This window comes from Tiliqua scincoides, chromosome 5, assembly GCF_035046505.1.
Source record: "Tiliqua scincoides isolate rTilSci1 chromosome 5, rTilSci1.hap2, whole genome shotgun sequence".
Lineage (NCBI taxonomy): Eukaryota > Metazoa > Chordata > Lepidosauria > Squamata > Scincidae > Tiliqua > Tiliqua scincoides.
In genome coordinates, this window is record NC_089825.1 from 54,423,381 (window position 1) to 54,567,559 (window position 144,179).

At 43.4% G+C, this 144,179-nt stretch overlaps 1 protein-coding gene across 1 annotated transcript; it reads left to right on the forward strand.

The window, feature by feature from the left end:
* Positions 1 to 13,590: 13,590 nt before the first annotated feature.
* On the forward strand, positions 13,591 to 92,042 carry STAC (SH3 and cysteine rich domain). Its single transcript, XM_066631022.1, has 11 exons — positions 13,591 to 13,716; positions 55,577 to 55,853; positions 70,674 to 70,774; positions 75,474 to 75,555; positions 77,299 to 77,414; positions 80,577 to 80,655; positions 81,908 to 81,972; positions 82,818 to 82,906; positions 85,455 to 85,506; positions 86,014 to 86,151; positions 91,944 to 92,042. Exons 1-11 carry the CDS (start codon positions 13,591 to 13,593, stop codon positions 92,040 to 92,042), a joined length of 1,224 nt encoding a protein of 407 aa, XP_066487119.1.
* The last annotated feature ends 52,137 nt before the right edge of the window (positions 92,043 to 144,179 follow it).

Consider the following 144,179-nt stretch of genomic DNA (forward strand, 5'->3'; position numbering starts at 1 on the left):
AGGCCAGAGCATTCCTGCTGGTGACGGTGGTCATTGCTAGGCCCACCAGAGCAGATAGGCCCAGTGCAGGGGCAGGGGGAGGACAGGCAGGGGGTTGAATAGGACTAGGGGAGGTCAGAATGAGATGGGAGTGGCAGATCAGATCTGGCAGGGGGAAGATTAGCAGTGCCAGTGTATATCATATCCAAATCACCACTACCACCCCCATCCTGGGCTTGATCTGCCTGCATGAATCAGTGCAAATTTGTGCCAGCAACGTCACTGGTACAGGACCAAGTTGACCCATTGCAGGTGCCTGGGCTTACCCCAGGGTCAAGGGGACAAATGTTCCGTTACCTGAGAAGACCACCAGCAGCCAAATGTCCCCTGTGAAACGCAGCGTAGCCCATGCCAGCACCGCTGCATCATCATGCATGGTTTATGTTGGACTGGGATGGTTTTCAAGTATTGTTTTAAAACAGACCAAGTATGGATAACATGAGAGGAAATGCAACACGGGACTCCCAGCAATGACTTATAATTGGGAGTTCAGTCTGCCACATGAAACTTTAAACAGCTGCTTTGAGTAAAAAAGAAATTGTTATTTATTTAAGGGTTGGTATTAATACTGCAGTGCTACATCTTTAGTTCTCCCTGAATTAAATATCATTTGTTGATAATAATTCTGTAAAGTGTAGCAGGCAAAGACTGATGGTACTATTTGCAGACATTTTTGGAAAAGACAAAACTACAGTTTTGGTCTGCGGCCCAAAACTGTTACTGATGGCTGATTTCTATGTGATGGTTGCCTCTAGCTCTTAACATTAAACGCATGCAATGCTATCCTAAGCATATTTATTTAACAGCAAGACCCACTACCACGGGCTGTGAGGTCAGCCATGGGTTTGGGATCCTTGCATGGGAATGCTCAGGCCCACCTGTGGCCACATATTTTTCCTGCTCCATCATCCCCCGCTTTCCCTTTCTTCTATGTTCCCTCTACCGGCCATCATTGGCCAGGCTCCCACTATGTGTTTCAGTAAGCCCACTCTGAAGACACTCCACTATTTTAAATACTCCTAGGCCAGTGGTTCCCACATTTTAGTGCTGGGATCCACTTTTAATAATGACATACAGAGACCCACCTAGGTCTACAAGACTTTAAAAAAAAAAAAAAGATCTAGGATGAAATTATCTATTTATTTAAAAGTAATAAAACCTCCCAAAAAGATGCTGAAACATTTATTTTCCTATATTTACACATGCTTGCAAACTTCAGGAGCTCAAATATACGAACTGAGGCTTCAGAACTGTCATCAAAAGAGAAATATATTTTTCAGTTCCCAGGCCAATATCCCAAAAAAAAGTTTCACCCAAACTATATGTGGCTTTCTCAAGGGAATGATCTAACTACCCTATCCCAAAACGCAAAACATAGTATCAAAAACATACTACCTCTACTGCCTCATAAGCCCAAAACTGAAGTAAATATCCTAACCAAAAGCTCTAAAGGAACCCTAAGTGTAGGGCAGTGCAACTGACTCCACCAAAGCTTAGTGCTACCTAAATGTAAGGGAAAGACTAAGGATCCTTAGTCTTAGATATGTAATATTTTGAACACCAACAGTGTAGAGCAGCTATGCAACTCCATACATATTGATCCGTGTGTAGGCTAAGAGTCTCTCATTATCCCAACCCCATGGAATTCCAGCACAGGGAAAATGCAGCATGTCATACCACCTTTATCACTGCAAGCACATGAAGGTCATTCCACTGATTTATTAAAGCAGCACCTGTTGACAGCACTTAATTTGATCCATAACAGTTAGGAGCAAATTCCTGACCATTGTTGATACTGCAGCTACATCAGGAAATCCAGCATCTTGGGCTTTAAGGAGCTATATTGTCCAATCTTATACATCTGAAGCTTCATTAAGACCATTGAAACTTACTCCAAAATAAGTGTGCATAGGAGTGTAGCCTCAAATGTACACAAAACAAAACAGACCACAACTCATCAAAACTGAGGTTATTTTAAACCTCTGTATGTTATTCAATAGCCAGATCAGGCTTCCTGAATATTAGGACTATGGCATTGGGGAGGGCCACCAATGATCCCAAGCCAGATCCAATCCTCACAGCTCTGTTTGTGCCAGGGGAAAAGAGCTTCTGAACATTTACAGAGGAACACATTGACATAACACTACACATCTGAGAGAAGAATCCAGGGCTTCAAATTCAGAAAACATTATTTGCAGATGGGCACCTTTCCTGCTTTATCCCCCGAAAATGAAGCCTTGACCTTACTTAGTCTCTGTATACGAATACAATTTTTAAATTAAATGCAAAGTCTGTAAAACTAACATAGGCATATGTGTTCCAGTCACTACCCACTGCATTATGAATGTGCTCAAAATCCTACTTCAGGTTCTAATTTTAGTCACAATCAGATATTGCTCAAGCTTAATTTGCTTTGACTTTTACCAAGAAAATTGCCATTTCGCTTTACACCTCAAAACCTTGCTTGTTGGGCTGGCGGCCATAATACGTTTCCTTATTCCCAATATAACAGTTTCCCTCCTGCAACGCTCAAAAGATTGTGTAAACATTTTCTTTGCTTCTGTGTCTTACCTGTGAGCAGCAGACATCTGTGAAGTTTTCCCCCATCCCAAATGCCCATCTACTACCCTCCCAGTGGCTGTTCTACCAGCTACAACTGACTGCTTCCCTTCATATGTTAGACCAGCGTTTCTCAAGGTTTGTCCTCTGCTGGACCACTTCACATGGTCCACCAATTTGAAGTACCACCAGAACTAACTTGTGATGCCATCATCACCAGTTAGTTTTGGGTTGGGAGGCCAGATGCAACGCAATAAACACCAGTATGAGGCTCAGGGTGGATGGGAGGGCTTTTTCAAGAGCGGAAAAGCATGCTTTGGAGCTCTGCCTACCAAGCCAAGCCACCTACCATTGTTTGTTGTGTCATGTTCCTGGTCTCACTGCAGGATGGCAGGTGTCCAGGAGTCCTTCAAGTACCACCAGACTCCCCCTCAAGTACCAACAGTGGTACCAGTATCACTGGTTGAGAAACACTGTGATAAACTGTTCATGAACATTCTGTGACTTCTCAATAACTTAACCAATAATGAGAGTGGGAGGGGCCTTGCAGGAGACATAATCAGTTTTTAACTTTTCACTTCCTATACCGGAACTTCTGCACACAGACATGATTGGTGACAACATGAGGAAGGGACAAGGCGGGGGGGGGGTGTCTTTGCATATGGAAGGAAGCAGGAAATTCTTGATTAAAAAAAACTGCCTCCAAAAAAGATCAATGGAAAGTAAGGGCTTCACTTGTATGCTGCCTTCATATTGCCTTTGGCTATTGGCAGCAAAATATGCAGGTCAACACCTTATCCACCAACAGTGGCTCTTAAAGGGAAGCATACATACATGCATGCGTGAGTGTCTCAGAATCCAATTCCACCCTCCAAAACATCCTTTAAACCGTGAGGGTGACTGCCTCTTCATAGCTCAAAGGATTGCAAAAGGGCAAGAAATTAGTCTGAGAGAAGTAATACCTTATTGGAGCCCAATTTCTCCCATACCCCAATGGCAATTGGGGAGCAACTGGTCTCAAAAAGGGTCTGAGCCAAATCTGGCACTCCGCAAAGGAATCACTAAACTTCCATGGGTGGGAGCAGCTTAAAGGACCTTTGGGTAAGTCAGATGCAGATCCAATCTGTACCCATTACATTGCTTGCCATGGAATGTACACCTGAGTTATTTATTACTTATTTTTCACATTTTTATACCGCCTTTCCTCAAAGGAGTTCAGGGTGGTGTACATAGTTCCTCCCCTTCTTTTGTCCTCACAATAACCCTGTGGGGTAGCTGAAGCTGAGAGACAGTGACTGTCCCATGGTCACTGTTAACTGTGAGCTTGTTTAGCTGTGTAAATCATTTAAAAGATCCACAAACTAGGGAGCAGAATCCTCATGATGTATAATGAGGCAGGAAAAAGCTCAGCATGACACTGTAACTCCTGTTTGAATTTTCAGATCTGGCAATTAAATTAAAAGTGCTTTGTTCTTGAGTGGTGCATGGCTGAAAGAAATCATTACTTTGCAATAAATATGACATGTAGTAGATCCATTAACAGCCAATATAGGGCAGAACTGCACAACAGCATACTTTGCTCTGTAGTGATCAATGCTGTTACCCCGATCAAAAATGCATTAACTGGTTTAGGCAACTTGGGGGATGCAGTAAACTGATCTCAGTCTGCATAGGTCTCTGAGGGCCCAATCCTGTCCAACCTTCCAGCACCAAAAAGCGTTGCATACCTATTGACTGATCAACAAAAGGAATAGTTGATCTGTCAGATAGAAGAGCTCATAGACTGATTTGTACCTGGAGCACTTTGGTTCAGATCCTGGGTTTGGCAGAGGGTGGCTTTAATCCAGGTGCTTCTTCCTGGTCTCTGTTCTGTATCTGTAAAATGATCTGATGGGATTGTTGTTTGGATGAGGAAATTAAACTTTTTATTTATTTGTTTATTCACATTCTTATACTCCAAAGAGCTCAGGGTGGTGTACACAGCTGCTCCCCTCCTTTTGTCTTCACAACAACCCTGTGAGGTAGGTGAGGCTGAGAGAAAGTGACTGGCCCAAGGTCACCCAGGAAGCTTCATGGCTAAGCAGGGATTTAAACATGTATCTTCCAGGTCTAAGTTCAACTCCTGAACCACTACACTATCCTGGCATCCTGGAATTCAGTCATGTACATATTCTTGTCTCATCTTTGCCCTCTGCCTCTTCTCTACATTCCATCAATTTTTTTCTATATGTCTCCTCGCTTGTGATAGAAGATTAAAAGTCTAATGGCTTAAGAATTGAAGCAGAAAGATTGATCAGAAAGCAGAAAGTTTATCAGATCTGAACAGCATATTGTCTTGTTATACTTTTTTCATTTATTACATTAAAATCTAATAATGTGGAGGAAAGACATTTTAAGATGGGAGTTTTGAGTCATCTTTTCTGGGAGGACTGCCAAGTTATTGACAGATCAGTCAAAGCTGACAGATGAATAATTGGGAGTACTGAGACAGAGCAGCAGGTGTCAGGATGAATTTGCTGACTTTTTTTTTAAGTCTAGAGAATGCTGTGATACAGTCAGCCACACATCCATGACGTATTACATTCATTTATATAACGTTTGAGTTTGATTTCACAAACTACTATTAACTAGTCTCTGCCAATGCACTCAGAAGTCTTTTACAGGGGAAATGCGCATTTTTTTTTAGACATCGAATGTGTCATCTTTCTAACTATTATCTGCTACTTACCCAAAGGGAACTTATTAAACTTATTGCACACAGCCAAAAAACAAACAAACAAACAAACAAAAAACTATAAGAGGAAGAACTTCCTATTTGGATTTCCATGTCGATGTTTTACTCGTCAATTTGTTGACCTTGCAGAGTCACCTTATCACAGCAGGATCCCAGGAAGCACCAGGACATCACGGTCACCAAGCAGGGACTCCTCTGGGCATCCAGAAAGAATGGCTATTAAAATAATACATGGATGATTTTCAGTAATTTTTAGCTTTGCCAGTCTGAAACCTAGAAATTTGCTTTATGCCTTTAAATTCAGTCCTGATTGGTGAGACAAGGCAGTGGTAGTTCTGCTGCTTGTTTTGACACTGATCTTTGTGACCACATACACCATGTGGTAAGTTATACTCAGGCAGCCCAATCCTGCAGGGAACTTTCTGCCTCCGGAGACCTCCTTGGGGCAAGAGAACATTTGTTCCCTTGCCCCAGGGTAAATGCTTGCAGGCCAAATGGGTCAAGTTGGACCTGCACCAGCTTGATTGACCCGCAAAGGTGGATCAGACCCAAGAGGGGGTCAGAATTTGTCATGTACCAAATCCGGTCACCACCCTGCTCTGCCCTTCCCCAGTTCTGTTCTACCCCCTGTGCAAGAGATCAGCAACTGATGGTTTATGATCATCACTTTCTCTTAATGAAACTAACAAGGCAACAGTAATCTTGTCAGTTTCATTACTAACAATTTCTTCTTTTAAAAAAACTTATTATAACAGTAGTAATGTGTTTACATGCCCTTTTGAACAAAAAGTGTCTGAAACTGAGCAGCACCATTGATGAAACTGACCCAACAGGCTAGCTAATGTGTTTTTTGGTCTGTAGATAGCCTGAAGTTGGCTAGAAGATTTCCCTGGGGTTGATTCTGGTCTGTCTATTGCAACCTGCCTATTATCCTTTGTGAAAGCAAATAATGTTCAAGGCTAATCAGTTATTTGATTAAAGGGCATATGTTCATTTTATTGTTTCATCAATGGTGCACACATGTGCTCAGTTGAATAAAGAAAGAAAAGTCTTCTACCACTGGCTTAGAGGTTAGTGTATCCTTCTCACTTAAAAAAAAGTTGTTTCCAACTGTGTGTAAATTCAGATTTCATTATTTTAAGTGAGTCCCTGATGAGCACGACAATGCAGACAGTGCACTGGACATCTTACCAGGAGGGCGAAATGATCACATAAAAGAATGGAAGAACCTGAAAGCTGTAGCAAGAGCAAACTGTGCATGCACTAATTTACAAACTAAGTATAGAGATTCTCAAGAAACAATCAGAAAACAAATGGAATAGAATACTAGTCGCTGCCAATCTCCAGAATGAAAGAAATTTGTCCAATTCTAGTTTAACAGCAATCCAAGTAATTTTCAAGGAAGTCACTCTTGAGCAGACACACATTACAGTAATGAAATTTAGGGTGCAATCTTAACCTGTGCTGGAACAGGCATACCGAGTAGCCTGCACTGTATCCAGCGCAGGTTTGGTGCAACCTGGGCGCAAGTCAGAGTAAAGGGATTTCCTTCCCATTACCAAGAGAAACGTCCCAGACAGCCCTATGGGGCTACTCAGATCTGCATCCACACTTTTGCGGGTGCAAATCCAAGCAGCCCAAGTGACACTGCTTGGGCCAGGGACAGGAGTTGGGATCCAGCCTTTGCCACCACAGCCAGTCCCATTCCCCTCCCAGACCCAATTCACCCCGTGCTTCCCTGTCCCCACCCAGAAATGCCCCTTCCTTGCCTCTGTTCTTCCCTCCTGCTGTCTTCTCCCATCCCCAGTTTCCAGGCATGGGGCCGGCTCCATGAGGTCAGCTTGTGATGGCTAGGAGCCGGCACAAAGGACTTGTGCCAGCTCAAGTGGGGGGGGGGAGGGGGAGTTGGATTGTGCTGCCCAATGTGTGGCTCTTGCAAATGTCTGAAATTTTGCCACCTGAGGTTTGCAGTGCTCTCATAATGAGAAACGGATTATCTCACATCCCTCCATCATGCCTATCACAAATCAGCCCTAGCCCTATCAATGTAGTATGTTTAGCAATAACAAAATGTATAATGTTTATTTTTAATTGTCTATATGTCCATAGATGACTATGGTTAACAATAACCACCAAATCATGATTTGAAACTGGTTTGAAACAGGTTACAAACCATAGCTTGAAAGTTAGTGCTAAGCGTAGTTGCCTAGTTAGGTATCAAAGGACATTATATGGCTACCAGAAAGAGAGGATGGAAGTGGCGTGCAAGAGCGTGCTGTAGCAGATTGCTGTGGGCCCTAGGGCAAAATACAGCCCTGAGTTGACCCACTCCTGTTACTGTACATTAGGGATTCAAGCATTGGCCAAGTGAGCTGTCTCATTGATGTAGTCTCTCCAACTATGTTTCATCTGGCCAATATCTGATGCTACCCCCTGGGGAAGAGGCAGTATGTGAGTATGCAGCATTGTTTCAATCTACATGGTCTAGAGAAGCCTCCAAACTCCAGGATGGGGGACAGATCCAGTGAGCCAGAAAACTATATTGGGTGCGGCATAGTAGTGGTAAAGCCTTATGATTCCGCCCTGCCGCCTACTGTTTTCACGCCCAATCTTTGCAGAAACGTGCGCCAAGCAACCACTTCACTGCGAAATTGGGGTACAGCGCCTTCTGGGGTTATGTGCAGTGAAAGCAGCTGCCCAGCATGAGTTTCTGCAAAGATCAGGCATGAAAATGGGAGGTGATGGGGCGGAACAGTAAAACTTTGCCACCAACACACCATGCCTGAGATGATTTTCTGGTGCACCGTGGGTCATAGTTTGGAGGCCCCCAGCATAGAAAATCTTCTGAACAGAGCCACTAAGGAAGAGAGTGCAAGAAAAGAATTGTTCCTCTATAAATCCATGGTGGAGCTACATCTGGAATATTGTATATAAATACCAGGACAGGACAACCCATGAGGCTAACTGAAGTGGTCACCTCAGGTAGCAGTTTGATGGCAGGGGGTGTGCACCCATTCCTCTCTGCCTAATTGACTCCACTGCTCCTCCTTCTCATTCTACAACCTGGACTAGAAAAGGAAGAAGGAGGCAGAGAGGAAGAGGAAGTGGGGGGGGAGTGCTGAGTTACAACATTAGAGAGGGAGAGGGGTAGTGGCTAGTACATCATTAGGTAAGGAGGGCAGGATTTGGCAAACTGTCTCAGGAGGTCTTGGGTCAAGCTTGACAAATATAGTCAACACACCTCAAGAAGGATATACGAGGGTCGCCCAGAAAGTAATGCACCACATTTTGTTTCTCAGCCTACAGTAACGGTATGAATGCGAAACTTTAGATATACATTATTTGAATTTTCAGGAGTGCACACACAAATTTTTGGTTTCTTCAGACAGATAGCGTAGCTGCAGCAGTGTTTCGAAATGGTGTCTGTAAGTGATGTACGTTACAAGCAGCGTGTCGTCATTGAATTTCTCGCTGCAGAGAAAGAAACTGTTGGGAACGTTCACAAACGTTTGTGTACAGTTTATGGAGAATCTGCAGTCGACAGAAGTACGGTTAGTCGCTGGGCACAGAGGGTGAGGCCATTAGAAGGCGGTTCGGCAGAGCTCCAAGATTTGCAGCGTTCAGGGCGGCCATCCACGGCAGTAACACCTGACAAGACGCAGCTTGCTGATGTGCTCATTCGCGAGGACCGGTGCATAACGACTAGGCAGTTGGCGCTGAAGCTGTCAATCAGCAAAGGAAGTGTGGATGCAATCATCTGTGCTCTTGATTACTCAAAAGTGTGTGCATGATGGGTTCTGCACTGTCTTACGGTGGACCACAAATCTCTCAGAAAAACATTTCTTCTGAGTTGCTGAAACGTTTTGAAGATGAGGGGGAAGCGTTCTTGTCCAGGATTGTGACAGGTGATGAAACCTGAGTTCACCATTTTGAGCCCGAAACAAAACGACAGCCGATGGAATGGCGTCATCCTCAATCTCCACAGAAGAAAAAATTCAAAGCAACTGCTTCCGCCGGTAAGGTCATGATCACTGTGTTTTGGGACTGTGAGAGCGTCATACTCATTGATGTGATGCCAAGAGGCAGCACCATTAATTCTGAAGCTTATGTGAAGACATTAACCAAACTCAAGAAGCGCTTCCAGCAACTTTGGCGCCATAACAACCCAGGTGAATGTTTGATTCAACATGATAACGCTCGGCCTCACCCAAGTTTGAGGACTTCGGAACACATCACTAAACAGGGTTGGACTGTGTTACCCCATCCACCCTACAGCCCTGACCTAGCTCCCTCAGACTTCCACTTGTTTGGGCCATTAAAGGATGCCATTCGCGGAAGACATTTTGAGGATGACGAAGAGGTGATTCGCACAGTGCAGAAATGGCTTCATGACCAGAAAAAGGAGTGGTACCGACAGGGCATACATGCCCTTGTGTCTCACTGGAGGAAGGCCATAGAGATTACATGGAAAAATAGGGAGTGTAGAAGAAACATCATTCTTTCTTGTGTGTAAGTTTCATTGTGTTCAATAAATAATTGTTGAAGAAAAAAAATGTGTGCATTACCTCGTAGTAGAGCTGGAAAAGATGCAGAAGAGAGCAACCAAAATGATCAGAAGGTTAGAACAACTTCTTTACAAGGCAATGCTTTGAGCATTTTTCATTTGGAACACAAATGAGACTTTAAAAATTAAGTATGGTGTGGAGAGAGAGAAAAGTTTTTTGCCCTCTCAATCCTAGAATGAAAGTTCACCCAAAGAAACTGACTGCTAGAAGATTTAGGACAAAAGGGGTACTTCTTCACACAGAGCATAAGTAATTGTGAATTTCATTGCCACAACATGTGATGAGGGCCAATAGCTTGGCTGGTTTAATAGCGGATTGGACAATTCATGGAGGACAAGTCTTATTGATAGCTTCTAGACAAGAGGCTTAAGTACTACCTCCAGGTTCAGCAGCACTATGCCTCTGAATACCAGTTGCAGGGTGGTGGGAGTGGTGTACCAGTGGTGGGAGAGAAGTATGACTTTCTATCCTGCTTGTGGGCTTCCTAGAGACAAATGGTGGGTCACTGTGGGAAACAGGATGCTGGATTAGATGGGCCTTTGGCCTGAACTAGCAGGGCTTTTCTTATGTAAGGCATATTATTTTGTATCATCATCAAGGACAGATATATAGTACTGCACTTCAACCCAAAAAAAAGTTCACAAAGAGATCTCATAGCTAAATAAATACATTTGTTCCCCAGCTCAAAAGGGCTCACATTGTGCATGCCAATGCCAGAGGCCCCCAACAACAGAGGGAAGTTAATTTAGTAAGTCACTTGCCTGCTAGCATGATCACCGTGGAAACCTGTAGGTATAGCTCTATGAAATTCAGGGATGAATGCTCTGACCTTCAAGTGGCCTTTGCACATTCCATCAATTGAACATACTCAACCAGGACAGTTATAACTGGTGACACCATTTCTGAATGTTTCCTGCAAAAAAAATGGAGCATTCAGGACATGTGTTGAATGGAAGAAAATAAGCACCATCACTTGTGGTAGGCTTTAACTCTTAAGGATATATCGCCCTGTTTTGTGCTGATCCCCCTTTTTGTTCCTCTGTTTTGCCAAAACAAAGACCACTTCAAGACAAGTAGGTGCATTTTTACATAATCTGTCATGTTCTGGAATTTGCCACCTATGACCCTAAACCTGGAAAATGGGGAAGATTTTACATTGGTCTCCAGCAGAGAGGTAAGCTGCTCAGAACAGCATGTTTCCTAACAACAATAATTGTTTCATACAATCATCATGCAAGAAAAATGGGCAAGTCACTGGCTACAGCGTTAGGTAAACATCAGTAGATATCCATTCATGTTCAGCTTTCAGGTTAGTCAAGTCCCCTTCAGCCTAACCAACCTCTCAGGAGTGTTGTGAGAACAAGTCTTCACTCTTGTACAAATTTACTTGGAGTAAGTCCTATTGAACTCCATGGAATTTGCTTTTGAATAAGCATGCAAAGGCTGCACATGAACCAATGCCAGATTCCAAGAGGTGCACATTATACCGATAAATGTTGAGTTTTTCCTATAGTTTGCCTTTCAGACCATATCCTCAGAACTCCCCTGAGTTCACAAATCCCATACAAAAGAACATTTCTCACTCACCTGTGTGAGTACTTTCTCCATTTCCCCCCCCCTTCTCCTGACTAATCCCCACACTTGTACAAAAAAATGCCCTGGGAAATTATAAAGAGATATTTGAGGAATTCTCCTTAAAGGGGCCTCCAAGGAGGGGTGAAAAAATCAGGTGTGCATGTGAAACATACATATTTTCCCTCTGGATCAGTAAAAAAAAAAAAAAAAAATCAGTGAGAAGACAGAGTCAAGTCCTGTTCAAGTTTACCAGAAAATAAATTGCACTGAGTTCAGTGCTGCCTTCTTCCTTCCATGAGGTACTTGGAGAGCAAGCCCCTCTGCAAGACTTCTTTCCAAGTAACAGAGGTGTAGCTACAGGGGGACAAAATGGTAAGTGCTGCAGGCTCCACAATGCACCATGTAAGTGGCCCCTCCCACTCACCATTGGAGCCATTCTGGGCAGTGAAGGCAACACGCAGGCACTTGCCAAACCAAATAGCATCTCCTATGCATTGCCATCACTGCCTGGAATGGCTCTGGTGGCAAGTGGTAGGGGCTGCTTACATGGCACATTGTGGCACCTGCAGTATTTAGTGTTCTCCCCTCTAGCTATGCTACTGCCAAGTAAACAGGCACTGAACAGTAGCAGACTTTCATACAGCTCTTTTTTTGAGGGGTAACACAAATTGCCTCAGTAATCCTTAGGATAATCCAGCAAGGACTGCAGGGGGCCAAAGCCCAGGTCTCAGCCAGTTCATGGCATAGGTGAGATTTTAAGGTGGGCCTTCCTGGTCCTGAGTCTTACATGAGCTCTGATTTACAATCAAGAAGGATTGATTGTAATGCAGACCAATGCTTGTCTATGCATATTTACTCCAAAGTCAGCCCCACTGTCTTCAGTGTGCCTAAAAAATACAATAGGCATGAAATAAACAACAAGACTATTAAAAGTTTAGGTGGATCCCTCGAAAGGTGAGGCAGGATCAGGGATTTTCGGTGGGTGGGGACGCAAGTGAGGCAGAGTCCTTAGAGAAGTGTTGCCACCATGTTAGGCGCCCAAGCACCCACAAGGTGCAGTGGGTGGAGAGGCAGGTGAGACAGTCTCCCCACAGGAGGCCTTTGAGAAGCCCTGCTGCTGTGTGACGTGCCCAAGCACCCACAAGGTGCTTGGGAGCCTCATGTGAAGACAGCACTTCCTGAAGGGCTCTGGTGGGAAGGCTCTGCTTCACCTGCCTCCCTGGGCAGGATAAAGTAGGGTGACCAGATATGAAGGGGGACAAAGCACCTCTACCTTTAACCATTGTATACAAGAGGGAATTTGGGTAGGTGCAGCTTTTTAAGCCCTTCCATGTTGCCCAAATCCTATACAAGGGTTCAAGGTGTAAACACTCTGTCCCCCTTAGTATCTGGTGGGTAACCCTAGGGTAAGGCCTCCATCCAGGGAGCCACCACAGGAAGTCATAGGCTGCAATTCTATCCACACTTCCCTGGGAGTAAGCCCCATTGACTATAATGGGACTTACTTCTGAGTAGACATGCATAGGCTTGGGCTGTGAGGCTGCAACCCTAGCCACACTTCCTTGGGAGTAAGCCCACTGACAACAATGGGACCTGCTTTTGAGCAGACCAGCCTAGGCTTGGGCTGCTGCCCGCAGCGTGCCTGCGTGGGGACTGGGCGGAGGTCGCGTGGCCCCGGAAAGCCTCGTGGAGCGCCGCGTGGCGTGGGAGGCGCCCGGCTTCCCTTCCCCGACTGCGGGAGGAGCACGTGCTCCGGAGCGGGGCGCTGGGAAGCGGCTGCGGCTCCTCCCTCGGCGCTCCATGTGTGGCGCTCCGCGCCGGGCTCCAGCTCACTCCCCTCAGCTCGGCGGGGCTGGCGCGGTCACGACTCAGCTCCGCACCTGGGAGCCTGAGGAGGAGCCCGGCAGGCGGCAGCGCCTCCCGTTCCCATCCAGAAGAGCCAGCGGGTCGCTGAGGGAACCCCTCCTGCCAGCCGAGCCCGGGAGGAGCCGCTCATGGCCGGGAAGGCGCACGTGAAGTAAACAAGGCGGCGCGCGCTCCGCGGGTCTCCCTCCCTCGCGCGCGCGGGCAGGCAGGCAGGCAGGCAGGCAGGCAGCTTCACCGGCACAGGCGGGCGACATGATCCCTCCGAGCGACGCCACTGAAGTCAGCCTGCAGAGCGGCGAGAAGGACAAGGAGCCCGCCGAGGAGAGTCCCGAGCAGCAGCCCCCCTCGCCCGCCTCCACCACCAGCCAGGAATCCAAGGTACTCCCGCCGCGGCTGCAGGCTGCCACCCTCGCCACGCTTCCCTGGGAGGAAGCCCCACTGGCTGTAGTGGGCTGTAGTAGGGCTCTTAGGCTTCAAGCCTAGCCACACTTCCCTGGGGGGAAGCCCCATTGGCTGTAGTGGGACTTACTTCTGAGGAGCGCTTGGGCTCTTAGGCTTCAAGCCTAGCCACACTTCCCTGAGACCAAGCCCTATTGACTATAACGGGACTTACTTCTGAGAAGACAGGCAGGGGATTGGGCTGTGAGCCATTTCTCCCCATCTATGCAACAGGGATCTAATGTGTACACCTGTGGGCTGGGCAGACATGGGTTAAATATCTATGCATTTAGAAGGAAACATGCATTTTTTTAAGGCAGTTGCCAACAGCATGCTGCCCCTCTTTTTTTATCCCACTGTGGCTGATGAGGACTGCAAACTATATATCTATGTTTGTGTGTATTTTTTTATATATCTATAACACACACACACACACACACACACACACACACACACACACACACACACGAATGAGGTTCTCTTCATTCATCAAGGTGCCTCAAGAGTTTGGGGAAGCTGGGATAAGGTGTTTTTGATTATGCTTTCCTTGGAAAGTTTTTTTCTTATTATTTTCAGAAGCTCAGCATAGTTCCAGGAGATATTTTAAAAGTCATTCCTGTATTTGGTATGCAGATAGCTTTAGGTTCACATGTTGATTACTATAAAACAGGGGTGGGCAAACTTTCAGCTTGCATCCCCGACCTTTAACAATTGTATAGAATAGAGAATTTCAGCAAGTGCAGTTTTTCATCTGTGAGATGATGAGCTGTACCTGCTGAAATTCCCTCTTCTGTACAATTGTTAAAGGTCCAGGATCCCTAAAGTTGAAAGTTTGCCCACCCTGCTATAAAAGAGTCAATGGCAGTTTTATTATAGGAAAGTTTTGTGGGGGTGAATTTTTTGTCTTGTTTCAATGTCTTTCCATGAACTTTGCCATTTCACTGATAACTAGGTCAGTTCAGCAGTTCTCAAACTGTGGGTCTGTGGCCCATTTTTGGTTGGATGTGAAACTGATAAGGCAGTTTTGGCTATGTGTCTCAAGGGTTAAACAACCTGCTACTTGGGAACAGCACTGCTGCCCACTTACTGTTATAACAACAAGAGGTTTGAGTGGCTGATAATGTGAAGCCTTTTTTTGGTTGGGTCCCAATGCTAAAAAGTTTGAGAACCACTGCTTTAGTTAGCTGAAATCTTGTTATGGAGATGTTTTGGGGAGAAGATGAGCCAAGCGGTGACACCCAATATTCCCCAACCTTCAGTATTGGGCCTATTTGCAGCAGTTTCCTAACTATGAGAACGATGATTTTGTTCTAGATCCTACACACTGCAATGTAAAACGATTTAACAAGTGAAAAAGTTTCTGAGTGGATTGTGTTTAATTAGGAACTGAGATCCATAAATGGAGCACAACAGATGAACAGAACAGTGATGCTCTAATTGGGCCATGACGTAAAAAGAGTAGGCGGACCTTTAGAACTCTTAGCATTGCTTATAAACTGCTTGCTGAAACATAGCTTCTTTAACTCCCCCCCCCCCATACAAATGGTACTTTAGTATTCAACAGATACCTCACCTCCACTGTCGTGGCAACAGGCTTTGGCGATGTGAGCTTGTGTCACAGTTTTATGGCACCTCTTCAGATGCCAGGAAATGATGCCATGGAACTGATTACAATGTTCTCAGAAAGAAGCATCTTTACAGTATTGGTACTGTTCTTCAGTAATCAAGCACTGTTGTACATTTGGATTGTAGATTTGGAATGTTATTCTAGAACAGGGGTGTCCAAACCCCGGCCCGGGGGCCACTTGTGGCCCTCGAGGACTCCCAATCCAGCCCATGGAGAGTCTCCAGTCTCCAATGAGCCTCTGGCCGTCTGGAGATTTACTGGAGCCTGTGCTGGCCCAACGCAGCTGCTCACAGCATGAGGGCAACTGTTGGACCTATTTCATGAGCTGTGGGATGAGGGCTCCCTCCATTGCTTGCTGTTTCAAGTCTGTGATGCAGCAGCAGCAGTGAAGGAAAGGCTAGCCTTGCTTTGTGCAAGGCTTTTTATAGGCCTTGAGCTATTGCAAGACCTTCATTCATTCATGTAAGTTCCATCTCTAATATATTCAGTTATGTAAATTTATTCAAATTTGAAATTTAAATTAATTCTTCCCCCCCCCCATGCAGTGTCAGAGAGATGATGTGGCCCTCCTGCCAAAATGTTTGGACACCCCTGCTCTAGAATAGCATTACTTTGCAGCAGGGTAGAAGGAATGGTCATTGCAGCTAGCTGATAGGCCTAGACTAGAGCAACTGTATCAAAGAAGGTATCTTCAAAGAAGATAATGAAGCCAAAAGGGAGGTACTACCCCTTTGTTTCAGGCCCTCTCCTTGAAAGTTTCCCCTGGAATCAGTGGGAGATGCAGCAGAGCAGATCTATTTTATAGCAGGATTGCAACTAAATTCAGAAAAAATATAAATAGTATTACATTTTCTTAAAGTTTCATCTCGTGAGGAGAAGGGATGTCACTGCAGGGAAAAAATACCTCTTGTGTGAATTTTTTGGGAGGAATTGTGCAATTTAGGTGGAAGAACTTCTCACCCAGAACCTCCACATGTATAAGTTGATATCCAAATTTCAAAATAGAAATGTGGAATGTTAAAACTTTAAATGCCAGTGTCAGCATGTTATATTGGATTAATTCTAAGTTTTGTGTGAAGTATTTGGACTTTAGAGATGGGTATCCTGAATGATCAGGTATTGGTGCAGGTGCTTGAATTTTGATGAATCTGTCCGCTGTCTGTTCTTTAGTACAACCACAGAATTTGTTCTTCCTGGTTATCAAATCATGAAATACTTTACATGCAATTTATTCATTCTAGAGCACTTAGGAAAGTTTAACATTTTGTTGGAATGATGTTGAATCACAACAATAGCTGAAAACAAAAATTAAGAGGGAAGCTCACTTCATTAAGATTTCAAATTTGTATTTGGAAATCTACATTTTAAAATCTGTACTGACTTTTTGTCAGACTTTTTAAAAGTTTAAACAAAATTTTAGCTTTACAAATAATGCAACATTTTATGTGCACTTTAATGACACACCAATTGAGTAGATGGTGAGCAGCCTTCTGTCTTATTGCTGAAAGAGAACACTACATAGGACATTATTGTCCTCCATTTATGAGCATCTATAAATGACCCAGTTCCCTGCCTACTGAAACAGACTTCTATCAAGAGAGACCAATAATTGTAAGCTTTGCTTATAGTAACTGATGGAGTGGGAGTTGACCAGTAACAGGGGCCCTTTTGGACTCCATCTGATCTCATTGAATTCCCTCCTCATACCTTGTGTGTGTAGCAGTGGACATGGATTTTTATCTTTGTCACATGTCTTTTGCCAAGGTAAGGGGCCTATGTAGCCAGTGATTGCCAGGAGAACAGTTATCCAACTGTTCTACTCCCTCAGTACCTACAGGTGGATCAGCTACCACAGCAGAAAGTTGTGATGTGGTGCAAATACAGCTGCTTTTCTAGGTTCTTCTTAAATCCAGAAATAGCCAAGATGAGTAGTCTTTAAGATAACCTTAAGGTCGTTAAGGTTGCAGTTACATTCTGAGTTTGAAAGAAAAATTAAATATAAATGTACTGAATAAATAATAAAGCTATACACTATGGATAAATTTAGGGCCAGGTTGCACAATCAGATTCATTTGCTCACACTTTTTCCAAACCTGACCATTTCAGGCTACGGATGGGCGGTTACAAGACTCTGTGTGTGTGTGTGTGTGTGTGTGTGTGTGTGTGTAAAAGCATATAGGGCACAATCCTAACCCACTTTCCAGCACCAACTTAAGAGCGATGCAGCTCCTAGGTAAAGAAATAAACATTTCCTTACTTTGAGGAGACCTTTGTGAGTGCCCCCCAACTACAGAATACAGCACACGTCCTATTGGCACAGCTATGCCAGTGCTGGAAATTGGATTTGGATTTGGGCCTTAGATTCTCAATAAAAACCAAATACAGTATGTTGGGGAGAAGTTAAGGCTGAGCTGTCCTTCTTATTAACATACTAGTTTCCTATGTGCAAGAAGTTTGCAGGGCACTTTCAAGCCTGTGATCCTCACCTTGCAGCAGGAAGTCATATAGTCCAGGGAAAGTGTTACCACATTAAAGGGCTTGATCCATGTTCACGAGTGATGGTTTCTGCATTTGTCTGTACATTGAATGGAAAAAGTCAACATAAATCTCATATACATTCAGTCTGAAAACCATTCACTTCTACTTTCTCAGCCATGTAAATAATGTTCACAAGTAGTATGTTCCAGTTAGACCAAGAGTCCAGTCCTACCCAGTTTTCCAGCACTGATGCAGTCATGCTAAAGCGGCATGCACTACATCCTGAAGGGGGGGCAGTCATGGAGGCCTCCTCAAGGTAAAGGGACATTTGTTCCCTTACCTTGGGGCTGCATTGATGCTAGAAGGTTGGATAGATTTAGGCCCCTCAGTGACATTATTTATGTCCATGGTTAAGTCTGCTGTGTATATAGTGTAAGGGTGCAATCTAAAGCGTACGTTCTTCCAAGTAAGTGTGTCTTAGAGTATACATAATTTTCAAAAGCTATGGGCCAGTTCCTTATATCCTTATTTTCCTAATCTCCTTGTTCAAGTTACTGGTACTGTACTGATATCTCATTAGTATTTGACATGCCATATAAAGCCTTTTTCAGTCTAAGTACATTTATTAGTGTCTATTTCACAAAGCTCTGCCTGCGGTCACACAGTTGATCTATCTTAATTGGTTACATGAGGTCCAACTTAAACATCAGTGGAACAAGCATTGATAGGTGCTACTGAGGCTGAGAGAAAGTGTCCTGCTTATTAAGAAACTCTTTAGGCTAGCATCCGCACTACAGTGAGTATGACCAGCATTCATTTGCACTAGTCATTTCGTATGCAAAACACTTTTACAACTGTGTATCTCTGTACAGCTGTGCTATGCAGGAGTTGGGAGAAAAGACTGCCTCTGGAAGACATGGGTTGGACCGAGTCACCATTACCATCATGTTGGTTGTAAAACTAGCAAAGGGACCCCAAACCTTGATCTTGCAGATATTGCATTCTGGGCCATCAAATCATGGCCTGAATGTTTGATCCAATGGCCAGGATAAATCCTGAATTGTTTCTGTGAATGATCCACTGCTATTATCCATTTTCTGTAATATAAATATCATAGTCCTAAATTGTCTTGCCAAACTGATTTTTGTAATGTTGTCAATATACTTGTACACATGAGAGTGTTTCTGTTGATTTATTATTTGAAATGTCGTGTTGATCCTGGATGGTATTTGGTCATGGTTGTTTTTGCTACCATGCTCTCTTGTTAGTGTTATGGTGATAAGAGTATCACCTTAGTATCACCCTTAGTAATTTCATTATTTGCTTTTGTAGTTCTTTTCTTATATAACACAAGATGAGCATTTTCAAAATTGCATAAAATGCTGTAGCATATTCCCCACTTCCTTGAGTGATGCACAATGCCAGGGTAGCAGTACTTGTGTATGGTTTCCATTGAATGAGAGAGATTTCTAGTGTGTTTAGCAACATTTGCTTTATTTACAAATGAACGAGTAAAGAATAGGTGGAAGCAAACAGCGTGTGCTTACCTACAAGACAGTAGACCTGCTATCTCGCATCTGATCCCTAGAGAGAGATGCTCCTAGACTTCAATATATCTTCAGTGCTTTCTCTGTCTCCTGCTGTTTCTACACGTGCACCCACACGTGACAAATGTCCCCTAAACTACATATTGTATGAATCTCAGAGAGTGTTTTCATAAGTACAAATTACATTGGTTTCTTATCCTGGCTAGCTGTAATCGCATTTACCCTGCAGTTGCTGATCACTGTTGGAGATGTGGAAGCAAATTTGATCCATGGTCTATCAAAGCTGTGAGAAGATGGTTCCTCACTGGAAAATAATTCTAAATGATCTTGAAGAAGATGGATCATATCTATTTTCTGACCCTTTGATCGGTCTGTTCAGTTATCTTAAATTGTAAGATTTTCAATATCTTCATCTAAGTACCTGTAGATACAGCACAATACAGCACAATCCTATGCATGCTTACTCAAAGGTAAACCCCACTGAGTTCAGTGGAGCTTAATGCCAGGTAAGTGTGTATAGGTTTGGAACATTAATAGCAGCTCAGTTAATAATTATTTGTAACTGGAAGAAATTAATTGCTCCAACAGAACGTCAATGACTGTTCTGTGTATGGGAAATGCTGTGCATGATTAGATTATCTGACTTGGTCAGGGTAAGAGAAAGGAGACATCTGCATAATCGCTTTATCACTTCCACATGATCAGTTTATCTAGACATAAAGTCTTTGTTCAATACAGGTATAATCTAATTATCCATGGATTTTTCACCCTCTGTTTTATCTCAATGCAATGAGAAGGGCCTTTTAAATCAAAGGAAAAAAGATGTTTTCCAGTAACCTCATTAATGGGGGAGAGGGCATTAATTAAAACAGTCCTTTAATCATTCTCTCTCCAGGCACTTAGAACAGCTTCACTCCCAGGCAAGTGACCCCTCCCTTCCCCCTGAGCTCATGAAAGAATGCAAGTCATTATCACCATTCTTTCCCTGCCCTGGGCTCCCAGGGAAGGGAGGGTTTGCTGCCTCAGAATGAAGCCTTTCCAGGCACCTGGAGAGAGACTGATTGCCTCTGTGTGCATTACAAAAGGTCAGCAAGGCTGTTTTGAAATTGCTGAGCAAAAAGACATTGTTTTTAAATGGATTTGCTTTAGTGCGATTTTTGCCATCCATTGAGTTCTGGGAACACAACCCTCCCAAATAAGAAGACTCAACCTATTAGAATAACCATGCTCAAGATAAGGTGCATTTCCCTTCACCATATGGGGTACAATCTGACACAGCTGGGTTGAATTTAGCATGATGTCACAATTTCAACTGATGTGGGAAGTAGCTGTTTTATGCTGTAATATATGCTGTAATATATTAACGATAAATTATGATCATATTTTACAAAAGCCTATCACTATGGGCGGATAAAAGAATGGCAAAATTATATATAATCCATACTGTGCTACAATACAATGCAAAAGTCAGATCACTATGAGCTTTGGGGCAAAACCTGGCCCTAGGCCTGCCCACTTCCATTACTACCACTGCAGTTTTGGGGATTGGCCATGTGGACCCTTGACCAGTGCCTTACCTGGCTGATGTCTAATGCCACTGCCTTTGATAGAACTTGGGACCATTAAAGTAAGGCTTTCAGTGGAAGGTGAACCTTCAATCTGTATTTAACTAGTACTTTTTGTCTTGGCAGAAACTGGCCAATGAATTTCTTCTAGTAGGACAGCTGATTCAAATCACTTCATGTCTTTTTTGGCTACTGGTTTTATTTTAATAAGTCTCAGGTTTTATTTTAATAATTTCAATTTCAATTTATAACCTACAGCATTCCATAAGTGATTTTTTCCTTGATATTGTATTGGAATGGAATGATCTGTCTGTTCACAGTAGCAGGACATTGCCTTGGAGTATAAGTGATTTCCATCAAATTATGCTAGTTGCATTCTGCTGTTAAATTCAGACTACTATGAGGAGAGCAGGAGGCATTTTCTTCTAAATGATTTGATGTTATGCTCTCTGTCTGTTCTCATTCACTTTGATTCATGTGGAGACTTCAGTGAAAATCTACCAAAAATCTTTAGGAAATTTCTGTGTTTCCAGATCCAGATTTTTGACAAAGGATTTTTCTCTTAACTGTTAGTGCATCTCATATCCCATAAAACAAGACCTGCTTTTTCTTAGTATGACTCTTCCAAACCCCTGTGCAGTATCTCCCAGCTGATTGCTACGTGCATTAAATTCTAATAGATTTGTGCATTCGACTGTACTTTTTACTTTGCATAGCTAAAATTCATAGATAGGTGCATGGCATTCCACAACCTTGACATGATGTGCACTTATTAAAAGTAACCTTCCATAGGAAAAAGTCAAGAAATTACAAACAGATTTCCAAAATTCTGAATTGACAGCACTTGCAATATTTTGTTGTGTGTCCTTAGTGTGGTTTCACACTAGAACCTTGTATCCTGTCCCCAGGCAACTGGGGTCACAGCCCAACATGTCTCCTGGAAGGGGAAGAAGGCTAGACTTGGGGAAATGAAAAATGACAGGAGACCCTGATGTGTTATCACCATGTCTGTTGGATATGTTAAGTGTAGGCATGCATGCCGACGTAGGAGTAACATTTAATTCTGTGACAGAAAACCTCTAAAGTCTTACAAAATGGTGTACAGGTCTTCCAGCAGACTAGAGTTGCCAACATTGAAGTTATTTTAGGAGATTTTTTTCCTCCCAATATAACGCTAGAAATTCTAACGGCCCTGTTAAAATCTCTAGGATTGCTTTTAGTAGTCGTCACCGTGCCTCATTTTGGAGATAGATGCGGATTCCTGGAAATTCCAGGCCAATCTTGGAAGGTTGGCAACCCTACAGCTGATCCATTACATAAGTAAGCTAGCTACTTATCAATCTTTTCCAAGGTTTCAGGACACTGAGAAGTGCAAGTTTGACTCAGTCCTTTCACTGTGACCACATTTCTGATCTGGCAGGCTATTCCTGGAACAAAGTCCCTAAATTGGCATTTGCCATAGGCATGAACTACTGACCTACCTCAACCCCCCAGTTCATTGACATTAAATACGTCCTAATTGAGTTAAGTATCTAATATAGGTATCGGGCCTGAGTCTTGAGCTGGATTATCCAGCTTGCAATCCGATTGAAGCTAATTGGTTTTTGGTCATGGTTTGCTTGGCCTATAGAGTATCGAGGCTTCCCCTGCATAATGGCATGAAAGCTGGCTGAGTTTGTATTGCTGAGGGATAGGTTACTGGCTCTTGAATATTTTAAAGGACAGGGAAATGGCATACAGAGAATGTTTGGCCCTTCTGTCTGCTAGTTAAACAGTCAACAGACAAACTGCTGTTTCAAGGAAATGTGAGAACAAACTCTTTTTAAATACTACAGTCCCAAGAGGGTCTGAAGGTAGTTGGCTATTCCAAAGCTATTTTCCTTACTACTTCATAAAAATGGTGAGTACATGTTATGAATTAATGAATTTCTTTTACAGAGAAGGGTAAAATTTAGCTAACGTGGTATGTAGACTCTGAAAAGTTCATAGCGTGTATCTGTTCAGAAGGGAAAGAGGAGTTCTGTGTTGGTCAGTATTCTAATGTTAGGGTTCAGTGTAGTTTGAAGTATTAGGCTGCAATCCTATGCATGCTTTCCTGGGAGTAAGCCCCATATAACACTATGGGACTTGCTTCTGAATAGACATTTGTAGGATTGTGCTGCTAATGGTTAATAGTATTGCGCTTCTGATTTTTTCCACTTTTTTCTTACATATGTTTACCTCTCTCTCTAGCTATTCTTTTCAGGAACAGATCAGTAGATTGGAAATTGTATAAGTGCATTTGGGTAGCTTAAAAAAAAAGTTCTGCTGTCACAAATATCCCAAATAGGGTGAAATACCAGCAATTTGCCCACAAATAGACACTTACATTATGGCAGTCGTGATAAGACAGTGTGGTGTAATGGGGAGAGCACTGGACTTGGTTTATGGAAACGGGTGTTCAGATCTTTACTTGGCCTCTGGGCCTGCTGAGTGGGACCTCGGACCAGTCATGATCTCTTAACTTAAATGTTCACCACTGGTGTGTGTTTTCATATTCCAGGGAAGAAATAGTTCAATGTATGCTGCCTTGAGCTCCAAGGGTGGGACCCAAAAGTATTGAATAATTTTATCTTTATGGTGTTACTGAAATCCAAGTCATAGTGAACTGATATTCAACATTTTCCTTTAATTTTGCATTTTCTGACATTTACTGTCGTAAGATATCACTTTCGTAGTATGAAAGGTACACCCAGCACTCTCCCACTCCCGCAGCACCCTTACTCTGGAAAAAAAACTTGGTAGAAATTGTTGCCACCACCAAGACTATAAAACCAGACACAGAAGAATGCCTCAGAGATCCTCCCTCCCAGTTGTGTAGCAGAGCCCTAGATTTCCCAGCTGTCCCCAAAAATGTTTGCAGGAGCATAGGGCTAGTGGTCATGGAGATGAAGGAACACAACCTTCTTTGAGTCAACCAGGTCAGGCAAGTTAGATATCAAAGTATGTTTATTAAAACAGGAGTAGTAGGCAGAAGGGGGTACAAGGCAGTACAAGCAGACATATGCTGAGAATACTTAGGCGATGGAGGGCCTAGGCACAGTTCTTACAGCACAATACCTAGTCAGTAAAATAGGGAAAATTAGCAGTAATTTGATGTGGCTTTCTAAATTTGCAGTGCCGTCCTATGCATGTGTACTCAAAATTGGGCTGACTCCCAAATGTATGTGTATAGGGTTGCATCCTCAGGCCCTGGTATTACTTGCTCCAGACAGTGGTCCCTATTCACCATGGGCAGGAGGTCTGCTCTAGAGGGTAGAGCCTCTGTTAGCTGGAAGATAACATCAGAAGGTCGCCAGTTCGAGGACACCAGCAGCTCCCTGAACGGCTGAGAATGGCAAGACCTTGAAGCAACTGACAAGCCAAGCTGAGTGATTCCACCTGCTCTTGGTGTGAGCAAGAAGTGTCTTGGCTGTCCTCCATGTGAGAGATGGAGCTGCTTGTCAGCCTGCGTGGGAGAACTAGAGGCCAGAAGTGAGACCAAACTAGGAAGATCCATTCTGAAATGTTGTTGGCTCTTGAAAGAGAGAACCTCTATGATTGTAAAGATCCCCTTGAGGGATTTAGAAACGCCTGCCTATGTAAACCGCCTTGAATAAAGTCAGAGGAGTAATCCGATGACCAGAAAGGCGGTATATAAATACCTAGTTGTTGTTAATAATAATAATAATAATATGGTACCTCTCTCCCTGAAAGGTGGGCTGGATCCTGACAATACATTAGTTACTCTGTCAGAGTCAGCTTAGCCCAGTGGTACTCAAACTTTTCTGGCCCGTGGCTCCCTTGACCCCCATGGCTGTTGGCCATGACTCCCCATCATGTTCCTGAGGGCTGGAAGTGACATCATTAAACAGGAAGTTGCCAGAAATATTAATTATATTAATCATATCATTAATTAAATGCAGATATTAAAAATATATTATTAATACACAGCAATATACATGCTTTATAAATGATCGGCTGCTGATCACTTTTGGAGACAGGATACTGGAATAGGTAGATTTTGTCTGGTCCAGTAGGACTCATTTTTTTTAACTTTGTAAGCATACCAATAGAATTGTTTTATCAAATGAAGTTTGTGAACAACCAGTCTGACCAACATCACACACACACACACACACACACACACACACACACACACACACACACACACACACCCTGTGGACCCCAATCCAACCAGTCATTTCTCCCATTCTCCTTGGAAAGGATTGAACCCTTTATTAATTTAATGAAATTAAAATTTTTCTAGCAGCTGGTGGGGAAAAACCATGAGAATATATCAGAGCTGATAAGGGTTTGGTTAGGAAGCTGATTTGTCTTCTATACTAGGAGATGCACAGCTCAATCCTATGCATGTCTACTCAGAAGTAAGTCCCATTAGAGTCAATGGGGCTTACTCCCAGGAAAGTGTGGATAGGATTGGGCTGGCAATCACTTCATCAATGGCTGATAAGTATTCCCTTCAAATAGCAAGATTCAGCACTTTAAAAATACAACCTTTCCTCTTCAGTCAAACAAGAAGATTAATAAATCACTTTAAAAACGGTTCCCTTGTTCTGCCCTTGGCCAAGTAAAGTGTGTGCTTGTCTTCTTTCCCCCCCCCCCCTTGCCAACTGCATGGAAACAACTTTAAGAGCCCTGGTGACTGGTAAAATAGGAAGCATTTTATTTGGGGAGGGGGAGGAAAGTGGGAAGGTTTGGAGATCGAAAGGGGGGAGTGGAAGAGGGTTGAAGAGAGATTTCACTTTGATGAGAAGCGATCCCAGGCTGGGAACTAGGAACCAACCGGACAGTGATCAAGGAGGATTTCTTTCTGAGGGTCAGCAAGGGCAAGGACTGCAAACTGAGCATACTCAGTTTTGCCAACTGGAGGGTTGGAGTCCAAGAGGACACAGAAGGCGGCATCCTCAGAGAGAAGAGAGCGGGCGGCAGCAGCCACTCTCGGAGGGAGCAGCTGAGCAACCTCCATTTCTTCTGCTTTAAAAAAAAGCGCAGAAGATGGAGGGGCTCTACTCAGGAACGGTGGTGTGTCTGTGTCACTGCGAGAGGACAACCTGCGCCTCCCTTGTGCGTTTGTGGCACCTCCCCAGGGAGCCACACCCCACAGTTTGAATAACACTGGCTTAGCACATCGGTTCTCAAACTCCCAGGGAGTTCAAGCCCCGCTGTAAGTCCTTGCAGGGGGGGGAAGCAGCGATGCGATCACCAGGATTACTTAGCTTTGGAGGGGTGCAGGGACTTGTTGAGCCTGCAGCAGTGTCCTGGCAGTGCGGGAAGTCCTGCACCAGCCCCCACAGGGCTCCCCAACATGCAGAGACAGAAAAAATAACGATTGCAACCCACTTCTGGTTTGTGATCGCAAAACTGGAAGTGGGTTGCGATTGTTATTTTGCCTGCATGTTGGGGAGCCCTGTGGGGGCTGGTGCAGGGCTCCCAGCACCCCGGGAGGCTCTTGCAGGTTGTGTTAAGTTTCAGCAAGCCCCTGCACCCTTCCAAAGTGACAAGATCCTGGTGATTGCATTGCTGCCTCCCCCACCCCTTAAGGGAGCAGAGGCCAGGGCATTCTGTCTGGGGTGTTGTGATGCCCAGTTTGAGAACCACTGGCTTAGTCTTATATGCTGTTTGTTGAGCAATGTCACTATTCTGCCACGTCATGGTTCCCTTGGCATTCTTACCTGTCTTGGACCCTGGGCAGATGGATAGGGATCTGTAGTTTCCAAACTTTTTTGAATTGCTGCAAATGGCCATTGGCTGCAGCTCCCCATTAGGGCTACAATCCTATACATTGTATAGCGCAGCAGGTTTTTCACAAATATTCCATGGCTCCCCTGGCTGGTTTCTGTCGCTCCCCAGGGAACCACGGCTCACAGTTTTGGAACCACTGGTATAACCCAATCTGTATTCATGTCAGTTCCAGCAGGAGAGGGGGACTAACTGTTATCTTCTGAGATAAAGAGGCTATCTGTGCTGACTCCTGATGACAGTGATCCTAAAGAATTCAGTAGCCCATTTTGCTACAGTGAAGGGGGAAATTTGAGGATTTTCACCCTGGTATGTAAGTGAATGGTAGATTTGCATGCATAAAAGAGCACTTGTTCCCTAAGGATTGAATGTACATCTACAAAATATGGGGAAAGGAACTAGCTTCGAACAGAACTTTCATGGAGGTAGTTCAATCAATGGCAATTATCCACAGTAACTAAAATAAGCCTTCATATTCAAGGTTCGTATAACTCTGACTATCAAATCCTGGTATGAAGACAATAAGATTGTCACTTTTATGTTGTATTTCTAGGGCATTTTAAAGGCATCTAGTTGGCTGTTGTTTGGTTTGTTATGGCACGGAAATCTCCATGTTCTTGCATTTGGGAATTTCCATGCATACATTAGAAATCATGGTGCATTTAGTAAGATAGTTTGTCTTCGTGCAAGTGAATGTCCATTGGCAAGCGGAGGATTAATAAGATTTGCTAATGCGCATGTTACCATGTAAGACAATTTGCTCTCTATAGCAATGATTCTCAAGAGAATTGTTGCATCAGGAGCTTTTATGGCTTGGAGCCTAGGGTACTGGCAGTGTTTTAGTTTGGCCAACAGAGCAGCCTTGCCTGGGGAGGCATTGGATTCAGGTTGTATATATTGGCAAAGGGAATAATGTTGACATAACCCTTTTCCTAAATTCTTCTGTTACTCTTCCAACTTAAAAACAGCAAGATGCTCAAGCAGCTAGAATGGTATCCTTTTGTGACCAAGGGAAACTACATTTGTTGTTGTATGGGTTATCCGTATGTTGAATCTTAACGCACTGGGTGTGGAGGGTGTTGTCAGACAATTGTTAGTGGAGGCTCTTGCTAACAAAGATCAAATGCCACAGCTGGGTCACATTAGCTGAAAAATGTAATTATAATCATTTGTATATAATAAATGCAGGAAATGAGGACAGCATTGCTGGTCTTGCTTTTCTCTTTGGATCAGTGATAAATATTCTAAAAATAATAGCACCTATTGTTTCCCATGAGATCATTTTCCTTGGTAAATATCAGCTATAGAGGCCTGATCCAGGGAGAATAGGGTTAACTGCTCCGACCCTGACATGGCCCCTGTTTGCTGGGGGTGGGGTGAGGGGGTTTGCCATTTAACATTCAAAGTAATGGAGGTCTCCTCAAGGTAAGGGAACAAATGATTCTCTAGATGTACACAAATGTTTCCTTACGTAGGGGTTGCATTGTGGCTGTATTGATGCTGGAAAGTTGGGTAGGATTGGGCCTTGGTCTATTTTGTCTTAAGAATTTTCTATTTAAAAAGTAAATTCATCTGGTAGACAGAGTGGGGATGAGATCCACAAATTTTAACAACTCTTTCAGGCTAGGTGCTTGAGCAGACAATGGTGTGAACTCCAGGTTATCCAGGATAAGACTGATGGTCCAGACACATTTCAGTCTGATTTCAGGCGAAGTTTCGGAAAGGAACTGCCTTGGTCACTCTGATGAATGACATGTACAAGATGATAGATGGGGGAAATGAAACCCTGTGGATTATCCTGGATCTCTTGGCAGCTTTCAGTGTCATCAACCATGGTACCCTTTTGGATGTCCAGCAGGGATGGGTGAGAATGACATTGTAAATAGATGATGCCGCTCATCATCTGCTCCTTCATCTTTGGCTGGGGGTTTTCCAAGATTCTTGTTTCCAATACTTAATATCTTCATGAAACTGCTGAGTGAGGTCACCTGGAGATGTGGGCTATTGAGTCACCAATATACTGATGACACCCAGTTCTATTTCATTTTTCTCACCTGATCCCAAGGAGGCAGTGGAAACCCTGAATGTACAGTTCAATCATAGGAACATAGGAATAGGACTAGATGTGGGAGAGCAAGCTAAAATTCAATCCAGATAAGGCGGAGGTGCTGTTATTTGAATGTTCTTCCAGACTGAGAGGTGTTTAGACCAGGGGTGCCCAAACCCCGGCCCTGGGACCACTTGCGGCCCTCAAGGACTTCCAGTCCGGCCCGCAGGGGACCCCCAGTCTCCAATAAGCCTCTAGCCCTCTGGAGACTTGCTGGAGCCCACGCTGGTCCGACACAACTGCTCTCAGCATGACGGCCAACTGTTCAACCTCTTGTGTGAGCTGTGGGATGAGAGCTCCCTCCACTGCTTGCTGTTTACGTCTGTGATGCAGCAGCGGCAGAGAAGGAATGGCCAGTCTTGCTTTGTGCAAGGCCTTTTATAGGCGTTGAGTTATTGTAAGATCTTCATTCATTCATATAAGTTCCATCTCTAATATAGTCATTTATGTAAATTTATTCAGATTTGAAATGTAAATTAATTCTTTTTTCCCCCGGCCCCCAACACAGTATCAGAGAGATGATGTGGCCCTCCTGCCAAAAAGTTTGGCCACCCCTGGTTTAGACTATCCTTGATAAGATTGCATTCCCCTTTAAAAGAACCAGTTTGCAATCTGGGAGTGCTCTTGAAACAGAGCTTCTCCTAGAGGTCAAGAAGGCCTTGGTGATGAGGCACATCTTTTATCAGCATTGGCTGATTTCCTTGTGGTGGCCTTTCCTGGAGATATCTGATCCTAGCTACAGTTATCCATGCTCTGGTTATCCCCACGTGAAACCCCTGAAATGTCCTGCTATTGGAAAAAATGTGGAAACTTCAGTTGGTACAAAATGCAGCAGCCAGCATTTTAACTGGGGCTTCTCAGTGGGATCGCATCACCCCAATTTTTTCAGGAATTGCATTGACTATCAATTTTTAGACTCAATCAAGTTGCTGGTCATTGCTTTTAAAACCCTAGATCAGGGGTTTTCAAACTGGGGCGTTATGACGCCCCAGCCTGTGGGCCATGGTCTCTGCCCCCTTAAGGGGTGGGGGCAGCCAGGAGGCAGGGAAGAGGCAGCAGCACGATCCCCAGGATTGTGCTGCTCAGGGGGGCTGCAGGGCTTGGGTACACTTATCAGAGCCTCCTGCAGCCTCCCGGGAGTGCAGGGAGCCCTGCGCGACCTTCTGCAGGGCTCCCTGCAGCTTTGAAAGCGAAGTGAAGCGGTTGCGCCCCACCTCTGCTAAAGCGGAAGTGGAGTGCGATCACTCCACTTTCACTTCTGAAGATGTGGGGAGCCCTGCAGAAGGTCATGCCGGGCTCCCTGCACCCCTGGGAGGCTGCAGGAGACTTGGATAAGTGTACCCAAAGCCCTGCAGCCCCCTGAGCGACGTAATCCTGGGGATCGCGCTGCTGCCCTCCTCCACCTTCGCTGCCTCCCCGTTCCCACAAGAACTTAGAGCGGCTCAAACTCTCCCTGAAAGTTTGAAAACCGCTGCCCTAGTGGATGCCTCAAGAACCATCTCCTCCTATATGTGCCGTTTCATATGCCCCAGTCATTTGAGGCTTTGCTGCAGGTGCACTGTTTTCTGTAGCATGGAGTGCCTGGAGTGTAACATGGAGACCCAGTTGGCCTTTTGCTTGCAGTCCTCCAGCAAACATGTTAAAACCCAATTTTTTTTCCCCATTCTGCTTTAGGAGGTGATATTGTGCTTTTTAAATTGGGGATTTTGCTACATAATTGCTGCTTTTTAATTGACATTGCTTTCTTTTATGATTTTTTTCTGTTTTGTTTTTATTTGATTGTAAGCCATCTTGGATTGCCCTAGGCAAGAGAAAAAAAGTGGGGTAAATTGTTTAAATATAAAAATAATAATTAACAAATCGCAGCAATTATATAGCAATTTGAAAGTGACTCAGGGTTCTTGAGGCAGGCTTTGTGGCTTCTGAGGTCTGGAATTCCCTAAGTGCCTAAACAAACCCAAGGCAAGGTTGTTGATTCAGGATAATGACTTCAAATTAGCAATCTCTCAAGCAACCTTGGGATCTCTGATCATGTAAACAAGCACCAAGTAGCTATTTTATTTAACTACCCCATCAGGTGGGTCCTTCTACCATCCTCAGGAGCTTTTTTTTAGTCACAGTTTGAATTCTGAATCAATCCTTTGAAAAGGAGTGATAGCACCCGCTGGGGAGGCATCCTTTGCTTCATATAGATAAGCTTTTAAATGGCGCTGGGAAATGGAGCGTTATTAAACCAGGACACACACACTGCTTTATTAATGAGACTCATTTCAGTAAGTCAACTCTTCTGAATGGAAAGCAAAATACTGCTGACCTCTTGTATATGCCAATTAGGCACAATCTTCATGGGAGTGGAATGCTCAACGCTGGCTGATGTATGTTTGAGATTAATAAAACAAGAATTAGAAAATAAGCCTTTTTTCCTCTCTGTCAGGCTCAACTATGACTCCAATAACAACAAAAAAGACAGGCAGCTGTTGAAAAATATTGATCCTATCAACAGCAATTTCATGTATATCTACGTTAATTTGTGGAGCCGCTCCTATATAGAGGTGTTATGTGGAGGTTATGCACTTTACATAGCATGGTGCATTGTTTTTACTATAATTATGAAGAATATTTATATGCTGGTTTTCAACAAAAAGCAGTTAACAAAGTAGTTTGCATAGCGAAATAAATCAACGCATGCTTCCCTGTGCCTCCTCACGGTCTAAAAAGAGATGCAGAAGAAACGCTAGCAACCAGTACCGGAAAAGACACCATGCTGCGGTGAAGAGGGACAGTTGCTATTCCCTTGCTAAATATAAGAGGGTTCCACTTCAAAAGGTGTTCCTTTGCCCCATTAGCAAGGTTAGGATGTACACGAGAATTATGGTGATGTTTCCAGCAGCAAACACTTGAAGTGTGGATGAATACACACACTTATATACAGGGTGAACCAAAAGTAGGTGGACAGTAAATGATAACATTTATTCCACCTACTGTCCACCTCCTTTTGGTTCCCCCTGTATGTCTTCAACACCCAAGAACCTGCATCTGGGAAACCCATCTTAGCCAGGGTCCTTAGGCCTTAGTCAACTGTTACTTACAATGTTTGTCTTTTCTGCAAGTAAAATTATGGAACATGAAACAGATACATTTGCCATGAGACATGGAGAGATGTCCTAGGCCACTATTTGTTCCATGTTTCCAAGTGAATCAATAAATGTGAGTGACCATACGTCACAGTTTGATGACAATATGTTGACAACCACGTTGGTCCATGATGGGGCAAAGCTTTTGACTCCCAAGTCCAGCTCATTAGAATAAGCTGTTTATTCAGCTGTAAATCTATTTAGAATAAGCTTTTCCTGTGCCAGTGTCCACTGGATTCAGATTCAGTACATTTTTTCCATAGGTTTAGTTTTGCATCTATGGCACACATTTTAGTGGAACTGAGATGATAAATTTATTGTTCCAATAAATGTTTAAAATGGTGGTACAGGTCTTTGATTCATTCAAAAAATCATTTCCTTAGCCTGAAAAAGAGAAGGAAACAATATTGTATTGATAGGAAGACATAACCTTGTTGCCTGTACTGTTGAAGCAAAAAAGCTGTTGGAACCAATACACAGCTTCCTAGAACTTGCATTAGAAATAAAATGTGCTTGAGGCTGGTTTGCACATGAATGGACAACCCTTGATTATTTGTCATAATGACTCTGTGCTAACTGGGTTAACTATCTCCTGTGTGTGTGTAATGAGTTGACATCGGGTAATATCAAAGTTCTACCTGTAGTGATTAACCTATGCAGGGTTGGCTTTAAGCCAGTTGCTCCCAGTTGGGCCCCACACCTAAGAGGCCCATGCAGTAGGGAAAAAATAAAATTAGTATTTTTATTAAATCATTTCAGAGTCATTAAAACAAATGGTTTTGTAACGATTTACTTTTCAAAGGTAATCGACACATTTTGTTTTTTGTTTACTTGTAAGCTTACTTGTATGCAATTTTACATTAAAATGTGGATAGATCCTTTTGGTCCGTTAACTCTCATTCACTTTTTAAGCACACATTTGATTGCTTTGCATTCTACCATAGATATAATAATTTTATTTATATGTTCTACAGACCTTGGCAGTGAATCTGGGGTGCTGCTAAAATGTTTCCAGTTGGGTTCACAGCTCCTAAGGTCAGTCATGCTAGCATGTTCATATGACTTGCCTCTTGAAGCTGCTACAGGTAGTGTGTGAAGAATTACCTCTTGGCTGCTTGTGACAGATTCTGCATCTTTTCTTTCAAGTTAGGTTAATGTTACGAGGCTCTCCTATTTAATGCATTGAAAGTTAGGTCTTTATAGCCTTTCCTGTTATATGATCCCATAATCAGTTTTTGGAGATGCCATTAAGCCTTGGTTGTTTTGGGCTGAGCTTTCACCAGAAAGATTTATAGAGAATTCATGGACATCTTTTGCCTGTGTGTTTTCCTTAGACTTGTTGCAAAGTTTGAAACGGGTAGGAAGGGAAGTTCGAGGCTAGGCTGGCTGCAAGTCCTGTTGAGGTGCTGTTTGCGATAAATCATCAAACAGTTTCGCTTGGCTATGGTGTGTGTTTTTGCCACCTCATGGCAATTATATTCTGTCTTTGGGGAGGCTTTTCTTTTTCTAATAGCTAGTATACCTAATTCCCTAGGACATCTATAGCCAGGAAGTCCTAATGATTGTCTTCCAGGCTTCCTCTCTCTTTGTCTTCCTTCTGTTTATTTGTTCATTCATCCGCTTCCAGGCTCATGTCTAGTCAAGTGTTGGAGTGTCTATAAAGAAGATGGATGGCCATACTTTAATAGGAAAGGGAAGTTTTATAAGTGTATCTAGGTCTGTAGAGAATTATTGGATGCCAGCAAGCGCCAAAGACTTGGTCTTTCTGTCTTTCTTTAATGAGTCGCATATTAAAGAAAAATACATTGGTGCTCTCACCTTGCTACGGGCAAGGACAAGCCCAGTGCAACAGGCATTGACATTTTCACTCTCCAGTACACCGTACTTGGTTATAAAGAGAGATTTTGATGCCTGTTGTAACCTTTCTTAGGTATTCACACTCACAACACAGACTTAGAAAAATGTTTTTGTTGTTTAATTTGTCATTGCTTCGTTGGTGCCTAAAAACGAGAGCATAAACGGAAGGTAAATCCAGATTTCTTTTTCCCTGTTGAGAGTTTTAATTACTCATGGCAAGGTCTCTGTGGAACTTACTTTGTTTGTTTTATATAAAGCAATATTGGCTCGGCACCTTCCCACCTATTGTTTATCCACCAAAACCTCTGCTTAGGGATTCAGAATTTTTTTTTAATTTTCTTACATTATGAGATATAAGCTGTTTTCAAATATTCCTTAGAAATGAAGTTTGCAAATCAACAACAAATACATTTGCAGTAAGTTTACACAGCTCCCTTTGGGAATATTATAGGTTGATCTTCTTTTTACTTTTTTACTACAGAGTTTACAGACCATGATTCCCACATTAAAATTGCTCAAACCACCTTTTAACTTTAGAATTATACATACACAATGCAATAAGACCAGTTTAAAATGACACACCATTGCAAAACAAATGACCCTCCCCCCCCGAAGAGTTTTCCTAGAGGAAGAAGGGGATGGCTGTGACCCAGATTTCTTCCCACTCACTTAGAGCAATCAGGATCAGAGCATGAATTACAGTAGCAGTATCGAACATAAGGCCAACGTCCACATCCAGCCCATGGAAGTTCTTCATCCATCCCACATGATGATTGGTCCCAGCTCTGCCCTTTCAGCAATGCTGCTCCTGTCAAGACTCTGGAAGAGAGTGACAGAAAGCTATCTCAGAAGGCGTGCACCCCTCTTGGTCTACCCTTCCTGCATCGTGTTCCTTGCCTTCTGAGAATTTCATTCCATTTTTTCAATAATTAAAGTTGCCAAATATCCCACTGGTGTAGCTAGGGAGGGGCAGGGGAGTACATTGTCCTGGGCACTTCAGAAAGCCTACCTGAGGCCTTAGAAAGTCACTTCGTGTTTTCGCAAAAATTGGAAGTGCCTTTCGGAGACATGGGGAGGCCATGCCTCAGACCATCTCAAGGATACGGTGGGTTGTTAAACTTTTGTTCCCCCTAGTGCCAGTAGGCGTAACTATCTGAAATATCCCTTACTCTAAGAGTCATATGTGAAAATATTCCGCCTTCCGTTTCATTAAGCTTATTTATCTGTTGGCTTAAGGTTTCCATGCTAATTTGGATCTGTAAAATTTGGATCACTTGTTGTCGACTCATATCAAGCAAATATTCCAGCTTTTGTTGTAATAGATTTTCCCAATTTGTTCCTGATGAATCCATGATTTTACCCTTACAGTTTTCTTTTAGTCCACTAGGTGTCCTGGGCAATCTCTTTGCTATGGAATGCAAACATTTTGTTTCCCACGAACGCCACTCCGACCAAACAATGTTCAACTCACCACTCAGTGATAGGAAATCCTTCCGCACTCAAACAATCCAGAATTCAACATCCAATAAAATTTATATCTCATACAGTGTTGCAGATTTGTAAACTTGTACAAATCAAAACAAAAGTTATACTCCATATAGTGCCAGAAACTCAAATATCTCTTGTCAGATTTAAAAACAACAATGAAGTGGAGGAATCCCCCCCCTTCTCCTTTTTCCAGTTGTTTAAAGCCAGGATTTGCATAACACAAACAGCACTTACTTTGTTCTTCCAAGTATCTTCTTTCAATAGATGAAATCTGTTTCAGTAGATGGTATCTTCACAGGGGTTTTGCAGTTAGTTTTGTAGTTAGACATCACGTCTCCTCCCCCACTGCCTTGAATGACCAACTCCTGGGAAGCAAGCCCCCCTGGCTGGGCTCCAACCTAACTCAGGTATCACCCTCAGGATGACTAAACCTCTCTTGGCAAAGTCATTGGATCTCCTGGACCCGCAGAAATAGAGGTGAGAAACAGGCTGAAATCCAGAGCCCCGGAGATCATGCCTGTTCAGTTCACTGCATCACCCTGCACCCCCCCTTAATTTGATTTTTTAAAAGTCATTTAGTTATTTGATTTTTCTTTGTGAACTTTTTTGTTGGAAAACAATCTGCAGTTATTCTTAATAATAATCTTATTGATAAATTGTTTACCATTACCATGACTTTGTAATATCTGTTAATTGGCTTAAGACAATGAACCATGCAACTGGGGATTTAGTAGTGAAAGTTGTCATGGGGGAGTGATCAGTCCTGGATTTAGGAATGCTTGTGAATAAACTCCCTAGAGGTGTCATTGTTCAATGTACAAGCATGAAAAGGGAAGAAGACACAAGATTGCTGGTAAACTGCAAAACAAGAAATGAACTTCTCATACAAAGAAGCTGAGAGAATTGGCTGCTTTATATCAGAAAATATATACAGATCTGGAAAGAGAGCAACAACTAAGAGATCAATTAGATAGTCATAGAAATAGCTCTTGGTATCTGTCACCTGACACACATTATCATGTAATCCTTAATGATCTATCATTCAGGTATATTGTGTTATTATCTCCATAATGCAAAGTTGAGTCTGACAGGGAGTGGTTTGTCTAAAAGCCCCCTAATAAGCGCATGGTAGAGCTGAGATTTGAATGGGTGTCTTCCGAATTCATAGCTTTATCTCTTGGCTACCCGTGCACACAAGCTTGGATATTAAAAATTTAAGTTGTAAGAAAAGATGAAGGAATTAGAAATGGAGAAACCAAATTCAAAATTAGGAAAAGGAGATTGCAATCTTCGATTAAACTGAGGCTCTTTCTTTTAGAATACGAATACTTAACAGAATGCAGTTTCTAGGTCACCTCAATTTGTTTTTGGGAATGTAGTGTTGGGCTGCTCCACAGGTTGAATTAGGGTTAGCCTTACCAAAGGCTGATCATGTTGCTTATACAGGTATGACCTAATTATCCACGGATTTTTCACTGTGGTTTTATCTCAATGTGATGGGAAGGGCCCTTTAAATTAAAGGAAAAAAGTCCTGACAATCCATCAATCATTGTCTCTCTAGGCACTTAGAACAGCTTCACTTGAGGCAAGCGACCCCTCCCTTCCCCCTGAGCATGTGAAAGAATACTAAATAGCAGTGATTATCACCACCTCCATTCTTTCCCCTGTGCTGCTGCTTCTGGTGAAAGGAAGGATTACTGCCTCCCAGTGAAGCTTTTCTAAGCATCTGGAGAGAGACTGATTGTCTGCTTGATGCATTACAAAGGTCAACAAGGCTGTTTTTAAATCACTGAGTGGAAGGACATTGTTTTTTAAATGGATTTGCTTTAATGCAATTTTTGCTATCCATGTGAGTACTGGGAACAGAACTCTTGCGAATGACGAGATTCAACTGCCCTGCGTATGGGGTCCAGACAATTGTATTGCCCCATGAATTGGTTTGATGGACTTGGGCTCCTTTATGATATTTATGAACAGCTTAGCAGGAGATTTTCAAACTACTGACCCTTTATCTTGAGCAAATCAGTTTCCCTTGAATCTGTCTTTTAGTCAATAAAATGCTGCTGTTGATGAAATAATAAGGAAATCACTGCTCTGTCTTTGAGCCTAAGTTGTAAATGGTTAGTCCACATGAACCTATGTAATCCTATGCATATTTACTCAGAAATAAGTCCCTCTATGTTCAATGGAGCTTACCCCAGTAAATGTGTTCTGGATTGCTCAGCCTCGCTTCAGTCTTTGTAGACTCTCTTGAAAATAAGCTCCATAGAAATCAACTGCCTTGTTTCTCAGTAAGTAAATATGTATAGGCTTGTGCTGCATGGGTATCCATTAAAATTCAAGTTGATGTTTCTGTTTCAGCAAAAAGGGTTTATCAACTATAAACTATAAACTGGGCAGGAGGTCTGGTCTAGAGGGTAGAGCCTCCATTTGCCTGAAGATTAACATCCACAAGGTCGCCAGTTCGAGGCCACCGGCACCGTGCGACCTTGAAGCAGCTGGCAAGCTGCAGCTGAGCTGTTCCATCTGCTCGGAGCGTGGGAGGATGGAGGCCAGAATGTTAAACCAGATCGGAGTGTAACAGCTTGAATGTGGTGGTTCTTGAAAGAGAGAACCTTCTTTCAATTTGTAAAAATCCCTGCATGGATTTAATAAGCCTGCCTGTGTAAACCGCCTTGAATAAAGTCTTGAATAAAGATCAAGAAAGGCGGTATATAAATACTGTATATTATATTATATTATAACTATATGCATCACTTTTTAAGAAAAACTAAGACTCACACTGATTGGCTCTTGGCTACCTTAGATGTGTCCATACAGTACACAACTCTCTCTTTGGGACACTCTCCCAACAGAGTTAGGCACTCTGAAGTTGTAGGTTTCGCTTGGGCAGCAGAGCACTTGCTTAACTTTCTTCCATTGACATAACTGGGACTTTAAAATGGTTTGGTTTGGCTGTGTCTTTCTAAATAATAAACTTAAGTAGATTCAAGGGACACTACATTTTTAATAGGAATGTTGGCAAAACAACTGTTTTCATTACATTTTCTTTAAAAAGCAATATGTTTTCATGTTACATCAGTGAAGAGAAAGAGAGTGTGCTGACCTAAGATAACAATAAAAAAGACTCATAAAGGGGTTTGTGTATTGAGTCTGTTATGTACAAGCAACAATAAAGGGGAAGTATTGCAACCTCATCTTCACTAAAACAAACATTCTGCAGCATGGAGAACTCTGTAATCTCAATGTAGTAAATCCATAGTGTACAAAGAAGGCAAATATGCTCATGAGCCCTGTTGTAAATGACCTGTGGACTTTGGGGTTCTGTGCATTCTGGTGGTTTCGCCTAGGTTTCATTGTGCTCTGATTTTTGGCCAAGGTTACACCAGAAGAGGAGTTGACAGGGTGGAGATGTGATGTTATTTTCAGATTTGTAGTCTAGATGTCATGATCTGGATTGGATGCTAGAAGATTAAAACACACAAAGAGGATTTCAAGTAAGTCCTTTTGGAGGATTAGGCTGAACTAGCATACATCTGTTATAAGGGTTATGAAGATTTCTGTTTTGGCCAGAGGTTGACCTTAAATAAGGTTGGACAGTCGGCATTCTAGTAAGATGTTTTGGGGTTGTTGTCTTTTTAATTTTAAATCTTTTAATATTGTTAATTTGGATTTATAGTACTGTTTCCCACCTGGCATCTTAAAACATATGCCAGTGCCTTGCTTACATGTCTGTGTCATGTTGTAGTAGTTTTTGTTATGTTTGCCACTTGCATTTTCACATCTTTGCTAACTTTTGCAAAACCTCCCCCTCCTCAATTTTCTCCTTGTTTTGGGGTTATTGGTGCATTGTCCTTAACTCTTCTTCCATTTTTTTTTCAGTATCTTTACAGCCTTTTAATAAACTTCTTGTTTTCTGCTTTACCTACTTGGACTCAGTTCAGTTAGGAAGGCATGGGTTGCTACGTCTCCCAGATCACCCATGATTCGCTATTTTAAGGCACACATGGATTTGGGGGCTCCCTTTTTAACCTGGAAGGGTGGTTTTTCCACACCTGTGGAAAAGCTGACCGTTTTCTGTCTGGGTGTTCCAGCTTTGGATGGTGGCAGTGAACTACCTTTTTCCATTGAAAAGGGTAAATCAGGGAGGTGGGTGCTGGTCACTAACCACTAGGCACAGCATCTATCTTGCTCGCTGTCTTCCCTTACAACACTTTTATAACTTCTTGTAACTTCTTCTTGAAAATTGTTTGTTCTAGTCACAATCTGTGCCAATTGCTTCTGAATTGAACAAAGACATCCTAAGGAAAATCCTTACAAATTATTGCTCCTTTCTCTGTTGACAGTGAAATGCTTTCAGTATGCAGGATGTAGCTTGTCGGAAAGAAAGAGAGCCCAGGTGGGAGCATAGAACACTGTTACTCAAGTGATTGTAATGGCACAGTGATGAGTTCCACCAAACAAGCAGGTGATCTTGGAAGCTGAGAAGTCACATCAACAAGCTGCAGCTTCATCAGAGCACTGTGAGGTTTGGTCTCTTGAGGTTTCCACATCTTCACATTTTGTAATAGGACGACTTCATCTTAAAGCCAAATGCTTTTTTTTCTAGGTAGAAGTAAAGTGCTTTTTAGTGCAGGATGCTCACTCTGGCATTTTCTTAGCCCTTAATGCTTTCTTATAGTCTTGTCTCCTCCCTCTCACCTGCTCGAACATAAACTCTGGCTTCATACCTCAGTTGGCAGGTTAGCAGAAGGTACTGTGGCATGGACTCTCGGGTAAGGCAGAAAACCTATAGGTTAGGACAGCTGTCCAGTTAAGAGTTTCACCTCTTCTGAAAATTAGATAATGCAACATAAAATAAAATTATTACATTGGCCAACAGCCTAATTGTAACCTGTGCCGGCACAGTGGGACAACATGGCCCACACTATATCCTGTGCTGGATAGGAGCAGACTGGAGGTCTCCTCGGGGGAAGGGGGCATATGTCATAAGAACATAAGATCAGCCCCACTGGATTAGGCCATAGGCCCATCTAGTTCAGCTTCCTGTATCTCACAGCAGCCCACCAAATGCCCCAGGGAGCACACCAGATAACAAGAGACCTCACCCTGGTGCCCTCCCTTGCATCTGGCATTCTGACATAACCCATTTCTAAAATCAGGAGGTTAAGAACATAAGAACATAAGAACAGCCCCACTGGATCAGGTCATAGGCCCATCTAGTCCAGCTTCCTGTATCTCACAGCGGCCCACCAAATGCCCCAGGGAGCACACCAGATAACAAGAGACCTCGTCCTGGTGCTCTCCCCTACATCTGTGGTTCAGAAGGCGTTTGACACGGTCCCTCACCAAAGGCTACTGAAAAAACTCCACAGTCAGCACAGTCCAGCACCACATCCTGCGGCAAGGAGTTCCACAGACCGACCACACACTGAGTAAAGAAATATTTTCTTTTGTCTGTCCTAACCCGCCCAACACTCAATTTTAGTGGATGTCCCCTGGTTCTGGTATTATGTGAGAGTGTAAAAAGCATCTCCCTATCCACTCTGTCCATCCCCTGCATAATTTTGTATGTCTCAATCATGTTCCCCCTCAGGCGTCTCTTTTCTAGGCTGAAGAGGCCCAAACGCCGTAGCCTTTCCTCATAAGGAAGGTGCCCCAGCCCCGTAATCATCTTAGTCGCTCTCTTTTGCACTCGTGTCCCCTTACCTTAGGTATAATCCCATCCTGCACAATGAGGCTTCTCGGATCTGCACCAGCTAAAGTGCTGATGCAAGTCCGAGAAGTTCTGTGTTGGGCTTTCAAACTTGGGAAGGATAACGGGATTCAGTGTATGCTGGTGTCAGCAATCCTACACCCCTTCTGGGCCTGAACGCCCTCTCTCTGCCCTCCCCCCATATATTACACCCTCTTCCTACCCTCCCCCTGCACTATATGGTGGGAGCTTACCTGTTCCATCAGGTGTTGCACCAGAATTCAGTGCTGGTGGGATGGCTCTGGCCTTCCCACCAGTGCTGCTTATTCTCCAGGTGCCGCAAACGGGGTTTACGGCATGTTTGCAACACACTGCAATAAATTCTGGTCATCTTTGACATGTTCCTGTACACGATTCTGGAACATCTAAGACGGTTTAACTACTTCCTGGTCCAGTAATGAATCTACTTTTTGATTAGCCCTATATGATTTTATCTTTATCCCAGTGCTCATTGAGGTAGTAAACCTTTGTCTGGCCTATATCTCAACAGACCACAGAAATTGTTAAATGTTTTACTTCCCACAACTCTCGAACTAGTTTCACACCGGATGGAAGTGTTAAAAAGCTTAACTGCATCTATCTTTAAAAAGGGAAAGAGGGGGGACCCAGGAAACTATAGGCTGGTCAGCCTAACATCTATACTGGGTAAGATGGTGGAATGCCTCATCAAAGATAGGATCTCAAAACACATAGACCAACAGGCCTTGCTGAGGGAGAATCAGCATGGCTTCTGTAAGGGTAAGTCTTGCCTCAAGAACCTTATAGAATTTTTTGAAAAGGTCAACAGGCATGTGAATGTGGGAGAACCCGTAGACATTATATATCTGGACTTTCAGAAGGCATTTGACACAGTACCTCACCAAAGGCTACTGAAAAAACTCCACAGTCAGGGAATTAGAGGACAGGTCCTCTCATGGATTGAGAACTGGTTGGAGGCCAGGAAACAGAGAGTGGGTGTCAATGGGCAATTTTCACAATGGAGAGAAGTGAAAAGCGGTGTGCCTCAAGGGTCTGTCCTGGGACTGGTGCTCTTCTGCCTGTTCATAAATGACCTGGAGACAGGCTATAGCGTTTTGGCCTCTTCAGCCTAGAAAAGAGACGCCTGAGGGGGGACATGATTGAGACACACAAAATTATGCACGGGAAGGACAGAATGGATAGAGAGATGCTCTTTACACTCTCACATAACACCAGAACCAGGGGACATCCACTAAAATTAAGTGTTGGGCGGGTTAGAACAGACAAAAGAAAATATTTCTTTACTCAGCGTGTGGTTGGTCTGTGGAACTCCTTGCCACAGGATGTGGTGATGGCGTCTAGCCTAGATGCCTTTAAAAGGGGATTGGACAAGTTTCTGGAGGAAAAAGCCATCACGGGTTACAAGCCACGATGTGTATGAACAACCTCCTGATTTTAGAAATGGGCTATGTCAGAATGCCAGATGCATGGGAGGGCACCAGGATGCAGGTCTCTTGAAAGTGAGCCGTATCATGCGTTTACTCATGAGTAGGTGTACTTGTTATAGTCCCTCAGAAAGGGCAGGCTGAGAGGAATCCAATGACACCAGAATGGTCCCGATCAATGAATGCAGCCCCCCAAAACACCCAAGAAGCTCCCCCCTCCTAGCTGTGAGTCTGAGCCCAAAATGAAGCCACATGGCTGTGTTTACTTGCGAGTAGGCGAACTTGCCTTAGTCAGGCAGGCCGAGAGGCTCCAAAGACGTCAGAATGGTCTTCATCCAATGAGTGCAGGGCCCAAAACATCAGAGAAGGAAGCTCCTCCCTCCCAGTCTGTGGAGCCCTATGGAAAGCAAGGCAAACTCACAGTTGCATTTACTCACAAGTAGGCAGATGTGCCTTGGCTGGTGGTCAGGCCAGGCAAAGGGGAATGTGAGGACACCAGAAGGGTCCTGATCCGATGGAGCTGGAGTGCAACTTGAGCTGGTAAGGGGAAAGTTTTCTATTTTGCACTTGCAAAGCCAGGTGGGTCTTTATTCTGATGTGCCTGAAATAGAAGAACTTGAAACTGGGCAATGGGAGGGCTGGAAATATCACTGATTCTTTTTGGGGGTTGTTATTGCAGGCAGACTACAGGGTAATCTCCATTGACCACTGTGGGACTTACTTCAGAGTAGACATGCATAGGCTTGGGCTCACAGGCTGCAATCCTACCCACACTTTCCTGAGAGTAAGCCCCATTGACCACTGTGGGACTTACTTCATAGTAGACATGCATAGGATTGGGCTCACAAACTGCAATCCTACCCACACTTTCCTGAGAGTAAGCCTCGTTGACCACAATAGGATTTACTTCAGAGTAGATTCACTTGGTGGAACAGGACTGGCTTCCCCTTATTTATTTTATTTTAATTTAATTATTTATAATTTTTTATTTTAATTGCTTGATGATGTCACTTCTGGCCATGACATCACTTCCAATGGGTCCTGGACAGACTGTCATTCTAAAAAGTGGGTCCCAGTGCTAAAAGTTTGAGAACTGCTGCAATAAGTTGTTAGTAAGTTGACAAGGGGTGTGTGTGTGAGAGAGAGACTCTAGAAGTTTTCAAAATCACTGAAATCAGAATTTGGAGGAATAAGACCATCATGTTATATATCAATCAATGCGTAATTTTATGCAATGAAACAATCCACATTGAAATAATCTGTGTCCTAACAAAAGTTACAGCCAAAAAAACGGTGGGGCCGGGGCGATGGTACATCATCATGCCCACCTGGGGCGTTGCCCCGCCCACTACGTGGGGTGACGCGCAGGTCTCCCACACCGGGTGACACAAATCCTAGTGATGCCACTGTTCTGTGGTGGAGTCGGACCTACCTTCAATCTCCACCTTGCTGGATTCTATCCCTTCCTTAACAGAAATGGCCTTCCCACCTCCAACACGCACCTCCCTGTCCCTCCTATAGAGTTTATAGCCCGGGATTGCGGTATCCCACTGATTCTCTGCATTCCACCAGGTTTCCGTTATGCCTACTATATCAAAGTTTTCTCTAGTCTCCAAACATTTCATTTTTCCCATCTTCGATCGGAGACTTCAGGCATTTGCATAAAAGCATTTGTACATGGAATGTCCCAGGATGGGCTGCTTATTAGCTCCTTTATCCCTGTAACCACTCATTGTGGCAAACGGTCTTATCACATCCCATCATTCTACCATTCCCAGTTTCTTCTCCTACTCTGTCTTTACCTTGTTGTTCTCTAACCTCCCTGTCCTCGTCCCATAGGGATAAGGAGTCCCAAACCATATGCCCCCCGCCGGCTCCTGTCAGCTTTTCCCCAGGGGTCAGTTTAAAAGCTGCTCTGCCACCTTTTTAGTGTTATGCACCCGCAGTCTGATTCCATTCTGGTTCAAGTGAAGCCCGTCCCTCTTGCACAGGCCCCATTTGTCCCAAAATGTTCCCCAGTGCCTAACGAATCTAAACCCTTCCTCCCTACTCCACAGTCTCATCCAGGCATTGAGACCACTGATTTCCGCCTGCCTAGCTGGCCCTGCGCTTGGAACAGGTAGCACTTCCGAGAACACTACCTTTTGGGGTCCTGGCTTTCAGCTTCCTACCCAATAGCTGAAATTTGGCCTCCAGGACCTCCCAGCTACACTTGCCCACATCGTTGGTGCCGACATGCCCCACAACCACTACCTCCTCCCCAGCACTATCTACCAGCCTGTCTAGATGAGAAGTGATATCCGCAACCTTCACACCCAGCAGGCAAGTCGCCATGTGGTCCTCACATCCGTCACAAAGCCCCCTCTCTGTTTCTAATAATTGAATGATTATTATTATTAATGTTATAATTAATAAATAATAATATTGTTATTATTATTATTAATTTCCCTGCTTGATGATGTCATTTGCGGTCAAGACATCACTTCTGGTGGGTCCTGACAGATTCTCCTTCTAATTTATTATTATTATTATTATTATTATTTTATTTTATTTTATTTTATTTTATTTTATTAACAATCCTAGGTTGCAATCCTACCCACACTTACCCAAGAGAAAGTTCTATTGGCTATCGTTGTTAAAAACATGCACATAGTAGCCTGTTAAAGGTGCAGATCTGTAACATTTCCCCCAATGCAGTCACTTACCATGGCAGCATCAAGTTTAATATATTTTTTAAAAATTGAAATGAATAGGGGACCCCCCTGAAATTGGCTTGCCACCCACCCAGTGGGTCCTGACCCACTGTTTGAGAAACACTGCAGTAAGCAAAGCTGGTTTGTTTTTATAGAGAAAGCAAGGCCCGAAATGAGTGGGTGACTGAATCCAATTTTCTTTAAAAATATCACTCATTATTTATAATGCATGAAATGTGAGATCAATTTCACCCAAATAAATGAAATGAATAAAATGTGGGGGTTTGCCCTGAAATGTATTTGTTCTGAAGAAGCAATGAGCAAGAAGTGAATAAAGAGTTAGTTTCCTAATGGATTTGTCTTCAAGATTCAGTTCAGTGGCTTTTAGGAGCCTAACAAGAAGTGGTTCCAGTGAAAATTCTTAGAAAGATTTGTTCTAATTGATTTATTCCAGCTGACGTTTTCCAGACCACAAAGGTGATTGTTTCAACTGCACAGTGTAGCCACTAAGTGTAGCCACGTAGTGTAGCCACTAAGCTTTCCCAAGAGAAATGTCTCTTGGCTGCAATCCTATACACACTTTCCTGACAGTAAGCCCCAGTGAAGACGATGGGACTTCTCAGTAGACAAGCATAGGATGTGCTCTTAGTTGTCTCCTTGATTTTAATGATGGTTAAGTTACATCATTAAGTAATGATGGTTAAGTAAAGATGGTTGCGACACTTCACATCTCTCTACCCCTCTAAGGTTTGGAAATTATTATCTGTATCTATAGTTTTTTAAAGACATATATATTCCTAAGAAGTTATTTTTCCCCATCCCCATATACACATTTGCATATAATCAGGTTTATGTTTACACTAGTGGGATTTTTGTACAGATGTGCAGCCTCTCCAGGGACATATAAAGAGGGTGGCTGGGGGGGGGACCAGCCCCACGTGCCAGGCTGCAAGAGGGTGTCCAAGAAATCATATGGGGCCCAGGTGCCAAATGACCATGGTAAGCTACTGAACCTCCCCATGGGATCTGCACCCTGCCACGGATATGAATTTATTCAAGGCAAGTAAACTGTATAGAACACTGGTGTGATTACTGGTGTAACAGTGTGACACCTGAATTTAATCCTCAACAGTGCAAGAAACAGAATCCTTCCTTGCTCTTGTTTTCTGAAGAGCAAATTTTCTGATCTGTTGTTGAAGCAGCTGCTGCAACGTCTGCTGCATCATTGTTCATTTGCTACCAATAATTCTGCTTGATCATGGAATATACATTCATAAGAGTAGCATTACAAAGTTGTGAGAATTGGAATAAGTCAGGGAAAACAAAAAAAACACAAAATTAAAATATTTTGACAACCCAATCCTATGCATGTCGGTTCAGAAGCCCCATTATCGTTAATGGGGCTTACTCCCAGGAAAATGTGGATAGGGTTGTAGCCTAAGGGCACAATCCTAACCCACTTTCCAGCACCGACATAAAGGCAGTGCAGCTCCAAGGTAAGGAAACAAATATTCCCTTACTTTGCATAGGCCTCCATGAGTGTCCCCCAACTGCAAGATGCAGCACACATCCATTGACATAGCTGGAAAGTAGGTTCGGATTTGGGCCTCGGTGAGTTAAATGGAGCTTATTCCAAGGCAAGTGTGTGTAGGATTGCAACCTGAGCAACCTTAGTATGTGCATCCTGTGAGTGTGATTTTAAAACCAACCAAAAGCTTATTGTATTCCAATAAACCAGGGGTGTCCAAAGTTTTTGGCAGGAGGGCCACATCGTCTCTCTGACACTGTGTCGAGGGCCGGGGGGAAAAAGAATTAATTTACATTTAAAATTTGAATAAATTTACATACATTTGCATAAATGAATGTATTAAAGATGAACTTATATGAATGAATGAAGGTCTTGCAATAGCTCAAGGCCTATAAAAGGCCTTGCACAAAGCAAGGCTGGCCTTTCCCTTGCTGCCGCTACTGCATTACAGACATGAAACAACAAGCAGTGGAGGGTGCCCTCATCTCACTCAAGAGGTTGCCCTCATGCTGAGAGCAGTAGCGTCGGGCCAGTGTGGGCTCCAACAAATCTCCAGAGGGCCAGAGGCTCATTGGAGACTGGGGGCTCCCTGAGGGCCACATTAAGAGGCCTCAAGGGCTGCAAGTGGCCCCAGGACTGGGGTTTGGGCACCCCTGCAATAAACTAATGAAGGTATAGTGCCCCTGATGTGAATTTCATGTACGCTAACTGAACTATAAAAGGCATAAAATCTGGTTAACATTCTAAGACAATTTTGGAAAACTAATAAACTATAAACTTGTAAGAAAATAAGCTAGTTTCCTGCTAACTTTTAAAAACGGACAAAACTTTTTTGTTTTGTTTGATCTGGCCTTTGAAAATTAACCAGTTTTTTTTTTCCTTATAGCAGTGGTTCTCATACATTTAGCACCGGGACCCACTTTTTAGAATGAGAATCTGTCAGGACCCACCGGATGTGATGTCATGACCAGAAGTGACATCATCAAGCAGGAAAATTTTTAACAATCCTAGGCTGTAATCCTACCCACATTTACCAAGGAGTATGTCCCATTGACTGTCATTGTTAAAAGAATGTACATAGTAGCTTGTTAAATTACAGGTCTGTAACATTTCTCCAAATGCAGTCACATACCATGGTAACATCTAGTCTTAATATATTATTATATTAAATAATATATTAGAAATAAAATATTGAAATGAATGGGGACTCACCTGAAATTGGCTCGTGACCCACCTAGTGGGTCCCAACCCACAGTTTGAGAAACACTCCCTTATATGGATTTCATAGCTGTGTAATTCCTTGCTGTTTCTTTTCAGTCTTTGCTTTTTCATTTATTTATAAGGTATTGTTTTGTCGTTGTTTTACTGGATTTTTAAGTTTGTAAACCACTTCTAAGATTAATTTTCAAAATGATATGCAATTATTTTATAATTATTTTATAATAAACAACTGGGCATTTATTTAATAAATAAACTGGGCAGGAGGTCTGGTCTAGAGGGTAGAGCCTCCATTTGCCTGAAGATTAACATCCACAAGGTCGCCAGTTCGAGGCCACCGGCACCGTGCGACCTTGAAGCAGCTGGCAAGCTGCAGCTGAGCTGTTCCATCTGCTCGGAGCGTGGGAGGATGGAGGCCAGAATGTTAAACCAGATCGGAGTGTAACATCTTGAATGTAGTGGTTCTTGAAAGAAAGAACCTTCTTTCAATTTGTAAAAATCCCTGCGTGGATTTAATAAGCCTGCCTATGTAAACCGCCTTGAATAAAGTCTTGAATAAAGACCAAGAAAGGTGGTATATTAACTGATTGAAATCCCTGCACTCTCCTCCTTTGTGTCCCTTCTTAATATTCACGAACAGTGGATACTGTGGATACTGAGGATGAACAGTGGATACTGAGGTGTCAGCCAATAAATCATAACCTTTGGAGGGACTAGGAATGTTCTTGGAGCATGCATGCATTCCGACCCCTGTGCCACTGATTGCAGGGAGAAATTAATACATGAAAAAAGAAATTTTTCTAAAACCATATTTAGATTTCACAGGCCTGTGTAACTGAGGGTCAGAAAAACTTTTTTCAGAATCTATTGTGGTTTTGTATGGATTTGGGGTGCTGATTCAAAAAATGGCATCAGTTTTGCCCTATCCTGTTTAGTTTCGGAGATACAGCATAACCGCGTTAGTGAATGGTTCAAGCAGCTTCCTTGTGAGGAAGTCAGGATGTAGGAGAAGTGATGGAGGCGGCAGCTGTCACCAGTGGTAGATGTGGGGGAACAAGGGGTGCAAATGCCCCGGGGACCACCCCTCAAGGGCAGCACTGCCTTGTCCTCCACCACCCGCTAAACTTTTTTTTAACACAAGAAGCCTATAGCTCTGCTGGCTTCTTTCGCTTTAAAAAAAAAAATTCCTATCTTTATGAAGGAGGGGGTGGCCCAGAATCATGGCCAGAGAGGCAGCAAACCCCCAACCGCAATTCAGCACCCGTCTGGGCTGCTCCCCCTCCTCCTTTATAGGAGGTAAAGAAAGGGGAGGCCTAAAGAGGCAGCATGCAGGGAGTTCTGGTGCACTGCCACTCTAGGGAGCCCCCCTCCTTCTGCAAAGTGGGTTAGCCCTCTTCGACTGTGAATCGCAACTGGAGTGGCAGCAAATTTGCAGCTTCTCCAGCCATGATTCAGGGTTGTGTCTTTTGTCTCCTTGGAGTTGCAACTCCTGGTGCACTGCTGTTCTAGACTGCCCCTTTCCTCTCCTCCTATAAAGGAGGAGATGAAAGATGCCGCCCAAAGCGACATTGCACCTGGAATGGCAGCCGTTCCGGGTGCAATTTTGCATCGCTCTGTGCTGTGTCCTTCCTCTCCTTGGAGGAGAGGAGGGTGGCAGCCCAGAGCAGCGCAGAATTGCGCCAGAAGTAGGCTTGTCATCACCACAATTACTTCCGGGTTAGGGGCAGGGCAGCAAACAAAGTGGCAGCCACAGGCATGAGGAAGCCCAGAAATGCCACTGGCTGGCACAGTGGGAGTTAAGGTGGATGGCATGTGTCATGCTGCCTCAGAAGCCTTGGGCTGATCCTGCCAAAATGACCCTATGTGGACTGCTAAGCACACACTTGAGCTGGCTTTCATTGGTCAGCACAGAACAAGAGGCAGTAGCCTAGCACTTATGTACTGCTCTGATTGCCCAAGTACCTCGCTTCTTGAAAAGCATCTCCAACCAAATAAAAACTATCTAGCAACTTAACTAGCATTGACCTGCCTAGATTAAAGTTGTTTGGTGTGTTAAACAGGCATGATGGATTTATTTACTCTTAGCCAAGGATTATTACTACTCCAGCATATAATGAAACTTATCAGAAACCATTGGAGAGCCCCCATATGATGACTTTGAGAAATCTTTTTCACCCGGGCAACCTTGGACATACTGATGTCGCAGAAGAAACTGGAAGCACAATTGCCTCAAGCGTCCTTTTTCTCCAAAGTTCCTACGCAGTCTGAAATCAACCATTTGTATTCTTCCACCTGGGAGATGCCCAGGCGCCTAATCTGGGCAGCTGTCATATCTCCCAGGTGGGCAGATGTCGAAAGATCTATTGCAGACAAGATGAAATATAGAGGAACAGGAAATGTAAGGCATGTGTGCTTCCTGGTATATTCGCAGTACCATTGCATCTGAAGCTATGATGACCTACAGTGGGGGTTTCCAGCCTTTTTTTCACTTGCATACCCCTTGGCAGCCCATTTCCATAAATAGTACCCCTCATATTAGCAAAATGTTTGTACTCAATTTTATTTATTTATTTAAAAGTTTTTTATGCTGCTTTTCTAAACATTCAAGGCAGTTTACAATGAGAAATACACAAGAATGTCAAACTAATTATTAAGATTGCTTCTTGAAAAGCATTCAATGGTTTTCAATCAAAAACCATTAAAAACTATAAAACAATTTAAACAGCAAAAGAGCAGATAGGAAATAATATATAGCAGCATAAAAGTTTAAAAAGTAAAGGGGTCCCTAAGGAGTACCACCCTCCCCAAAGGCCAGGCAAAATAGATAGGTCTTCAAACCCCACCAGAAACCATGTACTGAAGAAACTGCTCTCAGATCTTCTGGTGGCTGAGACATGGTGCCACAACCAAGAAGGCCCTACACCTCACCGCCATCCCCCAGCTTCAGATGGTGGTGGTATCCTGAGAAGGCCCTTTCTGATGACCACAGGGGATGTGCAGGAATGTATGGGGGAATATAGTTACTGTTATTCCAAATTTATATGTTGTAACTAAATAAATGACCCAATAACTGGTTTCAAAAGTAATGGAATATTTTTTAAATGAAACACACAATGTATATCTTATACAGAAGAAATGTTGGACTTGCTCTGAAGCACATAGTTTTTGAAATCAGGTTCACTTGATGTAACATACAGTCTTAAATCTGAAATTGCATTCAGCTGATTTTGATACAGTATTTTTTATGAAGGCATAAGAAGAGAAAACCCTCTCTGCCAGCCATATTCTTGTTTGTATAGTTGGCATATTTTGTTTGTAAATGCCACAAGAGTAAAGAAGGTTTTATGCTACCCCACACACTTGAGATTAGGAGAGTCCCCATCTCATATATATGAAAACCCATACTTCATGTATTCATTGCAGTATTTTCTTCTTTATCTGAAGAACTGAAGACTATGCCTTTTCATTGCAAAACGATAAAAAGGCATGGTCTTCAGTTCTTGAAACCAAACTATTAGACATGTTCTCAGAAATTCTTAAAGATTGATCACTCTCCACATTGTTTCAGCTTTCTTTCTGTGCTAGTTTTCAACTATTAATCTGTATCTGATAAAAATTGTTGACCAAAAATGTGCAGTGGTGGTATTTTTGCAGCCAGCTAGCTGTCTTCCTTCCTACTTTGCCAGCCCCACAAGTCATTCTAATACTTACCTGCCTCTTTCTGCCATTATATAATTATTTTTCAAGTACCCCTAAACAACCTAGCAAGTACCCCTGGGTGTACATGTACCCCAGATTGGGAGCCACTGACCTACAGTAACAGGAAGGAATATTTTCCAGTGCCAATGGCGGCTGGTTTTAATCCATGCTCAGTTTGCCTTGGATCTCCTTTTGGGCACAGAGCAAAATCCATCCTTTCTGTATCAATGGGCAAAGGGCTTCTGTGGAATTCATTAGCAAAGATGTTATGTCTGAAACAGAGTTTATGGTATTAAATTAGCTTCTCGGGGCCTATTGCTGAACCAGCAAGAGGGTTGTTATTTTGAAAAACAAGTGCTGTGTTGTACCGCTTAGTCCTCTTCCATGGAAGAATAACATTTACCATTTAATTAACCTCATGTGGCATGGTGGGAATGGATGGCAAATCAATAATGAATGTCATTACAGTCACCTTGTGCCACTGCAATTCTGTTATTTTTTTTTTTAGAGGGGAGGAGATAATGAGTCTTGATTTCAGCAAGAACAATTTTGGTAGTAGGCAAGTGATTAGTTACTGAGCTCAGAGTTCCCACTGGGGGTACGAAAGATTCTGGCTGCAAATCTGTCTAAGCAGGAGAGCCGGGGATTGGAGACACAAGATGGAAAGCAGTCTTTATTGTGTTGTCCTGTATTTATCTTCGCCTAACAATCCCTGGAATTAAGCTTCAGCTGCAATAAATCAGAAGATCCCAGCTGTTTTGCTCCCAGCTTGCTCCTTAGCCATCTGATCCCCAATTTCTTCCAATTCCAGGCGTTTTCACAAATGACATCAGCTTCCTTTTTTGTGCTAATGTGTTTAGGGAGGAGACAAATAAGGTATGGGCGCAATCCTAACCCCTTATGTCAGTGCTTTCCAGTGCTGACATAAGAGCAACGCAGCTCTGAGGTCAGGGAACAAACATTCCCTTACTTTGAGGAGGCCTCTGTGAGTGACACCCAACTGCAGGATGCAGCACACATCCCATTGGCACAGCTATGCCAATGCTGGAAAGCACTGACATAAGGGGTTAGGATTGCTCCCTAAGTGTTATAGTGAGAAGCCATTTTGCTTTTGAACAATCCCCTAAAAATTGCTCACTTCCTGTGCCTGAGAACACATGTAGCTTTAGAGGTATTCATGATCTCCTGTTGAGAGGTTCTTTACCACAGAGAAACATAGCGTACAGGTTCTCTTCTGGGCATGCATGTGCTCTCTTGAAGATGATGGGTGCAATATTTCTAAGTACACAAATAGCACAATCCAATAGGAAGATCTCTGTGAGTGCTGTGGAATGATAGGTGTAATGGAAACAATTTGAGGTGTAATGTGAGGGCTCCTTGCAGGAGATTGTATGAGCAATCAGACACATCTGTTAATCTATCAGCCCTGCCTACTCTTATTTATGTCATCTCCAAGACATCGAAAGGACTGAAAAGGTAACATTTGCTGAGCACATTTGCTGAGGATGGAAGAAAGCCTTGTGTTAATTCAAGGACTGTAGATGTAACTTTTGCTGTATGTTTCAACCACAGTGCATCTTCATGATTAATGAATGTATTACTCGGGTTGTAAAAGTTCTTTTTATCTTTGGCAGTAACTGTTCACCCCTCTGATGGTAGCATTCCAAATCTCATACACTGAGTTTTCTATGAATGGTCCAATCTATCCCAGTAAACTGACTGGCTGAAGCTCTCCAGGCTTTTAAGTAGCAGTCTTCCAGCCCTGCTACTTGAGATCCTTCAGATGGAACTGCTAGAGTTTGCACCCGAGTCCTATATATAATTTAGGGCCTCACATTATGAGGGGTTCTGCTATAGATAAAATGTTTTTTTATACTAATGCAGAAAAAATAAAAATTTTAAAGCATTTAAACTTGGAAGTACAGGTCAGCCCTCTGTATCTGCAGATTCAGGATCACAGATTTCACTATCTGCTGGTCCCAAACCCATGGGGTCATCTTGACCTGTACCCTCCAGAAGCAACCAGAGCTGTGTGCTTCTGGAGAATGTTCTGGGGCCTTTGGGACACCTTAGAAGATCAGGTTTATTGTAAAAACCAGATGCAACATTTAAAGGCCTTTGGAGGGCTGGGATAGTGGTCCCTGGCCTTTCAAAGGTCTTTCAAGGCCTTTAAACATCAGTTCTGGTTTTTAATAATAAACCAGAAGTGACCTTGTAAAGCCTCCCAAAGACCTTTTGGGGGCTAGAGGATAGCACGCAACCTCCCCAACCCTCAGAACATCCTCTGGAGGTGAAGGGAGCACTGCTCCCGTCATCTCTGGTGGATTAGAAGGGCTGAGACCATGGATTCCATTATCTGTGGGTTTCAGTATCTGGGGGGGGGGGGGTTGTCCTGAAATGGATCCCCTGCAGATACCTAGGGCCCACTGTACTTCATAATGCAAATAGTGCAACATATTTATGTCTAATGAACTTTTCATTATACCTTTGCCTATGAGCATATGCCAATGTAAAGCTTGAATATTTCTATTTTCTTTGTGCTTTCTATTGAAATAATCTTTCAAAAAAAATGTTACTTAAAGCTGCCTGTTAGGACTGACATCGTTTAAGGCCCCAGCATGACTTAATTAATCTGGTGCTGATTACAGCTGCAATTTTTTTCACAAAAGCATATGCTCTGATTCCTTTACATTTGTGAGCATGATCAATTCCAATAGCCATCATGCCTTTGCAAAATATTTTCTAATCCAGTATAAAAATAGTTGATGGTTACCTTGGACAGCCTTGGATAAATCTCATGGCAAGTCACATCAGCCAAGAAAATAATGTCTAATGGTAGCTGAAAATAATTCTGTGTGAAAGATAAAACAGAAACACTTTGTGCTATTGCTAAGTTGATGTGAGAGGAGATGCAAATGAATTTTACAGATGTGACCCGGCTTCCCTTCAAAGCTTGTCAACATTGCTAATTTTAAAGGCACTTTAATATCCCAGTCCCATTCATAGTATGAGCTGCTTCGTCACAAGCAGGAATTTTCCTACAACAAAGAACTCAATGTTCACGGTAAACAGGGCAGAACATATCGTACATCCATGGGAAGTATTTCCATGGGAAACCTGTGTATGTTTAACTGCCACTGAGCAGCAGAGGTCATGATAGCAACTACCTTACAGTAAGCCCTGTTATTGGTAAACCCAACTACATTGTAGTTGGCCTAAAGGCCTACTGTACAAGCAGGAAGCATAAGCCTGGAGTGCCAACCAAGGCCTTTCTTTCCAGCCTGCACTGCCACTACAGTTGCCAGTTAGCCCCAAATGGGTCTCTTTTTCCCAGCATTTTTCCAGCAAATGAGTCTTTTTTCCAGCATTTGGCAAAAACTAGTCATAGACTACCTTTGGACCACCACTGAACTTCCTCCTTTTATTTGGGAGCTCCATCTCAGTATCAAATTTTGCTCCCATTTTCCAAGACTTGAAAGCCTTTGTGATATCACTAGGTGCCACCTCAGAAATCTCAACTTCTTAGATTCATCCATCCAGGCCAGTGTCAATGTTGCTGAGAGCCTTACAAGAAAGCCCTCCACTGGGGCCACCATAATACCCTCTATTAACTTGCTGAAAGTACATTGCAGGCTATATATTACCTGTCCCTGACCTACAGCAATGAGAAGTGTGAGGTAAGCCACTGAATTGAAAACCCATGAAGGTATCTTGCTCTCCCCGTCTTCTGTGTTCATTTTATTATTTTTGAATGTTGGTAAAGGGCTTAGGACAGGATCAAAATCCCAATTATCTGATGTGGCATTCATCTTAGGCAGTTCATCTCAGCACGACTTTGCCTGTAAGAGGGAGACTGATAATGCCCCCCCCCCCCGGAAATCTGCCATTTGTTAATCTGCCAATCTGTTATTATGTTGCAGCTCCAGAAACTGAAACGATCACTTTCTTTCAAGACCAAAAGTTTGCGGAGTAAAAGTGCAGACAACTTTTTCCTACGGACAAACAGCGATATGAAGATGCAAGTTGATTTGCTCTCAGAAATCAGCCCCAGAACTGCCCAGCTCCCCAGTTTGGACAATCAGATCTCCTCCCCAACCAAAGTCCATCAGCAGCAGGAAAGCAACAAGGCACACATTTTCCAGGAACACATCTTCAAAAAGCCCACTTTCTGTGACATCTGCAACCATATGATTGTTGGTAAGAATTTGGCTTTCTTTTTTGTGAGCCTGCAACCTTGCCAAGTGGCTTTTGGTGGAATATGCCACTTGTCTAGAGGTCTAGGAGAAATGAACTTGCAGTGTTGGTTCACATTGTGTCTGTGTGTACAACATTTTTCCCACACATTCCATTTCCTTCCATGTATTTAACACCTACTATAAACAAACTGGTAGTAGAAATTTACCAGGCATTGGTGGCAGTTTTGATTTATTTTGTGATGTATTTATGAGCTACGAATATAGAGCATGAAAAGAACATAACAGGAGATACAGAGCTGTACTAGTGATCAGGCTGTTTTGCCCAGACCAATGTGGTTTCTGGGGTGATTTGGTCACATTCTTCCATTTGCTCTGAAGGTAAAATGCATATTAATAGTGGTGGGACAGGCAGGAGTCGAGATTCTTCAAGAAGACCTGTTTAAGCCCCAACATGGAGCAAACCAGCAGAGCCAGCAGAAAGCTGCTCTTCTGGCAAATTCCTGCCCATTTTTCATTCCCATCCAACCTGTCTCTGTATGGCAGTGTTTCTCAAACTGTGGGTCGAGACCCACCAGGTGGGTCATGAGCCAATTTCAGGTGGGTCTCCATTCATTTCAATATTTTATTTTTAATATATTAGGCTTGATGCTACCATGGTATGTGACTGCATTTGGGGAAATGTTACAGACCTGTACTTTTAACAAGCTACTATGTATATTCTTCTAACAATGATAGTCAATGGGACTTTCTCCTGGGTAAGTGTGGGTAGGATTTCAGCCTAGGATTGTTAAAAATTTTCCTGCTTGATGATGTCACTTCCAGTCATGACATTACTTCTGGTGGGTCCTGACAGATTCTCATTCTAAAAAGTGGGTCCCGTGCTAAATGTGTGAGAACAACTGCTGTATGGTGTTTCCATTCATATATGTACAGTTTTGCACTGAAGAAAACGTTGTGGCAGAGCTTTGCATTTAAAAAAAAAAAAAAAAGTCTGTTTATTTTTTTTAAAGCCTGCTATTCTGGAAGTTTGTTTCCTGTAGTGACTCAAATGGAAAAAATGTTAGTTTTCCTCACATTCTTTGCACACTGTGTCTGGTTATCTCTGTCAAATGCAATGGTCCCTAAAAATATTGACTCGCATTAATTCTTTAGTTAATGGGCACAAATATCCCCATGCCAACAGATTGAGCAGAAAACGAAACAGGGATTTTTATATTGGATTAAAGACTATTATCTTGATACCATTATATTTAGCGGTGAGAATGATCATTCACTCTGCTGGCAAGAGGTAGGGTCTCCTCAGCCATGATGTCCCGGATAGTCACTGTCAGTTTGTGTAGCAGACACCGAACTTCATCCTTTTCAGATCACAGTGAGAAAATGGGACTGACCTACTCATCCCTGGACATATTAACAGCAGTGCACTGAAAGTGTTGTGCTCAGCTCATTTAATCTGTAGTCCCCTCCTTCTCCAAAGGGGTTTTCTCCACTTTGGGAAGTTTGCAAGAAGCTCAAGAGTTATATGGACAACAGGAACTCAGATTTCCAAACAGAATTATGGGGTGGAGAGTATTAATACCCAGATTTACTGGAAGGCAAAGAATCCAGGATGGTTGAGACAATTGGACCTTCATAGGCAGATTCCATCTGCCTCAGGATCCTCTCATTAATTGGACCTTAATTCCACACACCCATGCCAGATATCTGATATTCCACAATATGACAACCCAGAGTTTAAAAGCAAACACTCGTTTTGTTTGTTCCAACTTTGTAAGACTTGCGGTTGCAGCATAAGAACATAAGAACAGCCCCACTGGATCAGGCCATAGGCCCATCTAGTCAAGCTTCCTGTATCTCACAGCGGCCCACCAAATGCCCCAGGGAGCACACCAGATAACAAGAGACCTGCATCCTGGTGCCCTCCCCTACATCTGGCATTCTTACTTAACCCATTTCTAAAATCAGGAGGTTGCGCATACACATCATGGCTTGTACCCCATAATGGATTTTTCCTCCAATCCCCTTTTAAAGGCGTCTAGGCTAGACGCCAGCACCACATCCTGTGGCAAGGAGTTCCACAGACCGACCACGCGCTGAGTAAAGAAATATTTTCTTTTGTCTGTCCTAACCCGCCCAACACTCAATTTTAGTGGATGTCCCCTGGTTCTGGTATTATGTGAGAGTGTAAAGAGCATCTCCCTATCCACTCTGTCCATCCCCTGCATAATTTTGTATGTCTCAATCATGTCCCCCCTCAGGCGTCTCTTTTCTAGGCTGAAGAGGCCCAAACGCCGTAGCCTTTCCTCATAAGGAAGGTGCCCCAGCCCCGTAATCAGCTTAGTCGCTCTCTTTTGCACCTATTCCATTTCCACTATGTCTTTTTTGAGATGCGGCGACCAGAACTGGACACAATACTCCAGGTGTGGCCTTACCATAGATTTGTACAACGGCATTATAATACTAGCCGTTTTGTTCTCAATACCCTTCCTAATGATCCCAAGCATAGAATTGGCCTTCTTCACTGCCGCCGCACATTGGGTCGACACTTTCATCGACCTGTCCACCACCACCCCAAGATCTCTCTCCTGATCTGTCACAGACAGCTCAGAACCCATCAGCCTATATCTAAAGTTTTGATTTTTTGCCCCAATGTGCATGACTTTACACTTACTGACATTGAAGCGCATCTGCCATTTTGCTGCCCATTCTGCCAGTCTGGAGAGATCCTTCTGGAGCTCCTCACAATCACTTCTGGTCTTTACCACTCGGAAAAGTTTGGTGTCGTCTGCAAACTTAGCCACTTCACTGCTCACCCCTGTCTCCAGGTCATTTATGAAGAGGTTGAAAAGCACCGGTCCCAGGACAGATCCTTGGGGCACACCGCTTTTCACCTCTCTCCATTGTGAAAATTGCCCATTACACCCACTCTCTGCTTCTTGGCCTCCAACCAGTTCTCAATCCAGGAGAGGACCTGTCCTCTAATTCCCTGACTGTGGAGTTTTTTCAGTAGCCTTTGGTGAGGGACCGTGTCAAACGCCTTCTGAAAGTCCAGATATATAATGTCTACGGGTTCTCCCGCATCCACATGCCTGTTGACCTTTTCAAAGAATTCTATAAGGTTCGTGAGGCAAGACTTACCCTTACAGAAGCCATGCTGATTCTCCCTCAGCAAGGCCTGTTCGTCTATGTGTTTTGAGATCCTATCTTTGATGAGGCATTCCACCATCTTACCCGGTATGGATGTTAGGCTGACCGGCCTATAGTTTCCCAGGTCCCCCCTCTTTCCCTTTTTAAAAATAGGCGTGACATTTGCTATCCTCCAATCTTCTGGCACCGTGGCCGTTTTGAGGGACAAGTTGCATACCTTAGTCAAGAGATCTGCAACTTCATTCTTCAATTCCTTAATAACCCTTGGGTGGATGCCATCAGGGCCCGGTGACTTATTGATCTTTAATTTATCAATGAGGTCTGAAACATCTTCTCTTTTAACCTCTATCTGACTTAACTCCTCGGTTAGGAGGGGCCGTTCGGGCAGCGGTATCTGCCCGAGGTCTTCTGCCGTGAAGACAGATGCAAAGAACTCATTTAATTTCTCTGCCATCTCTAAGTCTCCTTTTATCTCCCCTTTCCCTCCCTCACCATCCAGAGGGCCAACCGCTTCTCTGGCGGGTTTCCTGCTTCTAACATATTTGAAGAAGCTTTTATTATTCCCCTTAATGTTGCTGGCCATGCGTTCCTCATAGTCTCGCTTGGCCTCCCATAAGGGCCTCCCATAACACAGCATAAGGTGTTGGATGTGGTTGCTGGACAGCTTAAAACACAGCTGATGAACATTGTTCTTGTGTTTAGTTGATACCAAATGTGCCACTTTGTACCCAACATTGATTATGATCCCCTGTGTCCTAGCAGCCAAATTGTGTCTTCATATACACACACCTGTGACTTTAGTTGATGTATGCAAAAGCCAATAATTCATCCAAGGTCAACATTTGGCTTCCTGCTGACATACTCCCGGTGCCAAGCGCTACTGAGCATTAAGTATCAGTGATAGTTGTCACCCAAAACTGTTAGCATTAAGTCAGAAAGGGGAAGGCTAATATGCACTTTAAATAACTAATTTACCATTTCATTTAACCTGCATTTTGAAGAGTGGAAATGGTGTGAATGGGGTCCATGCCATCAAGTGTGTGTTCTATATGGACACTTCATGCTATCTTTGTGTTGAAGTGAAAGGAACATACCCTTTTCTCTACCAGGTGAAAATGCTCATCAGCCTGGACAATGTCTGGCCTGTCCTACGTTTTGCATTGTGTGCCAGAATTCTATATTTTGAAGCTCTCAATTCAAAATTGGTTCTGAGGAAGTACAAAAGCTTCTCAGGAGTTCCACAATGTTCAGGTGCTGTGAATTTGCCTCCTCTATCCTATTTGGCATATTTCTTTTTGAAATGTTACTATTTTGCATATTTTTACTCTGGTTATGCTAGTTATGGATCACACAGGACTCTGGAGTTCGACCTCCAGTCGTTGACTTTTTAGATTTTTAGCAAGCATTGCCCACAGGCATATCTTCTTAATCAACAAGGACTAGAACATACTATAGTAAAACTCCCAGTATAGGGGGGCCCCTGTATCCACAAAATCCCATATCTGCAGTTTCACTTCTGCTTCCTGTTAACCTCCATCTAATTTTTTTTAAGCAAAAATTTTATGAGCTGCTAAGCTTATAGCAACCTTGTTTAAGGAAGAATCTGTGCCTGGGTAAGTCCTAAAATCTTAAAGTCTTAAAATTGCACTAATGGGTGCACAGGGGGGCAGGCGTCCGGCATCCAATTGTACAGCACTCTCGATAGTGTGGCATCAAAAATTGCAAGAGTTCAGCTCCTTTTTCTTTCTCCAGCTTTACAGGACGTTCTGGTAAACTTGTTGAGTAGCACCTTCCAACCCCACAGTCTGGCCTTCTTGCCGAGACTTTTTGGCCACCTTGAGGCTGTGGTGACACTGGATGCACTTGGAGTCAGCAGTGGCTCAACAAGGTCTGATCTGAGTGCACTTTCTGATACAGCTCGTAGCCAGGGTTCATGATAGCTTCAAGCTGCAACAGCCACCCAGGCAACGTGGGCAACACAGGCCTCCACCTCTTCCATGTCACTCTTGCTCTTACCCTGGCCCTGCTTTTACCTCCTGATAATTACAGTATGTCCAATAATCTGGCACCACCTAGGTCCCCTAGATGCCAGATTATCAAAGTCCAAGATAGCGTAGTGGTTTAGAAGTTGGACTTAGACCTTGGGAATCCAAATCTCCACTCAGCCATGAAGCTTCCTGGGTGACCGTAACTATCTCTCAGCCTCACCTACCTGAAAGGGTTGTTGTGAGGACAAGAGAAGTAACCATGTAGACCACCGTGAGCTCTTTGGAGGAAGGACATAAAAAATGTAAAAAATAAATTTTTACAATATGAGAGCTAAGATTTTTAAGAAGCTGAATTTTGCTGCACCCAGTCTTTCATTTGATGCTTTTTCTTCCTTCACATAGCATGGCAACCTATGTACAGCACCACTGTTTGTCATCATACATTGTTAATTATGTGAAACTCAGGAAACTACAGATCAGTGTCAAAGGTGAGGCTGCTGTTTCGTGACCTAGCTAGAGATTTGGACAAATGGCAACCAAAATGAGTGGAGAAAGACCCAAGTTCAGCCACTGAGCACCTGCCTTGGAGGTCCTAGGTTCAATCCCTGCCTTGTCCAGGTAGGAAAGACCCTTGTCTGTGACTTTGGAGAGTCACTGCCAAGTCAAGGTAGAAAATACTGAGGTTGATGAACCCCACTGGTCTAACTCAAAATAAAATGTCTTCCTATATTCCTCTATAGTGGTCTCAGCCTTGCAACCCAAAGGAGAACAGTACACATGAATTGTGGGAAGCTATTAGGAAAAGTTACTTTTGTTTTTCTTTCAAGATCCATCTCTGAGGAAAAAAGCACGCTACTAGTGGTTCGTCTTTAATTTTGTTTCCAAGCTATGTCCCTAGGAAATAAGTTCTAATTTTAAGCTTGTGTCTAGCATGCCTACATGTAAGAGCATGTTCAACTGTATTCATTGGGGATTTTTTTAAAACGTCCAGTAGGTCCTAGGAGAAGCATTCCAAGCAAGAGCTAAAGATAGCAGAAATGGGGGGAAAGTCCTGCTATGAAATGTTTGCAGCCCATTCCTTGCTGCTCTGCTGGTCGTTTCTGTAACTTGATGTTATTACAGTTTGAGATTGAATAAAATGTGTAATTTCATTCTTCTTATGTGGTTCGTTATGCTTCATGGAATTGTTTCGCTTGTTGGGCACCCCCAAATTGTTGTGATGTTGAATCAACACACATCTTCTTACGTACTTCTCCCCTGACTTCCCCATCATAGTATTGATGTTGGGGAAGATCTGCACAAATTAGGTCTCACCGTGCTGAATGTAGCCCCCAGGTGTATAAAGCAGTTTGTGGCTTAATACATAATGTTGAGAGAACCTTCTTCCATCTAGCCCATCTCTTGGTGCCCCAAGCAGCTGTGCACAAAAGTCCATTGGACAGTGACCACGGCATAACAAGAATAACTGTAGTGTGCAATGCAATATACACAATACTCACATACACAGCTAGGTTCCAAACATCAGCAGTTTCAAAGAAGAAAGAAAAAGGAGAAATCCTTAAGGGGGCATGTAATTGCATGAAGGGAAGGGAACTGAAACATAAGAAAGTCAGGAGGGTTACCCAGGCAGTTAGTCCTCCTTAAGAGACCAAGGGCTGATCTCTTTACCTTTTAACCAGTGACAAAAGGAGTCTTAGACTCCCACACACTCACAATGGTCTTTCCAAAGGACCAAAAGATAGAACAAAAAGAATGTAGTCAATTTTGGCTACACACATGGCACAGAGGGGGTTTGTGAGTCAGTCGTCAGAGCAACCTGACACGGAGTTCAGGAGCTCTGCCACTCCACCCCCCTCCCATCCCAGCGCTCCCTACTCTGAGGGTGCCATAAACCTGCTTTACCGTACCTAGTGCTTGCACTAGGGCTCAGCACTAGTGCCGGTCCACTTTAGGATTGGGCCCTTAGTCATAGGACTGATTCCCCAGATTCATAACTGGAATGTAAGGCAAGAACTGAGGAGCAGCCATTGGACTGCAGCTTGATGTTCCTCAGAATGGCCGTTCAGAAGGATAGCACTTTTCTTTAGCCCTATGCGCTCTACTATATGCACCCTTTAACTCTTGTGCATAAGGATAGTGTATGCCCAGGTAATGTTGTAAACATTTTCAGATCAGCACACTGGCTTGACTCCAGCAAGGCACTTCAGGCACTCTGACATCTGTGGGTGCCAAGCAAGTGCCTAAGGATATATGCCACAAACAAAAGTTAGAGCATTTATATGTCTATTACAATATAGCCATCCATTTAATCCTGTTCATGTAACTTTAGGGCAATGGTTTTCAAACTCTCAGGGAGAGTTTGAACCGCAGTAAGTTTTGGTGGAGGCGGGGGGGGGGGAGGTGAAAAGCGAAAGTGGAGCGATAGTGCTCCACTTCCGCAAAACCGTTCCATTTTCACTTCTGATGAGCTGGAGAGCCCTGCAGACACTCGCGCAGGGCTCCCCGCACTCCAGGATGGCTGCTGCAGGGACTGGTGAGTGCAGCCTAACCCTAACCTCCTCCCTGCCTCCTCACTGCCTGCCCCCCCCCCTTTAAGGGGGCAGAGGCCAGGGCCTTCAGGCTGGGACATCGTGATGCCTCAGTTTGAAAACCACTGCTTTAGGTTGTAGTAGCCCTATGCTTCCTTATCTGAGTATAAGCATCATAGACATCAGTAAGTACCCTAGCAGCACAATCCTGTGCATGTCTACTCAGAAGTAAGTCCAATTGTGTCCAGTGAGATTTACTCACAAGTAAGTGTGCACAGGATTGCAGTGTAATCCTATCATTATGTGTGAACAAGGGTACTGAGGCCTATAAGCACCAAGGGTTAAGGGTTTCTGTGGAAAAAAAACCAGAGTTGAAATGGGTTGGAGTATTTTGAGTCATGACTATAGATCTGGTATAACTTGATCATGGATTCTGTTACACAACATGGTTCTTTGTCTGTATGTACAATAAATGTACATACTGCTTGTGTCTGCAGTGTTGGTTTCCTGAGTTTTTAAAGTATTTTTGATCGGAATACAATTTTGCTCCTAATTTCAGTATTGTTGTGCCAGGTTCATTTGTATGAATAAGAGCTTAGAGGAGTCACTAGTATGAACCTGAAACTATCTAAATGTGAAATAGGAGTTGGATTTTATCAGGGCCCATGAGAAGGGGGTACAAGGAGTAAATTGTGCCCAGTTCCTGCATCAAAAAGGGGACCCAGGAGCCAAAGGAGGGGCCCTGAAAACCTTCTAGCATCTTATATTTTCCTATCCCAGCTGGGCCCTTGAGAGGGGGGTGCAGGGGTTTCATTGTACCTGGACCTGGCATCCTGGGGGCCAAAGGAGGGGAGATGAAAATTTCTTGGGATCTTAGAAAATGTTTGCTTATATTGTGGGAAGTCTAGCATATGTAGTTTTATATTGCAGTTCATGGAAATTGTGATCTAATGATCGTATGAAATTATGATCCAAAGGAAAGGGACCCAAAAGAACCTTAGTATCCCAAAAGGGGACCAAAAGAAACTTTGTGCTCCCATATAAAATTCCTCCCAGAGTCCCTGGACCTTAAAGTCAGTGGACTGCAAGATAACCCAGTGATCTCAGACCTGGTTCCTTCCTATTGAATAAAAGGCCTTACTGTCTTATTGAAAAATAAAAAGGAATATGAATTTAAAATATACTCCCTGATGTTATATTCAGGAAAACTTTCCTGATCCCAAACTCAGTCTAAATCCTAGAATAAGTTTCTGTTAGTACATAGCATTTTAGAAAGTCTTGAGTTGGATTCCAAAGAATCTGTGAGTTAAGGCTTGAAGTGCATTGATGGAGTTTTGCCTGCTTGGAGCTGACTGCTCCTCCAACATCATGCAGAAGATCTTGCCAAGAGCAGAACGTCAGCGTGAAGAGGATCATCTCCAGAAACTAAACAAGTTGTCATGCTTATTAATGAGTCACTTGTTTTCCGTAGCCTTTCAACCAATTTTAGGAACACCTCCATATCCCGCCTCCTGTCGGGTTTTTGAAGCCTCCCATAAAAGTATCATAAAGTCTACAGAGAGAGTGTGTGTGTTTGTGTTAACTTCCCTTTGCTAGCAGATTAAAATATGCTCTCCTACACAGCTAGAGCTTTGAGGTTTTTGTTTCCAATGAGTAAGATTACAGCCTAAGACTGAATACAATGGGCTTACTTCTGAGTAAAATAACTCCATTTTCCAACACCTCTAGCTATAAGACATAATCATTTCCAGCTGGATGGGGACCCATAGGCACAGACAGTTTCCCTCCTGCAACTGCTAGAATTGTATATGCAGAGCCAGTTTTTTAAATGCTACGTGTCTGCCAATCATCTAGACAGGAATCCACTTCTCCCACCCATTATCCTTCTCCCCCCCCCCCACACACACACACTACCCATATCAGGATGCAGCACACACCCCACTGGCACAGCTGCATCAGTATTAGAAATCTGGATAGGACTGGGCCCTAAGATTAGTCACATGTCTCCTTTTTAAGCAGACTAATCATCATCCCAGCAACTCAGACAAGCCAGGTTATCTAGTTGTGTACAGGGGTACCTGTCTGAGCAACACAGCAATGTTTAGACAGCTTCTCCCACTGCAAGTGAAGTGATTTCACAGGCTGTCAAAAGGCTCACTTCTTACCTGAAGTCCTGGTTCAGGCTACAGAGAACAAAGACTCAGCTTTGGCCTCATGCCACAACTGAAACTTTGAGATTCTCCTGCTTCTTTCTCTTCATTTCCCCTTTCTACCTCCCCTCCTGCTATTACAAAACTCCCAGTTCTTCAGTTCATATTTCCCTTGGAAAACATTCCTGATTTCCCTATATCCTGCTCAGGGGCTGATTTGGTCTCTCGTGCTTCATATACACTATTATAGGTTGGCCCTCCTTATCCGTGGGTTCAGGACTTGCAAATTTGTTTCGACTTGGGTCAAGAAAGCCTCACTATACCTCAGCAACCCCTTGACACTTGTCATCTGCACTGATATGAAGTAATATTACATCTATGCAGGAAGTGTGATTGTTCAGGACCTTGTAAAATTGGGGTCACACATTATGCTAAATGCCCTTGCATATTTGAGTTAGTTTTGTTTTATTAACAGTAATGGGGTGGGGGGAAATCTGGATCAATATCACAACAAGGTAGGAGGGCTTTTTCTTTCTATCTGGTCCCAATCTGGACTGGGAGATCCTCACAGCTGCTGTTTTCCCAAGGAGAGAAGCTCCCCCTGGGTTTTTATCCGGACTGCCTAACAGGAATTCAGGTGTGTTGCTAGAAAAGGCTGAAGCTAGAATGCTAAAGATCAGAAAATAGCACATAAACCCTAATCTTTACTAAAACACATGATACAGAGAAAGATTACCTCTTTTTAGACAACTGGAAATGACATTGAAATCTAAATTATAGTATTCACTGGAGAATGATTTGCCCCCTTTGGGGAAGTCAGGTAGACACATGGCAAAAAAAACCCTTTCCAGGAGGTGTAGCTCACACATCAGACAGTGTAGTTAGACAAGATTTCAGTAGCTGAAGGAAATTCCACTTTAATTTAGAAAAAGAAACACCTCCCATTGTGCAACAATGATGACCATTCTCTTTCTGAAACTAACATACCCACAGGTAACAAATGACATTCAATAGCAGAAAGAGTTTGAGCATTTGGCATTCCTTCTGTTGCAATTTACAGTTTGTGTCTTATATGACTGCAGAAGGAACGTTTTGGTTTTGAAATAAAGAAATGTATGCATGCTTGTGTATGTCCTGGTTTTAAAAAAAATCCATAGATAACATCCCTCTTGCAGACACAACAAAGACACAACAAGGGTACCATTTTGAAACCAGGGGAGGCAATTTCACTGTTCCGGAACAAGCTCTTAAAAATGGTTCTGCATGCTGGAATCTGGATAAAAGCATCTGCTTATGGGGGGGCCTGTTAATTGGTGTCTCTGACATCATGATTCCACCCAACCCCTGAAAAAGATTTGCAACTTTTTTTCCCTCTTCCAGGCAAACCTCATATGAACAACACCCAAACGCACACAAAGAAACTGTTTAATAGCAGTAGCTCTACTGGTGGTGGGCAGAGATACAGGGTCTATGGGATTGGAGTCCAGTTCTAGAATACTGTCCTCTGGGAAGTATATCCAGCATCAGGTCTGGTAGCTTTTCTGCACCTGGAGATGAAGTACTTATCTTCCCAAGCCTTTTTAGATCTTTCTGGGTTTTAGGTCTAATGGTTTTTATTTGTTTAATGCTGAGGACGTTGTCCTTTCTACTGGCTTTTGATGGTTTTTGTCTGAAGTTCTCATGTGTTTTTGGATTACTGAAAACCAGTGTTGACTCTGAAAGTCTGATGACTGAAGAGCAGGATGATCGCTATATTAAATACATGATTTTGCCCACAGTTGTCTGAAGTGGGTATGGTTCCAGCACAGGTTGGCCACATCTGCTGCTAGTGAGAACTTGACTTGAGCATGCAGGTGAATCCCATTTAAGCCACCTAACAAATAAGCCTGTCTTTAGTAATAGCACTTCCATTATTCCCTAAGTAATCGTTTCATGTGTTGTGTAACATTACTCTGTCACATGATGAAATCAACAGCTGGCTACTCTGAGCTATAATGAACCCTTCGAATGCCCAGACATTTGGAGTGTGGGAGGAAGTAGGGTGTTTAAAAAGGGTGACTTGTGTAGTGTTAAAAGCGCAGCACAGATTTGGAAGCAGGTGCTGGAAGAGTCAAAATAGTGTTCTCTCCTTGATGGAGAGGGTGTTTACTTAAGCGAAGATGTTTGCATTGCAGAATTCTGTTTTGTCACAGAAGGCTCTTTTCTGTTGCTCAGATTATCCCTTGCTGCTGGAGCACTTGGGCCTGACAGTCAGAAATCCAACCAGTGACGCTTTTCCAAGCATGATGCAGTTATGGGAGATGTTTACTTGATGGATTTCTGTCTTGACATGCAGCTAAGCAAGGCATGGGAGCTCAGCCAGAAAATAATGGTACATTTGCACTGAATTGCCTCTCCCCACTCCGTTACGCCCTCCCACCGCCCACCTCCTGCACCGACACAAACATACCCCATCTGGGAATGGATCTGGTGCCACCAGGCCAGCACGTCCTTGCACACAGGCCCAGCCGGGTCTCAAATAGCTGCAAACGTGCTTTACAGCATGTTTGTGCTGCTCCTTGGCCAGTTCAAGGGGCCTGTGCCAGCTTATCCCCTTACTCTGAGTCGCCCTCCAGCTGGCACCTACTTTGTGCTGGATACAGCGCAAGCCACTCAGCCTGGCTGTTTCAGTGCAAGTTTCAGTGCAAGATTGGGCTGCCCATGGGTTTTATAGCATAGCCGTAATCATGTTCTTTTGAGAAATTTAGGGCACAGTCCAAACCTGCACTGGAGCAGGCAAGCCAGAAGGCTTGCACTGCATCCAATGCAGGTTCATTGGGTGCAGCAGCTCAGCCAGGGGCAAGGGGAAGCCCTTCCTCTTACCCCTGGGTAAGGGCTACGCACCCCAATGGGTCTCCTTGGACCTGCGCCACCTCTGGAGGTGGCACAAGTCCGAGGAGAGCGGAGCAGCTCAAAGCCGTTCCATTCTCCCTGGGGATGGGTTGGGATCTGGCATAACCACTGGGCCCAGCCCTGCCCGCAGCTCCCCAAGCACCCGCCCCCAGGGCCGCCCATTGCCTGCCCTCCCCCTGTCTCCTCCACGCCCCCATGCCTACCTTCACCACTTTTGTCAGCGTGGGTGCGCTGGCGCAAGGGATAGGGAGGAAGCAGCTGCGGAAACCTCCGCCGGCCTCCGTGTGTCAGCACATCTGGATGCACTGACGCAGCTTCCTCCCACAGAGGCACAAACCTGCTTTACGGCACGTTTGCAATCCTCCAGGGGCTCCAATGCAGGCATAACTGCCGGTTAGGATGGCACCCTTAGAGTGAAAGTAAGGAAAACATTAATCCAGTACACTCGGTGTTCAATGCATTTTGAGCTATCACCATTTATCGGAACCTGTTTATGAAGTTGATCATTCAACCAAGAGATTAAACTGTATGCAAGACTGAAGCACTTCATTCACTAATGTTGCACCTAGAGAGAGAAATAGAGTTTACTGAATTAAGTCCGTGCCAGCAACTGGCAGCTCCTTTCAGTTCCTGCTGCTGGATCAGAATATATTTGAATATACTAAATGTTATATTTTCTCCCTTTATACATACATACGCACACACATAAGGTTGGGTGCAGATATGGTTATGTGGGAGGAGTCATAGCTCAGTGGTAGAGCACATACGCTTCATTTACACATTTTGTAGAAAATGCAATTTTGTAGAATTGCAGAAAATCCTAAGTTTGATCCCTGGCATCTCTAGGTAGGACTGGGAAAGAAGTCTGTCTGAAGCACTGCAGAGCTGCTGCCATTCAGTGCTGACAACACGGAGAAAGACAGACCAATAGCCTGACTCAGTAAATAGCAGTTTTCTACATTTCATTGTTGTTTTTCTGCTTTTTATTCTTGACGGCATTATCTTAACTTTGTTGTTTCTCTGTCACTTTTTTATTTGTTGTATGTTTGGTATTATTTTTATGATGGTTAATTTTGAATTTTGCCATGTAAGATGCCCTTGAAATTTTTCACACTGGAAGGGTGAGATAAAAGAACATAAGAACAGCCCCACTGTATCAGGCCATAGGCCCATCTATTCCAGCTTCCTGTATCTCACAGCGGCCCACCAAATGCCCCAGGGAGCACACCAGATAACAAGAGACCTGCATCCTGGTGCCCTCCCTTGCATCTGGCATTCTGGCATAAAAGTGCATCAATTAACTGGGTATCATAACTTGATTACACTGCTGTTAATCTTGTTGAAGGCATTTGTGAAAACAGCACATTCTAGGATTGAAAAATGAAGGAGAAAGTATCAAAAATGGGATCACATGCATTTTCTCATGTATAAAGCAGCTCTGAAGCAAATTATGAAGCAAATCATCCTTGTAACACTTCATGCCAATTTCAAGATGTAGGAATGTACATTATCCTTATTTTGAAATACAAGTTTGAAAATAAACAGGTTGTATCCAAAGTACTGTTAGTTTATTTACTTTTCTCATTTTTATACCACGCTTCCTCCAAGGAGCTCAGGTGGTGTGCATGGTTCCTTCCCTCCGCTTGTCATTACAACAACCCTGTGATGTCGGCTAGGCTAAGAGATCATGATTGGCCCAAGATCACCCAAGAAGCTTCATGACTGTGCTGGGTTTTGAACCTGGGTCTTCCAGGTCTAAGCCTAACACCAGAACTGCTATACCCTCCTGGCAGTTATAAACACCCTTGAAATCAATGAGGCAAGCTAGTCATGGACAACTTAAGTCCTCTTAATTTTAATGTAATCATGATGACTTTCTCTGGACAGAACCCTCCAGTGTCACTGCTCTGTTTTCACAGAAAATAGAAAGCCTGAAAGAAAATTTCCCACTTGTATAAAACCTGAATCAAATGGATTCTGCACAGTTGTAATCAGGGTGGAGAGTTTTTGCAGTTCTATAAAATTTATACCCATTTTAGTTTTTAGGCCAGGTCACTTGGTAAACGCATGGAAACTATTGATGTCTGTAATTAAATTGTTGCTATGTCTCCAACAGGGACAAATGCTAAACATGGACTCCGCTGTAAGGCATGCAAGCTGAGCATTCACCACAAATGTGCAGAGAGCATTGGACAGCAACGCTGCATGGGCAAACTGGTAAGCCATGTCACTGGTAATGTGTCAGAAACTGAACCAAATGCAACTACAGGCGAGGCTGGGCAAAGTTTCCCTCCAGTCAGCCCTCTTAGCTTTGGTTGAGTTAAAGAAGCACACTGGTGGTTCATTGGAGCTGCAGACACAAAAGCCATGCCAGCTTTATGACATCGAAGAAGCTCGTGCAGGCGCAGTTTGCCTCAAATTGTGATTTGGATTTTTCTTAGCATGTTGATTGAAATTTTGATCTTATCTTCAATATGGATTTTGCAGTATCCTCTTTTCAGTATGTCTGTATCCTTAAATAATTGAAATGCAAATAGTTGCTATTGATAAATATAGAACAAGGTTCTATCATTCATTCCTTCTTAAATGTCTTATTAATTGAGAACAGAAGCTAGATGGTCTTGCATTTGTGTAAACGTAAATAGGAAGAATGGTAGGAAATCAACCTACTAGATCTCACGTATATCTTTTGGAGTTCTTGGATACTGGTCTGATACTTGCCATTACAGAATATAATAAAGAACGTAAGAAGAGTCTGTGGGTGAGGCCAAAGGCCCATCCAGTTCATCATCCTGTTTCCCATAGTAGCCCACCTGTTGCCTACGGAAAGCCTACAAACTGGGGACGATGGCACCCCCCTTCCACCTGTGACAGACTGCTTGTGAACCTGGAGCATAGCCGCTGGCATACTTAGAGGGGTCAAGGGGAGCAAGTGCCACTGGGATGCACGCCTGCAGAGGTGGCTTGCCTCTCATGGCAAGCACTTGGAGCAGTCGCACACTGCTCTGAGCAGCAACTGCTTTTTTTGCTTGTTTTTCATAGCGAAAAAGCAGTTGGCACTCAAGAACCTGCTCCCCCTTGCAGTCATTTGAAGCAGTTTGCGCGCTGCTCTGAACAGCCACCCGCATTTTCCCGCTTGTTTTCAAAGCAAAAGGAGCGAGTGGCCACTCTGAGCCAGGAGCACAAGTAAGCACAGACATCATGACCAGTAATCATTAACAGATCTGCCCTACACAGATTTGTTAATTCCTTTTTTAAAGAAATCTAAGATCGTGATCTCCAGATATCTTGTGGAAGTGAGTTCCACAGATTAATAATGTGCTTCATTTTGTCTATCCTAAATCTTTTGCTGGTTAGTTTCATTGAACGACCAGGATGCTAAATGAACTTAGCTTTTGTGTAGCATTTTCTGAATCTACAAAATGATTCACATATATTTTGATGTAGCCCTTAAATCAACCCTGTAAGCCAATGGTTCCCAGTGGTCAACTGGTGACTCCCTTGACCTGCTGGGCCATTGGCTGCGGCTCCCTATTGGGGCTACAATCCTGTACATTGCATAGGGTGGTGGGTTTTTTGCAAGGATTCCATGGCTCCCCGGGCTGGTTTCCATGGTTCCACTGGGAGTCATGACTCACAGTTTGGGAAACACTGCTGTAATTATCCTCATATTGCAGTTGAGGCTGAAAGGGAGTGGGTTGGCCTCTTAGACTGCGGTCCTGTCCACATTTACCTGAGAATAAGACTTATTGAAATCAGCAGGACTTACTTCTGTGTTGACATGCCTAGGATCGCGCAGTTAGTGAGTTAGTAGCAGAGTGATATTCGAACAAATGAAGTCCTGATTTGTACCTCAGTTCCTTATGCTACATCAGGTCTCAAGCTTCCATCAAACCATACCACACTATGGTTTGTGCTAATCTTAGTTAAAAGTGCAAGCTCTCCAGAGTGCATGGAGGCTGCTTAAAACAACAGTTATAAAGGCCCAGCAGAAGTGTAAACCGCAAAGGAAGTAGGGCTCCACTAAGTCCAGGAGGGTGCCCTCATGGCTAACCAGCCGAGATAGAGAGGCCCTAAAGGGCAAGGAAGCTTCCTTCCGTAAATGGAAGCCTTGCCCTAATGAGGAGAATTAAAAGTAAAAAACAGTGGCAAAAGAAATGTAAGAAGGTGATACAGGAGGCCAAGAGAGACTATGAGGAACACATGGCCAGCAGCAGTAAGGGGAATAATAAAAGCTTCTTCAAGTATGTTAGAAGCAGGAAACCCACCAGAGAAGCGGTTGGCCCTCTGGATGGTGAGGGAGGGAAAGGGGAGATAAAAGGAGACTTAGAGATGGCAGAAAAATTAAATGAGTTCTTTGCATCTGTCTTCACGGCAGAAGACCTCGGGCAGATACCGCTGCCCGAACGGCCCCTCCTGACCAAGGAATTAAGTCAGATAGAGGTTGAAAGAGAAGATGTTTCAGGCCTAATTGTCAAATTAAAAATCAATGTCACCGGGCCCAGATGGCATCCACCCAAGAGTTATTAAGGAATTGAAGAATGAAGTGGTTGATCTCTTGACTAAAATATGCAACTTGTCCCTCAAAGTGGCCACAGTGCCAGAGGATTGGAGGATAGCAAATGTCACACCGATCTTTAAAAAGGGAGGGATTGGGGACCCGGGAAACTATAGGCCGGTCAGCCTAACATCTATTCCAGGTAAGGTGGCGGAACGCCTCATCAAAGACAGAATCTCAAAACACATAAACGAACAAGCCTTGCTGAGGGAGAATCGGCATGGCTTCTGTAAGGGTAAGTCTTGCCTCACATTAGAATTCTTTGAAAAGGTCAGCAGGCATGTGGATGCTACAGAACCAGTGGACATTATATATCTGGACTTTCAGAAGGTGGTTGACACGGTCACTCACCAAAGGCTACTGAAAAAACTCCACAGTCAGGGAATTAGAGGGCAGGTCCTCTCATGGATTGGGAACTGGTTGAAGACTAGGAGACAGAGAGTGGGTGTCACTGGACAATTTTCACAATGCAGAGAGGTGAAAAGCGGTGTGCCCCAAGGATCTGTCCTGGGACCGGTGCTTTTCAGCCTGTTCATAAATGACCTGGAGAAAGGGTTGAGCAGCGAGGTGGCTAAGTTTGCAGACAACACCAAGCTTTTCCAAGTGGTGAAGACCAGAAGCGGTTGTGAGGAGCTCCAGAAGGATCTCTCCAAACTGGCAGAATGGGCAGCAAAATGGCAGATGCGTTTCAATGTAAGTAAGTGTTAAGTCATGTACTTTGGGGGGGGAAATCAAAACTTTACATATAGGCTAATGGGTTCTGAGCTGTCTGAAAGATCAGGAGAGGGATCTTTGGGCGGTGGTGGACAGCTCAATGAAAATGTCAACCCAATGTGCAGCGGCAGTGAAGAAGGCCAATTCTATGCTTGGGATCATTAGAAAAGGTATTGAGAACAAAATGGCTAATATTATAATACCGTTGTACAAATCGATGGAGTATTGTATCCAGTTCCGGTCAGCACATGTCAAAAAGGACATAGTGGAAATGGAAAAGGTGCAAAAGAGAGTGACTAAGGGTGCAATCCTAACACTTTATGTCAGAGCAATGCAACTCTGAGGTAAGGGAACAAACATTCCTTACTTTGAGGAGGCCTCCATGAGTGCCACCTTACTGCAGGATGCAGCACATGTCCCATTGGCACCGCTATGCCAGTGCTGGAAAGCACTGACATAAGGGGTTAGGATTGCACCCTAAGATGATTACTGGGCTGGGATACCTTCCTTATGAGGAAAGGCTATAGCGTTTGGGCCTCTTCAGCCTAGAAAAGAGACACCTGAGGGGGAACATGATTGAGATACAAAATTATGCAGGGGATGGACAGAGTGGATAGAGAGATGCTCTTTACCCTCTCACACAACACCAGAACTAGGGGACGTCCACTAAAATTGAGTGTTGGGAGCTACTTGTCTTCATTCGTTTCCTATCTGCTCAGTACTCACTTTCATAAATTCGCTTCCATAGTGTAGCAGACTTCTGAGGTAGAGCAACAAACAACTGTGGTTTGTCAATTCAGACACAGTAGGCAAACTAGTTAGCACTTACTGTGGTTTATAAACCAGCTTCAAACCAGGCTGATATTCTGACTTGGCAGCTCCTCACAAACTTTAATCGTATATTAGTTTAAGTTCAGAAATAACGATTAAAGATGATTTGGCATTATGTCTGAATTCGGCCTTTTCTTGCTGACTCAATCCCATGATTTAGGAGTAGAGATGAAGCAACTGACTGTTGTACGAGGAATCTTCTTTGTGTAATTAGTATCTAGTTAGGCTGATCTCATTTTAATTTTTCTTCCAGTTTTAAATGACAAGTGGAAGTATTTTTCTTCCATCAGGCTTTTCACTCTTCTTATTCTATCAATGGGTTTATTGATGCATTTTTATTGGCATGATGGGCATAGCGATCAAATTTTTAAAAGCCCAACTAGGAAGAGAAGCATTCACAGTACGCTCAGTAAAATGTGACAAACATTTCTCTTGAGATTAAATGCTGAAGTGCCACAATCAACTGGTTGTTTCCAAAGAAAGTTAATCATGACTCTACACCATTTGAAATCAATCAGATAAGTTAGTCATGGCTAACTGAAGCCATTCATTGAGTCAAGGACTAATTTTTCAGGACCAGTCAAGACTGATTTTTCTATTAATTCAGTCCTATATGTGTATATGATGCAATCCAATATTATCTAGCCTTGTGAATTGGGTCCCATATAGATTCAGTGACTCCCTAAGTACCATCTTTGCTGTGAAAAGTAATGTTGTGATACTTGAGAAAAAGCTAAGGCTATAAGAGATGTTCTCTGCATCAATCATGTTGATGAAATGCTTGTCACATGTCTGTTCTCTTTCTCTCTCTAGCCCAAGGGTTTTCGCCGTTACTACAGCTCTCCATTACTCATCCATGAGCAGTTTGGCTGCATCAAAGAAGTGATGCCTATTGGTAAGTTCTGAAGGAGGGTCATTTGTTTTCCTCCATTTCAGTTTGTCACATTGAGGCTATTAGCAGCACCACATGGATTTTGGCCATGATGCTTGCTTAGAGCAAGACTTTAACCGATTTGCCCCCCAGTTGGAGGAGACCTTCTGAAATAAGACAGATGAAAGAGCAAGCATGAGGGGCAGATCCATAGAAAACACTCCACAGAGATAAGCAAAACTTGGAACTTGCAAGAGCAGGAGGCATCATCTGGTGGTTGAGCTGAAGGGTGCCCAAAGAATTGCTAAGCAGGAGTTGTCCTGGTTGAATTCTGGATGGGAGACTGAAACTGACAAAGCTGTTGTGTGAGGTCAGAGCCAGGAGGAGTTGCTGATGTGACCTCACTGTGAGACAGCAACGGACTCAAAAGTGATGCTGCAGGAATGCAGAAGAGTGTGGAAAGTCTGCTTCCAAGAAAGAAATATTAACAGCTTGGCCAACCTGCTGCTGCTCCTGCTGGAAGCTTGGAAGGCATATCCAGATACCCGTTATGATGACCACACCATGAAGGATTCCATCTGGAAGGGTCTATGAGTTGTTCATAGAACTATCATTGTAAAAAAAAACAAAAAAAAAACTAATTTGTAAAAATGAGTTCAGTATAACCAGCTTATGTGAATTGCCTTGAGTCAGTGAGAAAGATGGTATACAAATGTTGCTGCTGCTGCTGCTGTAGTAACAACAGCAACAGCCTAAGCAGCTTTGTAAGGTCTTGAGGAAGATGTGCTAGGTTGCAAACCATGAGAAAGGTAACAAGGTGAGAAAGGTAACCAATTGAGCAGGGGGAGACAAACAGAACTCACCCATCCAGTACAGTCCAATTTCCTGCTTAATTTATAGGAAACTGTCTCTGGTCCACCTAGCTCAATATTGATGACACTGTTCTTAAGGGTTTTAGACAGGAATTTTTCTCTACCTAACCTGTGGATGCCAGGGTTTTCAAAGCATGTGCTCTCCCACTGAGCAATAACCCTCTACAATTCATTAGTGGGGAGAGGACAGCATTTGGATGTGTCCACCACAGCACCCAAAATGTCTTGGACCAGTCCTGAATTTCTTAAGAGACCAAGATGACTACCGAGATTTGGGTTGCTGCAGCATCACAAAAGTAAATATAGCCTTGCACCCAGCAAAGACATGTCTGCAACTCCTGATTGAAGAAAAGCAGCAGGAAGAAGGGACTGAAGGGCGGAACTGGAAACTGCAGAGAAGTCAGTGGGGAAAGAGATCAGAATATCTTGCCTATATATCACATCTCCCTTGAGAATCATAGCCTCCCCAACTGCTTTTTATCTTACTGCAGATTACACTTTTATCCCATCTTTCTTTGAAGGAACCAAGGGTTGTGGACATGATTGTCCCCACCCCCTTTTGTATCCTCACAGCAATTCTGTGAGGTTGGTCAGTTAGGCTGAGAGTTGATAACTTGTCCAAGGTCAGCCTCAGGACTGAGAAGTGATTTGAACTCAGCCCTCCCCAGTTGTAGTTCAGTACTCTCACTACTACCGCACATTAGCTCTCTTTAGATGCTCAGCAGAGACTAGTACTCCAGCCAGGTTTGAAAATATGTATATAATTTGTTCCTCAGCACAGGATGAGAAGTGAGCATACCTCTTGAAAGGATAGATTATGTTTATCAGCGGAGATGGGGGAACTTGCTGGATCTTTTCTTTCTCCCTGTTTATCCGTTTTTTGCCTCATTTGCAGCTTGTGGCAATAAAGTCGACCCTGTCTATGAAACACTTCGCTTTGGAACTTCCTTAGCCCAGAAAACCAAGAAAGGCAGTTCTGTGAGTAGTTCTGATTCATCAGTGAGGAATTCTGTAACTATGCTAGTTTTATTTTTAAGCTTTTAATATGATCAGATTTGATATGATTGGGATGGCCCACCTGTGATGATGTTTGTTTTCATACATTGCTGTTAACATACATGGTGCATTACAGGAGATTATAAACAAAATGGACCAACCAAAGACAATTAATTCCCTCCCCCATGTGCTTACAATCTCCATTTCAATTTAGAAATATTCATGGGGGAGTGGCGAGATGGACAACAGAAGAAAGGGAGGGAAGAAAGAAGCAAAGTTAGGAAAAAACAGAATGAAGAGAGAGACAAAGGGTAGAATGTGAAAACATGTGCTTAGGCTTTTGTGATGAGGAAGACTACAGAGTTAATCAAAGTGTTGAAATAAGGACCAACTTGAAAGAGAGGGAGAGAAGCAGGCTAGAGTCACAACCAAGAAGGAATTTGGAAAGCCATCGCAAAAGCCCAAATGATGGTGCTGTGAGGCAAACTGTCCTGCAGTAGTATCTGGCTGGCATGACAAGCAAGACAAAAAAGGCAGTCTGAAATAACCGTAAGAGAGAGAAACAGAAAGTGAACAGATGGGGAATCCTATTTTATGGCTTTGATTTTAGAACACTGATATGCCACAAGAAAAACACGGCCAGAACTATTTTGATCATTACAGGAAAATCCAACCATTTCAAAACAATTGGAATATGTGCTTCTGTATAGCAAATGGATTTGCTATATGCAGTATGGGCATGTCTGTGAATGGTAACCAGTGCTTCCAAGAAACCTTGAAGTGGTAGGTTTATGATTCTGTAGTGACTATACTGGCAGGATACAAAGAGCACAGCTCCAGTAATCCTTAGGGCTTGGTACAAGGGCAGAAGGGATCTCTCATGCACAAGTTCCCCATCTCTCCTCCGTCTGAGTCAAATCTGCCTTTAGCTCTTTAGCTCTGGCATGCACCACTGGCACTGATGCAGACCTGACCTGGACTCTCTTCAGCAGTGCCACATGGTATAACATGCGGTTTGATTAACCATTAAGCTCAATACAGTGGGCCCTTGGTATCCACAGGGATCCATTCCAGGATCCCCATGGATATCAAAATCTGCAGATCATTAAATCCATGCAGGAGGGTGCAGCACTACAATAACTTACATGGGACAACACATGGCTGTCTGGAGGTTGCACGTGGCCTCCTAGCCTCCTCAGAACACCCCCAGACTCAACCAGAAGTCACCAGTGTGAACTGGAAGTGACTTTGTGTCTGGGAAGTCCTCTGAAGCCCTCCAGCTGCAGCCTTGGCATCCACAGATGCTCAAGCCCACATTTAACGAGGGTCAAATGAACACTACAGAACACAGCCCTAGGCAAATTAGAAACCCCTTCTATCCAGTGATTGTTTGGAATTGCCTCTGGGCAAAGTGTGTTCCTCCTGCTACCTTTGCTGGGCTTCTTTAGTATAATTCTCTGTATGATGTCATTTTTCAGACATGAGCCGTGCATGACTAAGACAAGGTGACAGTGTTTGGTTTGTGCTCCAAAGAATTCTTCTGCAAGGAAAAAAATTCCATGCAACTTGAAACCTTGCACACCCCTCTAGAAGTGACCAATCTTGCCATATCAGTTCTGTATTTCATAAATGCAACCACTGTTATGATCCTTCATTTTGTTTTCTTAAATTCATCCAAGGACCAGAACTTCCACAAATGTAATTATGACTTGCCAAATCTGTAAAGGATCCTGTTAAATAATAAACGATTACCCAAGCTTAGAAAACATGAACATATTGCCAGCTTGCCTCAAAATGTTGATCAGATGGGGAGTGGGTGGAAGGACAAAATGCCAATACATTGTGGGATTTACTCCTTGGCAAGTCGGGCTGTCAAGTAATGGCATACGCATATGTGTTTGGCGCTCTAGGCCACAACTGGGAGGAAGAAGGCGCATGAACTTCAGCTGACTGGGGACAGTTTTGAAATGGAGCCTAACCCTGTTGTTTTAAAATATTCAGTACATCCCTTTCTCAATGGCCCCAGCCTGTTAATCCTTTCTGCTGCAGCTGCCCTAGATCCAGCCTGCAACAGTGGGGCTTGTACAAGTACACACGCATTGAATTGTTGAGATTTTCTCTCTCCTGTCTAAGCCTCTGGGATTGGGGCTCTGTACTTAAAGGGCTGCCTTTTACGGATGGTCCATTGTCAATGCTGGCTGGCACAGGCTTTCCAGGGTTTCAGGTGACTTGTTTCCAATCTTACCTAGAGATGGCAGGGTTTGAACTTGTGACCTCCTGCATACAAAGCTAGTGATTTGCCACTGAGCTCTGGTCACTACCCGTATAGATGAAGGAATGGGACTGCACAACTAGGCACAGAGTCATTGAAGTAACCAGAAGCAGGTATGGTCTCAACCTCAGTGGCATCCCTGAGGTCACTCCCTTGCTTTAACCATGAGAAAGTCAAGCTCTGCATTGAATAGACACTGTTGCAGGTAGGGTGAAGTAGGAGCCTGTTAAGAGGAGTCCTGCAGGAGCCACAGGGCGCAGTCCTAAACCACTTTCCAGCACCAACATAAGAGCAATGCAACTCCAAGGTAAGGGAACAGACATTGCCATACCTTGAGGAGGCCTCTGTGCCTGCCCCCCTACTGCAGGATGCAGCATCTACCCCACTGGCACAGCTATGCCAGTGCTGAAAAGTGGGTTAGGATTGCGCCCATAGTGTTCACACAGCCTACAGGGGCATGTTTACACTCCAGGGATTCAGGATGCATCCACTTCATTTAGTTCCTATCACAATAACAGGAATTTTATTTTGCAATTGAATGGGTGATGTTCTGCTTCCACCTTACAATTGCTGGGAGTATGAATTATAACCTAACAATTGCAAACAAACTCCAGAGATTAGCTGCCCTTTTTCCTTCAGTCCCTTTTCCAATCCCATGTAAATCAGAACCTCTTTTTGCATTGGATTAAACATGTCCTATTACATCTCAGATTACTTGCTGCTGTCCTATTCAGCGTTGGAGTTCGGCCTCTAGAGAGCATGTTATCATCAGCATTGACACTTCATCCTGATTCTTTCGGCACCCTCCGCCACTGCCAAGCTGTTGCCATGTGCTCAGATCTCTGATGTGTTCGTTTCACCTCATTGCTCACTTTCACTCTCTCCCGCCTTCTCCATTCTTGCAGACATCAGACTTGGCAGAGGTTCCTGAGGAAGGTGACAGTCCAGGAGGCCTGCTTGACAACAGGCAACGCAGCAACAGTGGTGAGTGCAAGACTTTCATGGCCCCCAAACAGTCTTCAAACTGAGTGGCTCTATTTTCACATTGCTTGTTTGTGTGGATGCTGGTTCAGTCAGGGCTAAAGAAAGCAAGTCTCTGTGTTTGTAACCAGAATAAACCACCATTGCTCTGAGTACATAAGGCGATGTGGTCTTAGATTGTTCTGTTTCACACTTTACTAGACCATTTTCTCATCCTAAAATGAAATTCACAGTATGGTTCCCATATTGTTGGATATTAACTAGAAAGTTCCTGGTGTGGCATTGCTCAGCCTTTTGGCACCTTTTGGTGACTCAAGTCATCTAAGAACTAGTCTGAGTCCTAGAATAACTTGGCAGAGCACCAGCTTGCAGATTTAATTCCTGGCAACTACAGGTAACAGCTGGGAAGGATCCTTTCTGAAACTCTGGAGGGGTGCTCTATGAACAAGTGAAATATGTCCCTGTATTTGCTTCTGCTGTCATCTAACTGGGCTTCACCACAGAGCCCTGGGTTCTAGAGCCAAAGGCTGAGGAGGAGTCACAGGATGGCTATGCCAATATGTTTTTTTTTTTTCCAACCAGCAGGTGAAGCAGGAATGGTGACAGGGGTGTTGCATTGCCTTAGTGTTAGTGGCATTCAGTTCTCAAGCTGCTGAGGCCACAGAACACCTATAGTAGTTGCAGCCGCAATTGATGGCAACTAATCTAGAGTTACAAAGCAAATAAATACAAAGTAAAAGGTTGTCCACTGGAGGAAAACTATGTAAGTTTCTTTGATTATGAAATTGTTTCCTTAAGACACAAAGCAGAGCCTATTAATTTTGAAGCTGTTCGCTAATACTGTTAATAAGTGTTTTGCCATGTAAACACTGAGAAGGATTTAGTAATGCCAGGGATACACCAGTAGTTTAATGTAAACCCTCTGCCCCTTACAGGTCCAAGGTGAGTAGAGGAGATGCAGTATACAAATGTGCATGCGTAGCTCTCGCTCCCTGAGACTAGGAATCTAGCTTTTCCAGTATTCCTGATCATGTGCAGAGAGCCTGGTGTGCTTGTGTTGCTTCATACTTACATGAGCATGATCATTTAAGTGAGCAGGTCACACACCATGGTCCTGCTCCCCATTTGTTGGTATTCACTCATATGCCACCGTAGATATACAGCAATAGGATAATATAAATGCACAAAACAGGTGTCTGGCTTGTTTTGAATCTTGGCCTATTCATTTTAATATGTTTTGTCTTTTCAATTACAGTGTTTACGTATTCAGTAAACGGTACAGCAGACTTTGGAGATGAACCAAAGAACATTAACTCCCTTGTCCAGGTGACTTTTCATTGAGGCTGTTGCACATTTAAAATTAAGTGCCACATTATACCAAGGAGGGTTCATTTTACACAACAGTTTGTGTGTCAGGAATGCTTCTCCCAAGATATTTTGTTCTTGGGTATATTTGTTTATTTAAAAATACTTACATCGCTTTGACATAGGGAGCCACTAAGGCAGCTTGCAGCAAAATTTAAAAACAGTAATATGCAACCCAATCCTATGCTGCTTGGCTGCCGGCAGAACATGCATTGCCCTAACCCTTTCACCAGCACAATTTGCACACACAAGTGTAGGAATCACTTCCCCTCTGTGCAATCCCACACCACTCTGGGTGTGTGTATGGATGAAACAACCAATCGTTGCCCTTCCTTCTGGCTGGGTGATGATCGGGTAGGAAAGACCCATCCATGTTGTCCTGTCATTCATACCAACTGTCAGACAGCCTGAAATTAAACCATGGAGAAGCAACTTCCATGCAAGCTACAGCACATGCAGATGGCATGTAACTGATGTCTAGTATTAAGTTACAGAGCATGGATCCCACTGCCATTGTCCAGAAAGCTGATGGCTTGTTTTGGAACCCATCTCCAAAAAACCTTAGATAGTGGGTTCTTTATACACTTCTTTATACAAGTGTTGAGGATACCAGGCTCACATGTCATCAGATTCAGATCAAAGTTTTAGAACTTCCATAATTCTACAAACAGCAAATCCTACATGAAACAGCTATTTTTTTTTTCCTATCATGTCTACCTGAATTTGCCTACTGGTCTTTTCAAGACACTATTTTTTTTAAAAAAAACTCACATTAATATCTTCTCTCTATCATATTGAAGGGATCTCTTAATAAAGACACAATACAGATGAATACCTACGTTGCCTTGTACAAATTTGTACCACAAGAGAACGAAGATTTGGAAATGAGGTAAAGCTATTATCTATTTGCATAGATGATTATAACAAGTAGGTAAGAATTGGGAATAACACAGATCTCAGTCATCACGGGTCTGTTCTCAGAGTGCACAGAATAGATGGATCTCTTTCCATTTCTCTGTGCATCACCGCTAGTCAATTAATTCACAGTCTGTAAAGAACAGAGCGTGTGACTGAATACAGATGAAAACCTACAATGTTGTGTCCAGTGTTGTTATTATGTGCCATAAATAGAGAGGACAAAAGATCTGAGTACAAATGGGTGGGCCGCTGTGAGATACAGGAAGCTGGACTAGATGGGCCTATGGCCTGATCCAGTGGGGCTGTTCTTATGTTCTTAAAAGTCAAAATACAGAAAGAGTTGCTCTGTTAGAATCCAGGGTAAACCTAATAATCTGCATTGCCCAGTCAGCTCCTTCCATATCTGAAAGTACGCATCCTGAATGGCTGGAAGAGACATATTGTGACATGGTTGGATACACAAAAGATCAAACTACAGGTAACATGTGTCAGGTTTCAGTAGCCTGATAATCCTTTCTTATAGCAGGAAAAGTTTGGGAGCAGTTGGAAATGGGAAGATGTTGCAGTTGGAATAGGAAAAGCAGCAGAGAATCTAGCTTAACCTTTTTCTCCATCTGTCACTTCCTCACTCAAAATGTGCCCCCCCCCCGGCAGCTTTTCACTTCATGGGGATTCAGACACTTCTTACCCTGTCCCCATATTTTTATAGTCATGCCCTCCCAAAGGGCTGGTGAGCCATCGCTAAGTGTGTTTTCATGTAATGTGTCACTTGGTCCAAAGTTGGATACATCCTTCACATTCAGGTGAATCACCCTGGCAGCTACTCAGCGTCACGCATTGCTGAGCCACAGTTGCCACCACCCACAGTGTCCTGCCACGTACTCACCCTTGTCATTGTTGCTGCCACCTCCTGACCAGCTGGAGAAGGGGGAAAGTGAAAGGTTGAAAAACAGCCTTTGGGTTGCCTAGTAACTACCAGCATCCTTTCTACTGTCCTTTTCTAATTCCTCTTCTTGAAAGAGACCCCAGGTCATACTGATCTGGACTGTCACAAAGGACAGGCAATAGGAAAGTGATCCCTGAATGAAGCGTGATTTCATGAGGTTTCTCACATCTGAACTTCAAAACCTGAGTTGGTTCTCATTGATGAGAGACTCCGGCTACAGTCTTATCCACACTATCTAGGAGTAAGGCCCTTTGACTATGTTTTATTTTTATACTGTCTTTCTTCCAAGAAGCTCAGGGTGTTGTACATAGTTCCTCTCTTCCTTTTGTCCTCAAAACAACCTTTGAGGTAGAAGTGACGGACCCAAGGTCACCCAGGAAGTTTCATGGCTGAGTGGGGATTTGAACCTGGCTTCTCCAGGTCCAACTCCTGAACCATTACACTTACTCTTTAGACTTACTTCTGCGTAGAAATGCATAGGATTAGGCTGTTCCTCCCACAGCTGCCAGTTAGTTTTTGTCTCAGCATCTATTCAAGAAAAATTATAACCAGGCTCTAAACAGCAGGACTGAAATACTTGCTGAAATTCCATGCATAGATCTGAAGTTGTCCTAAACATTTTCCCCCACTGTTCTACTTCTCTTGTTTTAAGACATATTTCCAAGTTGCCACCTGGCTACAGACAGACTTATTGGAACATAAATGACAGTGTTTTCTTGCCATGCTGTGTAGCTGACATTTGACAGTGATTTGAGTCAGGAGCCAGGCGCCAACTAGAAACACACACACACACACACACACACACACACACACAGAGTGTGACATTTTGAAAGGGGCACTGGACCATCTTAAATACATTACTGCCATTCAAAGCTGGTTTAGCCAAAAGTTATTTTGGAACCACTTTTCATTTCAGCATCTGCTCTTATGACATAAAGTCTTGTTGAGCAACCTAGTGATGGTGGCACCAATGGATATGTAGATGCAAGTCCAGATGCAGATACATATGCACAATGATAGGAGAAAAGGAGAACATGACGAGAGGATTGCACAGGAAGTAAGGACTCCAGTCCAGCCATAGCTAGTCATGACTAAGTCCCATGGAAAGTCGTAGAACTTCAGCGAATAACACATTCCATTGGTTACATTCTTGATACATTGTACCATTCTTGATACAGGAAAAGTAGAAACTTTTCCTGTATCAAGGCCAATTGGGTTTAAATACCAGCAAGGTAGATTTTGGCAAAAAAAAAAAAAATTACAAATAACATTGTATATCAGTCAATCACTTTATTTGCATTAGCCTTTGGCTGTAGCAGTCAAGTTACAAAAATGACAACCAAGGTCAAATTAACAACATCAGTAAAACAAGGTCGAGTTCAAAGGAGCATGGTAGACCTTATTTAATAACAGCCTCTAGATCTTTTGCAAACTTCCTCATAACTGACTTATCCTGATCAGCAAAAAGAAATGTTGTACCTTTAATGGACTGGAGAAGTGGTGGAATTTCACTGGTGCTGCTGCACATTAACAGGCACAACTAACATTCCCTGTTTCTGTTTGCTGCTTGTAGGCCAGGAGATCGAATCACACTTCTGGAGGATTCCAATGAAGACTGGTGGAAGGTACAGTCCAAATAATCTCAGTTAATGTAAAAAAAAAGAAAAAAATGTCCACTATAGTACACCCTTCTTATATATGACTGTGTTAGTGCAAACTCATTTGCAACCAAGTTGTGTGTTTCATTGTGCTCTTACCTCTAGTGCAAGGAGACATTTTCAGTCAAACAAGATGTTACTTAAGTTTGCACACACTAGTGGGTGGGCTTTAACCCTACCCCTGCCACAGGCCCTAAATGAGCTGCTATTTAGCAAGAAAAAAGTTACATAGTGCACAAAAAAAAGAGTCCTCATAGGCAAATAGCAGCTGCAGAAGGACTGATTTAGATTGGAGCAATGGCAGGGGTTGGGTTAAAACCTCCATTGCCTCCCTCCCAGCCCACCCGGTCGCTATGTAACTTTTTTTTTTAAGTAACATAATTTAATCCTCTGTTTTTTGGATAGGTGCCTTGAGTACAGAGTTGTATTTATGGACTTAATGTAAAGGTCTCTCTTCTAATGTTCTCTTCCCAGGGAAAAATAGAAGACAGAGTTGGCTTCTTTCCTGCTAATTTCGTTCAAAGAGTACAGCCAGAAGAAAAGGTGTTCAGGTGTATCAGGACATTTATTGGATGCAAAGAACAGGGGCAGATAACACTGAAAGAGAACCAAGTGAGTAGTGCCTTAGAACCATTTACTGGTCATTAAAACATTAAAAACTTTCTTCAAGTACAGGGGTCTCCAAACTTTTTGGCCAGAGGGCCACATCAAACATCTGGCGTGGTGTGGAGGGCCAGAAAAAAAATTTAAATATAAAATTTAAATAAATAAATTAGAGACGGAGCTTAGATGAGTGAATAAGTAAATGAACGGGCTCATTCACTCAACCTCTCTGGCCCTCAGAACACTCTCCAGACGCAATCAGAGCACAGTTCTGGTCATGTTCAGTTGAGTGGGCCAGAGGCTTTCAGGGGACAAGAGGTTGTCCGCGGGCCGGAAAGAGGCTTGCTGCGGGCCACATCTGGCCCCCAGGCCGGGGTTTGGAGACCCCTGTTCTAGTGCAATCCCCTGTACATGTTTACTTAGAAGTAAGAAGTAAGCCCCACTGAGTTACATGGGGCTTACTCCCAAGTAAATGAGCACAGGATTACAGCCTGTAAAACTACTTCCATCCAGTGCTGCTGTGCTTCCTTGAAACAACCACATATACCTTGGAAGCATACATAGAATAAATGGGAAAATTGACATGGGCATGGGTATCCCTTGATAACTGCAACATCAAGTGATGATTTGTGAAACGGTCGTTGCAGATGCAAAACTACCAAGAATTTTCTTATCAGCTCAAACCCTGTACATTCTGCTACTGCTCAGTTAAGGCACTGAGTGATATTAAATGTTGTGCTTGCAGGTGGAAATCAGTCATTGGTTCCAAGGAAATGGGCTTAAAGCAAGGTCTCATTCAGACAAAAAGAATTACAGTTAAAAAGTATTTGAGCCTATTTTCCCCCCTCCAGCCACAGCAATCAATTAACTGAACCCATTAATACAAAGCTAGCCCATAAGAAATTAGGAGTTACTCATGGCCTCAGTTAATTAAGGAAGCCGCAGTTCATTTTGCCAGTGCCTTTACTGCCTCTCAGTCCAAAGTGAGTGCATGTCATTTCCCTATGTTTATATCCACACAAATTTGGTAAAGAAAAGAGAATACTATTAGAATGCTACTATCGATCAATAAGATACAGTGGATAGAAAGACACACTTTCCCACAACATGGAGAGAAGGGAGAATTTGTTTTGTTACAGACAGCTCCAGACTTGGTTCCTTTTCATGTAATAGCAGAATACAGACAAAACTGCATCAGAGGGACAGGTCCTCACATTGAGTCACTGTACATAAGCAGCTCGCTGCATATGTCAGCCAGCACATAGATGCCCTGTTTCAAGCTGCCCCATATGATGTCCATTTCATATGAAGACCACTTCTGCTAGCTTCCATATTATGAGTGGGTTCTCAGTTCCATCCTGCAATTGTGCTAACTTTGAGACATCCCTTTGATCCAGGTGAATTCCTGCAGGGCTTCCAGAGTTCCAGAAATGTCCTTGGGAGGGGAGGGGCCATACTGGTAGGCCACAGCTTTGCATGCTGACGGTTCCACATTCAGCCTGTAGCATCCCCATGCTGGAAAAACCCAGAAGAGCTGCTTCAAGTCAATGTAGACAATGCTGCGTTAAATACATGAATATCTTTTTTCAGTATGAGGCACTGTGTTTTCATCTTACAACACAGATGTACAAAACTTCAGGCCAAACTCGCACAATGAGTGGAAACACTCAGCAATGTTTCATTTAGTAAGACCTGGATTCTTTAGCGTTAAAATGGTGTTGGATGTCACAAACAGAATACCTCCAGCTGATTCTTACACAACCTGTCCAGCACGCATTAATGGGGGTTGCATAGTACAGCAAGGCGTGAATATACAAACCGTAAAGTGCTCGTCACAGAAAATGAAGAAGTTTTTATGCACAGTGTTATATCAACAGCAGCTGCACATAACATTATTCAGATGGGCAGAGATATTTTTAGTGCCCTTAAACATGCCGCGTTGCTTTGCCCTGGCAGTCAGGCAGTTTGTGTTTATATATGGTTTTGCACTCTTTTTTCTTTCAAGTTGATAGAAACCCTTATAACAAAGCTGGCAGAGAGGAAGCAGACAGCCTGCTTTGATTGTCTGCTTTAGGAAGGATACCAGGAAACTTCTTGAGAATTTTCTTAAAAGTATATGAAGTACTAACTGCTATACACATGTAACCCCCTGCATATTTTGGGGTGATGTTGTGTACATTTTGATTCAGTCATGCACACTATCGCATCAAGCTTGCTTTTTTTGCAGTGTTCTCTTCATGCATGCATGAGCACTAGTAAAAAAGAGCTGAAGTTTTCAATAGGTGGATACAGGACCCAGAATTGATCCAGTATCAGGTGGGTTGCAGCAGTTTCACTGCCGCCATCTTTGTTTTAGCAATCAGGCCTGCCTAGTTTAGCAGGTCCCCAATAAGGCAAATCCCACTGGAGGCATTGGTTTTGAAGACGTTGCTTTGGCCAAGCCCACTTGACATTCAGTGAGCCTCTTCAGCCTGTCTTTCTCTGCCACAGCACCCCCTCTGCCTGTCACTTCTCTTCCACTCCCTGCACTTTTCAAAACTGAGGTCACACTGTTGCCATGCAGCTCTCTGACCCACCTATCTTTCCTGTTGTGCTGAAAGGAGAGGGCAGAATGACGCAGTAGCAGTGTGCACTGTTTGGCTGCCTCTGGGCAGGAAAAGAAGAGACACTGCATTCACTCTCCCCGTTGACTCGCTAGGCTCATGAAGGTGGGTCCTGTATTGTCGGTTGCGATTTGAGGGGGACCCCAGCTCTTGATAATTTGAATGATCAAATATAGACCAGGAAGGAAAGTCACAGATGAATGGAAGAAACTGAAAATTTCTGCAAACTTGCATGACAGTGCTCTGTACAAAATGTGACAATTTAAAAAAACAGAACAATGGAAAGCATTTGTCACAGTGGGGCCACTTTGGAGACAAAGTTACATAATATGGAACTCCACAGTGCAGGCTCACATTTGGAGAGGGAGAAGTGCAGTTGCGCCTCTAACTAGAATGTGTATTTACTTTGGAAATGGGTCTCTCCTAGCATCTCTTCTGCACTAGTAGTTTTGATAAGTGACAAGTTCCAGACCAAAAGGTATTCTTAGCCTCACCTTAGATAAGGTTCACAAAACATCAGCATCAGATTTAAACGGACCTTCCAGTATTTTGTTAACATTTCCCTGTCTTTAGTCAGCTCTTAACTCCAGTGATAAACCCTATCTCAGCTGCTAGGGGCTTTTGCTTCTTAATGCAATAATTTTTTTTTTTTTACAAACATATCCTGCAGTCTCTTCTGGCCTCGTGGACTTTGCTTTTCTCCGATCTCTGGTTATAGCACAATCTAATTTAGACGATACGCATAATGTGTTAGGAATGTGCAGGCAGAAATGCTCACATCTTTCATGCAGGAGGGTGAATCAGTATGTCTGCATTATACATTTTTGCTTGACAACTAAGTGCTGAAGTGGTATGATGCCGGCCATGATTGCCTGTGGCATATATACCTCTTGTGTTGTCATCTCTGTTCCCAGGTTTTGAAAGACCAAAGATAACAATAGGTATTTTGATTATTTTGTCACATTGTCACCTCTGGTCCAACAGTTTGGGCAGGTTTTGGAGGCACTGCAAAATTGGTATGGCAGATTTGGGGATGAAGGTGCATGCGATAAGACTGGCCTGAACAACTTATGGCCCCTGCCATAATGGACTTAGCCTGCCAGTCATTTATTGTGACTCTCCAGGTGCTTGATACTCCCACACCATTCTGCACTCTTAGGCCAGCAGAAAGAAGAGGAGGCTTACTGAGATTCTGAGTGCATCGTTGGTGGGTGGTGTTCAACTTTATGGGTCACAAAGTGTGCAGACCTGCCTTAAGGGATCCAACATTCTGAGAAAAGGATGATAGGTCCAAGTTCAAGGAACAGTCAGGACTCAGTTTATTTTTAAACTAAAAAAAAATAAAAGCCTGCAAAAAGAGTGCCTAATATTAGATCATGTTTCCTGTCGCTCAGAATCAACAGACCAATTCATAAATAGCCCTGAATGGGCACTGAGAATTTCTGACCACTTAAGAACATAAGAACAGCCCCACTGGATCAGGCCATAGGCCCGTCTAGTCCAGCTTCCTGTATCTCACAGCGGCCCACCAAATGCCACAGCCAGTATTCCCTGTTGCTTTCTAATGGCATTGGGTCAATAGAAAACTTGATCCACAGCTCTTCTTTTGTCTCCATAGAATGGCAAGGCTTCTTTGCATGACACGACAATGGTGAACAATTGCTATTATTTTTACGCAGATTCCAGTTTGATGCAACAAGCTGCACTCAGGCAGCTGGCCCATGGGCAACTTTTTCTCCTTGTGCTCACAGCATGTGCTATCAATTACTGTGCAGCTGAGCTTAAATGCATAGGCCCAAGCATCAGTTTCTCATTCACAAAAGCTTTTTTTTAAAGGGTGAAATACTTGCTTGATGGTTCTTCCAGTTACAACATCCATAGGCTCAGGTGTATGTGCAGAAAATATTAATATTTATTTTCATTTACTCTTTTCCCTTATGCAAAATGGACTTACCCAGTTAGGGTCTCCAAGATTCCCATATCACGAGTTCAGATTCAGATGGGCACACTCTAAGACAACCCCCCCCCCCAAGAAAGAGAGCTAACCTGAAGGCCTTGAATTCAAAAAGGCTATGGGACAGAGCTATAGCTCCATGGCTGAGCATATGCCTTGAATGTAGAAGTTCTCCAGTCCCTGGATTTGCTACGTAGGACCAGGAAACCCCTATGTCTGGAGTCCTGGGGAGATAACACCAATCAGTGTAGACAGTACTAAATTACATAGACCAGTGGTCTGGCTCTGTATAAGGTACAGGGTGACCCAAAAAAAACAGAACCCATAAAAATTTTATTAAATCCTACAAAGGTCCAGTAAATTTCAAAATGTCTTTTCCTTGGTTGACCAAGACATATTGGGGAAGATTATTGTTCCAATATTTCATGCACAAAGTCGACTTGTATACCCTGAAAGAAAAAAGAAGAAAAATTAAAATTAAGTTTTATTCAAAGATTTGTGGGTTCTGTTTTTTTTTGGGTCACCCTGTATGTTCCTAGTTGTATGAACCTGGTCACAAGGAAGTGTCTAATAAGTCTCTTGTTGAAACTAATGGGAGTTGTACAGGATTTGCTCATTTCAGTGGCACTTACACAGGAGATTTACCTCAGGGACCACAGCCAGTGATGTCAGTGATTGTGTGTGTGTCAACAAATAAAACCAAAATAAATAAAAGCCCTTAATCATTTTAAGCATATATGAGAAGACTATACTGTACATTTAGAGGATTTACAGCTAAGGCTAAGGTGACATATCACCCATGAAAAATTGAGGGCAATCTGGGATGGTTGGATTGGGGTAATTGATTTCTACTGTGGCTGTTCATAAAAGCACACCCACAATGATTGGCCTTGTCGCTAATCCCCACCATTTTCCTTTTTGTTGTGCTGCAATGATTCATAGTACAGCACTGAAAGATCAGGAGAGTCACCTAGTTGCCTAGACAACCAGGCAACTCTCCGTGCCATGTTGCCAGATGATAAGCGTCCCCATGTTGCCCATCTTTTTAGGGGCTCTGTAGGCCCCTTCCCCAAAGCATCAAGGAACAGGAGGAGGTTCAACTGCGAAAAAGAGTAACATTAGGGGGTCTGTTTGTAAACAGGGTGAGCCAATGGGAAAGTCTTGCAGGTCCAGTTGCTATTTAAATTCCAGAATAGAAATGACTCTTGGCTGTGAGAATCATTAACATTCTTCTTTGTCTTCAGATTTGTACAAGTTTGGAACAGAAGCATGATGGCTTTATCAAAGTTTTCAGTGGGAAGAAAAAAGGCTTTGTTCCCGCAGATGTCTTAGAAAACGTCTGAGTTTGCCTATCCGATGACTGCAGTAGTGAAGCTTTGCCGAGAAGTCCTGCCTGCTTCATCTTGCACTGTGTGAACCCAAACAAGCTGTCTTGGGGAAATTGTGAGACAACCGCAATGCTCAGTAGATATCAGACATTGAAGCTGCTCTTGAGGAAAAGGAGACAGTGGATCAAGAACAAACCGCAATCAGGAAAAGAGCCAACAGTGGTGTTATGTATGAGCTTAGGGGAGAAATAGGTTTTATTGTATTTTTAAAAGGCAGGGGAAAAGTTAAAACTGGATGATTGTTCTGAGCAAGGCTACTAACTGTTACCCTGATGGAACTAGACAACTAATCTGAAGGATTTAAATTTGCCCTCTGTTTACGTGTCTTTAAAAAACTGTTTTGGACTTTTTTTTTTCTTGTTTGATGTGTGTTTGGATGGGGAAAGGTTCAGACTTTTTCCTTGTACTGCAGTTTGATGCTTCAAATCTCTAGTGTGAGTCTGGTCCTAAAATGTTGTCCACCGTATTAGCGAATCAGCATAACGTTTGGTTCCAGGCGTTAAGTTTTGTAACAAAGCTGTCGGAGTGAATTTTGCAGGCATCCATTTGAAGAAAATTCTCCTGGGTGGAAAATTTCTCTGTGGTTTTTGATACCTGTTACTGTGGCAAGCATGTACGTCTTTTGGTTTCCCTGTACATGAGCAAAGAGTTCAGCACATGTTGGATGTACTTGCTGTTTTTTAAAAAAGAAAAAAACGGCAGATGAACAAGCACTGTTTCTCCAGTGAAGGCCTAGCCAGAACTAGCTACCTGAGTCCAGCAAAAAAAAAAAAAAAGAAGAAGAAGCAAGGAACTGGGTTGCAGACATGCTAGAGAAGTTTTCTATTTTTCTGGTAATATTGTTTGAGCAGAGTTTTTATATTTATGTATATAGCATGATTCTGTTTATATGGATAACCAGTTCCCTTTCACAGTGGGTCAGAAACAGCCTCCAGCTAATGGAACTGGTAGAAAGAACATAGTGAGTATTCATATTTGTGAACACCATTCTACAGCCTAGAATTTTGGCAGTCCACCTGGAAGCACATCCAACATGGGATAGGTGCACTTAAGCTGTTGACTCCAATACCCTCCCTGGTTCTATGCTGTCTTATGGCCATTGATGGAGACATCAGCTATAAAGCTATAATTTCACCCACTGCTTCAAATTCTGCTTATGACATCCAAGCCAAACACCACTCCTCTGATTCCAGTTGCACTATGGTAGGGAGGCTGCCTTTATTTCTTCATCAAGAGGACAAGCAATAGATTGTCCTTGAGAAAAATCTGTTGGCCTTGGAGCTCCTGGAAACACCAAAATCCAGAATCATAAGCAGTCATAAGCAAATCCTACTGTTGCTTGGTGTTTTCTGTCTTTACAGCTTCAAGTCCCTTCATTTTAATAACCAGAGATCCAGCACTTTTTAAACTATTTTAAGAAACATTACTGGTAAACTATTTAAAAAAAAAAAAAGGAATCATCCACAGAGGCATCACTGGGGTTTGCATCAGCTAGTGAAACAGCTCATTGCATCTCCCCCATGAAGGACCTCCTCCAGTACCAGACTGTACAAGATAAATTACAATATCATGCACACAGCCTAAATGCAGTGGCATCACTAGGGTTGGTGTAAACCTCATTAACTGTTTTTATTTATTTATTTAAATATATAACAGTACAAGTCACCCAACAAATCAGTAACCAACAAAAAACCAGTTGCCAACTTGAAGACATACAACTAGATAAGAGTTCTAGTATTGGCTCAGATACATAGAAATGAGAGCTGACTCATGCTCACACGTTATTGGTGCCCTGCTGTGTTATAACAGCACCTCATTGGCTCTCAGAACAATCAGTCTCATTGGTTAGTTTTGAGTTAAGAAAATCCACTTTTTGTTACATGAGGCAGTTGTGTTTTCATTTTCTGGTTAATTGACCACAATTAGAATATAGATAATTCCTCATGGTCTATTTCACTACATTCTGCATGAAATTACCTTTCCAATGATATATAACATGATGGTAATATTCATAAATACAAATTTTTGAAAATTTTGGCCACCAGTGGTGTCATGCACACCCCCAAGGGTGCCGGCTGGTCTACTCCACACACACACAGAGAGAGAGAGAGAGAAGGACATAACCATAAGGGAGGACGAAGAAAGAATGGGGTTGGAAGAAAAGACTGAGGGAGATTGTAGGGAATGGAGAAGGAAGGAAACCATGTCCCTTCTCTGCCATGTCTTGAATGGCTGTATAGTGTGGTCTTTTGAGCACCATAGCTTCCTAGCATGCCATAGGACAAATTAAACAGCTTTCCATGTCTTTGAGAAAAGTTTATCTGGCAACCCGAGGCAGGAGAGCATGCTGTGTGACTCCCAAGTATCAAAAGTTGAGTCCCCACTTCTTGCCTTGCACTCCAATCTGTGGCTGAATCCCACTTTGCATTTGCGATCCGAGATGGTGCCGTTGGGAAGTTCAAGCCCACCTTTTATATTACAGTCAAGGGCTGCTGTGCCTAGCACACTCCGTTTTTGGATTTTGAACCTGCATCCCGAATCTGCAGTTACCTTTGCCTGCATGGAGACACTGAACGATGCATGCTTCATCAGAGCCACAGCGGCTAAACAAGGGCTTACAGTCCATATAGCTGGGTAGCTTGAATGATTTTGCCTCTGCCTGGTTACTATGTGCAGAATTAGATACTGTGCAGAATTAGATACCATGGACAAACATTCCATCAGTTTTCTAGTACTTGTACATGTAAATAAAACCATAGGGGGAGGGAGAAGTTTCATATCTTGGGCAGGGGGAATGTGAAAATCTTTATGACCTTTTTCAATACAAAAAGAACATAAGTGTTTTGCAATTCAGTTCATCTTGCACATGGAAACTAGACAATTCACTGTTAGAAAATGAAGATCTCTTATGATAAAACAGGGGAACAGTGAAGACATTATTTAACCCATCTTGCTTCACAGCATCGCTTTGTTTGAAAATTGACTGATCTGGGGGGCAAAAATCCTGATATTCCTGTTGAAAATCAAAATCAGTGCTATGGGTAGTGTACCTTGTTCAACAACAACTAGGTAAAACTCTACATCCATCTATATGTGCTGCTGTTTACTTGAATGCAACATACTGTGATTCTGTCCGATTTTGTTTGCTTTTGTTATTTCAACTTCTTCAATTCTGCCTCTTAGGATAAAGATGAATATTAATTTTAATTCACAATGGCCTTTAATCAGTGTCTCATTTCTTTTTATACTAAGCAATAAAACAATAAAGTGATTTTTAAAAGACTATGTCAAGTACATTATGCTGTTGTCAACCCATTCACATTGCTGTTATCCATGTCCATAGGGGTGCTGTACATGTGACTTGCACTATGGCATTGGCACTTTTGCAGTCATGAAAATTGTGGAAGCCGCATTAAAAGCACTCAACCAGGTGTACCTCCAGACAAACACAATGCTGCTAAAAGCCCACTCTTAAGCCCATGTACTCCCCCAAACCAGTGCCTCTACGAGAACACGGTGCTGCTGTAAGACCAATAATAGTCCCATGAAGACTGCCATGATGTGGCAAAAGGCCCTTTGATGGATTCCAAACTAGTGATTTGCCGAGGACTTTTTTCTGAGCTGATATATGCAACTCCAAATGGCTACAGTGCTAACAAACTGATTAATTTTGAATGGACTAGCTTTTATCTGACACTTGCTCTCAGGGAAATTTAATTTTCGGAGCTGGATGTTCACATCTAATGTAATATTCTGTTTAATGAAGAACATGCAGCAGTTGGAGAGAGAGACTTGGAGCGCTTGCATCTTGCCCTCTTCATTAGGCATCTGCTTAATACTAAAGCCCTGCTGAATGACAAGAGATAACTGTCTCTTGCAGAGCATCTTGCAGCCAAACAGAAAGCAGCAGAAGACCTGGTTTCTCTTCCAGTTTTGTTGTATCAGTCTTTGCTTTCATTGGATGTGTCCCATCAAAACCCACATTAAATAATCAAGGCTATGGTCCATTGGCATATAAGGTTTATCATGTTCAGGTTTCAGTTTTACATATATTTACATAATGACTGCAGCACACTTCTCTTAAAAAGTCATATGTGGTCTCCCATTATGACTAATGTTACAACATTGCATCAGGATGATCCATTAGTTATTAGATTTTCTCTGTAAACCGCTTTGTGAACTTTCATTGAAAAGCAGTATATAAATACTGTTAATAATAATAATAATAATATGAATATTATTATAATGAGAACTTGCTTCATATTGTGGGCTGGCTTGGAACCAGATAGCCCAGGAGAGGTAAGTAAATATACATTTTTATGTACTTGCCCATAGGCTGACTTGTCCCCAATCGATCTTCTCAGACCTACACCAGACATCCAGCTCTTTTGCCAGTCTGAGGAGATACCAGGGCAGGGAAGTGGGGATAAGATCCAAATGTGTGGCTGTCACCAAGATTCACCTCCCAAACTGTCCAAACCCGGTGCACTGCTGACCCAATCCTCCTCTACAGCCAACTTACCAACAATGGTTCTGCAGGCCAGTGTTGCCTATGCGTGACCTCTGTGGTTTTGCGATGGCAGCAGCCCACAGATCAGGCCCACAAAACAACATACCAGCTGCTCTACCAGCTGCCCAGGCCTTATGCTAGTTCATTAGGAGACCCTCCAGACCAATGCCCAGATAGGATTGGGCCATAAACCACTCTCTGAAATAGTGATTGAGTAGCAAGAGTTTGGCAGCAACAGGAAAACCCACTCTTACCAAGATGTTTGTGGCCCTACTGAATGACATAATCTAAGGCCCAATTCATGGTATAATTGCTAAAATGGCATTTGCATCCACCACAAAGATGTGGCTCTGTTATGGAACACATGATCTGATACACAGCCATGCACTACTGATTCCAAGTGGGAGTCTGCTACTGAAAGTAGCTTTGTTCCAAAGGTAGCTCCAGGTTTTGGAAGGTCCTAGTCAACATGTCCTCGGGTGAGCCCTCCCACTGGGTAGCAGCTCCCAGAAGCATTGCTCAGGTGTCTGTTCAGTGAATGATGGTTGTAACACACACTGGAATTTACACAAAAGCTAAGAGGACAGGAAAGTGGCAGCTGGTGTGCCTGGCCAACATTACTGCTCATTCACCAAAACAAGCAACTGGCAGTAAGAAGTACCAGCAGCGACTGCCATTCTCTCCCTAGTCACCGGTGGCATTCACCTGCTCAGATGGGTGGCAGAGTGGTAAGTATCAGCAAATAGCAGACTCAGATGCTGCCCCAATGGAGAGGACATTACGTTTCACCTCTCTCCAGATGAGTCAACAGTACCTTTATCCTGTAGTGTACCAAGGACAGGAAGGTGGTCCACCCCCGGTGCACATCGTAAGAAGGTGCCAGTATGCCTGTCCCTTCAATTGCCAGGTGGACCTGGCCTCCTCTGTGGGGAATCTCAAGGCACAAGCAAGGTCGACCTGGCCTCCATCTCAGGAGTCCCCACAGAGAGAGCCAGGTCGCCCTGAGTGTTGAATTCCAGGTAGATCTGGCCTCTCGCACCAGAATCTCTAGGTGGAGGACAAGTCTAGACATGGCTTCAGGCAGCCAAGGCTGGGGTGGTAGGAGCAGTTTGTCTCATGTACTACTGGTGCTAGGTATACCACTGGCTGTGCCTAACATGGGGGGGGGCAGTTGGTTCCCAGTCCCACTATTACCCATATTCTTAATCCTAAATAGAGCTAACATTTTCCTAGAAGTAAGTGTCATTGAATTTGATGAGTTTTACTTATGAATAGGTACACGTAAGGTTATGCTGTGCCTTCACTAGGCTGAAGACTGCCTAACTTTGGGTAGGATAATTGTCATCACATTCCATAGAAGAAGAAACGGACACAAATTTACTGAATATTGCCATTTCCCTACCTACTTTTAAAAATAAACAAATAGTCCATCAGGTCCAAAGTTTCTTTTGGACTTCTATTTTTCTCACACTTTAGAAATCTAAATCAAATATCTAGTACATCCACAAAAGGAAGAAACAGTGAAACTTTACAAAAACCAACCATTTTTGTTTCAAGAAGAAGGTGGGGTGACCATTTAAATGAAATGAACCTTTTCTATTTTTATGCTGCCCCTAAAAGATGTTGTTAGGAGAAACTAGTTAGCACGTTTAACACCCACTACGGCTGCAGCCATAAATTACTGTAATACAGCAAAGTATAAAAAGCCCAGGAAATAATCATTTTCCAAAGGCAATGTGCTGTCAGCAAATTCTCCATGCTTAAGTGCGAAAATAAATCATCCCACAAAATGCAGCTCATTGTTATTTTAAAGCCATTTATAAACACCGATAAATAGCAGTGTCAGAAGTTTGTGTTTGGGCAGAGTTTGTTCAAGACTGCTCTAGAGCTGGAAGCATAAGGCTAGATAAGACTCATGTACTCCAGGTGACTCTATGCTTGCTTCATCTAGTTTATGTCAGTCCCATTGGGTTCAGTGGGGTATATTCCAAGGAAGCTGCCTTCCATGGGTCCCTTCCTACCTGGGAGATCTCTCCCTGTGTTCCATGGTGGTGCTCCTTGCTACATGGGTTGGGATAGGAAGAGAAGGCAATCATAGAGCAACTCCTTTGGCCAAGAGTGCCACACCACCACCATCCTTATGGGAACCAATGGCACCTTATAGGAACCAATGGCACAATCCCTAGAAAGCACATGCATGCACCAGATGCCTCATGGTGCTCCAACACAAGGCAGCAGATGGATGCAAGTTCTCCTTCATTCTGTCACCCACAGCTATAATGGTGGCAGTGAGGGAGGACTTGTTGCCATTACAGGTGGCAGCACACTGCTGTCTCCTGTTCCCCACACCTCATAAGCTTATTGCACAATGGTAGGAAGTAGAAACAGTAGCTGATGTTTAGGTACTTCCAAATGGGCCCTGTCTTACCAGGCAGCTGTGGGGAGTAAAGGCAGCAGAGGACCCTTGCTACCTCAAAAGTTGACTAGGCACAGGTATGGAATCTTTGCATGGACATTGACCTCCAGCATGTGCCCCACCAAACCTCACCTTTTCGCAAGGACCAGCAGTGGCTCTTGGGTTTTCACAGGAAACTGAATTAGGCAAAATCAAACAATTACTCCAGTTAGCTCAGCATGTGATTGGAAGCTGCACGCCAGTGTCTAAGATAGGGGCAGGGCCAGCTTTAAGCCAGATTGGACAAACTGCTCCCAATTGGACCCCCGCTACAGTAATCTAGTCTAATGCACACAACACATTGCAATGGACACCTAACACCACATTCCAGGTTTTACAGAGAACAACATTTTTTATTTTCTTCTGAATTCTTAAAAAGTAGTGCTTGTTTAGATTGTTTATATTTTGAAATTTTTTTACAGTACTTGAATTGCATACTATGCTAATTAATTATACTATTTTAATGTGTTAATTAATTATACTATTTAGATATCAAAGGTAATCTACACATTTTGTTTCTTTACTTGTAGGCTTACATGCATGCAGTTGTATATTAAAATGTGCTTTGTTCCATTTGGTCCATTAACTCACATGCACTTTTTTAAGTGCACATTTTCATTGCTTTCCATTCTAACGTAGGGATATAAAGTTTCTAATAAATTTTATTTATATCTCCAAGTTTCTACAGACCTTGGCTGTGAACCTGTGGCCTTGCAAAAAAATGTTTCCAATTGGGCCCTGCAGCTCCTAAGGCCAGCCCTGATGGTGGAGGGGGGTCTCCTCCCTGCCTGGAGATGCTGGGAATTGAACCAGGGGTCTTCTACAAGCAAACCATGTTCCACCTCCCATCCTCCAATGGCAATGATGCCAACTGGTGATGTCAGCAGGATCATGCCTCCAAAAGACATTATATTGTCCCTGCCCAGCCAAACGTGTGTTCCTAGTGATAGTCAGCTCTTTTTGTTTGTTCGTTTTTTCATGCATAGCACAAGAGTGCAAGTGCTTTTAAACTGCAGGGCAGAAGAAACAGAGCAAGCAGAGTTAAAAAAAAAAAACGCACACCCAAAGCCGGGACTGGAAGCGAGACACAAACTCACAGGAGAAGCAACCAAACTCATGCACTGGAAACAAGTTCATTATGCTGTTTGCATTCAAGACAAGACACAAGAAACCAAAAGAGAAAGTGAGAATCCAATCTTTCCATTACATCATGCTGTGTATTTAATTGCCCAGCCTAGCAGAAGACTCTCCCTTCTCCACTCTCTTGGTGCCAAGGGCTATCCTTAATACAAATGCTTATCTAGGTCACAGTACAAGGGATGCCTCCATATAATATGTTTTTCCAGGCCACTGGAGATATGTGTGTCATTGGAATGTCCCTACTCAACAGGAAGAGACTTACTATCTATTTTCAGTTGTTTTTTCAGCACAACGTGAGCAGGCATAAAATGCCTATAGGAAAAAGCAGGCTTTTTAAAAAGATTTTTTGGAATATATTATTAAGGGCAGAGCAGATAAAACAAAACCTAGATGACACGTTAAACACATAAGAAAGGCCCTGCTAGATCATGCCACAGGCCCATCTAGTCAAGCATCATGTTTCCCAGCACCACCGGCAGTCTTCAAGAAGCTGAAAAGCAAGTGTCTCTCCTACCATCGCTTCTCTACAACTGATATTCGAAGGCAAGCTGCTGCGGAACCTGGATGTTGCACATAGCCAGCGTGATCAGTAGCCACTGATAGACCTCTCTTCCATGACTTTTGCCAGAGGTTGTGTTTCTTTTTGTTCTCCTCCTTTGGGCACGACTTCCCTTTTCCGAAGGAAGCCTTCCAACCTTTAGAACTTCCTTGATTCCATGAGTGAGCCATGCTGAAATCCCCCTGAACCTGGTGATGCCTTTCCAGCTTAGTCAACATTTAATTTCTGGTTATAACTTTTGATTCAAGGCATGCAAGAGACACACATGTCTGTGGTGTGATCTCACCAAAGGCACAGCATCTCGCCACTATTTTCCTTGTCTTTGCCTCATGCAAAGTCAAACTGACTGCGTGTGTGCATTTGAGAGAGAGAGATAGTGCATAATGCAATTTTTCTCCTTGTAGCTTTTTGTTGGAGACCTGAGATCAGTCTTGGGCCTCTATCCCAAACAAGTTTACACCCTCATCTCTTTATGGATGTTTTGGCATGAACTTGTTCCTGTCCGCTTTCCCCCAGAGACCAGTTTAAAAGCTGCCCTGCAACCTTTTTGATGTTGTATGACTGCGGTCCGGTTCCTTTCTCGCTCAAGTAGAGCCTGTCCCATTTGGATAAGCCTGGCTTGTCTCAAAACATTTCTCAGTGCGTAACAAATTCAAATCCCTCAAATCACCACTGTCTCATCCATGCATTGAGACCCCTTGGCTTCACCTGGCCCTGTACATGAACAGGAAGCACTTCCAAAAATACTACCGTGAGGTTCTGGCCTATCACCAACCTATCTAGCTGACCCATGCCATCTGCAACCTTTGCACCCAACAGGCAAGTCACCATGGGGATCTACATACCCATCACAAACCATCATTCACTGTTCCTAATGATCAAATCACCCACTGCTAGGAGCCTCTGACTCTGCAGTGGGTTATTCTCAGCACCAAATATGTGTTTATCATCCGAAGGATGGGCCTTTCCTTAAAGATCATGTCCTCCTTCCCCAAGACTCTTGTTCCCTGTGATAGCAGCAAAGCTCTCAGTGCAGGGAGTGAGATGCCTGTAGCTAGTGGTGTTGCTACCTCTTCTTCGGCCTGGAGTGATGACTCACGATGTCACCTCCCCCCCCCCCCCCGGCAGACATGTAGAGGTAATTGGCAGTGATACAATGATATCGCCAATTATTTCCAGACTGCAAACCACTGACACAAGCCACTCCGCTTGTATTTGTTTTCAACATTTTTTCATTCAAGGAAGCTTGATTTTGGTGTCCTCATCCTGCTACTCAGCTCACACAGATACTTAACTTGCCTCTTACTCTCAATATCTCCTCACTGAAGGTTGCTCGTGCTCATCAAGTTGGCTCTCTTTCAAGCTACCTGCAAGTTTATGCCTCTAGCTGGCTCACTCTAGTTCCCCCATTTGGCCTATTGGAATACAGGGGTCTTGTGTAAAGAAAGGAGATGTGAGTAACTCAGCTTCTTCCCTGTACCAGACCCACTTTCTAATTTACTGTAGATTAAAGGAGAATCAGCCCTTTGAAAGGTGATTTGCTCACAAGAGTGGACAATAGGTGCTGATCAAAGGGCTGAATAAGGAATGTTTCCACTCCAAAGGAACAAAATGGTCTAGCTTACATTATTAGTATGCCTACAATGTATCCCTTTTTCTGAACCTGCACTCTGGTTTTCAAAACCGACCTGTTAAACCTACAACTTTAGGTATCTACAGATTATAGCTCAAGACTGACCTAAGCCTTCACCTAAGTTTCTAAGCAGATCTTTTTTTGACCCCAGTCTGCATTGTGGTCCTTCTCAGTTTCTAGCTCTACATTAGTTTTCCCCTCTTCAGGTTTGGGATTCATCTGGGTTTCTGGTCAAATTTTACTACAGCCAATCAAGCCTTAAGTGCTACAGCAGGGCTGAAAAATGGGAAGATTCAGCTCCTGACTATCTGTGCCCTTCCTTGCACTACACAAAGCACTTACCTTCTCCTTACATAGATGCTGAACTCACCTGTTTCCTTCCATGCTTGCTTTGTCATCAGAACTAGCTCAAGACCTCCTGATACCTGAGGTCATGCCCCAAATGCTTCCCCCACCTGTGCTCCTCCCATTCTCCAGTGTTCTAGCTCAGCTCTGTTCACCCCTCCGCATTTCCTCTTCCTTTCTGTTCTCCTCCTCCAGAAGGAGGTCCAGTGGAGGCAAGTAGGCAGAGATGAGTGCCTTCTCTCTCACTAATCTGCTGCCTGAGGCAATCTCTTCAGTTGGCCACATGTATGGGTCAACAACAACAACAGTATTTATATACTGCTTTTCAATGGAAAGTTCACAAAGCGGTTTACAGATAAAATCAAATATCTAATGGCTACCTGTCCCAAAAAGGCTCACAATCTAAAAAGATGCAACACCAGCAGACAGCCACTAGAAAAGACACTGCTGGGGTGAGGAGGGCCAGTTACTCTCCCCCTGCTAAAAAAGGAGCACCCACTTGAAAAAGTGCCTCTTAACCAGTTAGCAGGGGTCAAGCCCTGCCAGGATGTTTCATTACTGAGGTTCCCTCATGCTCACAAAGATGATTATGGAAAGGCCCTGCCATGGCTCCCTGGCTGGACTCTGCATAGCACCCTAGTCTGATCCCTCTACTTCTCCTTACTCATGAGCTGGGACACAGCTTTTAGCTAAATGGACTTTTTAGCTTCTTCCCCTTAGCATGAGCTGCAATGGTCTTCCTTTTATTCATCACACACATTGCTGGGCAGAGCTGACTCAAGATTATGCCACACTTAGGGACATACAATATAGATGTTAGGCTCTTGATGTTCTTTTTCTCCTTCCAGTTAGTGGAGGAGGGTGGAAAAAATCTCAAAACTGCAATGGGGTAAATGGGCCTTAGCTCTCAGTTCCTGTCTTGGTTCTATGCCAATCATCCTTCTACCCGCCTGTTCAATTGCTGCTTTTTAAGTTGTTGTTTTTTTCCTAAGCTTCCATTGACTTTCAATGAAAGTTTTTTTTCCAAATTGTAAATAGCAGTTGGAAGTACAATTAACATAGGAACCATGGTGAGGGCCAAGCACTAAACCCCCCCTTACTACAGTTTTGTGCCCCCCTCAAGTTAATTAAAGGGGGGAAGGAAAACACAAGGCCAAGTGCACACTTTTTTGTAACAGGTAGTTTCATCCTTGAATAAAGAGTGGAGACATTCTAGCCACACCCTTTCTCACACTTTCTCTTCTGCTCTGTTCTCATTGTCCTTGTCTAATCAAGGGAGCAGGACAAGATGGAGGCAGATCAGAAAATGGAAGCCTACCAATCTGCCACCTGATATCCTGCTCCTATGACAGGGCAAAGGAAAATGGGCAAAAGCGATGTTTGAATTACAGAGGGCTGGAGGGGGCCCAGCTGCCTTACCTTCTGTGTCAGCCCCCTTAGCTACTGTTTTTATTAGGCTAAAGGGGGTCATAATATGGCTTCAATGGTGGGGGATCAGAAGTAGGATGGATTCATGAAGGGCCCCCAACGCCACAATGCAAACATTGAGCATGACGTGGGGACAGCCAGATTAATGGTGTGGCTCACGTTTGTTCTGAAGAGTGAGGTTACCGGAGCCATTTGCCTATGTGCAGATATCACTATCCTTTCAGCCCTTGCTCAATTATTCAAGACTGACCTTTATTAAAACTTTGCAGTCGGTGCAAACTGATAGGGATCATCAGCAGTTATTAGTTTGAAAGCAAGGTGTGTATGTGCACATGAGTTTGAATACAAACATCACATGCCTACTCATTTAGCAGAACTGGTTCTACAGTGTGGCCATGAGGCAAGGACATATCTCTGATCAGGTGCATGTAAGTGAAGGAGAAGGAAGGAAGGCCAGTGGTGATATTGTGGTTCAACTGCTACACTTTGGCTGGTGATAACTGGGCTCAAATTTTCCCTGTACCATGAAACTCACTGGGTGGCCATAGGGCCAGTCACCTACTTCACAAGTAGGGATGAAGTGGGGCTAACACTCATCTGTATTTGCCACTTGAAGCTGACTAAGAAAAGGGTGGGGTACAAATTGTTTTACATATGTCTTAATTAGTGATAATATTTAACACATATGGAAACCATGAGATGCAGTGCAGTGTGGTGGTTAAAGTGGATTCTTCCCCTTCCCTCCAGCCCCAGCTATGTAGCTTCCTGGGGAACCTCGGGCCAGTCACCAGTCAGTTTCAACCAACCTCACAGGGTCATTGTAAAGGAGAACAATGTGTGCCACCCTGAGCTTCCTGGAGAAAAGACAGAATAGAAATGCAATAAATAACTAAAAACATCATACTTCAACTATTTTTCAGCAGTCCCTTCAAGTATGCTCCAAGATATGGGACTATTATTCTCCTTGTACTGCAGATGGGAGACTGAGGCTGAGAGATGTTGAGCAATACATAGCTTATCTGAGGCCCCTTAAAAGAAATGTTGGACCCTCCAGAAAGGGGACCCAGCCAAGTTGATTGACAGGCAAATTCATGGAAGGTCAAATCACAGCTCCTTAACCCAGGTTAAGATAGGCTTAGCCCATCTCTGCTTGATGGAACAGCTGTTTTTGGCTGTGCATGCTGTAGGCCTAAAGGAGAGGCCTGTGTTGACCATCTTTAGGGTTTAAAAGGTTGCAAGCCAATGGCTTGTCTTCTCCGGCGACCCAGCAGACGTTGGAAGAAAGGGCAAGCATCAGGCTAAGCAGAAGAGCCGGCTCCTAGTGCATTGGCAGGGTGCAAATTTAATTAATAGACCTCTAAGCTTGGAGGATGTTACAAGGGAGGCAGGCTGGCAATTCCCTGATCAAACGGATCTGAGCCTCGGTGATGAATGGCAGTGGCTCCAATTGTGGTGGAAGAGGAAAGAGGCAACCTGGGACACATAAAAGGCAAAGTGATGTGTCAATTTGTAGTCAAGTGTGAGCAATAAAGCCTGACAGACCATTACTCAACTCGATGGCATGAAGAGCAGAGAATCCTGATTTTGCCTTAAGGGGGGACCCAGCGAAGGGGAGATGGAGAAAGGGCATGTAAATCAGTCGCATTCCATTTGTAAAGAGGAAGCTCATAATTACTCCGGTCCTTTTCCTTGCTCTTTGCAGAACTGTGCACTCACCAAGTGCTCTCCGGATGAATGGCCAAGGGCAATAAAACTCATTAGTACGAAATCCATTAACACCACTAATGCACTGGACCGATTTGGAGCAGGCAGTACCCAAGAAACATGTTGTCGCATCCATATAACAGCTGATATATACTACCATGACTGGCAGGCCATAAAATAGTATGGAATTACAACCAAAGATTCTGTCTTAGGTTCATGGCTGCCAGTACATCATCATCAGTGAATAGGCTGTGGGAGCAGGTGTGCAAACAAGTACTACCCTGGCCACCTGTGGCAGCATAAGACTTGTCTCTAGGCAACCAGACAAGGTAGTTCTGGTTAAGTGAAAATGTCTGTTCTTAGTGGGCACTGTTATGTGCAATGAACTGACGTCACTATGTTCATCAAGGCAGGCTTTAATCAAGGTAGATCAATTTCACCCCTGCTAACTGAGGAAGAGGCACTTTTTCAAGTGGGTGCTCCTCTTTTATTTAGCAGGGGGAGAGTAACTGGCCCTCCCCACCCCAGCACTGTCTTTTCTAGTGGCTGTCTGTTGGTTTTCTTTTGCATCTTTTTAGATTGTGAGCCCTTTTGGGACAGGGAGCCATTAGTTGTTTGATTTTCTCTGTAAACTGCTTTGTGAACTTTTTGTTGAAAGGTGGTATATAAATACTGTTAATAATAATAATTAATAATTTCTGGGGTAGTAATTTCTGCAAATCTATGGGCAAGTCTGCTTTAGAGCCTCTTTTGGATTTGTAGGAGTCTCTCCCAACTTGTATTATAAGGGATAACTTGGTTTTTAGCCATCCTTGTTATAGGGAGATATCCTAAGGGCTTAAAGAAACTTCTAAAAGCTGTGAGGACCAAATTAGATGCATGAGACACCTCTAAAATTGACATTGTGCTTCTCTCTTCCCTTTAAATTTTTTTAAAAACAGCACTGTCAGGCAGCTCCAGTCCAGATTGGGACTGTAGTATGGGGTAGCAGGTATAACCCTTTCCCCATGTCATGATCCCAGTGAAAATGACCTCTCCAAAACTGATATTGGCACAGGACATAAAGTTGCTATTGACACTAATGGCAGCTTCCTTCCTGGGGGAAAAAAAAGCTGTTGGGGGACAATTTTTATGAGGATGAAGGGTTAAAACTGCCCCATGCCACAGTCCTAATCCAGATGCTCCTAGTTGCCATTATAAAAGAGAGACAAAAGGACAACCAGCATCAGCCTCATCAGGAACCAGGGTTCTCCTTGCCAATCCCCAAAGCCCCCAATGCAGTAGCCAGCAGGCAATGGTGGCACAAGTTGCTCAACTGAGAGACCGCTGCCTTCTCCCACCCTCTCCACCCATCACTGGGCTACGCAGAGACCACTGAAGATGCAGTTTTAGAAACATTTTGTTTCCTACTGGTTAGCATTGTACTGCCATATCTTCAAACACATCCTTGCAACGACAGGGACTAGAAACTTACCTGAAGGCTGAGCTGCTCAGGATTCAAGCAAGCAGATGTTGTAACATTTGCAGTGGAGCAGAATTTGATAAACAATGCTGGGATTCCGACAGAGAACCGCCAACTTGTTTTTAATCAGCCATTAATGAATTCTATTTTTTCCCTCTGACCCAATTTTGAAAAGAAAAAATAATAAAGTCTTTTCAGTTATTCATTTGGATTTAAATATTTCATTTAATTAACGTGTGATACCAACGCAGCCGAGCTTTCTTGAAGCGCACTGAAACATTCATTACTCTTCTTCCTGGAATGATTGAGGTATATGGAAGGTTAGATGAAAGATCTGTGTTGGGGGTGACTTATTACTTTTCTGTCTGTCACGGTGGTCAAGGGAATGGAAAGTCATTAATCACCTATCAAGACGGCAGATTAGAGTTGCCAAGGATTTTTAAAAGGATCATCAAAGCATAGCAATTAACTGAAACGAATAAGACAATGTCAGGCTCCTTTTTGAAAACCAAGGAGCAAGTGATGGGTAACAGATCTTGGCTGATAGGAAGAAAATTGAGGCAAGACATTTCCTTACCAAATAAAATCAGGAAAGGAATAATGCAATTGAGGCAAGAAGAGGCAGCAGGCTCCTTGTAGCCTGAAAGTATCTGGCAAAACCCAGGTTTATATGACAGACAGCCCAGTCCTACCTAAGTTCCCCCATGCTGATGCACCAGCGTGGGCTACGCTGCATGCCACGGGGGGATGTAGCAAGTGAGAGGTCTCCTCAAGGTTCAGGGACATTTGTCCCCTTGCTCCAGGGAAAGCTCCAGCTGCTGCTATGGGTCAATATGGACCTGTGCCAACTCAAGTTGGCCCATGCTGCTGGATCAGGTTCAGGAAGGGGGATAGGATGCAGTGCACACTGGCACTGCTGATCCCGCCCCCTCCCGGGTCCAATCTAATCCCAAACAATCATAATTATAGGCCAGTAATCTCTCTATACTCTGAGTATAGGGTAGAGATGGGATGAAGCTGGGAGAAGCTGCTTTTGCTCAATGTTCAACCAGTAAATATGCACTCAGCTGGCCTGAGATCTAACCTAAGCAGTCAGGATCTTAATGACACATTCCCTTAATGTTATGTAGCATCAATTATTTTAACATCAGCTCCAGCAGGAGGGGTATTACAAACGCAGCCTCTGATAAGACTGCATTTATTATGTCTCATTTAAAACAAATATTGATCTGGTGGACTAATAAAAATGATTTACGGCTTCTACTTCCATGTGACATTGCGGTGCACTGAGCAAAGTCAGGAGGGAGCTCCTAGCTTTGGGCCCTGCTGTTCCAACTAATCTACTGCCTTTTGCAGTGCAAGGTTGGTACCCACAACCAGTAGGGTCGCAGGACATTTTGAAGAGCAAGTGCTCGTTGTGACTCTCCCCATAATCATGCCCCACTGACTGTCATTTCAATGACAATGAAATCAACAGTCTTCATTGAGGTTTTCTTCTCCTGCCACTTATTTGGAAACTTGCTGAGCTACATCTTTAAATAAAGTAGATTGCATCCCAAATGCTTGAGGTGGGTTGCAATGGTTTGAAAAGAGAAAGGTGGATAAAAATATCAAGCTAAAGATAAAGGAAAGTTAGTGTGAAATTCAATGCATGCTTATTCAGAAGTGCCACCGCTAATGTCTCTGTCTTCCAGGGGCCACTCTTCCAAGAAAATGAAGTTAACCCCTGCTAAATGGGGAAAGAGGCACCTTTCAAAGTGGTGTCTTCTTATATTTAACAAGGGAAGAGCAATTGTCCCTCTTCACCCCAGTATGGCATCTTTCCCAGTAGTTGATGCTGGTGTCTGTTCTGCATCTTTTTTCAGACCTTTTTTTTTAGTCCTTTGGGGTCAGGGAACCATTTGATTGATTGCTTTGCTAAACCACTTTTTGAACTATTTTTTGTTGGAAAAAATGACAAATAAATACTATTACTAAACTGAACAACACATTTTTTGCTGTCTTAAGTTAGACCTATTTCTGCGTAAATTTGGGGTGCCGATTCCAAAAATGGCAAAAATCGGTTTTGCCCTATCATGTCTAGTTTTGGAGACACGGTATAGCTTCATTAGTAAATAGTGCGAGCAGCTTCCTCATGACTGTATAACTAGGCGTGATAGGGCAAAACATGCCATTTTGGGGACCAGCACCCCAAATTCATATAAAACCACCAAAAAGTTTGAGAAAAGGTTTTTGGACCCTCAGTTTCACAGGCCTGTGTTATTAATAACAATAACAATAATAAACAAATCCACACTTCATTCCTGGAGGGGCTTTTGAAATAAACTTCCACTTCTGCATCTGGGGACAGGGCAGACTAGCAATGGCGCTTGTGCTTCTAGGTATAATTTTACAGTTCTCAGTTTGCCTCCTGTTGAGCCTGACACTACTACTCAGTTCAGCTTGGTTGAACAAGTTTTAAAAGAAGCATCTGAGCGTTCCTGCTGATGACATCACTGTACCTGCCTGCTGTAGAAGATATTCCAGTGTGACACCCCATACAGACCCACCTCAATGACACCCGTAACAGAGGAGATCCAGACAACTGCCCCTGGAATTCTTCCTCAGAGCCACTTCCAATGCAGTGGTTTTCATTCATGGGAGTGCTCCAATAAACTACCACCCAACCTCATTGCTATAAAAAAAAAAATCATATAGGAAAGATTTAAATTCTCATCAGTTTGCAATCCAGACTCCGGAAACTGCCTGACATATTTATATCATACTCACGAGTAATCACAGCTCTAAATCCTTTCTATGTTGCAATTTTTATCACAGGTATAATTTGTGAGAATGCTTTCATGACTCATAATGGCAACTTAGAAAGGGCTCTCTGTTCAGACTCAAGCAGTTAGTCAGAGCCCCACTGCCTGAATAGGTCTAGAAATAATGGAAATCCTTTGACAGCCATCCACGTCAAGCTTATAAGACTTTCTGTGACAGGGCTAAATCATGACATTGCAGCACCCTGGACAGGTCCCGAATGCCCCTGATGTTTCTTTAATCCTTTTTTCATAGTTACCAGACTATGGTGCCAATGAGAATGTACCCACTGGGGCAAATAATAGTCGGGCGGGGGGCAATTTGCATCAGAACCACAACAAGGCAAAAGGATACAGTACCCCATTTCCCTGCATTACGGTTCAAATATGGATCTCCCTCCAGCTACTATTTAATAGAAAAAGTTAAACATACCAATGCAAATGTTCAAAATAGCATGTGGGTTGGCCCTCAAAGAGCTGCCAGAAGGTCAGGTGGACCTTCAGGCCACCATATATTGTCCACAACTCCTCAATAATCCAGAAAGGCATGCACAAGAAACATGAGAAGAAAGCATTTCACTTTGGTATTTAAAAGCCTTGACAGGCTAAATAAATAAATAAATAAATAAATAAATAAATCCCATTCATAACCATGAGATGCATCAAAGGCTTTCTGGAGTGGCCCACATAAGATCCACTATTTAGTACATGTTTAGCTGATTGATTTAGGGCTCAATCCTAACCAACCTTCCAGCAGCAAGGTAAGGGCAGTGCAGCTCCGAGGTAAGGGAACAAACATTCTCTTACCTTGAGAAAGAGAAGGAAAGAGAATGCCACCCACTGCATGATTCAGCATATGCCCTATTGGCACAGCTATGTCAGTACTGTAAAGTTGGTTAGGATTTGGGCCTTAGTTGATTTGGGGCAGGTGGCATCCAAATGAATGAATACAACGTCAGCCTAGTTGCAGAACTACCATTGTAGTCTATGGGGCAAATGCCCCGGGAGCGAGGCTGTAGGACCAGGCAGAAGCCTCTCTGAGGCTCCCGACAAGGTTGGAAACTGTGCACCCAGTTTTCCAGAAGCAAAGTTTATAGTGTCGGGGAACGTCAGATAGGCTTTCCCCGATGCAGTCTTGGGTTGCACGAGGTTCCATGAATCTCAGATGAGTGGGGGGAGGTGGATTTATATGCTAAGGGGCAGCAACAGCCCATGAGGGCTTTTGCCATCACAAACTTTTGCCCCTGGGCACAGGGCTGGGGAGGTTTGCCACTGCGTCAGCCAGGAGTTTGCATCTGCTTCTTAGAGAGGAAATGGACACAACCATCCAAGAATCACCATTACGTAATGACAGAGTGTTCACTTTCTGCCCTGTTTTATGACTGTTAAATCACAGGTTGTTTGGAAGAAATCTTACCTTCCAATCAAAGTTCAAAACTGGGTACAAAAAAAAAAAAGGACTGCACTGCAGAATTATGCTGCTTGTAGTAGCTGGAGCACACAAACCTAGGCTGCAGTAAGCATCACTCTTTGGAAAACTGAAAGAGATATCACAAGGTTTGAATGGCATTTACACTAAAAAAAATCAAGTAATGCCATTTCTGCCTGACTTGGCTCAGTGGAGCCCCTACAGTCCAAGAGCAAGCAGGGCTACTGCGATTAGGATTCAAACATAGTCATGCAGGGAACATTAAGCAAATTACATTCCTGCTGACTGCCAGTTGCTCTAATGGAATTGAAGGCAGATAACCTGTTGTTGTGGAAGGTTTTTAAATAAACCATCGAAGGGTTTGTCAACACTGTTACACCTTTGATCAGGACTGCCATCAGGAGCCAGCCACATTGAGAGGTTGCCCACAGCTGACCCCTATGATCTCAGTGCCTTTTCTGTGGCAACAGCAGTGGCAGCACTAATAGTGGTGTCACTATTGCTCTGGAACAGTGCAAAAATCTCAGGGACCAATATACATTGATGCAGAGGGTGGGAATTTCTGCTGCAGCTGCCAAATTTCCTCCTCACCATTCATGTATAGATGGATGTGCTGGCAGCAATTCCTCCTCCTCCCACCACCACCTACCTATTCATAGATGATGAGGGCAACAAGAAGAGGTACTAGCATACCTAGGGGGGGTCAGTGGGGCCAAGTGACTCTAGGTGGCATACCACAGGGGCACAGCTGCCATCTACTGCACCCCTCTCACAGCCACTTGAGCATCACTCAGAGCAGCCGCACACTTCTTTCAAGCAAAAATAAGTGGGCAATCACTCAGAGCATGTAAAAAGTAATTGCAGTGATGTCATCACATTACTGCAATCACTTCCAGGTCAAGTGAAGGGCGGCAGTTAAAGGGATGGCCCTGGGACCACAATGCACAATGCCCAGGACCACCACTGAGAAGAGGAGCTGCCATCATCAGCGAGTTCCTCTAGACACGCATGGAGAAGCTGCTGCAAGCCAACAGATATGTCCCCCTGCCAAAGAAACTACACTGCATGGAAGGGGGACCTGTGGTACTCACAACAATCCCATGAGGTAGGTGATGCTAAGAGATAGGGACTGGCCCCGGGTCACCCGGGACACCTCATGGCTGAGCAGGGATTTGAACCTGGATCTTCCAGGTCTGACGAACTCCCAAATCACTACACCATCCTGGCTATCACCATAATGTCAGGTAATAAACATAGATTTCTACATATTCTTACAAACTGTAACTTGCCACGTTGGCCCATTAAAAGAAAAGTCCCCAGTCCAAAGTAGGACAACATTTATTAGGACCAAACAAATTTTGTTTTATCAGTTGTGAAGCTGAGGTTTCCAAGGTCAAAGTCAAATTGTCAAGCTAGACAGAAAAGTATGTGTCGAAGTGACAAAACCAACTCCTAGCGTTGGCACAGATTTTCTTTTTCAGCACATTCATAGCTTTGCCGATAATGTCTGGCCCATTTACTCACACAAAAGATAGAACAATAGATAGCCAATGAGAGACATTTTTCTTTCTGTAACCTTCCTGTTATTCTTTCCTGGAAGGCATTGCTGTTACCTGGAAGAAAGAATCACTGGAGACTGAGGGAGTCTCCCATTAGAAGTACTCCATTCTTGAGTTTTTTTACTGTATTTCAGTGAAAAATCCAGACAAAACTACTTTTATTATCCAGGAATCAAGAGTGGCAAATGTTTTTCTCTTTGCACTTTAAACAAGACAAGTGCTGGCAGAAGGCTGGAAGCATTTGAGATGTCATTTGTCTAAACAAAATTAATTCTGTCCTTGGAAGCCATTCTGAGTCTGAAGTATTCAGGGAAAACAAAGAAGCAATACAAATTGTTGAGAGAGAGAGAAATGAAAAAAAAATAGGCTCCAATATTACAGTATTACACATTTTAGCAAGGAATGTCATTTTGGAGTTAGATGAAAGGTGAGATCGTCTATGGAAGACATCGAATACATGAAGAATACACTGTTTAACAGTGGTCAATGTAAATGCATTGCAAATGCTTTCAGTTTGGTTCTGGTGGGACATTGGGCCAGACTGTATGGTTTCAAGGAATTAGTGCAGAAGTATTTGTAATTAAGTAAAGGTAAAGGTTCCCCCCATGTTAAGCCTAGTCGCTTCCAACTCTAGGGGCGGTGCTCATCTCCGTTTCTAAGCCGAAGAGCTGGCATTGATAGACAGTTTCCAGTTGATAGACAGCTGGCATGACTAAATGCCTAAGTGCACAGAATGCCATTACCTTCCCACTGAGATGGTACCTATTTATCTACTCGCAGTTCTACATGCTTTCAAACTACTAAGTTGGCAGGAGCTGGGACAAGCAACGGGAGCTCACCCCACCACGCGGATTCGAACTGCCAACCTTGCGGTCAACAGGCTCGTCAACTGAGCAGTTTAACCCACTGAGCCACCATGTCCCTTTGTAATTAGCATATATAATATGCTGGTTACATCCAGAATTACTGAGATTATTATTATTTTTATTATTATTATACTTTATTTTTACCCCGCCTTTCTCCCCGAAGGGACTCAAGGCGGCTCACAAACCAAGGTTAAAACAAGCTAAAAACATAATTTAAAAGCAGATAAAAACATAACATATCATAAAAACAGTAGTCAGATAAAAACTAATCAGGTAAGAGCATAGGGCAGCAAATTAGAAAAGGATCAGGCCAGTGAGCAGATGTTAAAAAATGTTAGGAGATGTTAAAAAGATGTTAAAAAGGCCAGGAACTCAGAAGGCTTGTCTAAACAGAAGGGTCTTCAGGCCTCGCCGGAAAGTTACAAGAGAGGGAGCTGTTCTTAAGTCAAGGGGAAGGGAATTCCATAGCGTTGGTGCCACTACTGAGGCCCTATTTCTTGCCGCCGCCCCATGTACCTCCCTAGGCGGCGGCACTTGTAAAAAGCTGAGATCCCCTTAGATTGAGATCCCACTTGAGATCCCTTTAGATTGGATTGTTGCAATGTGTTTTACATGGGGCTGCCACAGAAGATGGTTGAAGTTGGTTCAGAAGCTTCACTGGGTCCACAGTGCAGCTCCAGGATATTGTTGAGGGATAGCAACATGAAGCATACTACACCTTTCCTATATCCGCTCCATCAGTTGCCAATATGCTTCCAAGCCCAATTCAAAGGGCTGCCTTTAAAGCCCTTAAATGGCTTGGGACTGGATTACCTTAAGAGTCATCTACTCCCCTAAAACCTGTCTAATCTTTAAGATCATCAGGGGAGGACTTGCTGTCTTGCATGCCATTCATGGAGATTTGGTGGGCCTCAACAAGGTCACCTAAAAAGGGGCGCCCCATCTGTGAAATTCTATCCCAAGAGAAATCAGACTGGGTCCACTCCTGTTGATTCTCCAGATCAAGCTGAAATACATTTTGTATTTGGGGTTTTTTCATTTAGTTTCACACTGATTTTCTTCTGTTTGCTACGGTTTTACAGTGTGCTTGGGGGGGGGGTGTCTTTTTATTGTATATTTACAGAATATCTTTTGCTTTTGATAAGCCACTTCGGCAATTTTTATGAAAAGGGGGAAGTCACATCGCAAGTAAAGAAATAATAAAGACAATATCCTCTGGCTTGGTCATTTCCTTCCCGACAAATTGTGCTCTAAAAGATGGACATAACCTAAATTTCATGTTCAAGCAGGTGCCATTTTAAATGTCCGCTTAAGGTCCCTAAAGCAACTCACAGAGTGCAGTGCTCCCTTAGCTGCAATAAACAGCTGTTTTGCTGAACACCGAACATTGGCAGGCTCATAACCCTTGGACATTCAAAGACTTAGTCTTTGGAGGGGGGGGCAAGGTCATATACAGTGCAAGCTGTTTTCTTTGTGCAAGAAAGGTTTTCATCTGTCAGCAGGACACATTCTATGAGTGTTGCAGTTTCCATCTGTTCACCTGCAACATGACCCTCCCGGTATTACGGTACACACTCATGGTAACCACAAAGGCGTGACAAGAGCCTCTCGTAGCAACTCAGGTGTGTCAAACTGAAAGAGAAAGGCCTATTGTCCCCTTGTCTAATGTCCACCATGTCTCAAAGGAAACCATCAATTAGTAAAAACCTTTTCAGTGCTTTGTTGGCATTCCAAGTCCACATGGAAAAGTATGAGACAGGCCTTTATATGACTTGGATTTTTTTCTTTAACTTGTTCGTGTTTTGTTTGTTTTTTGAAGGACTTAAAAAAAAAAAAAAGCAATGAAGAGAACATTTGATAGCACTGAACCAGTTTCAGGTGACAAACATCACACACACAAACTTGCCCCAACAGCCCTGGCTGATTCAAAGTTCATTTTCAAAACTCCAAAATCCTGGATAGCTTCTAATTGAAAATCATTGCACACTCCTTGAAATCCAAGTAAAATAATAGAATCACAGAGTTGAAATGGTCCTCAAAGACCATCTAATTGAACCACTTGCTAGAAGCAGGAAAATCCTTTTTAGAGTATCTTCAAAAGATGCCTTTTGAGCCTTTGCCTGAAGACTTCCAGAGAGGGAGACCCCACCACTTTCCTCGGTAATTGGTTTCATTGTCAAACTGCTCTTATTATTAAAGATTTATTCCCAGTATCCAAACAAAACTTCCCTACATGCAGCTTAAGCTTATTGCATTTACTTCCAATAAGTAAGGACATATTTCCATTGAACTTGGACTTCCATTGGATCAACTCTTGATGTACTGTGTTCATGTGTCATCTCTCGCTCTGTATGTGTGTGTGTGTACATAAATACCCATCCATTTAGCTGCCAATAGTGCCTACCTTTTATACTTATACAGGTGGCCTCATTATCCATGGGGGTTCACATCCAGAGGGTGTTCTGAGGGCCGGGGAAGCAGCTTGTGGCCCCCAACCCCCCCCCCGACCCTCAGCATACCCATTTCAGGCAAAAAAAAAAAAAAAAAAGAAAGAAGCTATCTTGTTTCTCATGGGAAACCAGAAGTGACATTTTTATGCCCTTGTATGGCATTCCAAGGCCCAGGGAAGCCCTGCACAACATTCCCAGGTCTCAGAATGCATTATAAAGGACCCCAGTTGCAGGGGTCTCCTCAGGAGCAGGGATCTCCTCAGGAGTAAGCCACAAATACTGCCCAGACTGGGCTCCCAGATAGAGCATCTCCCAGAGAGCAGAGCCGTAGCTCAATCACGGGATCTCCAGCTGGTTGCATGGTTGGAAGGGATCGGGCCTGCCAGGCCTGCTGCTGGGGTCATCAGGGACCTGGCAGGCAGAGGAAGAGGTCACTCCTCCTGGGACTTGGGCTCCGCAGGGAGGGATTGCACCAGCAAACCCTCCAACTCAGGCCTGCCTGGACACAGGGGAGGAGGCTTGACAGCAACTCTGCCAGCCAAGGGAAGCCTTGGAAAGCTGGGAGAAGAGAGAAGGGCCCCACTGGAATCCAGGGGCAAGGCTTGGGGACAAAAATCTCTTGCTCCATCCCCAAGACATGCGGGGATTACACCCCTAGGGAGCAAGGGACAAGGGACAAGACAACCCAAAGCCTCAATGGGGCTGCCTGTAAACACCAATTGGGGCACAACCTACCTAGGGCCCCTCCGGTCGACAGTAGGCAGAATCAGCTCCGCCCCACCAGGTGACTCTGCCCATATCTTCCAGCAGCACAGGGACTCCTGCTGAGGGACCACCTCCTGCCAGACTGCTGGGCCAACTTATTATTACGCTGGGACTTAATAATAATAATAATAATTATTATTATCCCAACTCTATTACGCTGGGACTCTGCATTAAGTGCTGGCATGAACTTTGACCGTCTTGCTCAACACACGTAGCTCCAGGCTGGGGTGACTTAACCTGGACCTGATGAATGTTAAACACTTAACTAGAATAAGTCGGCTCTACCAAGCTAGCCATCGCACCTGTGGTCTTTACCTCAACATGGTAAGCACCCTGCACCTCAGGTTCATCACCAATTTGTGTTAGATCCCCTGGGGGAGGGGCAGGCTCCCACCATGGACGTACAGGGGGACTTGATTTTCATCAGAACCACAGCATCAGAGGAAAGAGTTAGCCTGCCTCCCTGCAACACAGTCCTAGTCAGGTTTGGGAGTGCCCATGGTTGCTATGTATAAAAAAATATGGAACGGCAAATAACCTATTTAAAGTCATGTCTAATTTCTCACTAAGTGAAAGTTCTGTTATACTTTATAACAGAACCACAATTGGGGGCACTCCAGATAACAGAAGCAAAGTCTGCAGTGGCAAACATAATGGGGGTCTAACTGCAAAAGCTCTCCTAGAAATGCTCTGAAATTGGACTCCTTAAAAAGTCCCTTTTCAAGAATCTCCTTGTAAACAAGTTCTTTGTAGGTTGCAGAATCCATCTCAGAGCCACTGAAAGGAAATGGTTTGCTGGACAAAGAATCTGCAAGGGGACAGCTGCTTGAATGTTTGATTGCTTGTTGGCATTTGAAAAATGCCATTCACCTTCACACTCCCCTCTGATTAAACTCCCTCGTTGTTTGGAAGTCATCTACCTTATAACATTAACACAACTCTTTTAGAGTCTCTACAGTAGCAGACAGGCACTTCTAGTTCTCAGACTGATTGTGACAGCCTCGCACATGTGATGCAACCTTAAACTGCATTCAGTGACTGGTCCATCTAGCCCCATATTGTCTGCTATGATTGGTCAGAGCTTTCCAGGATCTCAGGAAGACGTCTTTACTATCTTGTGCTACCTGATCCTTCAACTGGAGGTGGTAGGGATTGAACTTGGGGCTCCCTGCATGCAAAATATGTGTTCTGCCACTAGGCTATGATAGCTTGGCCCAAAGTGGTAGCATGAAACTGTAGTATGAGCCACAGTCCAGTAAAACTTCCTGGCACAGGCAGCACATCCAGCTGAGTCTGGCATACATATGGAACCACTGGCTATTTCAAACAGCAGTTCCATCACATGCAACACCATTTCTGAAGACACTGGGTCATTTACCGTCACTAATACAGAAAGCCCATCTAACTACTAATATGCCTGAAATGATTCTCCCAACATTTAATCAAAAACTAACTTTTTGCTGTCTAAGTACTTCTGCTTCTCCTTGAAGCCTCCCCTGTCTCTCCAGAAAGAATGAATGTGTTACTTTGTTTCGGGTAATCTTAAAAGTAACGCTGATAAGACTCGTTGAACCAATTTAATGATCGACCATTTCTTTTCCTTCTCATCAGTATGCAAATCCTTGGGGTAAAAAAATACTGGTTTGAGTTTCTTGTCAAATGCTTCAGTGATTTGTTTCTGTAAAGAATGAGATGGAATTTCAATTCGGGACCACCCAAGCAGCCCCATAAGGAGGAAGCAGCATGCGTGCAAGGAAGGAATTTTCAGAAGAAAAAGAAAAGCCATTTTTAGGATTCAGCAGGTTTATCACAGGCACATGAGAGCGTTGCAGAAATGATCAGCTCTGTAGTGCAGGCTCAGGTGGGTGGATTGAGCTGACTCCTAAGCAGGGATGGCCCACCTAGGAGGCCAGGTGAAGCAGCCATTTGGACTGGCAGGCCGGAGTGGCAGCAAACAGATGGGAGTGTCCTATACTTTGCCCACTGCCTCCAGCTTATACAGCCCACAACTCACTGAGTTGCTCCACCCTGCACTATCCCAATCCTTATTTTCCTTCAAGGAGAGTGTCAGGATGCATGCTCAGGGATACATAGATAAGCTTGTACATATTCATTCGAACATGTGAATTCCATTGATGCACGGCACCCCCTGGAGGAAACATATTTGCAAAAGACAAGAGAATCAAAGGGAAAATCCTATCCAACTTTCCAGCACCAATACAGATGCATTGCTGTATTAAAGAGGCCTCCATGGCTCCCCCCCTTCCACTGCAGTACAAGTCCCATTCACATGGCTGCATTGGTGCGGGAAAGATTGGGCCCAAAGATAAGTTCGCACACAATTATATGTATTTATTAAAATATTAAGGATACAATGAGAGGGAGGAGGAATCAAAATGCTAGGGCAATCAAATAAACAAGCAGTAGTTTAAAAGGTTATGTATAATATACATTCTCAGTTAAACCTAGGAGCAGGGCTGGCCTTAAGAGCCCAGCACAAAACAGTTTTGCAGGGGGGACCCCCCCCACTGCCCCCCACTCACTAGGATGAGTGGCAGTGGCAAGGCACCCAGCAGTGGTGTCACCGCCAACTGCTTCAGGGGTTAGCCAATTTCAAGTCAATCAGTCCTAGGGGCAGACAGAAAGGGGGGGGGGCGTCCAGTGGCATTGCTTTGCTCACTGCACTCTCCTTGCAATACCTGGGCATGGAAAACTCCATGCAGGAGTGTCAGTTGTGGAGTGAGGTTTTGGCTGTGGAAGCTTCGCTCTCTGCCCCAGTGTGTGGTCCCTGCAGACGTGGGGCCCAATTTGACCAAACTGGTCAAATTGCCCTAATGTCGGTTCTGCCTAGGAGATATCAGTTCCTGGGGAAAGCGGGAGAGCAGTGAAAAGCCTAACTTACTGAAAGAGAAGAGGAAGCATGGAGGCACAATTCAGAGGAGGAGAAAAAGGTGAGGGGGGAGCAGGACACACACAGAGAGGCATTGCTGCTTTGTGGAGATGAGAGGGTTACCCAGAGGGCAGAAGAGTGAGCGAGGAGAGGATCAGGGCAGTGATGCAGTCCAGCTTCTCTTCTGGCACCGCTGCTGGAGGTTGCAGCAGTGAGGCTGGAGGAGGCAGGGGGACAACCAGGAAGAAGATCATCACCGTGCAACGCTCCCCATCACTAGCCATTTAGGGCCCAATCCTATCCAATTTTCCAATGGAGACTGCAGTGCATCTTGCAATCGGGGGCAGTCACAGAGGCCACCTGAAGGTATGGGGACATTTGTACCCTTACTTCAGGGTTGCATTGTGGCTGCACCGGTGCTGGAAAGTTGGATAGGATTGGGCCCTGAATTATTTTATTTTTTTCTGTAAACCACTGTGAACTGTTCTGTTGAAAAAGTATAAAGTGGTGTTGATGATGATGATGATGATAATGCCTCCTTATCCACTGAAGCTTTTCCAAGAAAAGAAAAACTGGGTGGAAGAACTATGGGGGTGGAAGACTTCCTCATCTGCTCCCAGATTCCTCCCAGCCAGCCTGTTTTAAAGAAGCAGCAGGCAAACAAGGAGGTGGCTGCAGCAACGGTAAGGGAGAGCTAAGGTGTCAGGTGCTGGCACACCAAAGCATGTGCCCCCCCCCAAAAAAAAGAGAAAAAAGGGGGGAACACAACATTAGAGCACTTCAGGTGCCAGTTCCCCAATCCTGAGAATACCTGCAATTACTTCGAAAAATGAAAATGTACCTAGTACTTCTTTACAAATATCAGAAATGCCATTATACAAGGGGAAATTAATTACATACAGATAGTGTCCCAGTGGCAGCTCATCATCCTAAGGTAACCATCTTATTTATTCAGACTGTGGGCTCTTTTGGATAACAAGCCATAAATGACATCGCACTCTTGCCAGGAGCGGCATGCCCTCTCCACATCTGCATCCAGACTTAATTAAGAATCAATCCTGCTGAAGCTGAATTGCTTCCCATTATTCTCTTTCACCTGGGAGTATCCTTCACTGGGGCAAGAAAAACAGGACATTTACAGATGAAAATGAGAAGCAGGTGAGTTATAGGGTGGGTTCTTCATAATGGGAAGTTGCACGTATTCAAGTCTTCTCTGCCTGTTTCTCAATTCAAGAGAGAGGGCAACAAGACTGTCTTCCGCAGCACACACCTGATTCTCAAATGTCTCCACGTGACTTTTGGCCTCAAGGTTTTTATTTGTTCGTGTGTTTACTACAGTATTTATATACCACCTTTTTGAAGACTCATAGACTTGAGTCATGTAGAACCAAAGCAGTTTAGATAGGTAGGTGGACTATAAACCCCATTTTTTCAAATAGGGTTTTTACAAGTCTTTTTCTGTGAGAGAAACTCATAGGATTCTCCATTTTCACACAGTGTAATCGTCATCCTGGCTGCACAGCTCATGTGCTTTCCAAGTTTCCACAGGCAGCTGCAAGACACACCTCAGGCTGGTTCTCAGAATGTTATCCATTATTTTTTTGCTACTCCACATTCCTTTATAGTAGCCAGTAGATTCTGGTCTCCCATCCAAGATGAAGCCCAAGCTGGTCCTGCCAGGCAAGGAAACAGCTCACCCTCCAGACCACAACTCCTGTGCAGGTTAATCTTGGTTCATCTAGCTTGCTTTGTTTCCCACAGTGGCCAACCCAGATGTTGCTGGGAAGCCCGCAAGCAGAAGATGACAGCACACTCTGTTCCCCAACCATGAGACCCAGGAGTGGCTTCAAACACTAGGTTGGGGGAGGCAGCAAACTGGTGAAGCAAATTTGTACCCCACCCATAATCTATCCTGCTCTGCTACTTGCCCAGCCACACCACCTGCCCATTGCCCCATTCTCTTGTTGCTCACCTTTTTTTTTGAAAATGAGGAGCAGGCAAAAAAAACAAAAAAAACAAAAAAAACAGGGGGAAGCAGATTACCTTCTCCAGTGTCACTGAGGATTATAGCAGCAGAGCTGGAGGGGAAAGTAATAGCTGCTACAATCCTATTCTCAACAGCCTTCCTTAAAGGAGAGCTGTTAGGCAGAAGACAACTCACATCCTCTTCTAGTACTCCTAAACAGGCCAGTAAAAGCAAGGTCTTTCCCATGATTCCCCACTTTGCTGCTGGCCAGTTTTGAAGAAGCAGCAGTAGATGAGGAGTAAAGAGGTGGTGGGGGCTGCAATGGTGGGTGAACACATGACAGAACACCCAAGGAAAATATGCATGGCAGTGGAATTGGTCTGCCTTAGGCAATCAAGCTTCAGCCAGGCCTGAGGTTGGTATTCAAAAGGTTATTGCACAGGGTAAAACTTTGGGTATCACTTTGTGTAAAGCTATACACTGACCAGACCCACCTGCCAACCACATACCTTTAGGCAGGGCAAAAGGTTAATCTGAAGCCCTGGTAGCTCCAGAAGTCTTGAGCCAGGAACTCAGGCAGCAGAGCTAAGGTGCCTGACTCTGTACCCTCACAGTTGGTCTTAGGCAGGCAGAAGTATCAGCCTGTTCTCTGTAGCGCTTTACATCCATCTGTATAATGGCTGGAACCAAAACTGCTGCTCTTTGGCTAAAGTGACCTGGTGGCTCTATATAACAGTTGCCCTAGGCTTGGTTCCTCAAGCTGAGCAATGTTACTCAGCCATGAGACCCAACCTAACTAAGCAGCAGCCTTGTCTCATCTCACCTGGTCTGCATGAGTTGGTACTTTCCCATCTACCCATTCTTGATCCCATCTCCTGCCTCCAGCTGTTTGATCTACTTGACCACCAGCCCATATTTGATCACACCTCCTGCTCCTCTTTCACCTGATCTGACACTCAACCACAGCCTGTCTTGACCACACCTGCTTCCTCTCATCCCCTTGTTTCTCATCTGCCTGTACCTCAATCAATAAACCTCCAACTTCTGCCCTTCTCAGAGTCAAGCCCAGTCCTAAAGCCCAAAGTTACCCTACAAATTTGAAGTACCCCAAACTTCAAAAGGTCACTTCTCTTTTACTTTTCACTTGGTCTAAATCATTATCCCTGGGAAAAAAAAATTAATTGTCCAAGTATCAGATTCTGACAGGAACATTTTTAAACTTTTGGCCTGTCCAGAGAAGCTGACTGCCTTATTTTGCTACCCTTGAGCCAGAGAAACAGACTGAAGTCTAAGTGAAAAATTCTATACTGTTCCCAGCTGAATCCTGAACCAATTTGTTTCACAGAAAAAGAAACCCTGATTAGACAGGCTTCCCATCTTTTTCTGGAATGCAAATGCCTTTCATCATGTGAACTTATTTTACGGATCCCTTTTCCAATTACAGAGAAAGCTAAAAGAAATTTAATGCTTATTCTAATTGAGTTAATATTATCTTCCTTCCCTGGTGAGAAATGAAATCATAGAAGGTGTGAGAATTTTAGGCAAACAATATGAGATTGGAATACATCCTGCATATAAGGAAATTGACTTGACATCCATGTTTTCAATTTAAAGAGGAAGTGAGAGCTTTACTATTGGGCAGATGGAACCTATGAAGAAAATCTATTTTGTTTAGACTTCAACAAGAACTAGACTTTGGCTTATCTACCACATCCTCGATAATGATCGTGATGTCCCTTGTTTCATTTGATTAGATTGCTGAGTGGTAAGCTGCTTACTGAAGCCTGTTTCACACAGACACATTCATCACTTGTTAACTGTAATATGAAGTGATTATTCACAGATTCAGCTTTCATCTCTCATCAGAGCACCTCAAACACAATGCTTTTCAATGAACTCTGTTCAAATGTTCAGCTGTCAGTCACCAAGTAATCAAGCAAAGCAAAGGCCCAGCCTTTCTATCAGTGGTATATAGGGATAAATCTAGAAGTGTAGGAGCTCATCGTGATATACCCCTTAGCCAAGCCCCCATAACAATTCATTAAGTCTAGCGAACAACGATGAACTTAAAATGTCAGGTAGCCCAATCCTATGCTGCCCAGTAAACAGGGCTGCAGCGGTGCCAAAATGGCTACCACTGCCAAAATGGCTACCTCTTAGGTCATCAGAGAAGGCCTTTTTACAAGTGCCGCCGCCTAAGGAGGTACGTGGGGCAGCGGCAAGAAATAGGGCCTTCTCAGTAGTGGCACCAACGTTATGGAACTCCCTTCCCCTTGACTTGAGAATAGCTCCCTAAGCCTTCTGAGTTCATGGCCTTTTTAACATCTTTTCTATATCTTTTAGTATTTTTACAGGCCTGATTCCTCTATGATTTGCTGCATTTTGCTCTTTTTATCTGACTTTTTATCTGACTACTGTTTTTATGGTATCTTAATTGTTTTAATACATTTTTATTTGCTGTTAAATTATGTTTTTAATCTGTTTTTAACATGTTGTAATCCGCCCTGGGTCCCTTTTGGGGAGAAGGGCGGGATATAAATAAAGTTTATTATTATCATCATCATCTGCAAGAGGGATCTGAAGGCCTTAGGAATGGACCTCAACAGGTGGGAAACCCTGGCCTCTGAGCATCCTGCTTGGAGGCAGGCTGTGCAGCATGGCCTTTCCCAGTTTGAAGAGACACTTGGCCAACAGACTGAGGCAAAGAAAGAAGGCCCACAGCCAGGGAGACACACCAGGGACAGACTACATTTGCTCCCAGTGTAGAAGGGATTGTCACTCCCGAATTGGCCTTTTCAGCCACAGTAGACACTGTTCCAGAACCACTTTTCAGAGCGCAATACCCTAGTCTTCCGAGACTGAAGGATGCCAATGGTAACTTCTGCTTGGCCAAGATGGTATAGGCTGAGGAATGAGGCTAAAATTTCTCCACTGCCTTTGTCAAAAAACTCCCAATATTAGTTCACAATATCAGTTAAAACAGGAACAACAATATCACAAATGACAATCAGAGTGAACAATAAGAAACAGTAAAATCTGATGCTGAGCAGTTTCCATCAACCCTCACCCCCACCCCAAACATTATAGACATGGAGAAATAAATGGATCTTTAATATCCTCTTGAAAGGTGAGAGAGAGAGAGAACCTTGTCAATTTTTGGTGGTAAGTACTGTCTGATCCTACATCAGCTCTGTGGCATCCAATGGTGGAGGAGGGTGATTGGACAGCCAGCAGGAGATAAGTAAAAATACCCCCTGGAGAAAGATTACAGCAACATGCTTTGATCTTGATTGCAACACTATCCTACTGAACAATACATTTGAATTGGTTTTCTAAAGATAAGACTAATGATGGACAGAAGGAACAATGGTAGTACAGCAGATTACTGAATTCTTGGGCAGAAGAATGAATGGAACATCAAAAACTTGAAGAGTGGGAAGCTAATGCCCAAGCTGAACTAACCCAAAGATAATTTTAAAGATGCTAACACAGATCTCAAAACAAAAACAAAAACCAACGCTAAACCAAGAAGATTGTTTAACATAAGGCTGTGACGAGATTGCTTCAGTTCGCAAGGTAGCTTCAGTCCTGGATTGTCTAGTGGTTATCCTTAATAAAAGCTTGACCCAGTGGCTTGGATTCATATATGGGCTTGGTAAATTTTGATACCCCACTTCTATCACTAGAGATTCCCATACCATATTACAAACTGCTTTTCAGACTTTCTTCAGGATTGGAAAAGTAGCCTATGATATGACATGCACTCCAGTAACTGAGGATTCCAGTGAGTTTGCCCAAGAACATCTTTGAAACCAGTTTACAGTTTTTACATACATTACATAACATACATTTTTTAACCAGGGGAGATGGTATTAGTTACATTTTCCTCAAGTTACCCTATGGAACCCCCTTGAGAGACTGCTGTCTTTAGTGTCTGTTAGGTTTGCAGCTGCTTTATGAGATAAACACAGCTGATAGTACTTGACACCACAAGAAACTGAAAGGGAAAAGCACACCTGAGCCCCAGGTGATTAGTTGAGAGGCTGTAGAGAGTCTAACAACACCAGTCCTGCTCTCCTTGCAAAGCACAGTTAGCAAGGGAGAAGGCGAATATCTGCTGCAAAACGAACGGATGGCAACTGAAACAGACGCATTGCACAGCTGTAAGTGTGCTCAGCAGGGAAGCAGGAGCCAAATTGATGAATGAGAGGTGGGAGCAAAGGGACCACTATAACAGGTGGCTTCTGGGGAAGGCCGAGAGGAGAAAAACACAGAATGCATTATGCGTTAGGCATAGAGTTCACTGCTCTACATACATATACACAGGCACACAGGTGAATCCCATCCCAGATTTTGTCAGCTTGCAGTCTCCAGGAGCATTGCTATTCTGCAAATGTACTTGCTCAATGCCTGTATAAATCACATCAGGTCCCCATCTTCTCATTCTAGCCTTTGGTCAATTAGAACTCAGCATCTCAGTAGGCTAGCCTCCTGCCATATGGCCATCAAGCCATCCATTCATTAAAAGTACACATAAAAGAGGATGGCCAACTCCAGCAACTTTATTCCGCTCTTGGTGTTCCGACCCAATTTAAATCAATGGGGAGGGAGGAAGTGCTCACAGTTTTGAGTTTGAAGAAGAGAAGTTCTGAGTCATTGCCTGCTTGGATTGTATTTAGACTCCAGGGTATTACTATGCTAAGTGCTTTCTGGAAAGGCAAAATACTCTTGCAGACCTGTATCCCAAGCGTCAGTGTATTTGTGCCTCGGTTCCCGCCCGCCCCCATCAATGACTTTCAGGTGCATGTTCTCTCTCCTGCTGAATGACCCACACTGATTATCCAGCTTCATCAATCATCTGTAGATCATATTGAAAAAATCACAGATTTGTCCCCTGCTCAACCCTGTTTGCATTTCCCTACCTAGATTGTAAGTTGCCAGGGGCAGAGACCTGTCTCTCATTCTGTGTAAAGCGGCCATGTATAGTGATGGTATTGTATGTATGTATGCATGTGTGCCTGTATAGAAATAAATATTACAGATATTAGAGATCCCACTGACACTGTTTATGACCAAATCCATGAACTAGGTAAGATGCATCTCTTGTGTGACTGCTCCAGCATGCTTGATTTGGTTTTGTTAAACAGTGTGTACGGAGCCCCCACACTGGATCAGGAACATAGCAACAGGGGGCGTTAACCTTTTGGCCCTTCTACAATGCCAGTCTGGCTTATCCTCACACACAGCTATCATGCAATCTATGATAAAAGCCCCCATTAGAGCCAATGTCTGTTCTAGACGTCTTGTCAACAAAAATGGCCTTATAAAAAGTGGTCTAACACTGCTTGCTTGCTAACACATCTGAAGCAGTTTCAATCAAAACAAAAATGTTTTCCCAATGAGCAAGGAGGAGAAAATAAAAAGGACATGAAACCAAGAGATGAGATGTGTCTTCAGTATCATCTGAGCTGCTGGAGTACCTGAGGGGAGGGGGCCAGGAGGGCAAATACCCTGGGGCGCCACTCAGGGTTGCAGCTGCAACCCCTCCCCCCACTGTCCATTTTTTTGCAGTCCTTTCCAGCCCCCAGTAGGCCTTCTGAGGCCTCCAGAAGGCCTAAACACATCACTTCTGGTTTTTGACAAAAACTGGAAGTGACATTTTAGGCTCTCCAGAGGTCTCAGACACTCCCAGCGTGAGGTGGAGTGGCATGGGGGAACCAGGTAGCACAGGGGCCAGGATCATTGATCATTGATCTGAGCCACACAGAACCTCTGAAAACCTCCTCATCAAAATTGCAGAGTGAAATGGCTTGAAATCATGCATATGAAATAGCTCTAGGCCTGAAATATTAATGAAATGTTACATTTAAAAAAACGTAACCACATTTCATTTCAATGTTTTCAAACATTCCATGCAAAATTTCAGATTTCAAATCCTTGTTTTTTAATGTGACATTTAATTTAAGAATTGTCATTGCTAATTTTTTTCTTTTTTCAACTGATATTACATCTGAAACCGTATCAGTTCTTGCACACTTATCAGTTATGAAGTACTGTTAAATATTAGACTGCACTGCCAATCACATATCAAATATTCAAGTCACTGTCATTGGGGCTCATATATTAGGTAACTCCTCGGCATATTTAAGCAGTTGTTGAGTACCTAATGAGCATTCAACATCCAAACATACAATTTGGAGGGGAATTGTTGGAAGCAAATTCATGTCATCTATACCCATTTTATCTCTACTCCCACAGCAGGTGGTGCAGAAGTAGTGATTATGGTTCCTTTTTTGACATTAATACCTTTTTGGTCCAACTGGGCTCAGATTTTAATCTTCCACTCCGTCTAAGACAGAAGCATGAATGCCAAACCATGAGAGGAAGCAGGAGTTCTCTCAGCCGACAAAAGCAACATGGATTTCAAGCACAAATGCACACAGACACCCCTTTCCAAAGAGCATACAGACTCTAAATTTAATAACTGTCAACCATTGTTTGAAGCAACGTTCTGGTGATGGATGATAAGCCGATGACCGAAGAAACCTTGTCTTCTGTGTAAACTAGGACACGTCAACCATTTAAGTGGTGCCTTTACTCCCCGTGGCAGCTGCTAGAGAAGACTGAGTCACTGCTTTCCATGCAACAGGGCCAAATGTTTGATGAGTTTCAGGAACACTGCCCAACCAGCTCTGGCTCGTTTTGATGTGGGGTGATCACTGAGGGCAATAAGAGCTGCATTTCTTAATGCTCACATTCTGAAGGAAAATGAACAGCTAGTGGCAGCCCAATTCTAACCAGCATTGGCACAGTGGAGCTGCATGGCCCACAACATATGCAGCACTGGGAAGGAGCAAACTGGAGGTCTCCTTTGGATAAGGGGACATTCATCCTCTTACCTTGGGTAAACCAGCCAGCGCAATAGAGCTACTCAAATCCACACCAGCGAAATTGCTGGCACAAGTCCAAGAAATCATGTGTCAGGCTTTCAAGCCCAGGAGGGGGAATAGGGAATGGTGTGCACTGCTGCCACTGATCCCACCCCCCAGGTTTGATCCACCCCCTCTCTGCCCTTCCCCTCCCCATTACACTCATCTCACCCTCCCCTGCCCTTGCACTAGCCTATAGGAAGTTACCTGCTCCATTGGGTGCTCCTTTGGGATTCAGTGCTGGAAAGATGCTGCAGGCCTTCCCACCAGCACTGCTTGCTCTCTGGGTGTCACAACACACTTTATGGCACATTTGCAACACCCTAGGCTGGCATAGCAGTTGCTGCGCCGGTGCTCAGGGAGCATAGGATTGCACCATGAGTTCTATCCAAAGAGAGTTCAGTCATGACTAAGTTTCAGTCATGACCACTGAAGTAAATGGGACAAGTCCGTTTTGAGTAGTTGGTCCCATGCATTTTAATGGTGTTTAGACAGGATTTACCTCCTTAGGATACAACCCACTGTGACTGCATTTGCCCTTATTTTTCTCCTGGCTGGAAGAACTAGGCCTGAATCTACTTCTGTGGTAAGGTGGGCACTGATTGCTCCTCTTGCTTTACTGGCTTAAAAGAACAGGCAGTTTCAGCAAGTGGATAAACTCCGCTCCCTGAGATTCTCTGAAAAAGAGAAGGTAGTAGCCTCTGCTCCAAAGAGAATATTTCAGTTGTGCTGCTGTTTCTTTCGCACATCAGACTGTTCTGTTGACACTGATTTTGGAACCCAGGGTCATGCTTCTCACATTGTTTAGGCTTGTTGACAGGTTGAAAGAGGTCGCTCAAGGCCTTTGTACACTAAAGTAAGAGTTGCTTGGCTAGAGCTTGCCCTTGCGCTTGCTGAGTCTGTTCTACGAGCACTTGCCTTGCAGAGCACCTTTGCTTTTCAAATCTCATTTACCTCAAATTGCCAAGGTGGTGGCAGAAACTTTCTCCACCACCACAGGCTCGTAGATTTTTCAGCCTTTACTTCTGTCAAGGATGAAAGATCCTCACTCTCCAACTTATGCTCAGGTTTTGTACAGGGTGGAAATTTGGACTTTGTAGGTGAGAAATCATTATTTTTTCAGTATCCCTTTTCACATTTATATCCTTATAAACCTCAGTTTTTTTTATCCCCCACACCTGTATCTCAGAGCCCTGAGACCCCTTCAGATGCCAACTCTTAGAAGACCCAGGTACCAACCGACAGCAAATACCATAACTCTTGAGAGCCAACCAGCATGCTCCTTCCATAGACAGCCCTCCTGAAGGACCTGGGATCTCATGGAAGCAGACCCCTATCTGTACCCTTGGACCCACCCCCAGACCTCCAACCAATGGAGCCCAGAAGCAGCTGTAATGCTTGATCATAGCATAAGTCTAGGAATGCTGAAAGCATGCTTGCCTTGTAGCCCAGGACCTCTCTCCCAATGGGCCTCTTCAGGAGCAGGAGGAAGCAGACCCAGGGTCAGCTCATGACCAGGCAAAAAGGGATGGAGATTCCTTTCCCCTTTGTAAGTTCTCATTATTGTCTCAAAGCTCTTGCTGGGGCAATGCCCACTTTGGGAGTTTTCTGTGGCACTGGTTCCAATCTCTTCTTCTCCTGCTTTCTATTCTGGCTTTTGATTTCAGCCTCCTGGTCTATTTCTCTGGAGTACTCCCTGCCTTCCAGCCTGAAGCTGCAGCTTCCTATTTTGATTTTGGCTTCTGCTTTCATCCATGCTCCACATTTTGAGCCTTGGGCAGCCAATGTTATCTTCCTTTGCTGGCCAGAACTTAACACTGGAAAAAAATCTGGGTTTTGTGTTCTATAAAAGTTGTATCCTGAGAGGACTAAAGGGTCCTCTGCTCTGGAAAACTTTTTGTTTACCTCACAGTTTATGCCAGGGGTGTCCAAAGTTTTTGGCAAGAGAGCCACATCATCTCTCTGACACTATGTCAGGGGCCAGGGAGAAAAAGAATTAATTTACATTTAAGATTTGAATAAATTTACATAAGCTTACATAAATGAATATATTAAAGATGAACTTATATATATGAATGAAGGTCTTGCGATAGCTCAAGGCCTATAAAACACCTTGCACAAATCAAGGCTGGCCTTTCCTTTGCTGCCACTACTACATCATAGATGTGAAACAGCAAGGAGTGGAGGGAGCCCTCATCCCACAGCTCATGAGAGGTCAAACAGTTGCCCTCATGCTGAGAGCAGTTGCATCGGGCTAGTGCGGGCTCCAGCAAGTGTCCGGAGGGCCAGAGACTCATTGGAGACTGGGGGCTTCCTGAGGGCCGCACTGGGAGTCCTCAGGGGCCGCAAGTGGCCCCAGGGCTGGGGTTTGGGCACCCCTGGTTTACACAATCGCAGGTGGCAGCAGTAAATCACTACTCCAGGGTTGAGGAGAGCCAAGCACAAGGTGTCCATTCTGGTTTGAGCCCTAGCATCACAGTATTTACAAATTAAGCTTGGTTCTCCTTGCTTGGTTTGCAAGCTCCACCCATGTGTTAGAAACCTGAGTTCCTTGAACACAAGGGGAAAAAACTTATGTTCTTATTTATTTATGATTAATTTATGTTCTTATGTTCTCAAAATGTAGCTGCCGCTGTTCTCTCCAAGACCTGTGGCAGACAGTTGACTTTAAACCTATGCCCAGTTAGGTTCAAACTGTTGACTTAATGGCTCTTGATATGAAGAGGTTATCAGTTTGAAAAGATTATCAGCTCAAGACACACTCAACAAGCACATGCTGCTTAAAGGCTGCCTTCCAACCCTCCTGTCTTCTCCCAGAAAAAGGCTGTGACAACAAATCAGATGGTGAGCTGGCAGCAGTGACCCCCTCCCCAGCTCTCTCCTTGAAGAGCAGTCAGAGCAAGGGAGAGTGGGAAGGACATGCCCCAGCAACAGGCAGATATGGTTTGCCTGAGTCCATCACCTTTAGAGTGGATAGAGGCTTCTGTTCATATAACGGCTCATTAAAAAGGCTATCATGCTTTGGACAACCAGGAATTGTCCATATGAGCTTTAATTAACTATATGACATGCAGATGTGGAGAATGGAATGATGTATGGGTGGAGGATGCTGGAATATTGGGTTCTGACAGCTCACTTGTTTGTCTTTGCTGACCAACAAAGTATGTGTTATTCTGCAGACCACTAGTCCCTCCCTTAAAGTGATCAGAACTCAGAACATTTTCTCATCCCTCATAATAGTGGTGCAAGTATACAGGCCATCGTTTTCTTCTCCTGGGTGTGTGCATGGTATGGTCTGCAGTGGGGGCATGCTGACATGTCAGGCCTTAAGGTGGCCAATTCTGTTTTCCAACATAAAGAAAACTCTTAGGTTTCTCTTTGTGGCTTGCATAAGTAAAATAGACTTGAACCCTTGTGCAAATTATTGACTTCTCTGCAAATATTCAATTCTCATGTTAGAATAGATCAGAATCAGTGTAACTACAGTTTCCAGTTTGCTGTTACGGACCGAGTAGCAGGTTTAGAGTCATAAACTCTACAGAAGCAAAAACATGCAGAAGATTTGGTTTGGTTTCTTTTTTCCTTTCATGTGGGATTTTGTTCACCGAACAAGATGCTAGTGGATTGTTGAGGTGACAGAACTGTCATCTGTGACAGTTTCTATAATTAGCCATCATTACTCTAAAATGGCAGCAAGTAATAACAAAGCAGCCAGAGAAAGAGAGTTTGCTTAGCATCTGTGGAACTGACAGACTGCCTAAAACAGAGAATGCCCACTGGTCACTCTGGAGATTATTTTCGTCCCCCAGACAATTTCACCTAGACCTTGGAGGTCCATATTTTAAGGTAAAACTGTCCACCGTTTCACTCATATAAACATGCATGAACACCTCCAAAAAGACTACCTCCAAAGTCATGGAGCCAGCACAAGTATTTAACATATTCCCCAGAATCCTTTGCATTCCAAAAGGGGTTCCATTGCAGAAATGCCAGGGTTCCTTAGCGGACAATATGGAAAGTGGTACAAAGTTTGTGGTACAAAGTTTGAAAACTATTATTTATATAGCCAATTTGTTTGATTGTGATACAATCCGATCCACTGTATAGATTGAATAGGTAGCGTATGCACAGGCAAATCATCCATACTGGGATAAGAACTGCAGCATGAGTACACAGAGAGAGAGAGAGAGAGAGAGAGAGAGAGAGAGAGAGAGAGAGAGACCACACACTTTTGTGTCTGGTCAGCTAAACAAGAAAGCTTAGACCACAAATTGGCTGAAGCATCGAAACATAAATACCAAGATTTAGTATGTTATGGCAATCAAGCGAAAAGGCTAAAGGACCATCCTCATGGACCAACCAAATGAGCAAGGCCTGGTTCTTCTAGTTGATTCTGTTTCTGTCATACAGCTAGGGAGAGTTTGGACCATCCACATCTATCTCCTCAGGCAAGACTTGGAGTAATACTTTTCAGAGAATATTAGTCACGCTATCACTCCAAAAGGTTAAGAGAAGGATTTACTTATCTGTAATGATTTATGGAACTGACAAGCCAGTGTACAAATGTGGCCAGGAAATGCGTTAACAGCCAGCAGAACAGCTTAGAAGCAAATCATTTTGTCAGGGCATGGAGCAGATAGATTCCTTTCTATAATGAAACAAGTGTTCTCATTTATAAATCAAGTTTGTGAAAATAAATAAGATGGAAAAAAAAATTCAAACTTGAAGCGATTGGTCTTCATTGTGCTCTAGACAGGTATGTTGTTTATTTGTTTGTTTTGCCCCCTTACCTGTGTTACAGAGGAAGATGTCGTATCCATTATTCCCGTGTGTTGCATTTAGTAGCTAAGTAATACTCCCTTGCCCGTAATACATAATATCTGCTGTGAATCATCCCAATTCCTGGATGACGGCTGGATCGCTATTGTTGGCTAAGTGCTCTAGCATGACCGAGGCTTTAAACAGTGAATGGGCAACGTGCACTGGGGAGATGGACATTGCCGTAAAAGCTGTCGCTCACTTTAACTGCCCAGACGTTTCAGAGGCTGTTTTGCACTGAGCTGATGAAAGCTGTCTATTGATGTGAGAAATGTGATGGGCTCCTCCAAGTGGGATTGCCATGTTTATCGAGCCAGAAAAGCTACCTGCATAAATTTGCCGAAGCAATTTTCCAAAGGGTAATAAACAAACATTGAACTTTTGCTGACATTCATTGACGGTCTTTAGACATTCTGTTTAATCTACAAAAGTTGGCCGTGGAGTCGATGTGCTCCAATCTCTGCAGAATAGCAATACTGCTCTCCCTCATTTTGGGCCTTGCAAGACTTTTACCCCAAACAGAAATTGGTGGCCACCATAATACCAATGTTCCATGCGTAGCAAATGATATTCATAAATCACAGCTGTCAACAAGGACTCGCTTCTCCCTTCCATTGCACAGTGAAACATTTCTAGTACTTGCTCATTTTATAGAGGAGCACATGCTTTAGCTAACATGAGTGACCAACTTACAACAACGGTGTCACATGTAGTGGGGGGTTTGAACAGTGGTATCAGGGACTGGGGAGATCAAACTGGAAGCCCTGTGGATCACAAACTGGCTCCATGCAACATTGGAACTGCTGGTGATAGGAGGAAACTACATTCCAGCTGGGAATTTGCTAACACCCCGTAGCTGTCTTGGTTTGCACAGTCAGATAATACTGGAGGCAGTAACGGACCTGCCCCTCGCCATACCCTGGGGTAAAGGTCTGCGATGCTGTCCCCCTCTGCGTGATGCCACCCCGCCCCATACTCACCTAGCACAATGGAGTCTCACACGATGCTAGGAACAACTGGGAAAGCCTTCTGAGCCTTCCCCATGTTCTTAAACAGTACTTCTGGGAAACTTCCGGGAAACCAGAAGTACAATACAATACAATACAATACAGGTATTTATATACCGCCTTTCTTGGTCTTTATTCAAGACTTTATTCAAGGTGGTTTACATAGGCAGGCTATTTAAATCCCCGTAGGGATTTTTACAATTGAAAGAAGGTTCTATCTTTCAAGAACCACAACATTCAGATGTTTCATTCTGATCTGGTTTCACATTCTGGCCTCCATCCTCCCATGCTCAGAGCAAATGGAAGTACTGCTTAAGTACTGCTCAGAAGGCTTCCCACATGGTCTGGAGCACTGAGCGGATGCAGCACTCGGGGCGTTTGCCTCCCTGCCCTTCCTCCAAGTCCGCCACTGACTGGAGGGATATAATGGATTTCAGAGTGTCTCTTCCCTCAATACAGAAATGTGTTTCTATGTGCCCTGCTCTTCCTCTGTACCTCTAAATTTCTGGCTTCTTCCCTTCTTGCCAATCTGACCATGGCTGGGCACCCAATAGCCAGTTTTTGAGTCCGAGAAGAGGGGGAAAAGCAGAGGAAATGCTTCATTTAAAGGTAAAGCACATTTCCATGCTCCATTTACCAGACTGAGCATACACTGTACGCCTTTCCCTCCTGACAAAGCTGAACAGGACATTTGTAATGTTAACTGCTGTGAAAAAGAGAGAATATCAGAGGATTCAGATTTTCTCTCTCAGGGTGCCTGCCAACATTCTATCTTCTGCACAACCACCAAAGGGCACAACAGCTTTGAGCTCCATTGTCATCCTATGCATGTAATTTATTGTAGAAGTAGGGAAATTGACAAATACTTGGTGATATGGTATGTGAGACTATATGATTAAGCGAATGTCAAATGAAGAACTTCCTAAAAACAGAGAAAAATACAAATGAATCATAAGAAAGACTATTTTTTAATATTGCACATAAAGTGGTCCACAGGGCTCCCCATTCCCTTTTAATAACAACTATAATAACAATAATACTGGTATTTATATACCGCCTTTCTGGTCATCGGATTACTCCTCTGACTTTATTCAAGGCGGTTCACATAGGCAAGCTATCTCTAAACCCCCAAGGGATTTCTACAATAACAAAAAGGTTCTGTCTTTCAAGAACCGCACAACTTTTCAGATGAATCTTTCATGGTCTGGTATCACTTCTGACCCGCAGTTGCCTCCCACACTGGCTGACAAGCAGCTCCCTCATTTCTCACTTAAAGGGCAGCCAAGATGCTTCTTCGCTCACACCAAAGAGCAGGTGGAATAACTCAGCTCAACTTGTCAGCTGCTTCAAGTTCTCACCATTCACAGAGCTGCCAGTGGCCTCAAACAGGCGACCTTCAGATGTTATCTTTGGGCTAATGGAGGCTGTACCCTCTAGACCAGACCTCCTGCCTTTACCTTATTGAACCCAGCTGTTCTCTTGAAAGTTCCTATCCCCCTTTCCCTTCCAGTCCAGAGAAAGTGTCACCAAAGTCTCATTGAAATTAACTGGGACAAGTTTGTTAATTGCAGTTCATTTCTGTCCACAAATGTCAGTGGAATTTAAACACAACTCACTTCCTTTGGACTGGACTCAAAATCTTTTAAAGAAAATTTGACAAATGACAGTTTTATACAAGTTTATAAGTTCAAATATATTTGACGGGCTCCATATTGATTGCATCTCTTGCCATACTTAATATGACAAATATTTGGCATGATTGCAATTACATAGCCATTTTGGGCTACCTTGGTCCTGTGTGTTTTATCGGCAGTCTTCAATAAATAGTATTGATTAGGGTTATAATCCGAGTTGGAGTTTAATGAGGATCACCATTATTCATCACAAGAGGTCAAGAAACTCATAAGAGAACTGGTGTTAAATTGATCTGTAGGAGTATAGAGGGAGAAAAAAGGTCTTGATCTGAATGGGGACATACAGGCATGGAAAAAGGCTTTCACATACACATGCAATACAATCCTATGCCTAATGGCTAGGACATAAATTGCACTGCATTGATTAGGGCTTGCTCTCAGGTAAGTGTTCATAGGTTTGCAACCTTATTTATTTAATGCTACCCCCACTGTTTTCTGCTGTCATGCATTCTGAAGAAATGCAAAACAGTTTATGAATACAATGTTAAACATAACCAGATTTTTAAAATCTGTAAACACCATAAAAATAGCAGAGGCAAACATCGATAGACCAAAATCTATATTAACCAATTACCAGCCAAATGTCAGTTGAAATAAATAGGTTGTAACTTCTCTGCAAAACACAAGCAATTTTTTGAGGGCAAGATCTAGGTTTTACACAGCCTTTATAGACTTAAAAGCAGCCTTTGATTCTATAGATAGGGAGATACTTTGGAATAAATTAGAAAAGTTCCAAATGGATAAGAGACTACTATTCCTTGTAAGGAGATTCCATTAAAACACCACATGCCAAATATAGTGTACCTCTGCAGGTCACCTTACAAGGAAAATTGTGTCAAACAAGGGTGTGTTTTGGTCTCCACCCTACTCTATTTATTAATGATTTGGCTCCCTCTCTGACTGAGGTGGATGGGCACTGTCCCAGATTAGGATCCACTCAGGTACTGATACACCTATGTGAGGATGATGCCGTAATAATATCTCAGACCCGCTTGGGCTTAGAACGCCTTTTGAAAAAGTGTTTGGAGTACTTGACAGAACTCTTGATGCAATCAAGATTTTTAAAAACTTGTAACTTTGATGAGTCTAAAATACTTGTATTATCTAGAACATTGAAGTTGTATAATTGGCAACTAAATGGACACAAATTAGAACAAGTTAAGCAGTTTAAATACCTTGGTCTAAATTTACATTATTATCTCTCCTGGGCTATTCACAGAAAAATGGCAATTAATGTAGCTAACGTTACCTCTCAGTCTATCGCTCGCTTTTTCTATGCCAGAGGAAACCATTGCGTACCAGCAGCCTTGAAGACCTTTAATGCCAAGGTGATTCCCCAGTTATTTTATGGAATTCCCCTTTGGATTGGGGTGTTAAAAAAGCCCTAGAGTCTGTCCAAGGTAAATTTCTGCAAAAAATCTTGTGTCTTCTAAATTGTGTAGCTTATGCAGCCCTATGTCTAGAAACCGGCCAATCATTGCTAGAAACCAGGGCCTGGCTGATGGGCATCAAATATTGGCTGTGCATATATTACAACTATGACCCTCGAAGTTTGCTCTATATGAAGTTCCTTGAATCTAATTGACCCCTTGCCATAACCATTTTGGAAAAGAAAATTAACTCAATCGGGCTGTCTTTTGAATGTTTAGGCTCGCTTCCATATCAAGAGGCTTATCAGCGCATCAAATGCAGATTTCTTGACATTGAAAGGCAGGATGTTGACAGGATGGCAAACAGAGCATGTTCGCCGTTAAGTCTGGAGATTCCTATACTGTATGGTCAAGTAGCCTCATATTTTTACACATTGCACATCAAAAAAGGAGAGCTTTCTCCCTTGCTAGATTTAATGTGCTCTCATCAGCCATCCTTTTTGGGAGATTTCATAAGATAGCTCATTCTGAAAGGTGATGCCCTTGTGGGCTGGGTTGTGTTGAGACCATTATCCATTCCATTCTTTATTGTCCTTTCTACACCAAGATCCGTCAAAGATATTTGGATCCTATACTGAGAACAAGAGGAGGACTTACAGAGGTGGCAAAAATACGCTACCTCCTAACTGATTCTTCTGTGGAAATAATAGACTCTGTAGCAACTTTCCTATATCAGCTCACTGAGCTGCGCAGTTAAGAAGTTGATTTGTTATCTGGCTGACCAAATGTTATAGAGTAGATTTGTTTGTTTTATATCCCAGTAAAGGATTCTATATATATCACAAGCAATAATGGAGCCAGGTAGGTCCAATGGTGGGAGAAATGCACTCCTTTCTCTTCTGTGTGTGGGTTGTTAGTCTGTCATCCTCCCCCTAAACTGCATTAACTGCTGCTTTTCTGCCACTTGCAACACACACACACACACACACACACACACACACCAGCACCACTAGATCAAGAAAAAGGTCCATCAACTACAGCATCCTGTTTACCACAATGCCATTCAGGTTCCTCTGAAAAACACACACACAGGAGATGAGGGCAATACCCTTCTCCTGTTGCTTCACAGCAACAGAATTTCAAAGGCATTTTGCCTGTGAACCAGGAAGTAGCATACTCGTATAGCCACCATGATTTGTAGCCATTGATAAGTTTATCCTCCATGAATTTCTCAACCACTTTTCAAGCCATCCCTTCTAGTGATCATCACCAGACTGTTGGGGCAGTAGATTCCATATATTCATTATGCACTGTGCAAAGTACTTCCTTCTGTCCTTTCTAAATCTCCAAATCACCAGTCAGTTTCATTGGATGACCTGCAGTTGTATTGGGGTCCTCGTGTTTTTCAGATTTCATTTGCAAACTCATCAGTAATTATTAAGCAGTGAATAGGAGAAATAAATCATGTTTAGAATGTACTTTTTGATTCTTTGCATTATTACTGTCTCCATACACAGGAGACTGTTTCAAAAAACAAAGGAGAAAATTTTGTCACGAACAAATGGGAGAAAATGAAGTCATTATTTCTTCTTCCAGGCTGGTTCCTTATGAAAATCCATCAGAGGATATGTTCTGAGCAAAGTTATATGAAAACTGACAAGTGATAATGCTGGGAAAGCTGCAGCCGTTTAGGTCGGCAGTGGGGTAGGACTCTCCAAGTTAGACCTGTCATAAACATGTCATTTTGGCATTTTTTCCCCAGCAGAGAGCTAATGAGCTCATAAACTTTTTCACAATCCTAACAAACTTTTCCTTTCATTCTTCATGACTTGACAGAGCCTGCCTAGCTCTGCTCTACACAATACCTGTCAGTTTTTTGCTAGTTATTCTCCACATTCTTGGAGAACAGCCCAACGTGGATCTGTGGATTACATTATTATGGTGCTGTTTGCACGCTCAGGTAAATGACATTGGAAGAGATCAGCAACTAGAAGTTGCAATGGGAAGTTCCAAGATTCCAAGACCAAATCCAACCAGCTGAGGGGTATCGGTAACCTGCAGTAATCCCACAGTAATCCAGTAATCTGTGTGCTCATGTGGCAATGGCTGTGGTGACAGGACTTTTATGTTTGTTTGGGGCAGGGGGGTCCAGCTCTATATCTTTCATCCAATTAGAATCTGGCTGTAGCCACAAGACTATGGAATGAACAGCCAGGAGATGCCCAACTGAGCACAGTCATCTTAAGCTTTTAAGGTGGTGCTATAGAAGAACATATATCTACTCCTAAATGATTTCAGGGGGATACAATGTATGTGCAAGTGGTTATTTACTTGGGTATCATAGGATCCACAGCATGTTTTCAGTGCTGTATTTTAGTCTGATTGCACACATTTTTGCTTTGTGGCTTTTAAATTGTTGTGAGCATACTTGGGCCGATAGAGAGGAGAGATGCAGATGGAATGAACAGTGTTGTGTTCTCAAAGAACCATCGCCACCCCATCCTACACTGCAAGAAACCCCCACATTAGTCTGTTGCAGGGAAGCTGCCAGAGAAAAAAATGGGTGTCACACCTAACAGTTAGTAATGGCATTCTTCTCCCTTGTTCTCTACTTCCTCCTCTTACAGGGTGAACTAGAACTGGACTGGGGGAAAATAACTTCACTGCCACCATGCAAGGCTAGGAAGCCCACACAGAAGGAGGTCACTTTGGCAGAGACTGTCTCCCAGGTTACCAGAGATCCCCCAAAATCTGGAAGTTCCCTCTTTAGAAAGCAAACAGTAGCAGAATGCACTGCTCTAAAAGATGTGGCAAGCCTATTCCTTCCCAAGTGAACCTAGACTGGGCAGGGGAAGCAGTAAAAATATGCAGTTTCCTAAAAGGCTGAAAAATTCAGATGATGAAAGAAACAATGCCAGGGATAAAAACCAAATACTGATCAATGAATCAAAGGAGGAGAAAGGGGCAAGTGGATGGGGGGTTAATAAGCAAGCAAAACACACTTCCTGATGCAGCAAACTGGGTAATGTTTCCTACCATAATGTACTCATGCTATGCCAGAGTTGTGGTCCCCAAACTCACACATGCAGTGCACTGCATGGGTGTATCTTTGTGAAGCACCATCTCCTTCTAATGACAGACCAAGGCAATATGCATCAAGGGGGTGTGTCTCTCCTCTTTATATAGCCAGTGGGCATTGACCCTACTTTACCAGGTGGATTGGTCATTTAGGTGTCACTTTGTTCTTTAAATGTCCCACTCTTAGACATGAGGTAGTTTCAGGGTCCAATGAGCTGACAAAGTTGAGCTCTTTCTCTGCTGGACAGCTGGGGAAGAAGATGCTCACATAAATGGCAGAATCCCAGGATCATGGTTACTGCATCCAGATGACACAACAGACTTTTCAGGATGTCGAGGCATCTGAGAAGCTTCTGAGGAGTAAAAAGTGTCTAGAACAGGAAAAGTAGGGGGGATTTTCACCCGAGGCTTTCAAATGAAAGAACAGTTTCTACACCTGAGATAACAATAAAGAATAGTTGATTACATTCTAATCCATAGAGAAGTCTTTCCCCATATTTAGGGTTACCAAATACAAAGTGGGACAGAATGCCTATACCTTTAACCATTGTATAGAAGAGGGAATTTTGTCAGGTGCAACTTTTTAAACCCTTCTATGTTGAGCTGCCCCTGACAAAATTCCCTCTTCTATGCAATGGTTAAAGGTATAGGCATTCTGTCCCACTTCATACCTGGTAACCCTACCCATATTTAAAACTGTGGCTCTTACCTTGGAACTGCAATCACTGCCATCTGCTCTAGATTAGATTGCCAACTACCCTGCACAGCTACTGTGCCTTTTACAGCAACTTGTCCTTCAAAAATCTGCAGGTGACAAATTTCACAGCAAGCAAATAATCCTGATTAGCAACTAATATCTCTGGTCAGCTGCTCTTAAAAGCATGGAAGCAGCAGACTATGAGAAAGTTGGCAACCCAAATTTTAGGTGCTATACTCCCCCCAATACATCCACATTCCAAGGTCTCACTCAATCCAAAGCATTTTTAGTGGAAGCAACAACCATTGGATTTTTCTGTATCTGTAGAAGATGTAATGCCTCCAGTCACAATAGAACCAGGTGCCATTATCTTGTACCTCTAACTTCAAACACCTACCAAGTCTGTGTTCATTGCCAGAGACTCTGAAATATGCTGCACCTGAAAGACACAGAGGAAAAGGTCAACTTACCTAACTAGCAGATACAGCTTCTTTTCCTTCCACTTTCTTGTTTATTTTCTCCTCTCTATATAGTTTCCTTTTTGTGCTCTCACCACCTCTAGGCATCTATTATCTTTTTGGCCACAAGATATTTAGTGCTTTACTTGTATTTGCATCTTAGTAATGTCATACAGTAAAAGTTGGAGGGAGGGATGGATTTTTTAATAATAGATGATTAAATTCATATACAAATCTTACATGAATGTCTGCATTGCTTCCAGTTCTGGGGGGAGGAGCGGACTTGTTTTGGATTTTCAGAAAGTTGCCTGCAGTTGCTGGAACTCATGGAGGGGAGGGCTATCAATAAACCAAGGCTGTCAAGAAAAGGCAACCTCCTGCACAAAAGAACATCATTAAGCCTGCAATTGTTGAAAGCTGGGAGTGAGTGGCAGGGGACCTATCACACCATTAGCTGCCCTTTGTAGCTTCCCAAATTGTTCAGCACCACCTGCTACTCTTGGAGACGTGCAGCTGCTGGGGATAGACCATTTATTTGTCTGGCCTCTTATTTCAAAGTTAGAAATGCCATGTCATAATTGCCTTCCACACTGCATTCTTTAACTCTCATAACGTGCAAGCAGAATGACTGTTGGAAGGTACTTTCTGCGTTGGAGAGAGTTGTGGTGGTGATGATAACGTGACACTGCAAGTTTGATGGGAAAGAAAGAACTCTGCACAAGCAGAAATATGGGCTAGCTAACATTTTAGGATACTAATGGCATGGCAGGGAGCATTGGGTTGCAATATACCACAGAAGATGAGATGGTCGTAGTGCATCTTATCCTCTGTGGAGCACTGGGTTGCAATATACTGCAGAAGATGAGATGGTCGTGGTGCATCTCATCCTCCACGGTGGGTCACAACCCAATGCACTCTGCCGAACTGCAAAGCCTTACTGGGAGAAGACCATGTCCAGATCACACTAGGCCTACAACCCACTCCACTGGCCTCCGTGAGCCCCAGAATGCCTGCAGAAGCAACCAGGAAGTAAACAAGAAGTTGTGGGTGCAACCAGAAGTCATTTCCAGTTGCTTCCTTAAGTTATTCTGAGGCCCACAGAGGCCAATGAAGTGGGTCACAGGCCTGGCACAACCTCTGGAGGTTGCCAGTAAGGTTTTACAGCACAGTAAGGAGCATTGGGTCCCAACCCATTGCACATCAGTTTGTGACCCACAGTTTGGGAAATGCTGAATTAACTCCTAACTTCAACTTGCCTTTATCCTACTCAAAGGTGAATAACGCCTTGTTGTCCGTAGCAGTTTTTCATCAAGAGAGATACCAATGATGAGTTCTTTCCATAATCTAAAGACAAAACAAATTTTGAGATAAAATAGAAAAGCTATCAAAAGCATATAGGAAACAGGCATAGAAAAGGTTGCTGGTTTCATGCTACTTCAGCACAGAGCTTTTCTGTTGCAGCAAAAACAACAAAGAGTCTTGTGGCATCTTAATGATGAACAAACAAGCTTTTGTGAACTGCAGTTTATTTGGTCAGATATAGGAGGTGAAAGCAGCAGCTGTCTCTTGGAGATTTCACTTCGAAATCCATGCTCCAAATTCTGGTGCATTCTAGCCCAGTGTACACAGCTGGTGCATCTTCATTCAGCAAGAGGAAGAAAGTGCCTGGTGGTGGTAGAAGAAGAAAAGGCAAGTGTAGAGCGTACATATCATTGTAATGCCATTGGGATCAGCTGATAGATCAAAAGGTATTAGAGGGCTAGATGTGGCCCATAGGCTTTGATGAACACAGCATTTTCTGAAATGCTACTTGCCACTGCGTTCCACAGTGGGTGCAAGGGTTTTACCTCCTGAACCCATTGGGGTCTTCCCCCAAATCTGCTAGTCTCCCTCTGCTGACCGAAATGGGCTCTGTGATCAGCCTGTCTCCACCCAGGTGCCAAAACTTTGTCTAATAGGAGTTGGCAAATCCAGGCACAACATTGACTGGGTTGCCTCTACTATGCAACAGAATGAGGTGGCAGAATGGACAGGCAGCAAGTGGGAAATGTTTGAATGCTCCCCAGAATAGAAGAACAT

What these genes read in the sequence shown, in the direction of transcription:
- STAC (XM_066631022.1), top strand. Translation starts at nt 13,591, where the DNA reads ATGATCCCTCCGAGCGACGCCACTGAAGTCAGCCTGCAGAGCGGCGAG. An exon ending in CTGCAACCATATGATTGTTG is followed by an intron (nt 55,854 to 70,673) that starts GTAAGAATTTGG and finishes TGTCTCCAACAG; the next exon opens with GGACAAATGCTAAACATGGA. An exon ending in CCAATGAAGACTGGTGGAAG is followed by an intron (nt 85,507 to 86,013) that starts GTACAGTCCAAA and finishes TTCTCTTCCCAG; the next exon opens with GGAAAAATAGAAGACAGAGT.